This window comes from Amborella trichopoda, chromosome 5, assembly GCF_054954075.1.
Source record: "Amborella trichopoda isolate Santa Cruz 75 chromosome 5, AtrichopodaSantaCruz75HAP2 v2.0, whole genome shotgun sequence".
Lineage (NCBI taxonomy): Eukaryota > Viridiplantae > Streptophyta > Magnoliopsida > Amborellales > Amborellaceae > Amborella > Amborella trichopoda.
In genome coordinates this window covers 7,569,809-7,690,036 of record NC_142340.1, presented here as the reverse complement: position 1 = coordinate 7,690,036, position 120,228 = coordinate 7,569,809, and the positions used below count along the sequence as shown (strand labels likewise).

Sequence of the window (120,228 nt, the reverse complement as noted above, 5' to 3'; positions counted from 1 at the left end):
TGAAGTTCATCAAGTGCCTGATTTGATAGTATGAAATAAGCAACACAGGAAATGAAAAGTCGTTGCAAGCACCAGGCAACAAAAGAAGGAAGCAGGAACAAGATATCCATATATCCATCACATCAGTGAATGTGAAATTCTTTCCCACCCTTGGTTAATCCAAAGGGGCTAGTTGACAGCGGCTCATAAGGGAATTCCGTTAGAAGTCTCTGGACCTCTCTCTTTCGAGGCCTCCTCCTTTTGGGAGCCTGGTTCCAATTCAGGTTTGAAACTGGAACAACTTCCTCCACGACAACTATCTCCCCCGTGAAATGCGCATTGCATATATACTTGCGCTGTCAGTGCCAAGTGGAATGCACTTAGAAATTCAAACAGTTATTCAGCCACAATGGCTTACTCATAATATAAAACAATGCCAATTTACAGATGCAGATAATCTGTAGGTCGTTTTTAGGCATGTTACAAAAAATTTTCTCAACTAATGAATTGTAATCAAGTGTTATCATTTCGAAATACCCGGCATTTAATCCACAAACTTTTTGATAAGGAGAGTAGGTTTTTTTAAGACACATATATGCTTACATCCTGTCGGCGCCACGTGGAATACATTTGTAAATTCAAATTGTCATTCCAGCGCAATGCCTTACAATGCTTTAAGGTAACAAATAATATATAAAACGATGGAAATAGAGAGTGAGAGAGAGGGGCATGCTCGGAGAGAGAGAACCCCAAAATAGAGAGAGATGGGTTGACAATGTGTAAGGAAATCACTAATACTGTCAGGAGGGATATTAAAATATTAAAATTTTAAATTGAAAAATATTGTAATGAAAAAATCTTTTAACAAATTATAAATTTGACTTCGGCATCATCCATTCAATTGTAGTTTATCTAATGACTTAAATTATGCCAACACATTGTTGCACCTGCATCTGAATCTGCAACCGTTGGATCATATAAGTTCCGGATCATATAAGTTCCTGTGCTTTATAACTTGTAGGTCCATTTTAGGCAAGTTACAATTATTTTTTCAACCATTGAATTGTAATCAATGTCATCATTTTGATGAATACCTGGCATTTAATGCACAATTTTTAGGAAGGAGAGTATACATTTTTTTTAAGACCAAATAAGTTTTTCAATTATAAGTATTTTACACAATTTTAGTAGTGGTAAGAACGATTAGTGATCCCCAAAGGAGTTCAATGCTATTTAGTATGTACAAGGGAAAACCTATAGATTTTTTTAAAATGGTAAAATATAAACATACGTTGTTCTTTAACTATATATGAAGTGAAAAATAAATTATTAATAAGAATTCGAATGAAGACTTTGTTATATAACATGGTCTTGTGGTACCATGCTATTTCTTATCTTTAGGAAAATTTAAAGGTTGCGTGTATTGTGTATTTCTATTTTGGGAAGGGTATGTATTAAATGTGGGATACATTTTTTTTTCGTATTTTGGGAGGAGTCATGGTCACACTGACTTTTCACGTTTTGGGGAAAGCGATATATTTCTGGGATGATATATATGCATGATTTCGGAATTTCTCACGTGTATAATGAAAAACAAGTTTGTGCTCCCGAATGAGCACAATGATCTTTAAAATTTTCAATGAAAAACCAATGTTTTTTTCAATATATAAATATAACAATAATATTTTGTTGAATTATTCGGTATGAAGCGAAATATAAACTTAATAAACAAGGTTTGCCTTAATACTTTTTTATATATTATGGTCTTGCGGTGCTTCTACAATATTTGTGAACCTATATTTGATACTTGGTCTCAACCGCATTTAATGCTGGCGCTCACTGTCGTTTTTTTGAAATTTCAATTTATTCATCAAAATATTCTTTTATGTGATTTGATAAGTTCCAATCCTAAGGATTTAAGGAACGACCTGCATGAGTCAATTTTCTTATATGGACCGCATGTGTAGCTTTTTGTTTGCCCTTTTTAGGTTAAAATGTTAATTAGATCTACTTTTATTCTAATACATGATTGTGAAATCTACATTGGTTAATTTTATTATACTCCCTATATTTATTTCATTAATAGGTGAATGTTGTAACTATTTTCTAAAAAAATAATATGGTCATCATCAACTGTAGCATTCAAATCTAAATGGTCTTTCATCTCTATTAATCAGATATTATATTTTTAAAAGGTTTATTTTTAAGATTTTGAAGTATTTATATATTTAATTTATTTAAATCATTTTTAGAGTTTAAAATTTTTGTTTCTTACATTAATTGTTTAAAATTGCAACATTATGCAAATCATACCTTGACTCATCAACGTGAACCAGCTGGTACAAGAGCCCGCTGACACATCACTGCCCATCTTTAAGGTGGAATGTTGTATTCCGTATATGAAGTATGAATGATTTTTTTTCTTTATTATTGAAATATTATATTTTTTTTATAAAGTACGTCACATCAATGGTACCATGTTATTTTTAATTTTTTGAAAAATTTAAAAGTTGTGCATATTTATATTTTGGAAAAGGTAATGATCATTTAAATCTGTCAGTGTGCATTAAATTTGGAAAAGATTTTATTCGAGTCATGATCGTGCTATATTTTTTTTTGGAAGATATATATGCATGATTTCGGAATTTCTAATGTGTAATGGAAAAACAAGTTTGTGCTCCCGAACAAGCACATTGGTCTTTAAAATTTTCGAGGGAAAATCAATCTTTTTCTGAATATATAAAACTAATATTACTATTTTTTTGAATTATTGGATATGAAGTGAAATATAAATTTTTAAAAGAAGGTTTTATTGAATACATTTTTATGTAATGTGGTCTTGCGGTTCTTCAAACCTATTTGATATTTACTCGCCCAAAAAACCTATTTGATATTTGGTCTTAGCCGCATTTAATGTCGGCTAGATATATAATCATTGCTCTTTTGGAAATTAGAATTTATTCATTAAAATATTCTTTTATGTGATTTGATAAGTTTCAAACTTTTGAATGACCCGGTTACTATGCGGCCAAGCTCTCAAATGTAGAAATGCAGGCCTTTAAATAATGAGTGAGGTTTGTATAAGGTGACAACCTTATACAATTGAAGGTGCGGCCCACAACTATGCTAAAAATGTAGTTTCGGTGCTTCAAAGCTTTGCAATGGTATGAAAATCTATTGTTGCCCCAATTGTAAAATTTAAAAGTCTAGAAATAGTGATGATCAAACAAATCTATAAATATTTAAAAATCTTGAAAGTAAACGGTCTAGATAATATGTTAAAAGACGAATTATATTTAGGATTAGCAATATCTATTTTTGTTTTTTTTTTTAAGTTAATGAATCTTGAGGTTGAGATGATTGATTTGAGGGTTTAGGAGTACTGGAACAAGCTTCACTAATGGGTACTTAAGGTGCACCCTACCTGTACAGTATAAGGTTGAGACCTTATATAAATTTTTTCCTTGGCAAATAGTTGAATGTTGTCACTATTTTCTATAAAAAATAATATAAATAATCATCACCGCTACTGTAGCATTCAAATCTCAATGATCTTTATTTCCCTATTTTCTTTTCCTCTTAGTGACTCCGAACGCCACACCAATCATTCGCGACCTAAATTACCATAGCAAAAAAAAAAGATATATTTAATTAGTCTCTATTTTAATGTACAAATTTGGATGCAGCATACACTTTTGTCCAACTTATGACATGAACGATATATGCAAGTTGCTTGAAGGTACACTAAGATTCAAAAAATGGTTGCGGTTTGTGTTAAGAGTATAAGTGACGCTACCGATGAACCACTTTCATGTATGTTCAATTCAAGGAACATTATGGGAAACCGAATTTGAACCTCTTGGACTTTTGATAACCCCACGATTTTGTTACATTTTCTTTTTTTTAGATTGAAATAAAAAAAACTATCGTGTCAAGTGCAAAAGTTATCACTCAAAAACATTCAAGTTAGATTAGACTTGAATTTTTTTAAGTGCGAACTACTCACACCCCGTGCAAACCCCACATCTAACTTTCTCGCTATTTACGGTTTACCGCTGACCCAACTCTCTTGCTCTCTCTATCTCTAATTGCAAACCAAAAACCCTACTCTCTCTAACACCCTGCGACCCAACTCTCTTGCCCTTTCTATATTGCGAAGAAGCTCTTCAGGTGCTGTTAATGGTTTAGTGGCACCAAGTACCTGTATCGACTAGAGTTCATGATTGATTCAGGGTCTCCATCTTTTGACAGGCATGTTCAATAGTTCTTCTGGTTCTACCTCCTTTTCTCATTTGGAATAATGAGAGTCCACGTTTCCTTACAACCCAAAGCCATGTAAGCCACAGTGCCACACCTAGTTCAAAATTATTCCTCAGTTCGTCACTCATAATTCTTTTTTTTTTTTTTTAAAGCCGTTTTAATTTTGAAATGTATATTACTATATTTTGATGAAATCCCATGTCTCTCTTTTTTTCTTTTGATATCTTGTTCTTTTTCTTTTTTACTTTCTTTGCATTATGTTATTATTTTGTTATTCTTACTTGTGCAAGGTTGATGACTTACGGGCATAGTATTCTTGATTATGTTGGTTAGTGATTAGTATGTCTTCACTTTTTGTTGCAGACATAGACTAGTCACATAGCCATTGAAGAACTGCGCCACTGCGGTAGTCTCATGACTTTGGAGCCCATTATCTTTTTGAACCGGATGTGTTTTTGTCAAACCATCCAGTTTTATTGCTAATCGAACCGGCATGAATTTAAAAGGTTGTTCGACTCTTAACCGGCGTACCGGTTGTGATTTGAAAAGGCTGCTTTTCATGATTTTTATTTCATCTATATTGTTTTCAATAGACACTGGTTTTTTTTATTCTTTCAATCAATTGTATGGTCATTGTTTATCAAATTGATTTGTGTTTTTTGATCATCAAGGATTCGTCTATCACATAATATTAGTATGGTTATTTATTGAAGACGAAATATTTTTATTTGAGAAATGTTGCTTGAAATGTTGTATGCATGCACATTCTTTCTTGAAAACTTCATCGGAGTTTTTCTGTAAGTATATGCGAAATCTAATTACTTTTAGAGTTCCCATTGCTGACACCGGTCACTGTGTTTATAGGTATACTTTATACTGTGATTTGTATAATGATTATTTTGTGGCTTCTTTTAGCATAAATTGGTGATGAGTATTGTAATTTATCTTCGTTCTTAGAGTTGTGGCTTCTTTCAGCATAAATGTGTGGCTTCTTTCAGCATACAGTGATTTCTTTCTTGATGAGTATTGAAATTTATCTTCATGATGGGTATTGATTTTTCGTTTCCTAGTACGTTGATTTTGATGATGTTGGATTCTTATTTAGCTACTTATTTTTTAGTGGTGTATCTAAAACTATTTGTTGATGTTTTTGATCATGTTGATTTCTCGTTTCCATTCATAGATATTTTTAGTTTGAGTTCCATACATTGAAATTGTTGTATGTATAAAACTGGCCCATCTAATAATTACGAGTCTACATTGTAGAGATAGGAGGGTTTGAGAAGTTTACGAAAGTCATTGATTTTCTTCGGAGTCAACGTCATCGGGAGACGTTTGTTAGTTTATTTTTACGTTATCTAAATTGTCGATTTTGGGAGGCACTAATTTGAGCGAGAGAGAGAGATTCCCATAAACCTATCGAGTCAATGTTTACTACAAAACATATATGCATGCTTATTTATTTTAGTAGTAAGCATTGACTAATGTTATTTTTTTTCAACACCTGAATATTTCGAGTTAGACTGCGTATTTATACTGGTGTAATGTAATACATTTGTGGTAAAGTATGTATTTTTAGTGAAAAGCGTAGATCAATATAATGTTTCTGCAACACCTAAATATCTACTGTGCCTATTTACACTGGGGAATTCCATTTGTTGTAAATATCTACGGTGCAACACCTACATATCTAAATATCTTATGTGTAGTATCTGCTATTAAATATCTAATTGGTCGTAGACATGTGAAAGGGATAGGAAAAATACCTATGATACTGTGCACTCAAGTTTTACAACAATTCATGATACTCCAAAGTAAATATTAAGTCGTAGATATGTATCTGCAGGGTCTTAGATATGCGAAAGGGTTAGGAAAAATACCTATGGATAAACCTTGTCTATTTCACTGTATCTGCTTTTTTTTATGGCATGTATTAAGGAAAGTTATTTAGCTACAAAATATAAAGAAGATTTGGAATGGGCACCACTACCAGGCCAAAAGATATTATGCTCTCCTGTGAGTATATTGTATATTTTCTCCTTAAGGTAAAATCCCATCTACAAGTAATTTTAGGACCAAAATTTGAGGTTTATCCATAGATTTATAGAGGAATGAAAATTTTGAGAATGGATGGTCGATAATGTATTACAAGATGTACCATTTTTGGTACTTTAAAGTCTTATTTTCACATCTATACATCCTTAGGTCAAGATGATGAATTATAGGATTTTTCACTATCGAAGCAATCATTTTGTTGGATTTTTTACGGGTGCCTTTTTCTACAATATATATTCTCTTTTTCCTTGTTTTATTGGGCTCCTATAGTATATGCTCCTCCAAGAGCACAATAGACATCCATTTCCTGATAACCTTCTGTAGTGGGTTTCTTGAATTTGAAATTTTGGAAACTAAGTAAGAATCACTAGATGATTATTTTTAAAATAAAAAATTTAATTTTTAGGCTTTGCAACACTTTAATTTCATCGTAGAAAATTATATGGTCTATTTTAAACCTTGAGACATTTTTTTTTAAAGTACATTTTTGAACTTTTTGTATTCAATCTCATGACATTAGTTTTTTGAAGTGCATAGCGAGTGCCGCCCCTGAAAATAGAAAGTAATACCCCCATGATATCATTTGGCTTATTTCTATTGAGTAACTAAGCCTTTAGAATGCTACCCGTTGAAACTGGAGTGCATAAACATGTGTGTGCTTATAATTATTTGTAATAAACATAGACTAATGAAATTTTTATGCAACACCTGAATCTATTTACATTGGAGAATTCCATTTGTGGTAATCTATGAATTTTTAAATGGACATGTAAAAGTTGATAGATCAATTTGATATATATATTTAATCCAAGGATTATGCATTGAACATTTTGGTACATATATATGAATTCTTGTATGTGTATAACTGTTGTGCATAAATATATGTGTGCTTATATTTTTTTGTAATAAGCATAGACTAACCACATGTTTATGCAACACCTGAATATCGGTTATTAGTATGGAATCTTTTTTTTTTAAGTGTATGTTTAATCCTAGCATTATGCATTGAACATTTTGATACATATAGGAATTATGCACTGAACATTTTGATACACATATGTTGACTAGAGCAAAAGAAGAAATGAATAAAATGCTTTTATATATACACCCTTGTGTTCCTTAATAGATTTGTGGTAATGTGTTGTAAACCTATTATCAAAGTTCATTCTAGGAAACAAAAACTACACGCAACTTGCTTAGCTAACGTCTGTCTTCTTGCTTGAAGGATATGGCTGCTCAAGGGTTTACTATTTTAGTTGTAGAGAAGCACAACATATTTTATCAGGATTCAAATCCTCTCCCTGAATTGCCTCCCGACACTTTGACGAAGATCCTCTCTCAATGGGAAACACAACTTAAGTGGGTTATCAATCTATGAGGACCCTGTCCCAAGCTGCTATCCTCCAACAACATCTACCTCGAGGACTCCTACTGGCCTCCTCCATTGACATCCCTCCCGTATTGATCACTGAAGCTTCTTCTTTTGAAGAAGACCTATCTCCTAGGTATCGTAATTGGTCGCGAAATCCATATAGGAAGATGGAAGTCAAGGAGAAGAAGGAAAAAATATTGAAATCCATGAAAGTAGATTTCACGGGGGTGATAATTGAAGTGGAGGAAGATGTTCCAATTTCAGACCTGAACTAGAACCAGGCTCCCAAAAGGAGGAGGCCTCGAAGGAGAGAGGTCCAGAAACTACTAGCGGAATTCTCTTATGAGCCGCTGTCAGCTGGCCCCTCTGGGGTCATCAGGGGCGGGAAAGAATTCCACATTCATTGAAGTGATGGATATGTAGAGTTCTTGTTCCTGTTTCCTTCTTTTGCTGCTTGGTGCTTGCATCGGTTTTCATTTCTTGTGTTGTTTATTTCATACTATCAAATTGGTCCCTTCATGAACTTCAAATTTTTGTGGACCAATATAAAATGGTCCAAGAATTCTAAATTCAACTTCATGTACTTATATGTTTAATTTCGTTGATTAGTATGGAACCCTTATATATATATATATATATATATATATATATATAATATGATTTACTTCTAAAGCTTGGAATCCTACACAAAAAAATTATTTTACTGTGAAAAAGGAATTACTTGCTATTATTCACTGTGTTTGTAAATTTCAAACTGATATTTTAAGCCAAAACTTTCTTATTCGCACCGATTGTAAAGCAGCAAAAGATATTCTGCAAAAAGATATTCAAAACCTTGTTTCCAAACAAATATTTGCCCGTTGGCAGGCCATTCTATCTACCTTTGATTTCTCTATTGAGCATCTTCACTGCTTTGCTAATTCTTTACCTGACTTTCTTATTTTATCTGGAATGTTTTGGATAGATGTTTGTGATGGTTGATTTTCATTATGGATGGACCATGTTTGTGGTAAGATAATATCTGACCATGATATTGTTTTTAGTATAATCGTATTGGATTTTTCCATATTGGTTTGGAAAAATATTGTTTGTCCTCTGGTATCTATTTGAAGTACATTTGGACATAACGTATTCATAACTTTATAATAAATAAGATAAATGATGGCTATATTTTGAGAACCTAACATCATATTAAATCCTTGAGTTTTAAGATTTAAAGATAAAACATTTAAAATATTTGGATCTGTAAGAGATACATAATAATTTGGAAAACAATTGAAATATATTGGTCCACTACATAAACTAGATTCGACCATCCCTAGTAACGAATCAGAAAATCTATTATGCCTAGTATCTCGTAAGCATACTAAGATAGAATTATTTAATCCTAGACGAGTTAAGGGTTTCACAGCTATTTGGATTAATCCTATATGTAAATACTTATAGTTTTTTGTTTTATGGACTTGTAATATTTTTTGAGATAATAATTGGAAATCTTCTTGATTACTTGTAACAGATAGAGTCTGTTCTACTGTTTTGATAGCATATCCGATTTTTTGATCGAATGCGCCTTTCTTATAAACATCGGATATTGGAACTTTGGGTATGTTCCAATTTTGTATTTGATTTTCAATATCGTTAATAATAATTTCTTCTTTATTTTTTATCCTTAGAGTCCTATTAGTTGCACTGGTTGTTTTATCCGTCAGATTCTTAATAAATTTCTCCATTATTAAGTTGCTGTTGAGTGTTATCTGGACAGTCCTCTTTGACTACCTCTTACGTCTTCTAGACCTCAGCGGCTCTTCGGGCCTAAACGGTCAACTGACTGGGTGTCTGAGCGTCTCTAACTTCAATGCTCGGACCAACTTTCTTTAATGGATTAATTTTTTAAGTTTCTTAAGATAAAAGAACTAGTGATAACTCTTAGTGCTCTAATGCAGGGTTGGCTTTGATACCATAAATGTGCCAAGATCACCCTATAGATACTAAAAACCCTAATACTGAACTTGTCTTAGAAATCGAAATATTAAACTATGATAAGATACTACTTGTTGTAATATGCTGACATAGTATAAGAATGCTAAGATGATAAAAATAGCAGATACAATAGATATATCTATGACTATCCACGAAGTATGAGTATAATTACGAATTTTTATGCTAAATACTAATTTAAATTGCATTGTGGAAAAAACATAATAATCACATATATTGATACAGGAAAAGAATATACACTTACGGATTATTACAAATACATAAGCTGGAAAATGACTGCCATTCGTGAGGGCAGTAAGAGGGTAGAGTTGATAAATTACAATCACACATATATGAAATAATAAAGAGTAAGAAGTTACCGACTTGAGAGACGGTAGATTTACAACAGTACTAAGCTACTATCGTAGAAAGAGTAAGAGAACAGAAAAAAGAGAAGAGCAAAAGAGAGTAGAAGAAGATGGAAGAGAAAAGAGCAGAGGTCTGGGCTTGATCTTCTTTGGTCTGCCGGAAGTCCTTGTAAGCATGTCTTCTGGTAAGTGAAAGGGATTATTTATAGTGGGCGAGAAGTAACTTGGTGTCGAAGGTATCATTTCTGATTGGTTGGTCCTTTGATGTGTCAGTGAGAGGAGTTAAAGGCAAAGGATGGGACATAAAGTTGAAGAGATGTTTGTCGTGACTTACTGTTGTCGAGTATGTGGTGGTTGTGTATTGGTTGCCGGAGAATTGACGTGACGGAGGAATCTCTGGTACTCTGCTTGAGGCTTCGTGGCGAGCATCCGAGGGAGGTGTGACTGTAGTTGGAGTCACATCGCGAATATAATGAGGCTACGTGGCGGTCTGTCGAAGAAGGTGTTACTGTGGTTGGAGTCATGTCGCGAATATTACTGTAGTTGGGGTCATGTCGTGCATAAAGTGGAGTCATGTCGTGAATAAAGGTAAATATAAGAATTTGCTTTGTGTCGTATCATGTGAGCTGCTGCTGATGCAGATTGTATTGGTCGGGTCGTAGTATCGGGTCGCAATTATTGGTCGGGCCTCTGGCTGAAATCTTCTAACAATGGATTGCCATCTACCAAATACCTTGGATCCTAAAATTGGATTATGCCATCTCTGAAAATAATACGCATAATTATGAGTACATTCCTAAACTTGGGAAAACCATCAAAGTTAAATAGTGGGATATTTTTAGTACTGATCCTGCCTCCTTACCCCTTAAACACATACCTCCTAAGAGCAATATCCTGAACCCACAAGCACATAATACAGTCAGCCGACCTACATTTTCTGCTTATTTGAAAAAGATGAGACTAGCACACCCTAATGCTACCCTTGAAGAATTAGAATAAAATCTTCTCAATATCTTTGCTCCTGATACCACTGCACCTACTACTTCAAAAGAAACAGTTCAATCTGGCAATCCATTGTTAGAAGATTTCAGCCAGAGGCCCGACTAATAATTGCGACCCGATACTACGACCCGACCAATACAATCAGCATCAGCAGCAGCTCACATGATACGACACAAAGCAGATTCTTATATTTACCTTTATTCGGGACATGCCTCCACTTTATGCACGACATGACCCCAACTACGGTAATATTCGAGACATGACTCCAACCACAGTAACACCTTCTTCGACAGACCGCCACGTAGCCTCATTATATTCGCGATGTGACTCCAACTACAGTCACACCTCCCTTGGATGCTCGCCACGAAGCCTCAAGCAGAGTACCAGAGATTCCTCCGTCACGTCAATTCTCCGGCAACCAATACACAGCCACCACATACTCGACAACAGTAAGTCACGACAAACATCTCTTCAACTTTATGTCCCATCCTTTGCCTTTAACTCCTCTCACTGACACAGCAAAGGACCAACCAATCAGAAATGATACCTTCGACACCAAGTTACTTCTCGCCCACTATAAATAATCCCTTTCACTTACCAGAAGACAGGCTTACAAGGACTTCCGGCAGACCAAAGAAGATCAAGCCCAGACCTCTGCTCTTTTCTCTTCCATCTTCTTCTACTCTCTTTTGCTCTTCTCTTTTTTCTGTTCTCTTACTCTTTCTACGATAGTAGCTTAGTACTGTTGTAAATCTACCGTCTCTCAAGTCGGTAACTTCTTACTCTTTATTATTTAATACATGTGTGATTGTAATTTATCAACTCTACCCTCTTACTGCCCTCACGAATGGCAGTCATTTTCCAGCTTATGTATTTGTAATAATCCGTAAGTGTGTATTCTTTTTCTGTATCAATATATGTGATTATTATGTTTTTACAATGCAATTTAAATTAGTATTTAGCATAAAAATTCGTAATTATACTCATACTTCGTAGATAGTCATAGATATATCTATTGTATCTGCTATTTTTATCATCTTAGCATTCTTATACTATGTTAGCATATTACAACAAGTAGTATCTTATCATAGTTTAATATTTCAATTTCTAAGAGAAGTTCAGTATTAGGGTTTTTAGTATCTATAGGGTGATCTTGGCACATTTATGGTATCAAAGCCAACCCTGCATTAGAGCACTAAGAGTTATCATTAGTTCTTTTATCTTAAGAAACTTAAAAAATTAATCCATTAAAGAAAGTTGGTCCGAGCATTGAGGTTAGAGACGCTCAGACACCCAGTCAGTTGACCGTTTAGGTCAGGAGAGCCGCTGAGGTCTAGAAGACGTAAGAGGTAGTCAAAGAGGACTGTCCAGATAACACTCAACCGCAACCTAATAATGGAGAAATTTATTAAGAATCTGGCGGATAAAACAACCAGTGCAACTAATAGGACTCTAAGGATAAAAAATAAAGAAGAAATTATTATTAACGATATTGAAAATCAAATACAAAATTGGAACATACCCAAAGTTCCAATATCAGACGTTTATAAGAAAGGCACATTCGATCAAAAAATCAGATATGCTATCAAAACAGTAGAACAGACTCTATCTGTTACAAGTAATCAAGAAGATTTCCAATTATTATCTCAAAAAATATTACAAGTCCATAAAACAAAAAACTATAAATATTTACATATAGGATTAATTCAAATAGCTGTGAAACCCTTAACTCGTCTAGGATTAAATAATTCTATCTTAGTATGCTTACGAGATACTAGGCATAACAGATTTTCTGATTCGTTACTAGGGATGGTCGAATCTAGTTTATGTAGTAGACCAATATATTTCAATTGTTTTCCAAATTATTCTGTATCTCTTACAGATCCAAATATTTTAAATGTTTTATCTTTAAATATAAAAACTCAAGGATTTAATATGATGTTAGGTTCTCAAAATATAGCCGTCATTTATCGTATTTATTATAAAGTTATGAATACGTTATGTCCAAATGTACTTCAAATAGATACCAGATGACAAACAATATTTTTCCAAACCAATATGGAAAAATCCAATACGATTATACCAAAAACAATATCATGGTCAGATATTATCTTACCACAAACATGGTCCATCCATAATGAAAATCAACCATCACAAACATTTATCCAAAACATTCTAGATAAAATTATTGAATATACAGATGGAAATATTGAAATCCAATTCACAAATAATAGAATTTTGGATCCAATGGATGATTCATCCTTCTCGGGTACTTCAAGTACTTATTCTTTCCGAAAATCAAAACCAGAACTAACAAGAAAATCTGTTACTACTTACAATAGAATTCCTCCCATCATAAATATTCCATCAACACCGATTACTTCAATAAAACCACAAATTGATGGACTATTAAGAACATCTGATAATATCATTATCCCTCAATATAAACAGGCTCAGGAAGAACTTGATGAAGTAGAATTCATTCAAGTACTACAACTTGAGGAAAAATTGGACAAAGAATTTATCATAAATGATTATTTATCCCACGAAAATAAAAATATCAGAGAATGATATGTAGAAACTTTTGATCCTAAATTAGTGTCTTTGTTTCATAAAAGATTCAACAAATGGAGAAAACAAGGAAATAAAGGAACATGTTTTTTTGATTGGTTAAAAGACATCCTACACCAAAAAAAAATTCCTATTCCCGATTTTGAAATAAATACACTAGAAACCCAGTATACATTATTCAATACTACTGAAGGAAACACAATCAAAGCCATACATCCTCCTGAACAAAGTCTAAAAATACAAGGAATAGCTGATACAGTCACTACAGAATCCGCCACTACAGGATCAAACACGGAACATAATATAGGATCCTCAACCCAAATGATTGTATACGAAACAATAGCTACACCATACAAACTAAATAACACGAATTTATCTCGTATGGAATATCTCCCACGCATAATTGAACAAAACAATTATACGAATCTCTATCTTCACACTATTGGACAACAAACTATTAGAATAGAAAATTTATTACATCCTCCCACCTATAAGGAAAAGAAACAATTATTCTTTAAATCTCCTCCTGAATTAAATAAAGAAAAATTTCATATAGGTGATGATAATAAAACACTAATGGATCAATTAATTTCCAAATTATCCAACTTAGAAATAAAAGGTCCCAAACATAAAGAAAATATTGTTATACCAGACAGCGATAGAGGAAAGACAAAAATCTCAGGACATGATAATATGACTCTTTAGGAAGAAATAATGTTCCAAGAAAATGAAAATATTGAACCGTCAAGCGCCAACACAATAACAAATATACAAAAAGCATTTTCTGAACATCATATTTCCCCGGATACGATAAATCGAGTCAATTATAATAAAAATTGGCAAACAATAAATCCCCGACCATATTATAAGAGACCAACCCCAGTTGATATCCAATTAGAAGAAGACTTTACAAGTCATACCTCTACATATACTGGTCGAACTATTATAGATTGGAACATTGATGGAATTTTCGATCACCGAATATTAGATACAATGAAACATATGACTATGTATGCTTCGACATGTAAAATGGTTGATAGCCATGATCAGGAGATAGCAAAAGCCATAGTTTCAGGATTTACTGGATGGCTAAGAGGATGGTGAGATTCCTATTTCAATGAACAAACAAAACAACAAATATTAACAAATACTCGTCAATGGACTGCAAAAAATGAACACAACCAGGATATGGTATATTCTGAAAGTGATGTTGTCAATTCACTGATTTATACAATTGCTCTTCATTTCATAGGAAATGCTTCAATACTTGCAGCCCGAACTACTGATCTTTTATCTAATTTACGTTGTCCTACACTATCTCACGTACAAATGGTATAAAGACGTTTTTTTCTCTCGTTTACTTATACTAGAAGATAGTCATCTTGACCACTGGAAAGAAAAGTTCGTAGCAAGACTACCATATCTATTCGCTGAAAAGGTCAAAGAACGTTTGAAAAATAAAAATAGTGGTATAATCAATTGCTCTCAATATACTTTAGGTGAATTATCCTCTGAAATATGTGCTGAAGGCTTAGCCTTATGCACAGATATGAAACTCAAGAAGCAACTTGATAAACAAAACTTAAGTGGAAAAAAAGAGTTAGGAGACTTCTGCCAATAATTTGGCTATCATATTGATAAAAATAAACCACATAAAATACATAAAATATATAAAAAGAAAAAACATAGCATTAATAAACCCGAAAAAACACATAAGTCTTTTCCAACCAAACATAAAAAATATAAGAAATTTATTAAACGTTTTGCATCTAAAAAATTCCAACAAAACGGTAAGAAATTACCTGTTTGCTATAAATGTGGAAAAGTTGGCCATTATAAAAGCCAATGCAAAGTCAAACAAAAATTAGACTCTATTGCATTAGATGAGCAAATAAGAAATAAAATATATGACATTATTCAAATATATGATTCATCCACTAGTTCAGATACAGACACTACTTCAGCAAGTAGTGATACATCTTTTATAAGGAACTATGCATAATGATGATTTTTATTGGTCCACAAATAGTAGTTCTGACACAGATGAAGAAATATGTAAATGTCTTATTACAACTTCTGATATTCATACGCTAACAAAAGAAGACAATCTTATTTTAGACTTAATAGAGAAAATTTCTGACCCTGATGAAAAAAGAGAAATAATTACTCAGTTTATTAATTTAACCAAAATAAAAACAAAACATATGCCATTAGTCAAACCTCATGATAACTATAACTTTTATGATATAATGAAACGTGTAAGTCAGCATGAAGCAACACAAAAAGAACCTACTATTGCTGAACTCAAAGCCGAAGTAAATACAGTCAAGATAGAAGTAACTAAATTAAAAAATAGAATTCAAATTCTTGAAATCCATAATAAAACTTTCGAAATAGACACTGATTCAAATGCCATTGAATTTGACCACTTACTCAAATCATATCATCCCAATGATTATATAAATCAATGCGAATCATCTACAAGGAAATCAGTAAATGTATTAAATAGAGTAATCACACCAAAATGGTTTGTTTTAGTAACCATTGTAATAAGTGATGAATATGAATTCCAAACTCTAGCCTTAGTTGATTCAAGTGCTGATCTTAATTGCCTCAATGAAGGATTAGTTCCTACAAAATACTTCGATAAAATTACTCAAATCCTTAACACTGCAGATGGGAGTAGACTATTTGTTAAATACAAATTATCTAATGCTAAAATTTGTAATGAAGGACATTGTTTTCCTACTCCATTTATTATGGTCAAGGGACTCAGCCAGGCTGTAATCCTTGACGTACCTTTCCTCACTCTGTTATATCCAATTACTATTTTTCATACAGGTATTGAAACAAATACCCATGGTACCCCTATTAAATTTGAATTCCTTGATAAACCAAATATCAAAGAAATTAATACTGTCAAACAAAATATCAAACAAAAAGAAGATTTTATAAGATCGTTACAACTTGAAATCAAACACAAGATTATCAGTGAAAAACTCCAAACTAATGATATGATACAAAAAATACAACTCAAAAGTCTTATTGAAAACGAAATATGTAATGATCTACCAACCGCTTTTTGGCATAGAAAACAACATATTGTTGGATTACCATATGAACCAAATTTTAGTGAAATGAAAATACCAACAAAAGCTCGACCTATTCAGATGAATACGGAATTATTACAAACATGTCATAATGAAATTAAAGATTTGCTTCATAAGAAACTCATATGTCCCAGTTTATCTCCCTGGAGCTGCTCTGCTTTTTATGTCAATAAAAACGTCGAACAAGAACGAGGAGTTCCATGACTAGTTATTAATTATAAACCCCTCAATAAAGTATTACAATGGATTAGATATCCCATTCCAAATAAAAAAGATTTACTCGATAGACTCTTACATGCAGTCATCTTCTCCAAATTTGATTTAAAATCTGGCTTTTGGCAAATACAGATAAAGGAAAAAGATAAGTATAAAACAACATTTAATGTCCCTTTTGGACAATATGAATGAAATGTTATGCCCTTTGGTCTTAAAAATGCTCCATCTGAATTCCAAAAAATAATGAGTGATATATTTAATCCTTTCTATAAATTTATGATAGTTTATATTGATGATGTTTTAGTATTCTCTGAATCTCTTGAACAACATTTTAAACATCTTCATACTTTCATCCACACAGTTAAAAATGCTGGATTAGTAGTCTCTGCTAAAAAGCTAAATCTTTTCCAAACAAAAATTAGATTTTTAGGACATAATATAAATCAAGGGACAATTATCCCAATTGATAGATCCATTCTCTTTGCGAATAAATTTCCTAACAAAATTTTAGATAAAACTGAATTACAAAGATTCTTAGGATGTCTGAATTATATAAGTGATTTTTACCATAATCTAGCTCTTGATGCTAAACCCTTATATGACCGATTAAAGAAGAATCCTCCACCATGGACTGATGTCCATACTTTGGCTGTACAACGACTTAAATTAAAAGCTAAAGAATTACCATGTTTAACTTTATCTAATCCTACAGCTTTTAAAATAATTGACTGTGATGCTTCTGAATTAGGTCTTGGTGGTATATTAAAACAATCAGTTAATTCCAAAGAACAACTAATACGATTTACTTCCAAAGCTTGGAATCCTACACAAAAAAATTATTCTACTGTGAAAAAGGAATTACTTGCTATTATTCACTATGTTTGTAAATTTCAAACTGATATTTTAAACCAACACTTTCTTATTCGCACCGATTGTAAAGCAGCAAAAGATATTCTGCAAAAAGATGTTCAAAACCTTGTTTCCAAAAAAATAATTGCCCGTTGGCAAGCGATTCTATCTGCTTTTGATTTCTCTATTGAGCATCTTCATGGCTCTGCTAATTGTTTACCTGACTTCCTTACCCGTGAATTTTTGCAGGGGGGACCGTACATTACCCATACTTCTTGAAGAAGATACACTTCCATACGGTTTGCAACTATTTCTTGCCAATAAGAATATCAATATGAATAATCCTCCAAACAACAAAAGAGGAAAACAACCCATGGACTTAGTACCAAGCAATATGTTTGGGCCTCTTATGCCCAACCATCCCTCTCTGAATCTGACACCTATGTCACCTCTCCGATCCACAAACATACCTGAATACTTGATTCAAACTCTTCCTCAAAGTTCAATACAAACCCCAAGTCCGGAATTCTCTCCGGCAACATACTCAAATAAGCAAACCTCTACCACTACTAAGTCAGTCTATATAGACACAACATTCCTAGCAGATATACCCATTTCTGATAACCATGCACAAATTGACGCAAATAAATTGGCCCCCCTTTGCCTTGTAAACCATTTAAATCCATCACACGGGGTCAAAACTCGTGAATGGTACGAATCCATTCTCATGGAAATTGGTTCAGTTTCGATTGTTCATTTTTATCAAGGAACTACTAACGTATATGCTTATTTAAAATTACAAATCAAAAAATTACGTTCTTATAACGATTGGGGATGTAATCCTCTCCAAGGGAAAAAATTGTTAAATCCAGAATTTCAATACAAATATTATAAATATGCTGAGTACATGGAAGCCTGGCATAAGGTATTCTCATACCAGAATCCAAATAATACTCACTCTTGGTACTTGCAGTTTAAATTCCCTATTTACGATAGATTTCCAAACTGGTTCCACCACTGGTTTTTATTATGGGGATCGCCAGATTCTTTTCAAGCCTTTCAAACCAAATTTGCACAACATAATACTTACACCGAACTGGATGATTTTCATCTCTACTTCATGGCCATCTACCAAATACCTTGGATCCTAAAATGGGATTATGCAATCTCTGAAAATAATACTCATAATTATGAGTACATTCCTAAACTTGGGAAAACCATCAAAGTTAAATGGTGGGATATTTTTAGTACTGATCCTGCCTCCTTACCCCTTAAACGCATATCTCCTCAGAACAATATCTTGAACTCACAAGCACATAATACAGTCAGCCTACCTATATTTTCTGCTTATTTGAAAAAGATGAGACTAGCACACCCTAATGCTACCCTTGAAGAATTAGAACAAAATCTTCTTAATATCTTTGCTCCTGATACTACTGCACCTACTACTTCAGAAGAAACAGTTCAATCTGACAATCCATTGTTAGAAAATTTCAGCCAGAGGCCCGACCAATAATTGCGACCCGATACTACGACCTGACCAATACAATCAGCATCAGCAGCAGCTCACATGATACGACACAAAGCAGATTCTTATATTTACCTTTATTCGCGACATGACTCCACTTTATGCACGACATGACCCCAACTACAGTAATATTCACGACATGACTCCAACCACAGTAACACCTTCTTCGACAGACCGCCACGTAGCCTCATTATATTCGCGATGTGACTCCAACTACAGTCACACCTCCCTCGGATGCTCGCCACGAAGCCTCAAGCACAGTACCAGAGATTCCTCCGCCACGTCAATTCTCCGGCAACCAATACACAACCACCACATACTCGACAACAATAAGTCACGACAAACATCTCTTCAACTTTACATCCCATCCTTCGCCTTTAACTCCTCTCACTGACACAGCAAAGGACCAACCAATCAGAAATGATACCTTCGACACCAAGTTACCTCTCGCCCACTATAAATAACCCCCTTCACTTACCAGAAGACAGGCTTACAAGGACTTCCGGCAGACCAAAGAAGATCAAGCTCAGACCTCTGCTCTTTTCTCTTCCATCTTCTTCTACTCTCTTTTGCTCTTCTCTTCTTTCTGTTTTCTTACTCTTTCTATGACAGTAGCTTAGTACTGTTGTAAATCTACCGTCTCTCAAGTGGGTAACTTCTTACTCTTTATTATTTAATACATGTGTGATTGTAATTTATCAACTTTACCCTCTTACTGCCCTCGAATGGCAGTCATTTTCCAGCTTATGTATTTGTAATAATCCGTAAGTGTGTATTCTTTTTCTGTATCAATATATGTGATTATTATGTTTTTTCCACAATGCAATTTAAATTAGTATTTAGCATAAAAATTCGTAATTATACTCATACTTCGTGGATAGTCATAGATATATCTATTGTATATGCTATTTTTGTCATCTTAGCATTTTTATACTATGTCAGCATATAACAACAAGTAGTATCTTATCATAGTTTAATATTTCGATTTCTAAGAGAAGTTCAGTATTAGGGTTTTTAGTATCTATAGGATAATCTTGGCGCATTTATGGTTAGCAGAACCGTGAAGATGCTCAATAGAGAAATCAAAGGCAGATAGAATGGCTTGCCAATGGGCAAATATCTGTTTGGAAATAAGGTTTTGAACATCTTTTTGCAGAATATCTTTTGCTGCTTTACAATCGGTGCGAATAAGAAAGTGTTGGTTTAAAATATCAATTTGAAATTTACAAACACAGTGAATAATAGCAAGTAATTCTTTTTTCACAATAAAATAATTTTTTTGTGTAGGATTCCAAGCTTTGGAAGTAAATCGTATATACTACCAAGACCTACTTCAGAAGCATCACATTCAATTATTTTAAAAGCTGTAGGATTAGATAAAGTTAAACATGGTAATTCTTTGGCTTTTAATTTAAGTCGTTGTACAGCCAAAGTATGGACATCAGTCCATGGTGGAGGATTCTTCTTTAATCGGTCATATAAGGGTTTAGCATCAAGAGCTAGATTATGGTAAAAATCACTTATATAATTCAGACATCCTAAGAATCTTTGTAATTCAGTTTTATCTAAATTTTTTCAGGAAATTTATCTGCAAACAGAATGGATCTATCAATTGGGATAATTGTCCCTTGATTTATATTATGTCTTAAAAATCTAATTTTTGTTTGGAAAAGATTCTGCTTTTAGCAGAGACTACTAATTCAGCATTTTTAACTGTGTGGATGAAAGTATGAAGATGTTTAAAATGTTGTTCAAGAGATTCAGAGAATAATATATATATATATATATATATATATATATATATATATATATATATGCACCCTTGATTATGCATATTATTCATTTCGTCTTTTGATTGGTTAGCTCTTGTTCAATATATGCAGTGGTTACATGTATCCATATGCAGTGGTTACATGTCCCTTGAGTAGGTTTTGCACATGCATATCTCAGTGAAGTCGGATATCTATAGTATTGGTGTTTTGCTATTGGAAATTATCAGTAACTTGATCCACCTTAAACAAGTAGGGTACTCCCTTCATTTTGTTGGGGCCTCTTAGGTCGATCAATTTACTGAAGTCTCTTTGCTTATTTGATGTTCATATTCCGAACATAGGAAATTTAGGTGTTTTGAAAGATATTCTTTACCAAGGTAATTGTTGTCTGTTATGAGACACGAAGAGTTGATGGATCAATCTCTTGGTGAGACATGGCCATGAAACCCAGTTTTGAGATGTCTCCTTGCTTTTTTATTGAACTTTGGGTTTTTACGGTTATGCATTTTTTTGAGTTTTTGGAGTTTGTTTTGCTATATTTTTGCTAAACTTACTAGAGGGGAGTTGAAAGAAATGTGAGCACCCATGTTCATTTGGTGCTGGTGCTACTATGTTGTTTCAGTCGAAAACTTGTTCCAGTCTTAGTGTAAGACACATGATAACGTGGGAAAATGTACTATATCCTATATTATAATGAATAGTACCCAACATCCACTATTCATGTTTATCACAAACGGTGGATGATTAACTGTTGCCAAATTTTATAGCCACCCAATTCACTTAGTTTGATGAGTTCACTCGACTCAAAGCATGGGTCGTAATCGTTGGCTAAGAGTACCTCATACGAAATATAATATCATATTGTAGATCACTTTTATATAAAAAGACATTTATAGACCACTCAATTCTATTGGATTTTGAAGCAAGATATGCATACTTGAAGCCACATGATTTGAGATCTAGTTGCCGATAGTGAATATGATCACCTTGTATAAAAAACAAATGGTCTTATGATATTTTTCATTTTTTCAATTCTTCTGAATCTTGATTACTGGGTTCAATCTCTCTCTCTCTCTCTCTCTCTCTTTCTTTATGCCTTGGAAATTATATTTGTTGAGGTGATTTATTGATTGATTCTAATTCATTTTGTTGACACAGTGAGTTGCTTATGCTTTTGTATTTGTTTTCTTTCTTTTTTTTGCGCACTGTTTTTAACTAGTAATGATCCTATGAGACCCTCTCCTACCCAAGTGTATGCGACCCCACCTCATGGCCGTAGGATCCACATCCACATCTCGAAAAAATGGGTTGGCAATTATCACCCAGTTAACCCATATAGAGAATCTTTCTCTTTTGAGGCACACCTTACATCTATAGTATAAGGTTGACACCTTATATGGACCTCATCCCTTTTTTTAATGAACTAAAAAACTTTATGAGGCTATCCTTCCAAACGGTTCTTACTTTCTATTTTTTTATCTTGGCAATCAAGAATTTTGCAATTTTGGGTAAATCCAAACTTGTACCTAGTTATAGAGACTGAAGAAGATAAAACTTAGATAGATTGAGTCTTTCTGGGCGTTGTCTTTTTCACTATCTATATTTGAGTCTTTATATCTTTGGAAAACCTCTAATTTTTGTTTGTGCAGTGCACTAGCTTATGTGCCATAAATTTTTTTTGATAGAAAAGTCTATTGCTAGACTATTAATCTTTAGGGAAGTATTTGATGAATCTAGCAACACCCTCAATTGTACGAAAAAATTTGAATCTTGCAACACATTATCTAGACCGTCCATTTTCAAGATTTACACAGGCTTAGGGATCTACTTGATTTTAACTGTTTTTGGAGTTTAAAATTTTATAATTGAAAATTAAAATAGATTTTAGATAATCTTAAAAAAAAATTACACCAATATTATGGTAAATTTTAGAGGTGCACCTTAATTGGATTGTTAAGGTTGTTAATTGTAACCATACAGAAACCACACCCTATACAAAATTAAGCTTTTTTGTTTTAGAATTACTATAGGCACAATTAAAGGCCCATTGCAGGTATGAATCACCGATTATAATGAACAACTACGTAGAAATAACACCGTCAATTGTACGGAAAATTTTGAATCTTGCAACACATTATCTAAACCGTCCATTTTCAAGATTTACATAGGCTTAGGGATCTATTTGATTTTAACCATTTTTGGAGTTTAAAATTTTATAATTGAAAACGAAAATAGATTTTAGATAATCTTAAAAAAAAAATTCACCAAAGTTCTATATTATGATAAAATTTAGAGGTGCACCTTAATTGGATTGTTTAAGATTGTAATTTGTAACCTTATAGAAACCACACCCTATACAAAATTAAGCCTTTCTTTTTTTGGAATTACTATAGGCACAATTAAATGCCCATTGCATATATAAATCACCTACTACAATGAACAAATAAATAGACAGAGTTAACGTCTGAGTTCCAAGGGATCGCAATCCGGGATTTCGTAAATCGAGAACCTTATACTTTCGGGATCGGGATCCACTTTCCTCGTGAGCGACCTCCATAGATTATAGGATCGGGATCACATCCTTGTTAGGTTAGGCTCTATCGAGAACGTCGGGATCGCAATCTTAAAATTCTGGGAGCAAGGATCTAATTTGTTTAGGAACCACATCTACAATGTTACCGAACGCGTTCTGTAAGCCTATGGGAGCTAGATCCGTGAAGTAAAGGGAGCAAAATTTTTTGTGTATGGGATCGAGATCCGTGCTATCATAGGAGCAAGATCCGTAGTAAATGGGAGCGAGATCCCTGAAGTAGAGGGAGCGAGCTCCGTTGTTAATAGGATCGAGAATCCTAAAAATTGAAGCGAGATTCTAAAAAAATTGAAACAGATTCCGAGTGAGATCCCGGCTCGAGAACACCGGAGCGAGATTCCCAAGCGGGAGCTCCCGATAAGTATGGTTCAAATGCATCTTGAGTTTGAAGTGAAGTGTGAAAGGAAAGTATATACATATTATCATGGAACGCGTACAAGAGTCTCTTCACATATAATAAGAAGGCAAAATTCTTAAAGACAAATTCGTTCTCATTTTCATGCACTTAATGGTGGCTTCCCACCACCTTCACTGCCCATGATGTAGGCACTGGCACTTTTCCTATATGTACAAATAGATGGAGGCAAAAGACACCTGTAAAAGTTTGATGGTAGAGTACAATATATATTACCGAATAGATACAATTCCATTGATGTCATGTTTCATGTTATTCAATCAGTTTTGGTCTCTTAACTTTAATTATACAACAAACAAACTCGTGATTTTATATGCATAAACGAAGCCGAAATTTTGCTGACACTGCCTACTTATACTATTTGCACTTCCACCACAAGACCATCTTCAGACTACCCAAGAAGATGATGGCCCTCTGGGGGGGTCTGCAAGCTTCTCTCTCTCTCTCACAGCATATTCACTCTTTCTATCTCTCTCAGCATATTCATTCACAACTTATATCTTCCTGTTATCCATGTCTTGGTTCTTGGTCTTCATGTTTCTTTTTGAAAGCTCTTCCTTGCATATCTCTCTCTCTCTCTCACACACACAGAGTGAACATGCATTTTATTCAGTTCTTATACATATATTATCCATGTCTTGGTTCTTGGTCTTTATATTTCTTTGTGAGAGCTTCTTGAATTTTTCACTGATGCACATAGTCGGTTTTTGGTTTTTCATTCCGGATTTCTTTTGCTCTTATTTTTATGTAATTTATCTTGGGTTCTCAAATCTTGCTATCTTCATGTGAATTTTGGGTGTTAAATTGTTTTCTACCCTTTTTACTGCCTCTCACTCTTTCTCGCTGTTTTTATTTCTATTACTTGTTATACTGATCATATCACTTTCTCTTTTGCTAGTTAGTTGATCAATTCTTTTAACTTGTTTTGTTCTTTTATTTGCAGAGGAACTCTCATGGATATGTGACTTGGAGTTAGACTCAGGCTCAACATGTATTGAGAGAGGTGTAATAGATGGTCTCAATATCTTCTTCGTCGTTCTTTTCATTCTTGTTTCTGCAGTTTCCGGATTTCGCAATTGCTTAATCCGTGCAGATAGAGCAAGATCTTGGCTTTTCATAGCTGTTCCAGTACTATGTGCTATAACAAGTGCTCTTCATTTTGGTGCCGGCTTTTGGCCTCTAATATGGAAGAAAAATGCATCAATGAATTTAAATTGGATTATCCATCTCGTTCGCGGATTGATTTGGATGGTCTTAGCAATCTCCCTATACATTCAGAGGCTCAAATGGGTAAGAATTTTGAGTCTGGTCTGGTGGGTCTCTTTCTCTCTCCTTGTATCAGCCATAAATGTTATCATTCTCGTGAGGGGCCATACACTTCGTATACTGGACTTGGTTTCATGGCCTGTGAGCTTATTGCTTCTCCTCTGTTCTCTGCAACTTTTCAGAATTTTGATCTCTCAAACGACATTATATGGCAGTCTATCTGAGTCCCTGTTGAACAAAAACATGGAAAGAGAAAGAACAAGAAACAGGATAGGCTTCTTTAGCCACCTTACCTTCTCTTGGATCAACCCTTTACTGCGCTTAGGCCACAGAAAACCCTTAACTCTTAGAGATATCCCACCTTTACCATCCGAGGAGGAGGTGCACCTTGCTTATGAGGCCTTTTCTCAAGCTTGGGAAGCTCACAGAAGAGAAAACCCAAGTTCCAAAAGCTCTGTTCTCAAAACCTTAATTGCATGTTATTTTAGAGAAATGATGGTGGTGGGAATCTATGCATTGGTTCGAACAATCTCAATTGCAGTTTCCCCCCTCTTACTCTATTCCTTTGTAGAATTTACAGGCCAAGAATACCATAAAAACAAGTACCAGGGTTTATTTTTAGTAGGATGCTTAGGTGTTTCAAAAGTTGCAGAGTCTCTATCTCAAAGGCATTGCTTTTTCGATTCTAGAAGAGTGGGTATGAAGATGAGGTCAGCTTTAATGGCTGCTGTCTATCAAAAACAACTTAAGGTCTCTAGTTTGGCTAGGAGGAGGCATTCTACGGGGGAAATTGTGAATTATATAGCGGTTGATGCCTATCGATTTGGGGAGTTTCCATGGTGGTTCCACACCACTTGGTGCTCCCTCCTCCAATTGATCCTTTCTATAGTGATTCTCTTTCTAACTGTAGGTTGGGGTGCTCTTCCTGGCCTAGTTCCAATCATAATTCTCTCTCTACTAAACATACCCATTGCTAAGATTCTCCAAAATTGTCAGACACAATTCATGGGAGCCCAAGATGAGAGGCTTCGGGCCACTTCTGAGATCTTAAACAACATGAAGATAATAAAGTTGCAGGCTTGGGAAGAGAAGTTCAGGAGTTTGATTCTCTCTTTAAGAGATCATGAATTCAAATGGTTGGCTTCTGCCCAAATTAAGAAGTCCTACGGAAGTGTACTCTACTGGATGTCTCCCATTTTTGTTTCTGCAGTGGTATTTGCAGGTTGTTTGGCAATGGGAACTGCCCCTCTTAATGCTACAACTATTTTCACAGTTTTAGTTACTCTAAGGGTCATGTCTGAACCAGTGAAAGTGTTACCTGAAGCTTTCTCTATCTTAATTCAGGTTAAGATATCTTTGGATCGTTTAGATCGATTCTTGTTAGATGACGAACTCAGGCCTGAGAATGTGAAGAGGTACCCTGTTCAGGAAACTGAGTATAACATTAGGATTCGTGGTGGAAATTTTAGTTGGGACCCTGATTCACATGATCATACATTGAGAGACGTTAACTTAGAGGTAATTAAGGGAAAGAAGGTTGCAGTTTGTGGACCTGTTGGTGCTGGAAAATCATCTCTTTTGTATGCAATGCTTGGTGAGACATCCAAAGTCTCTGGAACAGTGAGTCTCTCTCTTGTCTCTCTCTCTCTCTCTCTCTCTCTCTCTCACACACACACACACACACACACACACACACACACACACTTACACACTCTAAGCTGCTCATATTCCATTAATGTATAAAAAGGAAATTTGAAAACCCCATAGAAGCAGCAAGATCATTAACCATATTTGGCAAAGAAGAATAATGGCTCAAGAATTAAGCTCTAACTACACATGGAATCATGGTTCTCATGCACAAGCTCATGAAGGCATAAATTTACCAAGTAATGACTGTCTTTCTGGCGAACTACTCTGTAGTTGTGCCTATAATTACTGATCCCAAATTTGGGTTTCGTTGCAGGTTGAAGCCTATGGATCCATTGCTTATGTTGCCCAAACAGCTTGGGTACAAAGTGGGACTGTTCAAGATAATATTCTCTATGGAAAACCAATGAATAAAACCAGATATGATGAGGCCATAAGAGCATGTGCTTTGGATAAAGATCTTGAAAATTTTGATCATGGAGACCTTACTGAGATTGGAGAGAGAGGACTCAACTTGAGTGGGGGTCAGAGACAAAGGATTCAGCTTGCTAGAGCAGTCTATAATGATGCTGATATCTACCTCCTAGATGATCCTTTTAGTGCTGTTGATGCCCATACAGCTGCAATTCTTTTCAAAGTAAGCAGATTTCCATCATTTTGAAACTCTTTTCCTTCTTTAGAGCTTGCTAGGTTCAGTTTTTTTCATATGAATGATTAGATGCTTTAAAACCTACACAGGACTGTGTCAAAAAAGCTCTAGCAAAGAAAACTGTGGTTCTCGTGACTCATCAAGTCGAGTTTCTTGCAGAAGTTGATGAAATTTTGGTAAAAGAAGCCTTATTGAAACACTAAATTCACTCATATATCTCTACAAGAGTCATGACTGTCAATTATAACAAAATACTTTCGTTTGCTTAAGGTCTTAGAAGGTGGACAAATCACACAATCAGGGAGCTATGATGACATCTTAAGGGCCAGTATGGCTTTTGAAAAACTCGTGAATGCTCATCAAGAAGCAATGACAGCTTTAGACCTTTCAAGAGAAAGGAATTTGATTCAAGGACACAAAGAGAATGCAGACTCAACAAATGGGTTCTTGACTTCTAAATCGAACAGCGAAGGGGAGATCTCAGCCAAGGGGATCTCAAACATCCAGCTCACTGAAGATGAAGAGATGGAGTTTGGCAATATGGGTTGGAAGCCATACATAGATTATATAAGTGTTTCTAAGGGATGGTTTCTTTTCTCTTCCATTATTGTAGGTCAATGTATATTTGTACTCTTCCAAGTAGCATCAACATACTGGCTCTCAGTAGCTATTCTTATACCTCAGATTAGCAGTGGAGTTGTGGTTGGAGTATACGCCATATTGTCAATCTCTTGCACCTTCTTTGTTTACTTGAGACCTTGGATCACTGCCCATCTTGGGCTTAGAGCTTCAAAAGCCTTCTTTTATGGCTTCATGGATTCCGTGTTCAGAGCTCCAATGTCATTTTTTGATTCCACACCAGTTGGAAGAATTTTAACCCGGGTAAGGTGCATGAGCTTTGGTGTATTTCAGTGAATACTTTTCAGAATATTTATCGATTCATCGTATCCTTCTGATTTTCAGGCATCCTCTGATATGAGTTTGCTGGACTTTGACATACCATACTCAATTAGTTTCGCATTGTGTCCCTTGATCGAGCTGATATCAATTCTTATCATCATGTGTACAGTAACATGGCAAGTTCTATTTGCAGCCATTCCCGTCATCTTGATTACATACTATATCCAGGTACATCTCTTTTTTCTTGTTTCTTTCAGTAGAAAAGGAGGAGTTCTCTCTCTCTCTCTCACACACACACACACACATATACACACACACACACAAAAATTGTTCATTGGTAAATTTAAGGGCTCAACGGACACCCCACCCCACTCCCTGACCCACCCCCCCTCCCCTCTCCCCGAGGAAACAACCACCGCCACCTAAAAAACAGAGACCTTCAAAACGAAATGGGGAGCTTTGAAACAAAGCTCCTCTGTTCCTATTACTGATTGAAGCATGTGTTTCGAGCTTTTTGTTGAGCATGGTTAGTAGGTATGATTGGCTTTGTTGGGGAACTAACACTAAACCAACAACTGTTTTACCAAAAAGAGTAGAAGAAATGTTAGTTACTAAACATCAAAGCAAAAGAGAGTGTATCACTTATGATTGATCACACTGTCTTGTTCAATCTGCTGTCTGAACTTTCAGAGGTTAATACACAAAAATAGTGGCTTCTTCTACATTGACATTAACTTAATTTGTTTGTGCAGGGTTACTACCACTCGTCTGCAAGGGAATTAGTTAGGATTAATGGAACAACAAAGGCTCCTGTTATGAACTGTGCAGCTGAAACATCTCTTGGTGTGGTAACAATAAGAGCTTTTTCAGCGATGGAGAGGTTCATCTACCATAATCTAAGATTTATAGACACAGATGCAAGGCTATTCTTTTATACAAATACGGCGTTAGAGTGGGTGCTTTTGAGAGTTGAAGCACTCCAAAACATAACCTTATTCACTGCCACCATTTTCCTAGTTTTGGTTCCTCCTGGTACCATTACTCCTGGTATGCTTTCCATTAAATATGAAAATCACACAGAGCTGAGCCTCTGTAATTATGTTAATGCTGGTGTATGAGTCCTTTTTAGCATGGCTTGGTTTTAAGTATGTTCTTCCAACTCTGTCGTATTCTTTGTCTTGCTAAGAGAGTAGTTTTTAGTAGTAGTTAGTTTCATATTTTTACTATTCTTTTTTTTTTTTTTTAAACTTATTTCACTTCATCAGGAATCATTAGTAATTGGTTCCTCTGGCTTTTCACAGGATTTTCATTTCTCTCTCTCTCTCTCTCTCTCTCTCTCACATACACACACACACACACACACACACATAGAGTTCTTATGACAAATGTAGTATTGTTTAGTATAGCTAAGCTCTTGATTTTATTCATCGTACTCTATCCTATGCTGTATACTACTTAAAATTCTTAGTGTAGATATAACCCTTCATTTACTTTATATCTCATCATTTTCCTTTAATTTTGAAACCCATGAGCAATTCTGTACTCTTGTTTTTCACAGGATTTGCAGGACTATCGCTCTCTTATGCCCTGAGCCTGACCAGTTGCCAAGCTTTTCTAACTCGATGGCAATGCCAACTTGCCAATTACATCATCTCAGTAGAGCGCATAAAGCAATTCATGAATCTTCCCTTAGAACCACCAGCAATCATTGATGAAAACAGGCCCCCAGATACTTGGCCTGTCAATGGTCAGATTGATTTACAGGATCTGAAGGTGACAAAAAAATTTATTTCAAAAATATATCCTTAAATCATGCCTACCCTGAAGTTCTTGTAATATATGTATTACTTAATATATTAGCAATGGTTCCACTAAATCTCATCTGACTTATTCATGAACCTAATATTAGAGATAGTGTGTCTACTCATGTACAATATCTTCTATATTGCTATGTATGTGCCTATGTGTGCATGCATGTTTATGATTGTTTGTGTTCTGTGTAAATGTTCACATGCATATCCACATTTACGTATGTACGCATATGTATGCCTCCCTTTATATACATTTGTTAATTGGATCCAATGACCAATGGCATCATGAACATTGTAAGTCTGATGGAATCCCACTCCTTTGCTTGTTTGATTTATCTTTTCACAGATAACGTATAGACCGAATTCTCCTCTTGTTCTCAAAGGGATTACATGCACATTTGAGGCAGGCAAGAGAGTGGGAGTTGTTGGAAGAACTGGCAGCGGCAAGACAACCTTGATAAGTGCCTTGTTTCGTCTTGTTGATCCTTTTAGCGGAAAAATCCTCATAGATGGACTGGACATTTGCTCCATTGGTCTCAGGGACCTAAGAACTAAGCTCAGCATTATACCCCAAGAGCCAACTCTTTTCAAGGGTACGATAAGGAGTAACTTGGATCCTCTAGGCCTATACAGTGACCATGAGATATGGGAGGTAATAGTACCATCCTCCCCTGCTACTTCTTGCTAATGAGGACTCCCATTGAAAGAGATATTCAAATTCGAGCATCTATAGCAAGGAATTTCTTTTTTGACTTTGATCTTATCGACATATACATAAAGTTTTGTTAATTTCTAATAAAAAATTATAAGCCTTATTGATTGAAATGTTCCAGTAAACAACTTGTGCTATGTCATTGATCACAGGCCATAGAAAAATGCCAGTTGATGGCCACTATCGGCAGCCTCCCCAACCGGCTTGATTCATCCGGTAATATTGGATTTGTTTGTTGAATTATTCATTATTTCTAGATTAGTACTAGAATATCGGAAGTGGGTATCGATGTTCATGATATGGTTTTAATATTTACAGTAAGCGATGAGGGAGGGAATTGGAGTGCAGGGCAAAGGCAGCTCTTTTGCCTCGGCAGGGTCCTTCTAAGAAAGAATAGGATATTGGTTCTTGATGAGGCAACTGCATCCATTGACTCAGCAACTGATACTGTTCTCCAAAAGGTTATAAGAAAGGAATTCTCAAACTGTACAGTGATAACAGTCGCGCACAGGGTGCCCACTGTCACAGATAGCGATCGTGTAATGGTTCTTTCTTATGGTAGGCTCTCTCAAATCTTCTCATTCAACATACACACACACTCACACACATATCTATGAATATATGTGTACGTGCATGCATGAATGCATATGCATGTACGAATAAGGATCATCGTCCATGTATGAGTGTGTTCGTAGACTCAAATCCATAGATTTAAACTTTTTAACACCATCCACTAAAAACTGCACCTACCTCAAATGATAACACCATCCACTAAAAACTGCACCTACCTCAAATGATGACAAGTCACTATAAGCAATGCCTTACAAAAAAAAAAAAGATTACCATAAGCAATGTTATCATATTTGCTTCGCATGGCCAAATTTGATTCACCAGGGCCAAATCAGCCTAAGTCTTCAGCTTCAGCCTCTAAATTGAAGAGAAGCCTATTGCTCATTGATATTTTAATTAACAGCTATTATTTTCAAAAATATTGGGTCAAAAATTTTCATAAAAATGTAAACAATCAAAATTTCCGGATAAACAATCAACATTTCAGGAAAGATACTCTCTAAAATTTAAATTTTTTGAAAAATATACCTTATGTGTTAACTATTTTTTTAACATACCTAATTGTACATATGTTTTGAATATTTTATATTTTCAAAACCATGTGAGCAATCTCTCCCAATTTAAAGACAAAAGTGACATGGCAACATCAATTAAATGTCCATTCTTAGTATTAGCTCCATTTACCTCTTAAAAGTACACATTTTCTCCCAAATAAACTGGGAAATGTTTCAAAAAGCGCCTGTAAGGTGCATTATATAGCATCTTAATCTTTTAAGTTAACTCTAAAATCTCCATAATCAATCTTAAAATTCTATCCGAAGATACTGATCATGAGGCAAAGGGGCACTTTCAATTTGGCCCTCTTTCCAAAGTTAATTGGTTTTTAAGAAAACCTATTCATTTGCAGGGAAAATGTGAGTTTGATATTTTATTCTTCTGTAAATTATGAAGATTAATATGCTACCATGGGTTGCTATATATTGGGAAGAACCCTAGTTAGCGGAATTTTTGGACCCCAAATTTTGCGCATGTGACTTCAACCTAATGACCAATCTAGAAAAGAAAAAAACACTTCAATGCACAGTTTGGTACTTTATGAAGAAATCATGTACGCCCGTCCTAGGATTGCACATAGATCGTCCGTGTTTAGGTATTTAAAAAAGGGATTATATAAGATGCAATTATTTAACATTAGTACAAGGAAGTCACAATTATTTATGACCATCCGATGTGAAATCTGATGTCTTGGGTGTGTTACAAAGTTTCAATTTTTTTTTTTTGAACTTTGAGCTTGGTCAATGAATAAATGCCCACTCAATTTCAAATTCAATGATCAAAATTAATTGTAGTCATTTTGTACCAAAGATAAATAGGCTCATTGGATACTTGTTTAAAAGATATATATATATATATATTCCTTTTATGGAAAAATGATCAAAGAGCACACAAGATGCCCTCAATTTTTACCATGAATTATGCAGTAGGTAAAAATCATAATATACTTTGATCGAGTAAAACATGGGGAAGTTTCTCCCTATCATGAGTGCTATTTGATAAAGTTGCCTAAGAAAGATGTTTATAGAGTAAGTAAACACCCACAATTAGTGTGAAATTTTAGGGCATGATGCGAATTCACATGAAGATCCCAAATGTACATAGATGTCTTTTTTCTTTCCTAAGGTGATAACTAGGTTGAGTTGGTCATTTCCAAAATTAGGATCCCAAAGATGCAGGTAATGCCCGAGGGAGCAAATATACATTCTGCTCCTACATGACCATTAAAATCTCTCAAATTTAGAAAAAAAACAGTGTCAATGCATATTTCAAAATTAGTGAAAACTTGAAAATTTTTGTGATAGCCTTAAAATATATTTTCATCTCTAATTATAAAATTTAAAGCTTCAAAATAGTGAAAATCTTTAAAATTGACTGTCCAAAAGTGCATTAGAAGATGCACTACTTCGAAAACTTGAAATCCATTTTTTTCTCATGTCCATGCATTTGAGGCTGAGATGATCACATATTTGGACATCAAAACAACCTCATTTAGTGAAATTTTTGAGATGTACCCTAATTTGATTGTTTAAAGCTTCTCACTTATATAAACTTTTTCCTCGTATTAATCTTCTTTATACGGCGATCGTTTCATACTAAATATTTGCATTTCGCATCTGTTATAACGGTCTTGCACATCATACAATAACTATTTCCTTATATTACTCTTCTTTATATTGGTTAACAGCCCTTGCCCAATGTGGTATGTTATAACGGCTTTTTGAACGTTGGTAACAGGGAAACTTGTGGAATACGATAAACCATCAAGCCTCATGGAAACCAACTCTTCCTTTGCTAAGCTTGTGGCTGAATACTGGGCTAACTGCACCAAGAACGCCCTATAGAAGCAAGGGATTGTCAAGAGAGAGAGAATGAAGAGAGAGAGAGAGTCAACTTAAGATGGAAGAGAGGAAGTGGAGGCAATGTATTGCTATTAGCCCATTCTATGTATAATTTTGTTGTCAATCAAAATAATTCGATGTGGTGTTGTTGTTGATTTATATGGAAAGCTCGAAAATATAAGTTCAAAACTATAATTTTTACCAGTTGGCCACAAAAACCCCAGTTTTTACCAAATTGCTACTTTTAAATTGATTCAGATTGGGATTCGGTTGGTAGGCGATTCTAGTTTGAAAATATATGGAATTCTATTGATTATCTTAATCTTTTACTTTTTTGTAACCCTAATTTAAATGGAGAAACCAGGAAACCCTTTTATCTCAAATGCTATTGCCTGAATTTGATGAATATATTAGGCTAATTTGTATTTAGTTCCATTTAAGTTTTCGTAGTTCTCTTTAATCCACATTTCTGAATTTTGTTAATGTGCGAAACAAGTTTAAGCTTGCTCATTTATGAAGTTCACTACAATTTCAATCAAGTTTCGGTGAAAATGGGTGATAATTTGCTGAATTCAGAAGTCAAGATTGAACACAATACATCCATATTGCATAACTATATCCAGAGGAGTAAAGCGCAAGAGGAACTTGATTTTCAGGAGGTGATAAAAATAGTTAAGAGAATGCTAAGAAATGCAAGATCAGATGAAGATATAGGAGGTCAGAATGCTGAAGAAATTGAAAACGAAGAGCTTAATTCTCAAAGTAGATTAGATCTAGGAGATCAAAATGCTGAAGAAATTGAAAATGAGGAGCTTAATTCTCAATGTAGGGTAGACCATGATTAAACATGCAATTCAGGGAGAACTATTACAGCATAAATATCGGTCGCCTATAGGAGACGTTGTTCTCGTTAGAGATATATTTCTTTTCATGTGATTCTGGTATAGCTTATCTACTTTGACTGCTATTTCGCTCTTATTTAACTCCCTAATGTATTTTCTTTCAAGATAAATATTTCATAGAGTAACATTTGCGGTATGATGTATGCAAAAAGAAGACCATTTGCAAAAATACCATAGAGAAAGAGAGTAACAAAATAATTGGAATATAAATTTACAATCCCAACCATTTATATTTATGAAAATATCATGGATGAGCTATAACCGAAATACTTCTTTCAAAAAGCTGTCTTTAATGATTTATTGATGAATCATGCAATGGGTGACTACAACAGTCTCCTCTTACCAAGTTACCCGCTAGGGGAACTGAACTATTCTGGTTTTCCAGACAGGCTATCAAACAGGGAATTTTCCCTTTATTTTACATTAATTAAAGAACTGTGGACCGGTTGCATCAACTAATAGAATCGGACTCTACAATGAGAGAGAGTACAAGGCTGGGTACCTATTATACACTAATGCAAATATAGTTCATGGACTTTTTAACTTGAATTGCTTTTATAAGAAACTCTCCTTGCAAAAAATATTTATTCTTCAATTTAATAAGGAAATAAGCAATATATTTTAAAAAACTTGACGCAAATATCCTTGATAATTTGCCAAATAAAAAAACATCCTCAATTTTCATATTTTACATTCATACCTCTTTTTTTGGAACTTTTTTCTCCCTAAAATGCCTATAAGGTTTTGAACCGAACCGAGGTCTTTTACTTTTTTTTTTTTGGCTAAGAGATCGATTTGAAGTTCCAAACTAATATATTCGTAATTGGGGCACTTCAAGTTCGAACTCGGGCCTCCCCTCTTGTGGGGCATTTATTTTGTGAAGCGACATCCACGAAGTTTATAATTCGTCCCCTTCCATACATTACCATGGAAGGGGAGGGTTCATAAAAACAATGTCAAATTGACATCGTTTTTAGGCCCGTTGGAAGCTATGGGTTCCAAATTGCAGCTTCTACTCCCTCATAATAAAGGCCGGTGCTACAGTACGTGGAAGCCCCAGACGTGCCATTAGCAAAAGAGAAGTTAAGGACCAGCTTTAATATTCAAGTTTCGAGCAGACATGCACTTATGGTTTTGGACAATTGTTTCATGCGGTAGGGATCGCCTTTCTACAATTGCAGTCCTCAAGGTATAAAGCATCCATCTTCTAGATGGATGCAAATAGGTGGTTCATTTAAAAACAGTTGAAACTATTGGTCCAAATGTTTTTTTAATAGAAATATTATTTTTAATATTTAAAATTTATTTATTTTTCATATTCATGATCTCCATGTTAAAGATTACATGTCCTTAAAAATTACGTCAAAAAATTCATCTTTAAAATAGATTTTTAAGAGGTCACTCATTTCTACATGGACACATATAAACCGTGTCCCATGTTTTTTAGCCTAAAAAACTACTTATAATCAATTCTTGTAGAAGCACCTTGTAGACCTGGTCCACCAAATAAAATACCTCTTCAGATAATAATTTTATTCTTGATTTTGATATCGAGGGGAAAAGTTCCTAATTGGAGTATTTTGGGGAAAAAAAAGGAAAAATGGCATGGTCGTAAAATGTGAAACATTAAGAATATTTTATTAATTCCCCAAATTATAAGGAATATTGACATAAATATCGGTATATTTTTATCAAAACTAATTTACCAATTGTGGGTTCCTTTTATATCATTATTTATTAAAAGAGGAAATAACATGTGAAGCTTCACACAACTAGTTAGCTTATTTGAAATTAACTAGGTATTATCTTTTGTCTTATTCTACTCTCTCGTGGAAGCATTTGGAGATTCACTCCCCGCCAAAACCCTGTTTAGGAGCATTTTTGGTGTTCTAAAACTAAGGGTGTAATCAGTGTTGTTAAATTCGCTTTGTTCAAGCTTCGACTGGAGAGGTCGAAGTTTTCGGTTTTTCCCTCTACGCCATGTAACCTCTCTACCAAGCAACCAACTTCAGAAAGGACAAAAAAAAAGGTATTCTATATACTCTATAAGTGATTGAAAATTTGAAATAATAGAGATCATCCAATCTTTAAATGGTTAAATCTAAGTATTATGGAATTCAATATACAATTTATGGTGGTTCTATTGTAGATCGTGAAATTTTCACATTAAACAAATCCCATCAAGTCTTTTACACAAAGGGAGTAAATATATAGTTTACTCCAGCATGAGCTTGTTATATGTACTCCTATATTTTGTTTGATGACTGTAATATAACACATACTCCTATATTTTGTTTGATGACTGTAATATAACACAAAGGTAATAGAATGTAGAATGTTGCACAAATAGAAAAGTGCATATATTGTATGTAACAAGATAGGCAAGTACAATCTACATTATTGTATTATCATTATATATACAATAAAAGAATCATCATAAGAAATTGCCTCTTTATGAGCCACCAACATTTTTTTGTGATAATATTAGTGCTCTCTACATGATAATTATTCCTATTTCTCATGCACGGATAAAACATATTGAGTTAGACTATCATTTTATGAATAAAAAGGTTGTTCTTGGATTACTTATCACTCGTTTTATTTCATCTCGTAATCAAGTAGCTGATATCTTCACCAAGCATTTGCCACGAGATATTTTTTGAGATTTTTGCTTCAGACTCGGGCTTCAAATGCCTCCCCAGCCAAGTTTAAGGTTCAAATACCTCCCCAACCGAGTTTAAGGTTCAAATACCTCCCCAGCTGAGTTTGAGAGAGAATAATAGAATGTAGAATGTTGCATAAATAAGAAAGTGTATATTGCATGTAACAAGATAGGAAGGTGCATAGATAGGAAAGTGCCTACTACACCATTGTATTATCATTATATATACAATGAAAGAACCACCACAAATTTTGTGTGGGGCACAATTATTTCTCAAATAGTCCCTCTCTCCCTAAAATTTATTCAAAAGACACATGACCATTCATGAATAAATGCACAGTGAATAATAGACTAGTGGTCTCAAATAGTCAATGAGGAGACTACTCCCCCATTTTCAGTTGAAGTGGCATTAAAATTTACAGCTAGAATAGATGCTTCTTTTTGTTAAATTATGTTAAGTAATGCAACTTTTCTCACAAGAAAAAAAAAAAAAAAAACAAAAAAAACAAACAAACAAACAAACGTACTTCAATTTCAAATGATACATTCTATGGCCTGGCCCACTAGTTTTGAGTGGTGACCAGGGGATGCTTCAATTTCAAATGACACATTCTATGGGCGCGGCTCACTAGTTTTGAGTGGTGACCATGGGCTTTAAGCTTGGATGGTTATGAAAAAAAATGGAAAAAGTTTATATAATACAGGCAATGCCCGCATATAAACTTGAGCCAACTACTTTCCAATTTAGTTGAACGGAAGTGATTGAAAAGCTATTTTTCATCACCACCATCCAACTCTTAAAAGATGGCAGGTAACTCACAGTTACAATAGAGAATAGAGCGACAAAAGTCGCAACCACCTCCTCTCTTTCGCAATGAATCCCCCTCTTTTTCGCTCTCTAAAACATACATGCATTTAGGATGAATTCTATCCTTTGGATGTTTGTGCTGGCCCTAATATCATATAATGATTATATTTAGACATGCAAACAGCAAGAAAGGCAGCTCGCCGAAGGGCACTGCAGGCCAATATGGTTGCAAAGCACATGGCTTATTTTTACAGAATATGAGAGCTCCCAGCAGGGCACTACAGGCCAATAATGATTGCAGCTTATTTTTACGCAATATGAGTGTATGTAGCATTATCCCTTTGGAGTCATACTTACACCTACTTTGGAAGATATTTTCGATGTGAAATTTTGGGATCGGTCTAAAAATTCCTGGATGATTAATTTTTTATTAAGTTTAAATTTTGATTTTTTAAATACTTATATCAGATCATCCATAATTTTGATTATTGATATTCATATTATGACATTATTTAGATCAGAACATCTATAATTTGGATTATTACTAATCATATTAGGACATTATTCTTTTTAGATACATGTAGAATGTATTTAATTTTCTTTTTCTTATCAAAGTTGGTCGATAATATAGTTGGCAATGGGCCGTGAGGTCCGCCCTCAAAAAGTAGAGCTTAGGTTACAAACTGTGGCCCGAGGGCCAAACTATAGCTAGCGCTGGCACGGTTCTGTGCCTCCCGGGCCGGCCCTAACAGGGCTATTTGGGATTTATCTAAGAATTGAAAGATGGATATTTTCAAAAAATAAATCAAATTTTGACTCCTTAAAAATTTTGATCTTGCCATCCAAAAATTGAGTTCTAAAAAAAGACATTGTCATTTTTTTAGTTTTTTTTTGGGTTGTGTGAGTTTTTTTTTTTTTTTTTGGGCTGGTGGCTAGTTGAAAAATCCTCAAATTTTGGGATCCTATCAATAATAATAGCTTGCCTGTTACCCAAGGGAATAGTATTTCTCGTAATGCATATGCAAATATTTATAGAAGAAAGGTATATACCAATGACCACAGTGAATGAACCCTCTAGGCTTCCAACCCAGTGTTCGAAAAATCGAATTGGAACGGTTAACTTGATATGGGCTTGGAAGTGGTTCAACTGACCTAACAAGTAAACCAGTTGGTTCAACCTATCTAATTAGGAAAGTTCCAGACGGTCAAAAAAATGTTAAAAAAATCTATTATAGTATGAAAAGTATATTTAAAGAATGATTAAACAAAGCACACCCAAATAAAGTTCAAAATTAATGAAAAAAATGAATTTTAAATAATAGATTTGTACCTAAAGGTATTTTTGAAATTTTCTAAAAAAATATGGCAAAATGTGAAAACAAATATTATTGGCCAAAACAATTTTCAATTTTTACTATGCTGATGAAAAACATTAAAACTTCATTACAAACAAAATTTCTTATTTATTGATATATATATATATATATATATATATATATATATATATATATATATATATATATATATATATATATATATTAAAAAAACCCAACCGGTCACCAAAATCAACTGAAACCTGAATCGGCCAACCGGGCGGTTACCGATTAGAACGGGCGCTTTTCCCAACAATGGTCCTTCCATAGTTTGGACATCATGAACCTCATGACTGTCAAACTCTTTGTAGTTATAATCATAATGGGTATTCGGTTTATCAACAACTATGTAGAATACATTAAATTGGTCGACTACAAATTTGATGAGGTCATTAAATAAAAAAGTTTAAAAATAAATTGGTTACTCTTTGAAATTCTTACATTTAGGTTCCTCTACAAGTTTTTTTTCTTTTCAAAAATTTCGAATTTTTATGATTCCGTGTTTGTAACTGAACAAGTGAGGGCACCATCATAAGCATACCCTCTTTAAGTCACTTGTTTCATGCGACCTAAAAATTCCTTCTTGCTTAGGTTCCTTGTCCTAACCTTGAAAATATTTTTTTATTAGTTTGGAATTCGGAATAAGGAGGTTGGTAAATTGGCCCTACAAAAGTCTGGAGCTTATAGATTTAGAAAAAGTCCGTCGAGTTACTCCGGCTCAAACCTTTATCGATCTTGAATTATTTTAATTGGATGTCAACTCAATTTTTACTTTAGACTAAACTGACAAAAAAGTGAAAAATCATGTCTTTTAACTACCTCAGGCACAGGTCAATCGCACATGCCCCTTTCAGGCTCTTCCACCGGCTATCCGTGCCACCCATATTATTGAACCAAACCACGTGGACGGCTACTTTGAGCTTGGAGTCCTATGCGTACACGGCTCTAATTTCTCCCAGCTCAAAAAAATGAGCTTCAATTTTTTATCATAAATCAAATTTTGGAGGTTTTTTTAACCTGAATTTAATAAATTTTCATTTCTCTTTCATTTCTCACATGTTCATTCAAGTCTGTCCCAGAATGTTCATATTGCATTGATGTCTAAAAGCGCTAACAATGTTTTTCGAATCGGAACCAAAAATCTTGAATTTTGATTTTTGGTTATTTTCTACCTTATTTTGCTTGGCCTTTCTAAAATGTTATTTTGATATTTTGTTATTATGATTTTAATTTGTGCCTCCTGGCCTTTCTAAAATGTTATTTTGATATTTTGTTATTATGATTTTAATTTGTGCCTCCTGGCCTTTCTAAAATGTTATTTTGATATTTTGTTATTATGATTTTAATTTGTGCCTCCTATGGTATGAAATCAATGTTTTTTATTCCAAAAGATTTTATATTTTTCTTTCAGTTATTTTTATTTATTTATTATGGATGCAGTTTCTAGAAAGTCTGGGCTTTATAAAAAATCAGCAAAGCCTCATCACGGAACTTTGTCTAGAAAACAATTTCACCATAAAAAAAACTCTATGATGGCTATAAATCAATTTCCACTGTGGATTATGAAATTTATAGTTCAAAAAATAGAACAGATCTTGTGGATTTGTGAATACTTAAAAATGGATGGTCTAGATAATGTGTTATAATATACATTATTTTTAAGGTTTAAAATCACCCCCTATTTTTTTTCACTACAGTAATGGTTAAGATTGAGATGATTGATTTAAAGGTTTTTTGAAACCAAAACTGCAATTTTCCATAAGCTTTGAAGTGAGGGTTACTTATTTTTATTGAGCTCAAAAAAAAAAAAACGAGCCGGTCTTGAAAACTGGCCAAGGATGTGGTACGAGTAAACTGGTAAACAGGCCGGTTCAACTGGTCTAAACGGGCAAGTCCCAAAACAAATACAAATCAAATTCAAAAAGATAGGACAAGTATATATTTAAAGCATGATCAAACAAAGCACATCGAATTGAAGTTGAAAAAAAATGAAAAAAAAAAAAAAATCTAAAAAACCAATTATGCCTAAGGGTATTTTTGATTCTTTCTAAAAAAAAAAGAGGAAATTGTAAAAATTAGTATTCATGAAAGAAACACTTTCCAATCTTGACCAAAGTGATAAAAATAAAATAAAAAGCACATTAAAAACAAATCCCTTATTTTTTGAGATTTTATTTTTTTTTGAATTTCTAAAAATACTTGGCCAGACCTCCAAACCGGATCCATCAGTGCCAAGTTCCAATTTGACCGGCTGAGTATGCAAACACTGGTTGATTCGTTGGTGATTGCACTTATAATCATACTGTTGCCTCATCAAAAATATAATTAAACATTTTTTCCTTTGAAAACGTTAGGAAGCTTTCCTTTTTCTCTCTTTTTCGTTTTTGGAAGGAAAAAGTTTATATAAGGATGAAACTTTATAATGTAGAACTACGGATGCACCTCAAAAATCCATCGGTAAAAGTAGTTTTAATGTTGAAAAACCCTTTGATTGATCATCTCAACATCAAGATGTATTACCATGAACAATAAAAAGATTTTAAGTCTCAAAAATAGTGCATTTTACAACATAACTACACCGTCTATTTTCAAGATTTTCATATGTTTATAGATCTACTTGATTTTAACCATTTTTGAAATTTAAAATGTTATAATTAAATATAAAAATAGATTTTGAGATAATCCTAAGAACATTTTACATCAAATTTATACACTATGATAAAATTTGAAGGTGCACCTTACCTCTACAGCTACGGATGCATCCGTATGCCAACTGCACCCTTTTTGCACCCTCTTTATAAAGGGCTTAGCTTTTATGGTACATCTTTCTCCGGAAACGTGGAGTACACGCCATCTCTCTATATGAAAAGATGACTAAATACTAAGGATTAACTTTTTTTTATGTTAGGAATTCTATAGTCTAGGTTTGATTCATGCCACTGAACTACTTAAATGAAAAATTAACTAATTACCCTCAATAGCAAGGAAAAGTTTTTTATGTTCTCCTAAAACATAGAAGTTCTATCCTCCCCATACCATCCAGCCGTCAATTTTTTATCAAGAGAGCCACTCACCGTTTGATCTTAGATCTGACGTATCAAAGTATTTTATTTTTAGTTTTTTTAATACAGATTTTCTGAATATAAAATTTAGTATGTGCCATCTTCTCATTGGGGCGCATCTATAAAAAATATTAACAATAATTTTTCGATAACAAATATTGACCAAAATACCTCTTGTATCTTTCATGGGTATTTTGGTTATTTTATTTTATTGAAAATATTTTTTTATATATTTTGCATTAGTGCGAGTTTAATAGAGGAATGAACATCCAAAATTTGGTATCAAAATAGTTTATAGAAAAGTAAAATAAAATAAAATAGTGTAGAGGCATGATATTATGATCGGGGGAATCTTAGCCCTCCATTCAAAAAATAGACGGTTGGATAAGAGGAGGATAAAACTTCTATGTTGTAGGGGGAACATCTTAAAAGTTAACATCTTAAATTGTTTGTAATATTAAATTGGAAACCATTTAATTTTAAAAAGTATGAAAAGTATTATACCATTTATCTTTAGAATGGAAAGTATTAGTCATTTGATATAAAATCGGGCTGCTCCGGGTGGGAAGTGCCTACTTCTCCCTGTGGGGTCAACATTCCGAGGGCTCGAGAAGATGGACTGATGAAAATTAAAAGGGCCAACTAGTCTGATTCTTTGTCCCTACGATTTCTAAACTCAGGGTATTCGGCAGAATCCATTGATCTTTTAATGGCATGTGATTCTTATGTTCCAACTGGGATAGTGGGAGCACACTCCAATGGCAGATCCAACAACCAGGCTATTCGAGTCCTGTAGGCGCCGAAAGCTGCACCCGATACTGAGGCGTTTGAGATGCATGTACCTTGAACATCTTGGGCAGATGCTGCCATGACTGTCACTCATCAATAGGCAGCCTTCCTCTGTTTTAGTCCAGCTCCTCTTCGAAAAGCCTACCTCTTATGCCCACGGCGCCTTTTTGGCTTTGTTGACACACCCCTAATTGCCATGGGATTCACATTTGATGGCTCCGGTTGATTGTGAACTTTCTTGTATGGAAGTAAATAGTTTAAAAAGGGAAATCTCATGAACCTCCCATATAGTAAGTCTCTTCACATAAGAAAGCCCACTAATTTTGCTATTACAACTAACACCTTTTCAGTGCTTTCCTTTGCATCAAGGTAAATTTCTAGAGATGTTTTGGATGAAAACGTTAGAGTATGGCCACTAGGGCCTCATGGGTCCTTCTTTTACTTTTTATTTTAAATGTATTTAATTTAATTTAATTATATTATATGCTCGCTATAATAGTCTCATTGCATTCAAATCCTTTGAATATCTTTTATGGTAAATTTCATTCTTTTTTTTACTTTTTTTGTTAATTGCCTGTCAATGATATTCTAACAGTCATATTAAATCAAACGTTTTTCTTTTGGATAAGAGAGAGAATGATAAAAAAATAAGATTTAACTATGATTTGGGCAGAGAGAAATCTAGACCATTGGATGCGAAACATGTCATATGTAGCAAGGGGATAAACTCCAATGCATATAAATGGGGCTCACTCACCCATTACAGAATACAGGGAAAAATCACAGGGCCACTACCAATCTCTCTAGTTATCCATTTATTCATATCTATCTTTCTCTCTCTATCTTGTGCGATCATGGGACGGATTGGAGCCAAACAATATGAGCTACCATTGCTTCCTAGGATCGAACATGATAGATATGGAAAAAGGAATTTTTCTATAAAGCTTGTGGACAACTAGAGAGATGAGCAATAGCTCTGAAATTTTTCTTTGTATTCTGTAATGGGTGAGTGAGCCCCATTTATAAGCATTTGACTTTATCCCCTTACCACATATGATAGGTTTTGCATCCAATAGTCTAGATTTCTCTTTACCCATATCAATAGTTAATCCTTCATTTCTTTATCATTATCTCTCTTACCCCAAAGAAAAATGTTTGGATTAATGTGACCGTTAGAATATCATTAATGGGTGGTTAAGAAAAAAGAAAGAAAAAGAATGAAATTTACCATAAAAGATAGTCAAAGAATTTCAATGTAATGAGACCATTATAGTAAGTGTATAACACAATGAAATTAAATTCAATGCATTTAAAATAGAATGTAAGAGAGGAACCATGAACATTATGATGGCCATGAGGTCTTAGTAGCCATACTCTAACGTTCTCACTTGGCCAAAAGGCCGAATGCACCAACTTTGCTAAGCCACAAGGTTTTGCCCGTTTAAGGTTTTACCCAATGTCACATGTTTCTCCACAAGGTTTTGTCTACCTACCAGATTTAATCCTTTGTAGCATTCAAAATGTGCCTCTTGGGAAGAAAAACTATATTTCTTTAGGTCTCATCCTGGTCATATGCTTGGAGAATATTTCAGCAGTAAATCTTTTTGTTAAAGGGTCTCCTATCATATAATTGGAAGTAAAATAAATTACTGCAATTTCTTGTTTTTTCGCTCTGTCTAGGATATAGTGATAATCAATTTCTCTATGTCTGCCCTAAAAACTTAATGCTCCATTTTTAATTAGCAATATTACAACCTAGTTATCACAAAATATCTGAACTAGCTCGTCAGTTATTTCTAGCTTCAAATCCTTAATGAAATAGTTTATCCAGACGGCAAAAATAGAAGCCATACTACAAGAGATGTATTCTGCTTTCATTGTGCACCGGTCAACACATTCTTATTTCTTACTAAACTAATAAACAAAACCTCTTCCAAAGAGGAAAAAATTTCCAGAAGTGGATTTTCTATCATCAGGATCTACTGCGAAGTCTGCATTACAGAATCCTTGAATTTGCAGCTTATCAGCCTGATAGCATAATTTATAATATTTGCTTACTTAGATATATCCGAGTATTCTTTTACTTGCTTGCCAATGAGTCATACCTAGGTTACATTGAAATCTACTGACATATCATATTGCAATACTAAGGTCAGATCTTGTATAAAGTATAACGTATATAATAGACCCAATGGCTTGTTTATATGAAATATGTTCCATTTCAGCCTTATCTGCATCATTAATTAGACATTCTCTCTTTGATAGCTTCATGCCTTTTAAAATAGGAATTTTCATTGGTTTGCAGGTTTCCATATTAAATCTCTTTAGGATATTCTCTGGATATTTTTCTTAAGATAAGTTGAGAAGCCTAGAATTTCTATCCCTTGTAATTTTTATTCCAAAAATATATGACACTTCTCCCATATCCTTCATTTCAAAATGTGAATTAAGCTAATGGGTGCAATTTGTATAGAGCCAACGCTCTAAACACTCAAAGTAGAGCCCACCTTCAAATAGTGTCAAGAAATATGGTTTGGGTACTGAAAATCTTTTTGTTACCCTTAAAATATATTTTCATATTTAATTATAAAATTTAAAGCATAAAAATAGTATAGATCGAACATATCTATGAAAACTTGAAAATTTTGATAATCTATGGTCTAAAATGGGTTACAAGATGCACTATTTCCAAAACTTGAAATCTATGTTTTTTTCTTGTCCATGCATCTTGATGTTGAGATGATCAATTTGAGGATATTAGGGTATCAAACAACCACTTCTAGTGAAATTTTTGAGGTAGGCTCTAATTGATTGTTTAGAGCATCTATATAAACTTCTTTCTTAAGCCAGTATTTAGTTTTATTTATCATTTCCAAGTCATTTTCAGCTAATAGAATATCATCCACATATAGAGATAAAATTCCAGATTTACTCCCACTGTTCCAAACATATACACAGTGATCCAATATCTTAGCTATATGGCCAATTTGGGCAATTGTCTTGTGAAAATTAAGTATCATTGTCTAGATGATTGTTTTAGACCATATTATGATTTTTTCAATATAGATACTTTTTCTCCTAACTACATATCCCTCTGGCGTATTCAAATAATATCTTATTTTAATTCTCCATTTAAGAAGGTTGTCTTAAATTCTAATTGAAATAATTTCAAATCATAATATGCTACTACTGCTAATATTAAGTATAGGAGAGTATGTCTGCATATAATATATTCCTTCTTTTTGAGTAAATCCTTTGGGTATTAATCCTTATATTTATCAATGGTTCCATCATCTTTAAATTTCTTCTTAAGAATGTATTTACATCCTATAGCCTTCTTATCTTCAGGAATGTCTACATGTTCCCATACTTGATTTCTTTTATTAGAGCTTCATCATCCATAGCATTGACCCATCCATATGATTCACGTGAATTGATAGCTTCACTATAAGTACATGGTTTATCTATCTCATCCTCATTGACAAATACATTATATCCATATAAATGGAAAGGTGAAGCTCTAGACCTCTAATTTTTATCTAGATTCGGGGACTCAATAAGGTCAAAATTACTAGTTGTTGGTATATGATCCATGGGATTGACTTGATCTTTATTATGCTCTTCTTCAAATAAGTCAACTTCTTTATTTTTATTTTTTTGTAATATAAATTTCTAAAAAATGGGCATCCCTACTCTCAATTAAGTGTCTATTGTCATGATCATAGAGTATGTGTCTCTTAGAATTATAACAATATTCTATAAATGAATATTTAATTGTTTTACTGTGGAGTTTGTCTATTTAGTGATGTGGGATGAGCACATGTGCAGGTGATACCCAAATTATTAATATACTTAGATTTGGTTTTCTTGTTGTCTAAAGTTTTTAAAGGGACAATTTTATAGACTTGGTTGGCACTCTATTTAAAATGAACGTAGTTGTATTAATGGCTTCTCCCAAAAAAAATTTAGCTAGGTTGGCATGGCCCATCATAGACCTAACAATTTCTACTGTTTTATATTATTTAAATGTTTCTAAAGCATCGGATTTTCTACCAATTAGATACACATATCCATAGCTAGAATAATAATCTATGAAGGTTATAAAATACCCCATACCTTTATGTATCTTAACATTTGATGGTCCACGCATATCTGAGTGGATTATATTAAGCAATTCTTGTGATTTTTGTCCTAAAGGGAATGATTTCTTAAACAATTTTTCTGATAGGCAAGGTTCATAAGTTTGGAACTCAATTTCTTTTTTAAGATTATCGTCTTTTTATTAGTATTTGCATTATATTTTTATTAATATGTCCTAATCTCAAGTGTCATTTATGTGCATCACTTTCAGCCACATTCTTTGCCATATCAATATAAGATGAAGTAACATTATTCATTCCATCAACAACATTTAAGCGATACAAATTTTCAACTTTCTCCCCCCAAACATTAGTTTGACCGTGTTTCCCAATAAATACTTTTCTAGACTTGAAACGGACCTCATAGCTCCTTTCATCTAATCTAGGGACAAAAATAAGGTTGTGCCTCATATTCGGTGCATACAAAGTATTAGTGATGGAGAACTTTATATTCTCAAGGACATAAATTAGTTTTTGAAACATGTATGGTCGATGTAGAGTCCACTCACTATCCTCTTATATCATGATTAGCCACCATATATTCAGAGACCATACAAACTAAGTCGAATTTTGTCATTCTTGTAGTTGTTCTTTTTGTCCATTGTTCATACAGTAGCCATTATTGGAAATATATTTAGTTAGACATTTGGGTTTAATATGCCATATCTCTCGGCAGTTGTAACATTTTGGTGGGTTGTTGTAGGCATTTCCTCATTATGGTTTGAAAACCTTACCAATCTCTTTAAATTGATTCTTGTTATTTCAATTGTTTTAGGGTCAGGGGGGTCACTTTTAAAGGAATTTTAGGCAAAGTGCAATGCTGCATTTCCCTTTTTATTTATTCTTTCTTCCTCTATACTCAGGTGCATGGGTAAGTTCAACATGGTAAGTCCTTGGGATGAGTGATTAAGAGCAATGACTACATGTTCCCATGACTATGGGAGACTATTCAATACAGTTGACACTTGCATACGATCGTGAATGAAGTATCCTGTCGGAGCAAGGTCTTTATGAAGAACAAGCATTTTGTTAACATGCTCTACCACATATTCATTTTCCCTCATCCTACATGAATTGTATTTCTTAAACAAAAGTTGAATATGGGTTTCAGATGTAGATCTATATTTTTCAATCAAAGCTTTTATCATTAATTTGGATATTTCATAATCTTCGAAAACTCATCAAATCATCCTCCATAAAAGTAAACAATATAGTTTTTGCTACTTTGTTACCCACCTCTCATTTCGCAAGTTTTCTCTTATACTATGGGTAGAGGGGTTTAAACCCAATTTAGGTTTAGTAGAAGTCAAAATGTAGTCAATCTTGTCATGAATCAATATGTAATTCATTTATCTTTTCCATATTGAAATTTGACCAATTTATTTTTCCAATTTTAGATAGTTCACTCATCGCCAATCTAGCAGCGATGCTTTCAAAGAAATATAAGAATATCGACATATTCAAGGTTTAGATCAACTTACCACTTTCTCGACGAACGATTTTACCAATTTCTCGGATGATGATGGCGATGCCCTTTCGGTCGATGGTGAGTCACAGATCTCCTTTATTGAGGACGACAAGTCCAAGTCGTTTTGCTGCAAAAATAATCGAAGCTTTGTATCGTGTGCTTGGTAGTGTGAAGGAATCTGCCCGTTGTTCTACCAAGAAAAAAGAATATGCACAAGGACTGATGAAAAAATTTTGGTCTCAAAAGAAGGGCTTTCACTTGTTTAGAGAGAGTCACAGTGGAAGGGCTTTAACTAAAAAAATTTTGAGTATCATTTTTTCTTCGTATTAATAAAAAATAGCAATATTTGTCAAAAAAAAATAAAGAGAGTTACAGTAGAATGAAGTTTTTCAAAGAGCAAGAGAGAAGCAACATTAGATTAAAAAAAAAAGAGTTTTTAAGAAAAAAATAAAAAATCGTGACCCAACAACTTACAAAAGTGGAATAGCTCGTATCATTGCTAACCACAAAGTCAATAACATAAATAAAAGAGATAGCACATATAAGGACAAAATAAGAAGTTGAAGTACATAAAAACAAAAAAGTACATAAAGAGAAAAGGTTTATGAAGACAAAAAAAGAAAGGTTTGTATGAAAGGTAGAGAGAGAAACAATATTGCCTTGCCTACGTAAAAGGTGCCAATAGCTTGACCCATTATGAATTCCAAGCCGGGAGAGAAGCGAGTGAGACTCGTAAGTTTGATAGAGCTTACACAAAAAAGTACCCGCTCTAATATCAGTATCTAAAAATAATTCGATTTAGTTTGTGTGGTCTTTGAATCTATAGTGGGAGACGATGATTAGAGAGAAAAAGAGTTTTAGATGCAAAAATAATCGAAGCCCAGTATCGTGTGCTGGACCGTGTGAAGGAATCAACATGTTGCTTTACTAAAAAAAAATGGAATATACACGGGGATGGATACAAGAATTTTGGTCTCAAAAGAAGGGCTTTCACTTGTCTAGAGAGAGTCACAGTGGAATGAGGTTTTTCATAGAGTGAGAAAGAAGCAACAGTATATAAAAGAAGGAAACAGTTTTGGAGAGAAAAAAAAATCGCGATCCAACAACTTGCAAAAGTAAAATAGCTCATGTCGGTGTTAACCACAAAGTCAATAATATAAATAAAAGAGTGAGCACATATAAGGACAAAATAAGAGGTTGAAGTATATAAAGACAAAAGATATATGAAGAAGAAAAAGAGGTTTGTATGAGGGATAGAGAGAAACAGTATTGCCTAGGTTTCTCTCTCCTAAAGTATTACTCTTAGTAGTAGTATTCTTTGGATACTATTTAAAGAAGACTATGGTATGGCTCTGATACCAATTCTAACCAAGATCTACCATTTGAACTTAATTAATTCTATAATAGTGACCTTAAATTAAACTTAAATATCCTTAAACTATCCTAAATTGGAAACTAATAATTTCTTAAACTATTAATCTTAAATAACCAAAATAGAGACTTAATACTATAATAATTATGAGAGATACAGGAGTAAAATCAATAGTAATCCATGTATTGTAAGTAGTTTGATATATTTTTATGCTACATACAACACGTATTATCATACCAACTGTAAACTATTAACTAAATTCTTACAAACTGTTACAGACTGAAGTAAACTGAAATAAACTTGAAATAATCTAACAGACTGTTACAAACTTTGAGCAAACTGAAACAAACTTGAAATAATCTAACAGACTGTTACAAACTTTGAGCAAACTGAAACAAAATTAAAATAATCTAACAGACTGTTACAAACTTAAAATAAACTAAATACTTACAGTATACACAAACAATAGCTGCAGAAATCCTTCCACTTTGGTGGACAGTGTCTTGGTAATGCAGAGTGGTTACAATCACACATAGGTAGTAAAATTTACATAAAGGGAAACTAAGAAAGAGGAAAGTCGGAGTTCTTCAAGGGAATGCTCTGAGGATCAGGGAAATGCTCGCTTTCGCTTTGCCTTCGATTGGAATGGTTCCCTCCATTTATAGAAGGGAAAAGCCTTGGTGGATGTCACCTGGTTCATGATGAAGGAATCTTTCTTTATTAAGAAAAGATGGCTTGATGGGATGCTGGAGGCTGGATGGATGCCAAGTAGTTGGCCTTTATTTGGGAATCTTTCTGTAGAAGCTTGATGAGACGGGTGACTTCTATTTTTTAGCACAGGTGGTATTTTGTTGATGCTTGATGAGATGGCTTCTTGACTTTATCGGTGGTGTTTTACAGGTGGCATTTGTCGTTTAGTACAATTGGTGGCTGTCTCATCAGGTAGTGACTGTCGCATCGGTTATCTTTTAGTCCCGTATGTTTTTGCTTTAAGTTTCTTTTGTCACATCTTCCATGTCTGCCTTGCTTTAGTCATATCTATATTGCTTTTCTTGCTGTATATCACATCTGCTTGCTTTTTATCATATCACAAATACTATTGAAGGTATGTACATTTTGGTTTGATTGGTTAATACAGGGTGTACATTTTGGTTTGATTGGTTAATACAGGGTATGTTTTTGGGACATTCCATGTTCTGATGGGTCTGGTGAGTCAGGTGGTACTTCTATTTCGGGAGTGCTGGATGTGCCGGATGCATCATGAATTTGGGCAGTTTCTACCACTTCTTCAAATATTTTCATTAATTGTTTTTCTAGCTCCTCCTTGGTGGCTATAGGATTTTGCTTTTTCATTATGGTAATATATTCTGCCAAGCTATTTGGGTTGGAGTATGAATGAGAGCCATATGCTAATGGGATTTGTTTGAACTGTATATTGCCTGGTTCAATATTATGGTAGATAAAGACGTCCCACCATTTGATGGCAATCTGTTTGCCTAAACATGACATATATTCAAAATTATTTGTATTATTTGGGGATATCACAAAGTTCCATTTAACGATCCATGGTACTTGATACATAGTAATAAAATATAAGTGGTAATCTATATTGGGATCACTCTTATTGAATTCAATAAAACGGTTTTGAGAGAGTTGCAGAGGTTCAGGAAGTATTTGGGTTAAAGATCCCCAAGTTACAAACCAGTTACGAAACCAGTTTGGAAATGGAGTGTTTACATGCATTTTAAACTGTAAGAACCAAGTGTGAGAATTATATGGGTTTTGAAGTGTCAGTATTTTATGTCAAGCATCAATGTAATCAACATGTCTGTAATATTTATTTGGGAAATCTAGGGAATATAATCTCTTGGCTTTGGAAGGGTCAGATCCCCAATCTTCAAAGGATAATACTTTTCTTATTTGTAATTTTGAATATGCTACTATTTTTGAATTCTTTTGATTATAATGTACCAAGGAAATAAACTCTGTTTCTAGCAGAATCATTTCGTACCATTCTCTTGTTTTGGTACCTACAGATGGACAAAGATTATTGCATAAGTAATACTTAGCAACATTATTTGGGTTGTCATTCACATGTTTGGATTCTATGATTGCATCAGCAACAAAATAGGTTTCAAGATATGGAGATTTATTGGGTAAAGTTGGTTTCTCTGGTGTAGAGGTTTGGAAAACTGGAGCTGGAGGAGAAGCTGGAGGTTGGCTTGAATAAGCTGGATAATTGATATTTGGGGAATAGGAAATAGGACTATTACTAGGTGATAAAGCAGGTTCTATTCTTATTGGTGACTGGGTAATATTTATTGGAATGATATCCAGTGAAGTTTCCATAAGGGCTTTTTCCCTTTGTTCAGGAGTGGAAGTATTATTATTCTTATTCATATTTGCATAAAATAAAGTTAGTGGAAAAGATAAAGCTGGTGGATCAAAATGACCAGTGTTGCCCTCCCTGCAAAAATTCACGAGTAAGAAAATCAGGGAGATGGTTAGTAGTACCTTTTAAGTGTTCTATAGAAAAATCAAAAGATGATAAGATCGCCTGCCATCGAGCAAAGATTTGCTTAGAGACAAGATTTTGCACATCCTTAGTAAGGATATCAGTGGCGTTGCAATCTGTTCTAATAAGAAAATGAGTATTAAGAATATCACTCTGGAATTTCGTAACACAATGAACTATGGAAAGTATTTCTTTTTTCACAGTAAAATAATTTTGTTGAGTAGAATTCCAAGCTTTCGAAGTATAGCGGACTAATTGTTCATTAGAATTTATTCGTTGTTTTAAAATACCTCCTAGGCCTAATTCAGAAGCAGCACATTCTATAATTTTGAAAGCATTAGGATTGGCTAGATTTAAACAAGGTAATTCTTTAGCTTTAATTTTTATTTTCCTTATAGCTTGAGTATGTTCCTCCGTCCATTTGGGAGGATGCTTTTTAAGCCGTTCATATAATGGTTTAGCATCTATGGCCAAATTTTCATAAAAGTCTACTATATAATTTAAACATCCTAAAAATCTTTGTAATTCAGTTTTGTCTAAAATAATATCAGGAAATTTATCGGCAAATTGAATAGATCTGTCGATTGGTATAATTGTACCATAATAAATATGATGGCCTAAAAATCTTATTTTTGTTTGAAAAAGATTTATCTTTTTAGCAGATACTACTAAACCTGCATGTTTGATTGCTTGTATAAATGTATGAATATGTTTGAAATGTTGTTCTATAGTATCAGAGAAGACTAAAACATCATCAATGTATACTATCATAAATTTATAATATGGATTAAATACTTCATTCATTATTTTTTGAAATTCTGATGGAGCATTTTTTAGTCCGAATGGCATTACGTTCCATTCATATTGTCCAAATGGAACATTAAATGCAGTTTTATATTTATCTTCTTCTTTTATTTGTATTTGCCAATAACCAGATTTTAAATCAAATTTAGAAAAGATTGTAGCAGTAGCAAGTCTATCGAGTAAGTCTTTTTTATTAGGTATTGGATACCTAATCCATTGTAAAACTTTATTCATGGGTTTATAATTTATTGCTAATCTTGGTACGCCTCTTTCTTTTTCAGCATTTTTATTGACATAAAAAGCAGCACAGCTCCAAGGAGATGCACTTATTCTTATTAGATTTTTTTCTTTGTAATTCATCAATTTCTTTTTACAAAATTCTAATAAGGTTGTATTCATTTGTACTGGTCTAGCTTTGGTAGGAATTTTTGTTTCATCAATTCCTTTTTCGTAAGGTAATCCTACGATATGTTTCTTTCTTGTCCAAAATGCATTGGGAAGGTCACTACAAATTTCTGTTTCTATTTGAGTCCGAAGATTATTAATTTTTGTTATTATCTCAGGGTTTTCTAAGTCTTCTTCTATTTGTTTTTATTTTATTTCTATTTTAAGGGAACATAGAAACTTTTCTTTATTATCTATTTTGTCTTTGACTCTATTTATTTCTTTATGTTTTGGTTTTTCTAAAAATTCAAACTTAATTGTTTGTCCTACTCTAGATGTTTCTATTCCTGTATTATTAATTGTTATGGGATAAAGTAAGGTTAGGAATGGAATTCCAAGTATGACTGCTTGACTGAAATTTTTTACCATAATAAAAGGTGTTGGAAAACAATGTCCATTATTGCATATCATGGCATTTGATAATTTATATTTAATAAATAATCTACTAGCATCAGCAATATTAAGTATTTGAGTGGTTTTGTCAAAATATTTTGATGGAACTAGACCTTCATTAATACAATTTAAATCTGCACCTGAATTTACTAAAGCTAATGTTTAAAAATTATATTCTTCTTCGATGACAATTTTTACTAATATAAACCATTTTTGGGAAATAATTTTATTTACTAAGTTTACAGATATATTTTCTTCAACTTCTTTGGTTCCGGAGGTTTCTGGTTTTATATAACTAGGATCTGCTAGTTGTTCAAATTCGATTTCATCTGTATCAGTTACAGTTCCTGATATGTCATTTTGTAATTCTAATATTTTGATTCTAGTTTTTAATTGCCCTACTTCTGTTTTTATTTCATTTACTTCTTTTTTTTAATTCAAATATTGTTGGTTCTCTTTGAAGTATATCGTTTTTATTAATTCGTTTGAATATTTCAGCAAAATTGTAGTCCTCTGGTGGTTTGAGTAATGGAACTGGTTTATTTTTTGCTTTTGTTAATGTGATAAATTGGGCAATAATTTCTCTTTTTTCTTCGGGATCATTTATTTTTTCTATAGGGTCTAAAATTAATGTATCTTCTTTGGATAGCATATTACAGGAACATTCTTCTATGTTCTGTTCAGATTCAAATTGTTCTGTGGAGGAGATAAAATAATCTTCATCTTCTATTTATCCTACTAATGTAGTATCAGTGGAAGATTCAGACGAATTATCATCATATATTTGTATTATGTCATATAATTTATTTCTAATGGATTCTTCTAAGATTATAGTATCAACTTTCTCTTTTACTTTACATTGGCTTTTATAATGGCCAACTTTTCCTCATTTATAACATACAGGTAATTTCCTTTTACCTTTATGGTACTTGTATTTTGGAGAGAATCTTTTTATAAATTTTTCTTTTTTATGTTTTTTATAAGATTTAGTTTCTTTTCTCTCTGTCTTATATATTTTCTTTTTATGAAATTTATCTCTAGATTTCTCTATATGATATCCGAATTGTTCACAGAAGTCTCATAATTCTTTTTTACCAGTCATTTTTTGTTTATCTAATTATTTCTTTAATTTCATGTCTGTACATAGGGCTAATCCTTCTACACATATTTCTGCAGATAATTCTCCTAATGTATAAATAGAATATGGTATTTTTGGTTATTTAAGATTAATAGTTTAAGTAATTATTAGTTTCCAATTTAGGATAGTTTAAGGATATTTAAGTTTAATTTAAGGTCAATATTATAGAATTAATTAAGTTCAAATGGTAGATCTTGGTTAGAATTGGTATCAGAGCCACACCATAGTCTTCTTTAAATAGTATCCAAAGAATACTGTTACTAAGAGTAATACTTTAGGAGAGAGAAACCTAATTAAATTCCTTCACTAGAGAAAGTTGGTTCGAGAGTTGAGGCTAGAAAGCATTCAGTCAAAAGACCATTAAGGCCAAGAGAGCCGCTGAGGTCAAAAAGACGTAAGAGATAGCTAAGAGCACTCATCCGCAACCTAATAATGGAGAATTTCATTAGGAATCTATCAAATAAAGCATTACCCCAAACTAGTAATACTCTAAGGATCAAAAATAAAGAAGAGATAGTGATAGACAATATCGAAAATAAGTACAGAACTGGAATATACCTAAAGTCCCTATAAGTGACATATATAAGAAATGATCTTTCAACTTCAAAGTAGGTTATGCTATAAAAACCGTAGAACAAACTTTATCAGTAACAAGTACCCAGGAAGACTTTCAGTTATTAACTAATACAATAATACAATCTCATAATGATAAAAGTTACAATTATCTTCATATAGGTTTAATACAAGTAGCTATTAAACCATTAACTAGGTTAGGACTTAATAATTCAATATTAGTATATTTAAGAGATACTAGACATTGTAAGTTTAATGATTCCTTATTAGGCATGGTAGAATCTAGTCTATGTAGTGGTCCAGTATACTTTAATTGCTTCCCAAATTATTCTATATCATTAAAAGATCCAAATATTCTTAAGGTATTAACCCTAAACCTGAAAACCCAAGGATTCGATATGATCCCAAGATCTCAGAATTTAGCCATAGTATATGGAATATATTACAAAGTTATGACCACATTATGACCCAATGTTTTACGACATGATACAAGAGGAAAAACAATATTTTTCCAAACCAATATTGAAAAATCTAATACTATCATACCAAAAACCATAGAATGGTCAGAAATTACCCTACCTGAATCATGGTCAATCTACAATGAAAATCATCAATACCAAGCCCCAATAATAAACAATATTTCAGAAAGAATATTAGAAAATCCTAATGGTAAAATAGAAATTCAATTTACCAACAATAGAAGATATAGCAGTAAAGATGATTCTGAAATAAAATCATCTACAAGACCTATAATAGAATTACCAATAAGTTCTACTTCTTCTATAACTCCAAAATTAGAAAGTCTATATAGGACAAGAGAAAATATTGTCATCCCACAATATAGGTCAATACAAAAATCTGAACCAGAAATAACTGACTCAGAAATGGATTTTCAAGTCTTAACTCTTACAAAAGAAAAACGACTTAGTAAACAATTTATAGAACAAGATTACTTATCTGAAGAAAATAAGGAAATAAGAACTTGGTCTAAAAAACATTTTCAACCTAGATTAGTAGAATTATTTCATATAAAGTACAATGAGGCACGAAAAAGAAAACGATATAATAAAGGATTTTTTGTATGGTTAAAAGAAATATGTAGAGAAAGAAAAATACATATTCTTAATTTTGAAATAAATACAATACAAAGTCAATATGCTTCATATGAAACAACTGACGGAAATACAATGACAAGTATTCACCCTCCTGAAAAAAGTATTGTTATAAAAGGATCAAAACCAGAATTAAATTAGAAACAAAAGCTACACCATATAAAATGACTACAAGAGAAATAGTACATAAAGCTGAATTAATTCCACATGCAATAGAACAAAATAATTATACAAACTTATATATGCAATCTTTAGGAAGGCAAGCATCCAGAATTGAAAATATGTCAAGACCTGTACCTATAAAAGAAACCAAAAATGTTTTATTTAAACCACCTCCATCACTTGATAAAGAAAGATTTAATTTTGGAGAAGATAATAAAACCCTAATGGACCAATTAATATCAAAATTATCTAAATTAGAAATGAAAGAAAAAACTTTAAAAATTCAGGACAAAGAAAAAGAAAAAATTTCTACAGAAATCCCTGAATCATCTACATTAACCTTACAAGAAGAGACACCCATAATTGCCAACACAATAGAAAATATGGAAGAAGCTTTTATAGAAAATAATCATGAACAAGATAATAATAATATTCAAAGAATAGTATATGGCAAATCATGGAAACCTTTAACAGCTAGGCCCTATCATCATAGACCTACCCCTGTTGATATACAATTCGAAGAAGATTTGGTAGCCCAGAATATTTCCTATTCAGGAAGATCAATAGTAAATTTGAATATAGATGGATTATCAGAACAACAAATATTAGACACTATGAAACATATGACCATGTATGCCTCTGCATGCAAAATGGTAGGCAACCATGATCAAGAGGTCGCCAAAGCCATTGTTTGTGGTTTCATAGGATGGCTTCGAGGTTGGTGGGATTTCCACTTACCTAAAAATACAAAACAACAAATTTTGAATAATACTCGCCAATGGACTGTTAAAAATGAAAATAATCAAGACGAAAGTGATGCTGTTAATACTCTCATTTACACCATCACACTTCATTTTGTGGGGAGTACAGCCTTACTTAATGCCAGATCTGAAGATTTGTTATCTAATTTAAGATATCCAACCCTATCTCATTATAAATGGTACAAAGATGTTTTCTTTTCCAGACTATTAAATAGAGAGGATAACCAGCAGGATCATTGGAAAGAAAAATTTATTGTTGGATTACCATATTTATTTGTAGAAAAGGTAAAAACTCGATTAAAAAAAAAATAGAAGAATAATACCATATTCAGTTTATACATTAGGAGAATTATCTGCAGAAATATGTGCAGAAGGATTAGCCTTATGTACAGGCATGAAATTAAAGAAACAATTAGATAAACAAAAAATGACGGGTAAAAAAGAATTAGGAGACATCTGTGAACAATTCGGATATCATATAGAGAAATCTAGAGATAAGTTTCATAAAAAGAAAAGATATATGACAGAGAGAAAAGAAAAAAAATCTTATAAAAAACATAAAAAAGAAAAATTTATAAAAAGATTCTCTCCAAAATACAAGTACCATAAAAGTTAAAAGAAATTACCTGTATGTTATAAATGCGGAAAAGTTGGCCATTATAAAAGCCAATATAAAGTAAAAAAGAAAATAGAGACTTAATACTATAATAATTATGAGAGATACAGGACTAATATTAATAGTAATCCATGTACTGTAAGTAGTTTGATATATTTTTATGCTACAACACGTATTATCATACCAACTGTAAACTATTAACTATATATATATATATATATATATATATATATATATATATATATATATATATATATATATATATATATATATATATATATATATATATATATATATATATATATATATGAAAAACACTACACAACGCCTGTAGGCAAAAATGAACAATGATTTCGCCTAACCCCATCACCGTTCAAATTTCATCGTACGGTCACGATTGTCTGATAGTATTTCGCTTTTCATTATTTTTTACAAATCGAAATGACTTAAAATTTGGAAATTGTATTCATCAAAAATAGGGGAATATTCGAAAATTATAAAAAAAAAATTTTTACATGAAAAAGACTGACCAAAATACCCCCAAAAAGTTTCAGGCGTATCTTGGGCAATTCAGTTTTTACAGATAATATTTTTGATATTTTTATTAGATGTGCCTCAGTAAGATGTACATATTTTGAAGATTTCAAGTCATTCCGATTTATAGAAAAAAAATGAAAAATAAAACACTACCAGACAATCGTGACCGCACGATGAAATTTAGACGATGATGAGGGTAGGTAAAATCACTATTTATTTTCATTTATAGGTGATGGAATGCCCACTCGTTCACAAAATAGTTTAAGCCCAATGGACCATATTAAATCAGGTAAAAAAAAAATTAAAAATCAAACACTATCAGGCATCCGTGATCATTAGATCAGCCCAGATTCAATCAGAACCATTGGGCTTATTTTTTCTTGTGAGCCCATTAGCTCATAGAAGCATTTTCCATTTATATATATATATATATATATATAGCCATGATTTCATGCAACGGTTGCATCATACTATAATGCAATAACATTTCTTGAAAACCATGTTTGGAATATTTGTATGATAAAAAATTTGGCACACACACTCTTTTCATCTCAATTATCAATCCCCCCAAAAAAGTGGTTCAATTTGAACCCTAGATATGGTCAAAGCATCTAAGTAGTAAACCCACCCCAAGATGAGTGCTCTCCTATTCCTACTTCCCCAAAGCCTCTGATAGCACGGACGAGACAGCGACGAGTTCTCTATCCCTACGGGGATGGAACGACAGACGTATTGAGAATCCAAGATAAGGTCACGGCGAGACGAGCTGTTTATCATCACGATAAGTATCAAGTTGAAGTGCAGTGATGTATGCAGCTAAGGCATCTTAACAGACCGAGAGATTTGAACCTTGTTCCTAATGACCCGATCATTCGATTAGTCACCCGATATCTATTTTCATTGTTCAATTGCTTGTGTTTGACAACAAGAAAAAACCAGAGGTTCTGCCCTACTTCTCTATCTATCCAAAGGATGGAAGGGCAAAGGGAGGTTCTCTTTGGTGTCCCTTCCAGTCTAGAATTGGGGCCTCATAATCAACAATCACTAGCAAATATGATTTTCTCTCATGCCTTTCGTCGTTCATTGTGCGATATTCTGGTGCCTTAGGCATAGAGGAACCATATCAATTCATCCCGAACTTGGTGGTTAAACTCTACTGTGGTGACAATACTATGGGGGAGGTCCTGCGGAAAAATTGCTCGACTCCAGGATGATAAAAAGACTAACACCTCTTATTCATTGAAAGTGTCGTCTTATTCAAAACCCTAATTATGACATCCTTTCTCTCCCACTTCAACCCCGGAACGGACTGTTCTTATAGAGAGAAACACGCTTCCACATCTTCTTAACTCGAAATGGCTGTGGAGAAGAAATGTTCCTTTTTTTAGGGGTACTCCCAACAACAGGTCCAGTGGAGATGGGCAGGCCTGTAGCTCAATGGACTAGAGCACGTCGGTACAAACAGCTTAAAAACGGAAGCCCCTTCCTTTACCTCTAGGGTAGGAAAATAAAATAATAATCGGGATAGCGAACACAAAGCTATGGAACTTGGGTGTGGATCTTTTGTTTTAAATTTCTAATTTTATCGTTAATCATTGCATATAGTATTCCTGGTTCAAGTCAACAAATTTGCCTCAATCAACATATTTGTGTTTTACTCCCCGAAAACATGAGTATTATTGATCAAAATAATTTTTAATCTTTACAATAATGTAAAGAATATTAAAAAATGCATTACAAACCAAATTCCTTATTTTTGAGAATTTATATATAAATATATAAATATATATATATATATTATATTTTTATTTTTTTAAATACCGATCGATCACCAAAACTGCCCTAAACCGAAACCAGTCCCTAAACGGAAACCAGTCACTGCCAGTAGCCAGTTCCAATCTAACGGGCAAGTTAGCGATTAGATCGTCGGATTTTTCCAACAGTAGCCCAGCCTTAATATTCCTTAATATTCCACAAATATTCTAAAGAAATTTAAAAATTTGTTTGGCCAGAGTTTGTCCAGGTATATAATAATGGAAATGTCTTTGGTCCAAGATAATAAAAGTGTGGTTTTTTTTTGTTTTTTTTTTTTTTCTGATTAAGTAAAAATTAAAATATATTTTTTATAATTTGCCAAGACAGTTTTCTCCAGGGCTTCTTCGAAGTTTCCTACTTTGTTTCAAGCCGTACAGGATATGTACCATTCTCGATTTTCCAGATGTCACCCTGAGAATTGTAGATGCACAAAATAATGATTAAAATTTTGATTAAATTGAGACGGACAACAAAAAGTAGTTAAAACTGTTCAATATTGGAACCGACCAAGTAAAATATCAATGGTCCACTACAATTTGTACTTTTAAATATGTTCTTATAATCGTGTATGTCCTTTTCATTGTCATATTTTATGAGGTGTGATCAGATTAAGGAAATATCAATGGTCCATTAAAATTCATACTTTTTTATATAGTGGCGAGGCTCTAAACAATCAAATGAGAGCCTACATCAAATAATTCATTAAGAGAGGTTGTTTTAATTCCTAAATATCCTCAAATTGAGACCTCAAGATGCATGGACATGGCAAAAAACTGGATTTCAAGTTTTTGAAAATAGTGTATTTTCGATACTTTTTATAGGTAGTCTCTAATTTGATTGTATAGATCCTAGGCTCTAAACAAACCGCACCTTTCTTATAAATGTGTTTTTCCTTTTCATTGTCTTCCTTATGGAGGTGAGGTCACATAAGTCATTTTGGACGGATATTTTGGTGAACCCACGCTGGCCATTATTGTAAGGAACACCGATGGACCACTAAACAAGTGAGAATCAGCCAAATTGCTCGAAGTCCTCCTATCTTTATCCAAAAATCCACTTCATTGCACCTTCCGCACCTATAATCTCATCACATGCTTTTCTTTTACTCTCTCTCTAGAAACTCTCTCTCAGGAAACCATATATATAGATGAGCATAAATGATTTCATACCCATAGAAGGATTTGGTTGCACCTTTCAGCTATAAAGGATCAAGAGTTTGCTGCTAAAGTTCTTCAAAATGTGTGTTCTTGAATTACCTTAGCTCCAAAAGATTTTTGAGATGTGTGAGCAAGACATGGTTGGGGAAGTAAGCGTGGAAGAGATTTGCAGGGTTTTGAGCAGGGCTGGCATTGGCATCAGAGGTGATGAACTGAAGGCCATTGTGGGATCCGAGACATTGAACTTGGAGGTGTTTGTCAAATTTTGTCGATCGATACTGAGCACAGAGAAACTCAGACAAGAGAGCGTCATAGACAACGACGAGGATTGCGATTTGAAGGAGGCCTTCAATGTCTTCGACATTGATCGAGACGGGTTCATATCGAGCGAGGAGGTGGAGAAAGTGCTGTGGAGACTTGGGTTGTGGGAGGGGAAGGAGGCGGAGGATTGGAAGATGATGATACAGAAGTTTGATGAAAATTTAGATGGGCGTTTGGATTTTCAAGAGTTCAAGAACATGATGTTGAGGAGAAATGTGCTGGTCAGTTGATTGGAGAGAAACGTTTGTGTTAGAGTTGATAGAATTTGGGTCCAAGGCTTAGAGCTTCATGAAATGTCTTTAATTTGTATCCCACCTTACCCTCCAAATAGACTGTTATTGCATTCTCTCTCTCCCTCTTATAATATTCTCTCTCTTCACATAGACTGCTAATGCATTCTTTATAGGGGCGTTTCTTATAAGGTTGCAACCTTAAACAATCCAATTAAGGTGCACCTTAAAAATTTATCAAAAAATATAATTTTGTTGTAAAAAATATTTTGTATTACCTTAAAATCTATTTTCATACCTAATTAGAAAATTTTTAAATTTCAAAAATGGTTAAAATCGAGTAGATCTATAAATATATGAAAATCTTGAAAATAGACAGTCTAGATAATGTGTTGCAAGATGCACTATTTTCGTGTCTCAAAAACTTTTTTTTTCATATTCATCTATCTCGATGTCGAGATGATTAATTAGAGGGTTTTTCTCAACATTAAAACAATATTTCCGATACATTTTTGCGGTGCATTTGTGATTCTACATTTTAAGATTGCGACCTTATATAATCTTTTCCCTTCTTTATACTCTCTCTCCCCCCAACTGCTATTGCACTTTTTATTATACTCTCTCTCCCCTCCCCAGTCCCCAACAAAAATACATATATAAAATATAAAAATTTCGAAAACAGCAATATGTTGTGTAGAAATATATTATTTTAGATGATTTTGAAAGCCTCCTTGGGCACAAGAACAATTTTTCTACAAATGGGAGATTTTCTATCAATCTGGGGTACCTTGATGGTGAATGGAACCCACAACAGTAGTCTCCTAGTTTCCATTTTAATAAATTTAGAAAGCCTAGCAAAACCCTATTTGCAATCAAACCTTGAACAACAAATATCAGAAGAACCCTATTTGCAATCAAACCTTGAACAACAAATATCAGAAGAAGAACACTCCCCATAATCCTAAGCTCTAGAAGAACATTCTTAGGAGCAAAAAGCCTCTCTGGAGAATCTAATAATTTTTTGTCAACAAACCTCAAAAGGAAAAAAGAGCGCAAACTCATCCACTTCTGTCTAAACCACTTGATATCCCAAATTCCTGACTTCTTTAGGCTTTCTAAAGCTTTCTTTTTGCCTTTTTTCAAATTGGTTGTGAGATAGAAATCTGTCCTAAGCTCAAATTTGTTGTGAGATAGAAATCCCTCATAAGCTCGATTTCTCACATACTGGAAGTTGATTAGACCAATATCTTTTGATTATGAAAATAACAACTTGGCGCAATGATTGGGGCACGATAGACTTTGATTAGTCTTTTTCACCCACCATGAGGTCGTGAAAACTTGCATTTTGTGGGTTGTTTCTAATAGACCAAAAGCTAGAAATCAGGAGATAGGAAACAACAGTTGGTCTAGAGGGAGACCTAGGGCCTAGTGATGCAATACGCGTCATTGTTGCTTTTCTTGCTTTGCTTTTCTTGATCTTTAATGTGGACTTCCCTTGTGCGTTTGATTTCATGTTGTTTATACTTGAAAATGTGGAAGGGAACTCGGTTCCCCTCGGTAGGGAAAATGTTGTTTTAATGTTCAAAATCTAATGGATATCTTGACATCCAGATGTATGAATATGAACAAAAGTAAAAATATATTTATATATTTTGAGTACAAAAAATAATGCATTTTGCAACACATTATCTAGATCATTCATTTTCATAATTTTCATATGTTTAGAGATCTACTTGATTTTAACCATTTTTGGAGTTTAAAATTTTATAATTAGATATGAAAATTGATTTTAAGATAATCCTAATACTTTGTTACATCAACATTACATATTACAATAAAATTTGGAGGTGCTCCTTAATTAGATTTCTTAAGGTTTCAACCTTACAGTAACCACACACACACACACACAGACACACACACACACACACATACACACATATATATATATATATATATATATATATATATATATATATATATATATATATATATATATATATATATATATATATATATATATATATATATATATATATATATATATATATATATATATATATATATATATATATATGGAAAAAGATGGGAACATATGAGTTCATATGAACCCAATGGCTCAGATTGGATCTGGGCCGATCTGACGGTCCCCGCTATCTGTCAGTGTTTGAATTTTAATTTTTTTTTTTACACATCCAAATCATTTGAAATATTAGATGTGTGTTCTTCAAAAATGTGTGAATATTGTAAAAATATTAAAAAAAAAATTTACATGAAATAAATTGACAAAAATACCCCCAAAATGTTTCGGGGGTATTTTGGTTATTTTAAATTTTATGAATAATCTTTTTTCTAATTTTATTAGGTGCGCCTTGATGAGAATAACACACACATAAAATTTTAAGTAATTTAGATCTATGTAAAAAAAATTAAATTTAAATACTAATGGACATCCGTGACCGTCAGATCGATCTAGATTCAAGCTGGACCGTTGGGCTCATATGTTTATATGGGCTAGTGGGCTAATCCTAGCTTTTTTCGATATATATATATAGAAAAATACAGCAAAATATCAATAGATGAAGTTATATATATATATATATATATATATATATATATATATATATATATATATATATATATATATATATATAGATAGAGAGAGAGAGAGAGAGAGAGCTTGGAAGGCCTTACTATCAATCTTCATGAGGCTTGTGGAAACACCCAAGAGGTTTTGATGTAGGTCTTAGTGTAAAGGGGCTTCTCAGGGGTTAAAAAATGCACATTAACATATGCTTGGGTGGTTTTTGTGTCATTTAATTAAGGGTGTGGTTTCTATAAAGTGTCAACCTTTATCAAAGTAAGGCACAACACCAATTTTTGTCGAAAAATGTAGTTCCATTATTGGAACCTTGCAATAGTAGAAAAATTTATTTTTACCCAAATTATAAAAAATTTAAAAGCTCCAGAAATAGCACATGTAGAGCAGATCTATAACCTAAAAATCTTGAAAATGGAGGGTCATGATGCACTATTTTTATGACTTCAATTTTTTTTTCTTTTTTCTATATTCATCCATCTCGAGGTCGAGATGGTCGATTGGAGGGTTTTTAAACATAATATCAACCTTTTCTAGTCTATCTTTTAGATGCGCATTAGTTTTTAAAGGATATGGTTGTCAACTTATATAAAAGCTTTATTTTAAAATAAGGAAAAAGTTTATAAAGACTTGAGGCTCTAAACAATCAAATCAGAGCCCATCTCAAAAACTTCACTAGAAGAGGTTGTTTGGAGGCCCAAAATCTTCAAATAGATCCTCTCGATATCAAGATGCATCGACAAGAAAAAAAAATAGATTTGAAGTACTGAAAATAGTGCATCTTGTAACGCATTTTTGGACCATCAATTTTTAAGATTCTCATATATCTAGTCGATCTACACTATCTTTTAAGCTTTACATTTTTATAATAAAAGATGAAAATATATTTTAAGGCGATCACAAATATTTCCAGTATTGAAACTACATTTCTCTACACTATTTAAAGGTGCATTATACTTTGATTGTTTCGCTTTATACAACCTGCACTCTTATTTAATGGGTGCGGTTAGTATAGAGCCTAGGCTCTAAACAATTAAATTAGAGCCTACCTTCAAATACTGTCGAGAAATGTGGTTTCAATATCGAAAATAGTTAGGATAGCCTTAACATATAGGTTCATATTTATTTATAAAGTTTAAAGCTTCAAAAATAATTTAGATCGACATATTTATGAAAACTTGAAAATCTTAAAAATTGATGGTCCAAAAATGCGTTACAAAATTCACTATTTTCAAAACTTGAAATTCATTTTTTTTCTCATGTATATATATCTTGATATCTAGATGCTCAATTTGAAGATATTTGGGCAGCAAAACAACCTCTTCTAATGAAATCTTTTATATAAGCTCAAATTTGGTTGTTTAGAGCCTCGGCTCTGCATCAGCTTTTCCCTTATTTAATATACCCATTTTTTTATTTTTGTCTTCAAAAGGCATCGTCTAAGATGAGAGGGGATGGGAAAAGCATAAAACATCGAATCTTTGAAATTCTAAGTATGTGTTTATAAATTTACCTCCATTCTAAGTGTTTAATAAGAAATCATGCATCTAAAAAAAAAAGGCAAATTAACATACAAAATGTGCTTTAAAAAATAGAACATGAGCGTAAAATAAGAAATATAGAAAAAATTTGCTTTTTTAAAAAAAACAGGATATTTACGAAAATTTTACTTTTGTTGTGGCCTATTTGTTGTCCACGTAACTTCAAAGCACCTAAGAAGGCTAACGAATGCTAACCCCTAAAACTACCAACTAAACTCAAGTCCAATTTTTTTCTTCTCGAAATTAAAAGACTTGGTGGGGTTCTAAAATGAATAAATAGAATTCCAGTGAATAAATACCTGCTTTTTTTGATAAAGTGAAGAAATTTTTCACATTTTCATTGAGGAATATTTCTTAACTATTATAGTGTTTTTAAAAAAATAAATAAGAGTGCTGTTTGTATTGAGTCGAGGCCCCAAACAATCAAATTAGAGCCCACTTTCCAATAGTTTCAAGAAATATAATTTCCATACTGAAATTTTTTTGTGATAGCTTCAAATATTTTTTCATCTTTAATTATAAAATTTAATGCTTCTAAAATAGTGTATATCGAGTAGATTTATGAAAACTTGAATATCTTAAATAATGATAGTCCAAAAATATGTTACAAGATGCACTATTTCCAAAACTTGAAATTCATTTTTTTCTCATGTCCATGTATGTTGATGTCGAGATGATCAATTTGATGATATTTGTTTTGTTTAGATGCTAAGCTCTATATAAACTTTTCCTATCAAGTAAAGGGATCGACTAAGTAAAATAAATAATACAAAAAACAATGAAGAAAGAGCGAGAGAAGGGTCTGGGGGAAAAAAAGTACTAAAAACAATACTTAATAAATATAATATTTTATGGACAATTTGAGATATACAACTAAATATAAAACCTCAATAACCGAAAACAGGGAGGACCCAGAGGCTAAATTTTCATTTATTCACAATCAATTGTTCTTACATAAAAATAAATAAATAAAGAATTCACGAAAGAGAGGAGAGGGGAAATATGAAACTCTAAGACCTGTCTGACTGCTAGCCAAAGGTGAACTCGAATCAAAGGTCACTGCTTATCGAATGTGAACTCGAACCGGAGCTCATTAGTATCTGGATCGCGTTTTCCCCAGACATTTAATTTATCTCCAATATTCAAGTTATATTTCTTGGCCAATTTGATCCAATGCTTATAGAAAAGATATGACTTGATCGATTTATCCCAATATTTAAAGTGGGTGCCGTTCTCTTCCTCTCTATCTCCAACCCAAGTCTGGACTTCTATTCCCTCCTCAGTATTGTTCACATCCTCCCATTCATTCATTGTCAGAAAATTGGAAACATTATGTATAACATGTTTTTTCGGCAGAAGTACCCTACTGAGCTTATCATCGAGGTCACTCCTCGTTAATACTTTCGAAACGAGAAATACTTTCCCGTTTCTTTCAATCACCGGTGCTATATTGCAGACTGATTCTGGTAATTCAAGAATTTGTTGTTGTGCTAAAACAGCTTGATCGGCCAAGCAACTTAGACGAAATACTTCAGCATCACCGTAAAAGAAGTGTGCCATACTTCACAAAATTATCTCTATCTCTGACTTTTCTGACTGATGAAGCTGGAAAATATTAGAAAAAGAAAATTACTTCACAGCGGTTGTTGCAAACATTTAAAATTGATTTCATTTGACATGCACTGATATGAAAGAAATAGACCCTATCTATCATACATAAGTGATACTAGTATAGTAATCAATTAAATATAGGGAAAATATCTCCCAATCTCTCATTTTTAGGTTCCATTTCTCAATAGACCGAAGGTTTTAAAACATATCTTGGAGCATAAAAATTGTAGATTTTATTTCAGCTGACCCTATAAGTTATTTTAAACATTGTTTTTAAGGCCAAAAAGATCTAAAAAGACATGCCTTTTCTAAAATCCATCTTCCAAATTTCTTTTGCATTTTATAGTCTCCTCTCTCAATCTCTACACCTCTCTTCTCTCTCTCTCTAGATGCTCAATTCAAACTATCTTGTAACAATGGATTGGGATACAAAACAGTCAACAAAACCAAGATTTCACCAAAAATTTTACTACCAAAATAAAGGCAGGAAATAATAAAATAATTTATTACCCAAAAAAAAAAATCAAGAAACTAAGACAAAAATTTACTCACCAAAGCAAGCAAAAAAAAAAAAAGAAGAAGAAGAAGAAGGAGGAAACAAAGAAAAAACCTAAGACTCCCAAAATGAGAAATTTCACTTGATTCATAAAAACCAAGATGAAATAAAGCCAAAGAAATTCATATGAAATGAAAGTATATATTGTTTATCAGGTTCAGATGGAAGGTGTATATTGTAATCAGTAAGTATGAGAATGATGGACACAATATATTGTAATCAAATAGATAGACATGATCGAGTAATAGAACAATAGACTCAATCATACAAAAAATAGTAGGATCGAGTAACAGAGTAAACCGACTTGATCTTACTGGAATGGACATAATGAAGATGAATCGCTTTGAGACCATGTGAAGAGTTTCGGGTTAGCCGAAAAAGTAGAATAACACTTGGCAGAGTCTAGATAATTTATAAGATATAGTACCTATAATTCTTATACCTACTTATTACAATATACGTATTAATCTTAAGGAAAATATCTCCATCGAATCTATTTTTAGGTTTCATTTCTCTATACACCCAAGTTTTCAAAGTCCTAGAGATTCCATCTATTATATTTTTTAACCCTTTAAATCAACTTTACGTATTTTTTCTCCATCTTGAACATAAGACAATCAAAGAAAATCAAGAAATTATTTACCAAAATAAAACCAAAGAAAATAAAAATAAATTATTCACCAAAACACATACCAAGAAAATCAAGAAATTATTCACAAAAATAAAAACCAAGAAAATCCATAAATTATGCACCAAAATAAAAACCAAGACAAGATTCTGGCTTGCTCTTCTTTCTTTCTTTTTTATTTTTCTTTTTCTTTACTGTTTTCTTTAATTTTATTTTATTTTATTATAGTATAGTACTGATGAGAGTGGGGGGTGGGACGATATGTTGAGGCATCTGTGCCTACGATCACCCAATACCCCAACCCCAAATAAGGTTTGAACTAGGTGATAAACACCACAAAATAAGTACAAAAAAACATGAAATACAACAAATTAGAAAAGTTCAAGAAGACGAAAAAGATAATATTAGGGAGACAGAGATACTGAGAGAAAGAAGAAGAAGATATCATAAAATTTAAGATAACTCTTCCTGATAGGCACAAGAGCAAAGAAAACTAAAAAAAGAAAGAACAGAAAAAAAATAAAAAATAAAAACACATATAGAGAAGAAGAGAAAGACAAGTTAGAAAAAACAGAATTAACGTACCTCAAAACTGGCTTACTCCTAATATTCTTCTCTCTGCCTAACCAAGCCCTGAATATGGGGGCAGCAATTAGGTGATTTAATTCTCAAGTTGTAATAGTTTTTGAAAATATAAAACTATTGTTTCGTATGTAAAGAGCCGGGGCCAAATTTGATAAGGTCTACCTGAACCAACTAATAGAAATACGAAAAATTTAAGTTTTAATTAATTATATTTTAAAATGTCGAACTCCATGAATGGTGAGCAATGTGCAAATTGAAGATCAATTGTTTCTACATTGAAGAAGAGAAGAGAAAAGAAAAGCAAACAAAAGAAAAAGAACACAAAGAGAAAAAGAAGAATACAAGCTGCAAAAAAGAAAAATGAACATACCAGAAAAAATATGGATTCTTCTCTTCTCTTTCTAACCAAAACCTGAATATCGTGCGCGCAGATTTTGTTTAATCTTTAATGTGTGCGGCCTTTTCATTTGTTGTATTTATATAATTAGGTGGCCTAAACGCCTACTACAATTAGGACACAAAATCAGTTACCTATTTTACCTCCATCTATCTCAAATAATAGAAAATCATCGCTCTCTCTCATATTCTTACGATGAAACTTATCTCATCTCTATCCATCTCAAACGGTTCTTGGTTCTCTTATATTCTTACAACGTGTTGTTCTATCTATCGAGAGTCACCTAGCATAGGGATATTTACTAACTTATTAGAGAGAGAGAGGGGAAGTCCGTGTAGTGGGACATGGAGATATACGCATGGATAAAAGCCAAATTTGTGGAATTATCTTTTTGGTGTATATTTTTATAAATTTTTAGAGAGGTCCATCTTTTGTGCATTTTTATTTTATATTAAGTTTTGCTATTTTTAAAATTTGACAATTTTATTTTATTTATTCTTGGGCATTTATGGGGTAGTTTGATGACTCGGCTGGGTCCAACTCGAAACCCGCCAGTCAAACTGGAACAAGGCACTAGCCAATCGTGTTTTAGTGGTCAGGATGGGTATTTCAAATAAAAAATAAAAAATATATAAAATCCCAAAGGTTTGAATGTTTTGTTTCATTTTGGTAAAATCTGGGAAGTGTTTTTTTTAATGAAATTTATTTTTACATTTTTCAATATTTTTTAGAAAATTTCAAGCTTACCGTTGGGCACAAATCAATGGTTGAAATATTATTTTTCACTATTTTTCAACTTCATTTGTACGTGTTTTGTTTAATCATGTTTTAAATATACTTTGCATATTATTTTTTATTTTTAAATACATTTTGGATTGGCCAGGACAAGTCTGGTTGGGCCCATTGTTTTCAAATTCACTTCAGAGTCTTTTTTGGTGTGTTGAGAAAAATGAAGCAATTCAGTGTTTCGAACGATTCGAGAAAAGAGTTTAGATATTTTTTAATTTAATATAAATATAAAATAGACATTTATATATAAATATATAAAAATAAAAAAAATTAAATAAAAAATTCCATATATATTAGATATGATTTTCGTACATATCCTATCTTATCATTAATATAAGGATAGATCGTTATGGCGCTGAGATTTTCTCCTCCCTCTACAACTCCGCTCTCTCACATTTCAAATTGACAGCCACGTAGGAAAGCACGGAAATAGTGGTAGTATCAAGAAACATACGAACATGAGAGAGAGCGAAATACGCTGCGACCAATAGCCAGCGAGAGAAATACAAATTGTCCAATATTCGTGATGTTGATGTGGCATCACATTATTGGACTCACTCTTTGATTATATATACACTATTTCATTCTAATGACAACTACAAAAAAACAAAATTTCAAAACACAATTTATAAAGTATTTTTTTAACACAATTAACATAAACCGTCTATATTGGTGAGATGCTTAGATCTAGGCTTTAGAAGGATTTTTTCACTTTCAATTTATTTGGATAGCTTTACTATCATTAGATGAACAAAAAATAGTTAAAATTGTTCAATATTGGAACCGACCAAAGAAAATATCAATGGTCCACTAAAATTTATACTTTTAAATATGTTTTTATAAACGTGTATATCCTTTTCATTGTCATCTTTATGAGGTGTGGTCAGATTAAGGAAATATCAATGGTCCATTAAAAGTCATACTTTTTTATATAGAGCCGAGGCTCTAAACAATCAAATGAGAGCCTACATCAAATATTTCATTAGAAGAGGTTGTTTTAATTCCTAAATATCCTCAAATATATCATCTGGACATCAAGATGCATGGACATGAGAAAAAACTGGATTTCAAGTTGTGAAAGTAGTGAATTTTGTCTTACATATTTGGACCGTCAATTTTCAAGATTTTCGTAGATTTGTTGATTTGTACTATTTTTAAAGCTTTAAACTTTATTAATAAATATAAAAATATATTTTAATGCTGCTGCAAAGATTTTCAGTATTAAAACCACATATCTCGATACTTTTTAAAGGTAGGCTCTAATTTGATTGTATAGAGCCTAGGCTTTATACAAACCGCACCCTTCTTATAAATGGGAATTTCCTTTTCATTGTCTTCGTTATGGAGGTGAGGTCACATAAGTCATTTTGGACGGATATTTTGGTGAACCCACGCTTGGCCATTATTGTCAGGACACCCATGGACCACTAAACAGGTGAGAATCAGCCAAATTGCTCGAAGTCCTCCTATCTTTATCCAAAAATCCACTTCATTGCTCCTTCCGCACCTATAATCTCATCACATGCTTTTCTTTTACTCTCTCTCTAGAAACTCACTCTCAAGAAACCATATATATAGATGAGCATAAATGATTTCATACCCATAGAAAGATTTGGTTGCACCTTTCAGCTATAAAGGATCAAGAGTTTGCTGCTAAAGTTCTTCAAAATGTGTGTTCTTGAATTACCTTAGCTCCAAAAGATTTTTGAGATGTGTGAGCAAGACATGGGTGGGGAAGTAAGCGTGGAAGAGATTTGCAGGGTTTTGAGCAGGGCTGGCATTGGCATCAGAGGTGATGAACTCAAGGCCATTGTGGGATCCGAGAGATTGAACTTCGAGGCGTTTGTCAAATTTTGTCGATCGATAGTGAGCACAGAGAAATTCAGACAAGAGAGTGTCACAGACAACGACGAGGAGTGCGATTTGAAGGAGGCCTTCAATGTCTTCGACATTGATCGAGACGGGTTCATATTGAGCGAGGAGGTCGAGAGAGTGCTGTGGAGACTTGGGTTGTGGGAGGGGAAGGAGGAGGATTGGAAGATGATGATACAGAAGTTTGATGAGAATTTAGATGGGCGTTTGGATTTTCAAGAGTTCAAGAACATGATGTTGAGGAGAAATGTGCTGGTAAGTTGATTGGAGAGAAAAGTTTGTGTTAGAGTTGATAGAATTTGGGTCCAAGACTTAGAGCTTCATGAAATGTCTTTAATTTGTATCCCACCTTACCCTCCAAATAGACTGTTATTGCGTTCTCTCTCTCTCGCTTTTATAATATTCTCTCTCTCCACATAGACTGCTATTGCATTCTTTATACACCTTAAACAATCCAATTAAAGTGCATCTTAAAAATTTATCAAAAAGTATAATTTTGTTGTAAAAACTATTTAGTATTATCTTAAAATTTATTTTCATACATAATTAGAAAATTTTTAAATTTCAAAAATGGTTAAATTCGAGTAGATCTATAAATATATGAAAATCTTGAAAATAGACGGTTTAGATAATGTGTTGCAAGATGCACTATTTTCGGGTCTCAAAAACTTTTTTTTTCAAATTCATATATCTCGATATCGAGATGATCGATTAGAGGGTTTTTCTCAACATTGGAACAATATTTCCGATAGATTTTTGTGGTGCATCTGTGATTCTACATTTTAAGATTGCAACCTTATATAAACTTTTCCCTTCTTTATACTCTCTCACCCCTCAACTGCTATTCCACTTTTTATTATACTCTCTCTCCCTTCCCCATTCCCCAACAAAAATATATATAAAAAAGAAAAAAAATTTCGAAAACAGCAATATGTTGTGTAGAAATATATTATTTTTGATGATTTTGAAAGCCTCCTTGGGCACAAGAACAACTTTTTTACAAATGGGAGATTTTCTATCAATCTGGGGTACCTTATTGGTCAATGGAACCCAAACACTAGTCTCCTAGTTTTCATTTTAATAAATTTAGAAAGCCTAACAAAACCCTATTTGCAATCAAACCTTGAACAACAAATATCAGAAGAAGAACACTCCCCATAATCCTAAGCTCTAGAAGAACATTCTTATGAGCAAAAAGCCTCTCTGGAGAATCTAATATTTTTTTGTCAACAAACCCCAAATGGAAAAAAGAGCACAAGCTCATCCACTTCTGTCTAAACCACTTGATATCCCAAATTCCTGACTTCTTTAGGCTTTCTAAAGCTTTCTTTTGGCCTTTATTCAAATTCGTTGTGAGATAGAAATCTCTCCTAAGCTTTTCTAGTGTATCTTTTAGATGCGCATTAGTTTTTACAGTATATGGTTGTCAACTTATATAAAAGCTTTCCTTTAGGATAAGAAAAAAGTTTATATAGAACCGAGGCTCTAAACAACTTAAATCAGAGCCCATCTTAAAAACTTCACTAGAAGAGGTTGTTTGGATGCCCAAATATCCTCAAATAGATCCTCTCGATATCAAGATGTTTGGACATGAAAAAAAAATGGATTTGAAGTATTGAAAATAGTGCATCTTGTAACGCCTTTTTGGACCATCAATTTTCAAGATTCTCATATATCTAGTCGATCTACACTATCTTTTAAGCTTTACATTTTTATAATAAAAGATGAAAATATAATTTAAGGCGATCACAAATATTTCCAGTATTGAAACTACATTTCTCGACACTATTTAAAGGTGCATTATACTTTGATTGTTTAGCTCTATACGAACTGCACTTTTATTTAATGGGTGCGGTTTGTATAGAGCCTAGGCTCTAAACAATTAAATTAGAGCCTACCTTCAAATACTGTCTAGAAATGTGGTTTCAATATTGAAAATAGTTATGATAGACTTAACATATAAGTTCATATTTATTTATAAAGTTTAAAGCTTCAAAAATAATGTAGATCGACATATTTATGAAAACTTGAAAATTGATGGTCCAAAAATGCGTTACAAAATTCACTATTTTCAAAACTTGAAATTCATTTTTTTTCTCATGTATATATATCTTGATATCTAGATGCTCAATTGGAAGATATTTGGGCATTAAAACAACCTCTTCTAATGAAATCTTTTATATAAGCTCAAATTTGGTTGTTTAGAGCCTCGGCACTGCATAAGCTTTTCCCTTATTTAATATACCCATTTTTTTAGTTTTGACTTCAAAAGGCATCATCTAAGATGAGAGGGGATGGGAAAAGCATAAAACATCGAATCGTTGAAATTCTAAGTATGTGTTTATAAATTTACCTCCATTCTAAGTGTTTAATAAGAAATCATGCGCCTAAAAAAAAAAAAAAAAGGTAAATTCACATACAAAATATCCTTTAAAAAATAGAACATGAGCGTAAAATAAGAAATATAGAAAAAATTTTCTTTATTTTAAAAACAGGATATTTACGAAAATTTAACTTTTGTTGTGGCCTATTTGTTCTCAACCTAACTTCAAAAGCACCTAAGAAGGCTAACGAATGCTAACCCCTAAAACTACCAACTAAACTCAAGTCCAATTTTTTTCTTCCCGAAATTAAAAAACTTGATGGGGTTCTAAAATGAATAAATAGAATTCTAATGAATAAATACCTGCTTTTTTTCATAAAGTGAAGAATTGTTTCACATTTTCATTGAGGAATGTTTCTTAACTATAATAGTGTTTTTTAAAAAATAAATAAGAGTGCTGTTTGTATTGTGTTGAGGCCCCAAACAATCAAATTAGAGCCCACTTTCAAATAGTTTCAAGAAATATAATTTCCGTATTGAAATTTTTGGTGATAGCTTTAAATATTTTTTCATCTTTAATTATAAAATTTAAAGCTTCTAAAATAGTGTATATCGAGTAGATTTATGAAAACTTGAAAATCTTAAATATTGACGGTCCAAAAATATGTTACAAGATGCACTATTTCAAAAACTTGAAATTCATTTTTTTCTCATGTCCATGTATCTTGATGTCGAGATGATCAATTTGATGATATTTTTTTGGTTTAGATGCTAGGCTCTATATAAACGTTTCCTATTAAGTAAAAAGATCGACTAAGTAAAATAAATAATACAAAAAACAATGAAGAAAGAGCGAGAGAAGGGGTTTGGGGAACAAAAATACAAAAAACAATACCTACATATACTATTTTATTGACAATTTGAGATATACAACTAAATATAAAACCTCAATAACCAAAAACAGGGCTGACCCTGAGGCTAAATTTTCATTTATTCCCAATCAAATTTTCTTACATAGAAATAAATAAATAAAGAATTCACGAATGAGAGGGAGAGGGGAAATATGAAACTCTAAGACTTGTCTGACTGCTAGCCAAAGGTGAACTCGAATCGGAGCTCATTGCTTATCGAATGTGAACTCGAACCGGAGTTCATTAGTATCTGGATCGCGTCTTCCCCAGACATTTAATTTATCTCCAATATTCAAGCTATGTTTCTTTGCCAATTTGATCCAATGCTTATAGAAAAGATATGACTTGAGCGATTTATCCCAATATTTAAAGTGGGTGCCGTTCTCTTCCTCTCTATCTCCAACCCAAGTCCTAACCTCTATTCCCTCCTCTGTATTATTCACATCCTCCCATTCCTTCATTGTCAGAAAATTGGAAACATTATCTAAAACATGTTTTTTCGGCAGGAGTACCCTGCTCAGGTTATCATCGAGGTCGCTTCTCGTTAATACTTTCGAAACGAGAAATACTTTCCCGTTTCTTTCAATCGCGGGTGCTATATTGCTGACTGATTCTGGTAATTTAAAAATTTGTTGTTGTGCTAAAGCAGCTTCATCTGCCAAGCAGCTTAGACGAAATACTTCAGCATCACCGTACAAGAAGTGTGCCATACTTCACAAAATTATCTCTATCTCTGACCTTTCTGATTGATGAAGCTGTAAAATATTAGAAAAAGAAAATTACTTCACAGAGCCTGTTGCAAACATTTAAAATTGAATTCATTTGACATACACAGATATGAAAGAAATAAACCCTATCCATCATACATAAGTGATACTAGTATAGTTATCAATTAAATATAGGAAAATATCTTCATACCTCTCATTTTTAGGTTTCATTTCTCAATAGACCCAAGGTTTTAAAACATATATTGAAGCATAAAAATTGGAGATTTTATTTCTTCTGACCCCATAAGTTAATTTAAACTTTATTTTTAAGGCAAAAAATATCTAAAAAGACATGCCTTTTCTAAAATCCATCATCCCAATTTCTTTTGCATTTTATAGTCTCCTCTCTCAATCTCTACACCTCTCTTCTCTCTCTAGATGCTCAATTCATACTATCTTGTAACAAGGGATTGAGATACGAAACAGTCCACAAAACCAAGATTTCACCCAAACTTTTACTACCAAAATAAAGGAAGGAAACAATAAAATAATTTATTACCCAAAAACAAACAAACAAGAAACTAGGACCAAAATTTACTCACCAGAGCAAGCAAAAAAATAAAAATAAAAAAAGAAGAAGAAGAAGAAGAAGGAAACAAAGAAAAAACCTAAGACTCCCAATATGAGAAATTTCACTTGATTCATAAAAACTAGGATGGAATAAAGCCAAAGAAATTGATATGAAATGAAAGTATATATTGTTTATCAGGTTCAGATGGAAGGTGTATATTGTAATCACTAGGTATGAGAATGATGGATACAATATTGTAATCAAATAGATAGACATGATCGAGTAACATAACAATAGACTCAATCATACAAAAAAAAGTAGGATCGAGTAACGGAGTAAACCGACTTGAGCTTATAGGAATGGACATAATGAAGATGAATCTGGCTTTGAGACCATGTGAAGAGTTTCGGGTTAGCCAAAAAAGTAGAACAATACTTGGCAGAGTCAAGATAATTTATAAGATATAGTATAATTCTTATACCTACTTATTACAATATACGTATTAACCTTAAGGAAAATATCTCCATCGAATCTATTTTTAGGGTTCATTTCTCTATACACCCAAGATTTCAAAGTCATAGAGATTTTATCTATTATATTTTTTAACCCTTTAAATCATCTTTACCCATTTTTTCTCCATATTGACCAAAAGACAATCAAAGAAAATCAAGAAATTATTTTCCAAAATAAAACCAAATAAAATAAAAATAAATTACACCAAAACACATACCAAGAAAATCAAGAAATTATTCACGAAAATAAAAACCAAGAAAATCCATAAATTATGCACCAAAATAAAAACCAAGAAAATAAATAAATTATACACGAAAACCAAAAACCAAGGAAATAGTCTCGCTATTAAAGTAATGTCAACTCACAATACCCAAGATGGAGCTGATATTCATCATGAGATCAATGTTTTTTTTCATCCAACCATCCAATAACCCACAAAAAAGCGATTAAGATTATGGCTTGCACTTCTTTCTTTCTTTTTTATTTTTATTTTTCTTTACTTTTGTCTTTTATTTTATTATAATATAGTACTGATAAGAGGGGGGGTGGGACGTTATGTTGAGGCATCTATGCTTACGATCACCCAATACCCCAACCCCAAATAAGGTTACAACTAGGTGATAAACACTACAAAATAAGTACAAAAAAACGTGCAATACAACATATTAGAAAAGTTCAAGAAGACGAAAAAGATAATATTAGGGAGAGAGAGATAAAGAGAGAAAGAAGAAGAAGAAGATATTACAAAATTTAAGATAACCCTTCTTGATAGGAATAAGAGCAAAGAAAACAAAAAAAGAAAGAACACAAAAAAAATAAAAAATAAAAACTCATATAGAGAAGACTAAAAAAAGAAAGAACACAAAAAAAATAAAACATAAAAACACAGATAGAGAAGAAGAGAAATACAAGTTAGAAAAAAAGAATTAACGTACCTCAAAACTGGCTTACTCCTATTATTCTTCAATGTTGTGATAGTTTTTGAAAATATAAAACTATTGTTTCTTATGTAAAGAGCCGGGGCAAAAATTTGATAAGGTCTACCTGAACCAACTAATAGAAATACGAAAAATTTAAGTTTTAATTAATTTTATTTTAAAATGTCGAACTCCATGAATGGTGAGCAATGTGCAAATTGAAGATAAATTGTTTCTACATTGAAGAAGAGAAGAGAAAAGAAAAGAAAAGAAAAGCAAAGAAAAGAAAAGAAAAAGAACACAAAGAGAAAACAAAGAATACAAGCGGAAAAAAGAAGAACGAACATACCAGAAAAAATATAGATTCTTCTCCTTCTCTTTCTAACCAAAACCTGAATATCGTGCGTGCAGATTTTGTTTAATCTTTAATGTGTGTGGCCTTTTCATTTGATGTATTTATATAATTAGGTGGCCTAAACTCCTACTACAATTAGGACACAAAATCAGTTACCTATTTTATCTCCATCTATCTCAAATAATAGAAAATCATCTCTCTCTCTCATATTCTTACGATGAAACTTATCTCATCTCTATCCATCTCAAACGGATTCTTGGTTCTCTTATGTTCTTACAACGTGTTGTTCTATCTATCGAGAGTCTCCTAGCATAGGGATATTTACTAACTTATTAGAGAGAGAGACGGGAAGTCCGTGTAGTGGGAAATGGAGATATACGCATGGATAAAAGCCAAATTTGTGGAATTATCTTTTTGGTGTATATTTTTACAAATTTCTAGAGAGGTCCTTCTTTTGTGCATTTTTATTTTATATTAAGTTTCGCTATTATAAAAATTGATCGATTTTATTTTATTTATTCTTGGGCATTTATGGGGTAGTTTGATGACTCAGCTGGGTCCAACTCGAAACCCACCGGTCAAACTGGAACAAGGCACTGACCAATTGTGTTTTAGTGGTCAGGATAGGTATTTCAAATAAAAAATAAAAAATATATAAAATCCCAAAGGCTTGAATGTTTTGTATCGTTTTGGTAAAAATTGGGAAGTGTTTTTTTCTATGAAACTTATTTTAACATTTTTCAATATTTTTTACAAAATTTCAAGCATACCCCTGAGCACTATTTTTTAACTTCATTTGGACGTGTTTTGTTTAATCATGCTTTAAAAATACTTTTCATTTTATTTTTTATTTTTTAATATATTTTGGATTGCCTAGGACCTACCGGGTTGGGCCCAATGTTGTTAAATTCACTTCGGAGTCTTCTTTGTTGTGGTAAGAAAAATGAAGCAATTCGGTGTTCCGAACGATTCGAAAAAAGACTTTAGATATTTTTTAATGTAATATAAATATAAAATAGACATTTATATATAAAAATAAAAAAAATTAAATAAAAAATTCCATATATATTAAATATGATTTTCGTACATATCCTATCTTATCATTAATATAAAGATAGATCGTTAGGTGCTGAGATTTTCTTGATTATTTATGAGTTAGATTTCTCCTTAAAAACAAAATCTTTATTACATATGATTTTCGTATATATCCTATCTTGTCAATTCTATACCGAAATATCACACAAGTAACCCAAATCCACCTCCCTCTACAACTCCGCTCTCTCACATTTCAAGTTGACAGCCACGTAGGAAAGCACGGAAATAGTGGTAGTATCAAGAAACATACGAATATGTGAGAGATCGAAATACGCTGCGACCAATAGCCAGCGAGAGAAATACAAATTGTCTAATATTCGTGATGTTGATGTGGCATCACATTATTGGACTCACCCTTTGATTATATATACACTATTTCATTCCAATGACAACCACAAAAAAATAAAATTTTAAAACAAAACTTATAAAGTATTTTTTTAGCACAATTAACATAGCGCGTCTACTTTAGTGAGATGTTTAGATCTAGGTTTTAGAAGGATTGTTTCATTTCTAATTTTATTGGATAGCTTTATTATCATTAGATGAACAATATTAAAAAGGAAAAAAATGATTTTGAGTTTATAAAGGCTAAGATCTTGAAATTCAAACAATGAATGGTCTAGATTCATTTTTGGATGGGACTCATTTTGACCATATCTAAGATTCAAATTGAACTTCTTTTTTTTTGGGGGATCGATTATTTAGATGAGGAGAATGGGTGTTGAAAATTCGAAGTCATACAAATGCCACAAATATGGTTTTCTAGAAGTATCATTGCATTATACTATGATACAACTGTTGTGTTGGATCAGTGCTCAGATATATATATATATATATATATATATATATATATATATATATATATATATATATATAGGAAAAGATCTTGTCAACGTACGGGCTGACAACTACATTGTCAACTAATGGCCCAGAATGAATCTAGGTCCAATCCATTGGTCACGGCCTCATTTCGTATGGGATATTCTAAACTTCACAACCTTTCAAATTACAAAGGTTCAAGATAAAGAAAGTTGTGAAGGGTGAATTTATTAATTTTGTTATCTATTTTTTTAAAACAGTTACTTTTGTGGGGCTAATTTGTAAATATTACTACAAGACAAAAGGCATTTTTGTCATCTCCATAAAAGATAAAATTTAAATTTTAACAAAAAGATAAAGGCACTCTACAAATAAAATTTCAAGACACTAACTTCAAGGATGCCATTGTACTTTTGTACAAATTTAAAATTTGTCATAGCTTAATGGTAAAGTTACTTATTTAAATAATTTTTTTTTTACAAAATAATGATTGTTTTGATAAATACACCGATCAGAACCCCTTGTAACTTGAATATTTGTATTTTGAGGGGCTATAAACTGTAGACAAACATATATATATATATATATATATATATATATATATATATAAGTCTACTCAACGCCTCTAAGTGTAAATGAACAATGATTTCACCAACCCTCATCATCTTCCAAAGTTCAACGTACCATCGCGATTGTCTAGTAGTGTTTTATTAGTTATTTATTTTTTACATATCAAAATAATATAAAATTTAGAGCATGTGTACATTTTAGTGAGGCACACCTAATAAAAATATATAAAAAAATTATTTGTGAAACAAATTTATCAAAATATCTTTAAAAGGTTTTGGAGGTATTTTGGTCAATTTTTTCATGTAAAATAGTTTTTAATATTTTTCGTAGATTCGTCTATTTTTTAAAAAACATACACTCTAAATTTTAGGTCATTCTGATTTGTAAAAAAAAATGAAAAATAAAATTCAATAAAAAATTGTGACCATGCGATGATTTTTGGATGGTGATGAAGGTAGGCGAAATCACTGTTCATTTTTTTCCTATAGGTGATTCATATATATATATATATATATATGAAAAACATCCTATAGGTGATTCATATATATATATATATATATATGAAAAACACTACACAACGCCTGTAGGCGAAAATGAACAGTGATTTCGCCTACCCCCATCACCGTTCAAATTTCATCGTGCGGTCACGATTGTTCGGTAGTATTTTATTTTTCATTATTTTTTACAAATCGAAATGACTTAAAATTTGGAAATTGTATTCATCAAAAAAAGGGGAATATTCGAAAATCATAAAAAAAAATATTTTACATGAAAAACATTGACCAAAATACCCCCAAAACGTTTCAGGGGTATCTTGGGCAATTCAGTTTTTGCAGATAATGTTTTTGATATTTTTATTAGATGCGCCTCAGTAAGATGTACATACTTTTGAAGATTTCAGGTCATTCCGATTTATAAAAAAAAAAATGAAAAATAAAACACTACCTGACAATCGTGACCGCACGATGAAATTTGGACGATGATGAGGGTAGGTAAAATCACTATTCATTTTTCGTTTATAGGTGTTGGAATGACGTTTCCTATATATATATATATATATATATGAAGACGCTAGTGTGAGCCCACTCGCTCACATAATAGTTTAAGCCCAATGGAACATATTGAATCAGAGCCGATCTAATGGCCGAGAGTACTTGAATTTTATTTTACTTTTTACAAACTCTAATACCTTGAAGTTTTAGGTGAATATTCTTCTCATCAAGCCGCACCTAATAAAAATATAAAAAAATAATCCGTAAATTAAAAATGACTAAAATACCCCAAAAAGGTTAGGGTGGTATTTTGATCATTTTTTTCATGTAAAGTATGTTTTTAATTATTTTACAATATTCATCTATTTTTTATCAACATACATCTAAAATTTCATATTACTTAGATTTGTAAAAATAAAAATAAAAATCAAACACTATCAGGCATCTGTGATCATTAGATCAGCTCAGATTCAATCAGGACCATTGGGCTTATTTTTTCTTGTGAGCCCATTGGCTCATAGAAGCATTTTCCATATATATATATATATATATATATCAATGATTTCATGCAACGGTTGCATCATACTATAATGCAACGACATTTCTTGAAAACCATGTTTGTAATATTTGTAGGATAAAAAATTTGGCACACACTCTTTTCATCTCAATTATCAATCCCCCCAAAAAAATGGTTCAATTTAAGCGCTAGATATGGTCAAAGCATCTAAGTAGTAAACCCACCCCAAGATGAGAGCTCTCCTATTCCTACTTCCCCAAAGCCTCTGATAGCATGGACGAGACAGCGACGGGTTGTCTGTCCCTACAAGGATGGAATGATAAACGTATTGAGAATCCAATTTAAGGTCACGACGAGACGAGCTGTTTATCATCACGATAGGTATCATGTTGAAGTGCAGTGATGTATGCAGCTAAGGCATCTTAACTGATCGAGAGATTTGAACCTTGTTCCTAATGACCCGATCATTCGATCAGTCACCCGATAACTATTTTCATTGTTCAATTGCTTGTGTTTGACAACATGAAAAAACCAAAGGTTCTGCCCTACCTCTCTATCTATCCAAAGGATGGAAGGGCAAAGGGAGGTTCTCTTTGGTATCCCTTCCAGTCTAGAATTGGGGCCTCACAATCCAATATCACTAGCCAATATGATTTTCTCTCATGCCTTTCTTCGTTCATGGTGCGATATTCTGGTGCCCTAGGCATAGAGGAACCATATCAATCCATCCTGAACTTGGTGGTTAAACTCTATTGTGGTGACAATACTATGGGGGAGGTCCTGCGGAAAAATTGCTCGACTCTAGGATGATAAAAAGACTAAAACCTCTTATTCATTGAAAGTGTCGTCTTATTCAAAACCCCAATTATGACATCCTATCGCTCCCACTTCAACCCCGGAACGGACTGTTCTTATAGGGAGAAACACGCTTCCATATCTTCTTAACTCGAAATGGCTGTGGAGAAGAAATGTTCCTTTTTTTTTAGGGTACTCTCAGCAACATGTCCAGTGGAGATGGGCGAGGCCTGTAGCTCAAAGGACTAGAGTACGTCGCTACAAACCACGATTTTAGGGGTTCGAATCCCTCCTCTCCCACAACAGCCTAAAAACGAAAGCCCCTTCCTTTACCTCTAGGGTAGGAAAATAAAATAATAATCGGGATAGCGAACACAAAGCTATGGAACTTGGGTGTGGAACTTTTGTTTTAAATTTTTTAATTTTAACGTTAATCATTGCATATAGTATTCCTGATTCAAGTCAACAAATTTGTCTCAATCAACATATTTGTGTTTTACTCTATTGATCAAAATAATTTTTAATCTTTACCATAATGTAAAGAATATTAAAAAATACATTACAAACCAAATTCTTTATTTTTGAGAATTTATATATATATATATATATATATATATATATATATATATATATATATATTATAGACATATTTTTTAAATACCGATCTATCACCAAAACTGCCCGAAACGGAAACCAATCACTACCAGTAGCCAGTTCCAATCTAACGGGGCAGTTAGCGATTAGATCGTCGGATTTTTCCAAAAGTAGCCCAGCCTTAATATTCCTAAATATTCCACAAATATTCCAAAAAAATTTAAAAATTTGTTTGTCCAGAGTTTGTCCAGGTATATAATAACGGAAATGTCATTGGTCCTAGATAATAAAAGTGTGGTTTTTTTCTTTTTTTTCTGATTAAGTAAAAATTAAAATATATTTTCTATAATTTGCCAAGACAGTTTTCTCCCGGGCTTCTTCGAAGTCCTACTTTGTTTCACGCCGTACAGGATCTGTACCATTCTCGATTTTCCAGATGTCACGCTCTTACTTACTTAAACCCTGGCCTAGGAGAAGCCACGTGTGGGAGATTTGTAGATGCGCAAAATAATGATTGAAATTTTGATTAAATTGAGACGGACAACAAAAAGTAGTTCCAACTGTTCAATGTTGGAACCGACCAAGGAAAATATCAATGGTCCACTAAAATTTATACTTTTAAATATGTTTTTATAAACGTGTATATCCTTTTCATTGTCATCTTTATGAGGTGTGGTCAGATTAAGGAAATATCAATGGTCCATTAAATTTCATATTTTTTTATATAGAGCCGAGGCTCTAAACAATCAAATGAGAGCCTACATCAAATATTTCACTAAAAGAGGTTCTTTTAATTCTTAAATATCCTCAATATGATCATCTGGACCTCAAGATGCATGGACATGAGAAAAAACTGGATTTCAAGTTCTGAAAATAGTGCATTTTGTAATACATATTTGGATCATCAATTTTCAAGATTTTCGTAGATTTATTGATTTGTACTATTTTTAAAGCTTTAAACTTTATTAATAAATATGAAAATATATTTTAAGGCTGCTGCAAAGATTTTCAGTATTAATACCACATGTCTCGATACTTTTTAAACGTAGGCTCTAATTTGATTGTACAGAGCCTAGGCTCTATACAAACCGCACCCTTCTTATAAATGCGTATTTCCTTTTCATTGTCTTCCTTATGGAGGTGAGGTCACATAAGTCATTTTGGACGGATATTTTGGTGAACCCACGCTTGGCCATTATTGTAAGGAACACCGATGGACCACTAAACAGGTGAAAATCAGCCAAATTGCTCGAAGTCCTCCTATCTTTATCCAAAAATCCACTTCATTGCACCTTCTGCACTTATAATCTCATCACATGCTTTTCTTTCACTCTCTCTCTAGAAACTCTCTCTCAAGAAACCATATATATAGATGAGCATAAATGATTTCATACCCATAGAAATATTTGGTTGCACCTTTCAGCTATAAAGGATCAAGAGTATGCTGCTAAAGTTCTTCAAAATGTGTGTTCTTGAATTACCTTAGCTCCAAAAGATTTTTGAGACATGGTTGGGGATGTATGCGTGGAAGAGATTTGCAGGGTTTTGAGCAGGGCTGGCATTGGCATCGGAGGTGATAAACTGAAGGCCATTGTGGGATCCGAGAGATTGAACCTCGAGGTGTTAGTTGATTTTTGTCGATCGATAATGAGCACAGAGAAACTCAGGCAAGAGAGTGTCACAGACAACGACGAGGAGTGCGATTTGAAGGAGGCCTTCAATGTCTTCGACATTGATCGAGACGGGTTCATATCGAGGGAGGAGGTGGAGAAAGTGCTGTGGAGACTTGGGTTGTGGGAGGGGAAGGACGAGGAGGATTGGAAGATGATGATACAGAAGTTTGATGAGAATTTAGATGGGCGTTTGGATTTTCAAGAGTTCAAGAACATGATGTTGAGGACCAATGTGCTGGTAAGTTGATTGGAGAGAAACGTTTGTGTTAGAGTTGATAGAATTTGGGTCCAAGGCTTAGAGCTTCATGAAATGTCTTCAATTTGTATCCCACCTTACCCTCCAAATAGGCTGTTATTGCACACTCTCTCTCTCTCTCTTGTAATATTCTCTCTCTTCACATAGACTGCTATTGCATTCTTTATAGGGGCGGTTCTTATAAGATTGCAACCTTAAACAATCTAATTAAGGTGCACCTTAAAAATTTATCAAAAATTATAATTTTGTTGTAAAAAATATTTTGTATTATCTTAAAATCTATTTTCATACTTAATTATAAAATTTTTAAATTTAAAAAATGGTTCAAATCGAGTAGATCTATAAATATATGAAAATCTTGAAAATAGACGGTCTAGATAATGTGTTGCAAGATGCACTATTTTCCGATAGATTTTTGCGGTGCATCTGTGATTCTACATTTTAAGATTGCAACCTTATATAAACTTTTCCCTTCTTTATACTCTCTCTCCCCCCAACTGCTATTGCACTTTTTAGTATACTCTCTCTCCCCTACCCCGTCCCCAACAAAAATAAATATAAAAAATATAAAAATTTCGAAAACAGCAATATGTTGTTTAGAAATATATTTTTTTAGATGATTTTGAAAGCCTCCTTGGGCACAAGAACAATTTTTCCTACAAATGGGTGATTTTCTATCAATCTGGGGTACCTTGATGGTGAATGGAACCCACAACACTAGTCTCCTAGTTTCCATTTTAATAAATTTAGAAAGCCTAGCAAAACCCTATTTGCAATCAAACCTTGAACAACAAATATCAGAAGAAGAACACTCCCCATAATCCTAAGCTCTAGAAGAACATTCTTAGGAGCAAAAAGCCTCTTTGGAGAATCTAATAATTTTTTGTCAACAAACCTCAAAAGGAAAAAAGAGCACAAACTCATCCACTTCTGTCTAAACCACTTGATATCCCAAATTCCTGACTTCTTTGGGCTTTCTAAAGCTTTCTTTTGGCCTTTATTCAAATTCGTTGTGAGATAGAAATCTCTCCTAAGCTCAAATTTGTTGTGAGATAGAAATCCCTCCTAAGCTTGATTTCTCACATACTGGAAGTTGATTTGACCAATCTCTTTTGATTATGAAAACAACAACTTGGCGCATTGATTGGGGCACAATAGACTTTGATTAGTCTTTTTCACCCGAATTCTGTATTTAAACAGTTTGGCACCCACCATGAGAACGTGAAACTTGTTTTTGTGTAAAAATCGGTCAAAAACAACCCCTATATTGCATTCTGTTTGTTTCTAATAGACCAAAAGCTAGAAATCAGGAGATAGGAAACGACAGTTGGTCTAGAGGGAGACCAGCTAAAGTTATGTGTTTGGTATTGTTAAGGATGTAGGGCCTAGTGATGCAATACGCGTCATTGTTGCTTTTCTTCCTTTGCTTTTCCTGATCTTCAATGTGGACTTCCCTTGTGCGTTTGATTTCATGTTGTTTATACTTGAAAATGTGGAAGGGAACTCGGTTTCCCGCCTTGGTAGGGAAAATGTTGTTTTAATGTTCAAAATCTAATGGATATCTCGACATCTAGATGCATGAATATGAAAAAAAGCAAAAAAAAATATATATATTTTTTGAGTACAAAAAATAGTGCATTTTGCATCACATTATCTAGATCATTCATTTTCATAACGTTCATATGTTTAGAGATCTACTTGATTTTAACACATTATCTAGATCATTCATTTTCATAATGTTCATATGTTTAGAGATCTACTTGATTTTCATAATGTTCATAGTGAGCTAATCCCAGCTTTTTTCTATATATATATAGAAAAACACTACAAAATATCAATAGATGAAGTTCTATATATATTTATATATATATATATATATATATATATATATATATATATATATATATATATATATATATATATATATATATATATATATATATAGAGAGAGAGAGAGAGAGAGAGAGAGAGAGAGAGCTTGGAAGACCTATCAATCTTCATGTGGCTTGCGGAAACACCCAACGGCTTTTGATGTAGGTCTTAGTGTAAAGGGGCTTCTCAGGGGTTAAAAAATGCACATTAACATATGCTTGGGTGGTTTTTGTGTCATTCAATTAAGGGTGTGGTTTCTATAAATTGTCAACCTTTATCAAAGTAAGGCACAACACCAATTTGTGTCGAAAGATGTAGTTCCATTATAGGAACCTTGCAATAGTAGAAAAATCTATTTTTACCCAAATTATAAAAAATTTAAAAGCTCCAGAAATAGCACATGTAGAGCATATCTATAACCTAAAAATCTTGAAAATGGAGGGTCATGATGCACTATTTTTATTACTTCAATTTTTTTTTTCTTTTTCCTATATTCATCCATCTCGAGGTCGAGATGGTCGATTGGAGGGTTTTTAAACATAATATCAACCTTTTCTAGTGTATCTTTTAGATGCGCATTAGTTTTTACAGTATATGGTTGTAAACTTGTATAAAAGGTTTCATTTAAAATAAGGAAAAAGTTTATATAGAACAGAGGCTCTAAACAATCAAATCAGAGCCCATCTCAAAAACTTCACTAGAAGAGGTTGTTTGGATGCCCAAATATCCTCAAATAGATCCTCTTGATATCAAGATGCATGGACTTGAAACAAAAATAGATTTCAAGTATTGAAAATAGTGCATCTTCTAACGTATTTTTGGACCATTAATTTTCAAGATTCTCATATATCTAGTCGATCTACACTATCTTTTAAGCTTTACATTTTTATAATAAAAGATAAAAATATATTTTAAGGCGATCACAAATATTTCCAGTATCGAAACTACATTTCTCGACACTATTTAAAGGTGCATTATACTTTGATTGTTTAGCTTTGTACAAACTGCACTCTTATTTAATGGGTGCGGTTTGTATAGAGCCTAGGCTGTAAACAATTAAATTAGAGCCTACCTTCAAATACTATCGAGAAATGGGGTTTCAATATTGAAAATAGTTATGATAGGGTTCATATTTATTTATAAAGGTTAAAGCTTCAAACATAATGTGGATCGACATATTTATGAAAACTTGAAAATTAATGGTCCAAAAATGCGTTACAAAATTCACTATTTTCAAAACTTGAAATTCATTTTTTTTCTCATGTATATATATCTTGATATCTAGATGCTCAATTTGAAGATATTTGGGCAGGAAAACAACCTCTTCTAATGAAATCTTTTATATAAGCTCAAATTTGGTTGTTTAGAGCCTCGGCTCTGCATAAGCTTTTTCCTTATTTAATAAACCCATTTTTTTACTTTTTACTTCAAAAGGCGTCATCTAAGATGAGAGGGGATGGGAAAAGCATAAAACATCGAATCGTTGAAATTCTAAGTATGTGTTTATAAATTTACCTCCATTCTAAGTGTTTAATAAGAAATCATGCGTCTAAAAAAAAAAAAAAAAAGGAAAATTCACATACAAAATGTTCTTTAAAAAATAGAACATGAGTGTAAAATATAAAATATAGAAAAAAATTGGTTCTTTTAAAAAACAGGATATTTACAAAAATTTTACTTTTGTTGTGGCCTATTTGTTCTCAACCTAACTTCAAAGCACCTAAGAAGCCTAACGATGCTAACCCCTAAAACTACCAACTAAACTCAAGTCCAATTTTTTTCTTCCTGAAATTAAAAGACTTGACGGGGTCATAAATGAATAAAAAGAGTTCCAATGAATAAATACCTGCTTTTTTTCATAAAGTGAAGAATTTTTTAACATTTTTATTGAGGAATGTTTCTTAACTATTATAGTGTTTTTTAAAAAATAAAGAAGAGTGCTGTTTGTATTGAGTCGAGGCCCTAAACAATCAAATTAGAGCCCACTTTCAATTAGTTTCAAGAAATATAATTTCCATACTGAAATTTTTTGTGATAGCTTTAAATATTTTTTCATCTTTAATTATAAAATTTAATGCTTCTAAAATAGTGTATATCGAGTAGATTTATGAAAACTTGAAAATCTTAAATATTGATGGTCCAAAATTATGTTATAAGATGCACTATTTCCAAAACTTGAAATTCATTTTTTTCTCATGTCCATGTATCTTGATGTCGAGATGATCAATTTGATGATATTTTTTTGGTTTAGATGCTAGGCTCTATATAAACGTTTCCTATTAAGAAAAGGGATCGACTAAGTAAAATAAATAATACAAAAAGCAATGAAGAAAGAGAGAGAAAAGGGGTTTGGGGAACAAAAATACTAAAAACAATACCTAATAAATATAATATTTTATTGACAATTTGAGATATACAACTAAATATAAAACCTCAATAACGGAAAACAGGGAAGACCCTGACGCTAAATTTTCATTTATTCTCAATCAATTGTTCTTACATAGAAATAAATAAATAAAGAATTCACGAATAAGAGGGAGAGGGGAAATATGAAACTCTAAGATTTGTCCGATTGCTAGCCAAAGGTGAACTCGAATTGGGGCTCATTGCTTATCGAATGTGAACTCGAACCGCAGCGCATTAGTATCTGGATCGCGTCTTCCCCAGACATTTAATTTATTTCCAATATTCAAGCTATGTTTCTTCACCAATTTGATCCAATGCTTATAGAAAAGATATGACTTGAGCTATTTGTCCCAATATTTAAAGTGGGTGCCGTTCTCTTCCTCTCTATCTCCAACCCAAGTCCTAACCTCTATTCGCTCCTCTGTATTATTCACATCCTCCCATTTGTAAGAAAATTGGAAACATTATCTAAAACATGTTTTTTCGGCAAGAGTACCCTGCTCAGGTTATCATCGAGGTCGCTCCTCGTTAATACTTTCGAAACGAGAAATACTTTCCCTTTTCATTCAATCGCGGGTGCTATATTGCAGACTGATTCTGGTAATTCAAAAATTTGTTGTTGTGCCAAGCAGCTTAGACGAAATACTTCAACATCACCGTACAAGAAGTGCGCCATACTTAACAAAATTATCTCTATCTCTGACCTTTCTGATTGATGAAGCTGGAAAATATTAGAAAAAGAAAATTACTTCACAGAGGCTGTTGCAAACATTTAAAATTGAATTCATTTGACATACACAGATATGAAAGAAATCGACCCTATCCATCATACATAAGTGATACTAGTATAGTTATCAATTAAATATAAGAAAATATCTTCATACCTCTCATTTTTAGGTTTCATTTCTCAATAGACCCAAGGTTTTAAAACATATCTTGAAGCATAAAAATTGGAGATTTTTTTTCTTCTGACCCCATAAGTTAATTTAAACTTTATTTTTAAGGCAAAAAATATCTAAAAAGACATGCCTTTTCTAAAATCCATCATCCCAATTTCTTTTGCATTTTATAGTCTCCTTTCTCAATCTCTACATCTCTCTTCACTCTCTCTAGATGCTCAAGTCATACTATCTTGTAACAAGGGATTGAGATACGAAACAGTCCACAAAACCAAGATTTCACCCAAACTTTTACTACCAAAATAAAGGCAGGAAACAATAAAATAATTTATTACCCAAAAAAAAAACACAAGAAACTAAGACAAAAATTTACTCACCAGAGCAAGCAAAAAAATAAAAATAAAAAAAAAAGAAGAAGAAGAAGAAAGAAACAAAGAAAAAACCTAAGACTCCCAATATGAGAAATTTCACTTGATTCATAAAAACCAAGATGAAATAAAGCCAAAGAAATTGATATGAAATGAAAGTATATATTGTTTATAAGGTTCTGATGGAAGGTGTATATTGTAATAAGTAGTTATGAGAATGATGGATACAATATATTGTAATCAAATAGATAGACATGATCGAGCAACATAACAATAGACTCAATCATACAAAAAAGAGTAGGATCGAGTAACAGAGTAAACTGACTTGAGCTTACAGGAATGGACATAATGAAGATGAATCTGGCTTTGAGACCATGTGAAGAGTTTCGAGTTAGCCAAAAAACTAAAATAACACTTGGCAGAGTCAAGATATATTATAAGATATAGTATAATTCTTATACCTACTTATTACAATATACGTATTAATCTTAAGGAAAATATCTCCATCGAATCTATTTTTAGGTTTCATTTCTCTATATACCCAAGATTTCAAAGTCATAGAGATTCTATCTATTATATTTTTTAACCCTTTAAATCAACTTTCCCATTTTTTCTCCATATTGACCAAAAGACAATCAAAGAAAATCAACAATTTATTTTCCAAAATAAAACCAAATAAAATAAAAATAAATTATTCACCAAAACACATACCAAGAAAAGCAAGAAATTATTCACGAAAAGAAAAACCCAGAAAATCCATAAATTATGCACCAAAATAAAAACCAAGAAAATAAATAAATTATTCATGAAGAAATAAAACCAAGAAAATAGTATCCCTATTAAAGTAATGTCAACTCACAATACCCATGATGGAGCTGATATTCATCATGAGATCAATGTTTTTTTTCATCTAACCATCCAATAACCCACAAAAAAGCGAATAAGATTATGGCTTGCTCTTCTTTCTTTCTTTTTTATTTTTATTTTTCTTTACAGTTTTCTTTTATTTATCTTTTTTTTATTATAATATAGTACTGATGAATGTGGGGGGTGGGACGTTATGTTGGGGCATCTATGCCTACGATCACCCAATACGCCAACCCCAAATATGGTTACAACTAGGTGATAAACACTACAAAATAAGTACAAAAACACGTGAAATACAACATATTCGAAAAGTTCAAGAAGAATAAAAGATAATATTAGGGAGAGAGAGATACAGGGAGAAAGAAGAAGAAGACGAAAAAGATAATATTAGGGAGAGAGAGATACAGAGAGAAAGAAGAAGAAGAAGATATTATAAAATTTAAGATAACCCTTCCTGACAGGAATAAAAGCAAAGAAAACAAAAAAAAGAAAAAACACAAAAAAAATAAAAAATTAAAACACATATAGAGAAGACTAAAAAAAGAAAGAACACAAAAAAAATATAAAATAAAAACACATATATAGAAGACTAAAAAAAGAAAGAACACAAAAAAAATTAAACATAAAAACACAGAGAGAGAAGAAGACAAATACAAGTTCGAAAAAAAAAATTAACGTACCTCAAAATTGGCTTACTCCTATTATTCTTCTATGTTGTGATAGTTTTCGAAAATATAAAACTATTGTTTCTTATGCAAAGAGCCGGGGCCAAATTTCATAAGGTCTACTTGAACCAACTAATAGAAATACGAAAAATTTAAGTTTTAATTAATTTTATTTTAAAATGTCGAACTCCATGAATGGTGAGCAATGTGCAAATTGATGATAAATTGTTTCTACATTGAAGAAGAGAAGAGAAAAGAAAAGCAAAGAAAAGAAAAAGAACACAAAGAGAAAAAGAAGACTACAAGCGGAAAAAAGAAGAATGAACATACCAGAAAAAATATAGATTCTTCTCCTCTTTCTAACCAAAACCTGAATATCGTGCGCGCAGATTATGTTTAATCTTTAACGTGTGTGGCCTTTTCATTTGATGTATTTATATAATTAGGTGGCCTAAACTCCTACTAAAATTAGGACACAAAATGAGTTACCTATTTTATCTCCATCTATCGCAAATAATAGAAAATCATCTCTCTCTCATATTCTTACGATGAAACTTATCTCATCTCTATCCATCTCAAACGGATTCTTGGTTCTCTTATATTCTTACAACGTGTTGTTCTATCTATCGAGAGTCTCCTAGCGTAGGGATATTTACTAACTTATTACAGAGAGAGAGGGGAAGTCCGTGTAGTGGGACATGGAGATATACGCATGGATAAAAGCCAAATTTGTGGAATTATCTTTTGGGTGTATATTTTTAAGAATTTCTAGAGAGGTCCTTCTTTTGTGCATTTTTATTTTATATTAAGTTTCGTTATTATAAAAATTGAATGATTTTTTTTTATTTATTCTTGGGCATTTATGGGGTAGTTTGATGACTCGGCTGGGTCCAACTCGAAACCCGCCTGTCAAACTGGAACAAGGACCTGCCTGGTTGGGCCAGGACCTGCCTGGTTGGGCCCAATGTTGTTAAATTCACTTCGGAGTCTTTTTTTGGTGTGGTAAGAAAAATGAAGCAATTCGGTGTTTCGAACGATTCGAGAAAAGACTTTAGATATTTTTTAATCTTATATAAATATAAAATAGACATGTATAAATAAATATATAAAAATAAAAAAATCTAAATAAAAAATTCCATATATATTAGATATGATTTTCGTACATATCCTATCTTATCATTAATATAAGGATAGATCGTTATGGTACTGAAATTTTCTTGATTATTTATGAGTTAGATTTCTCCTTAAAACTTTTAAAATCTTTATTACATATGATTTTCGTATATATCCTATCTTATCAATTCTATGCCAAAATATCACACAAGTAACCCAAATCCTCCTCCCTCTACAACTCCGCTCTCTCACATTTCAAATTGACAGCCACGTAGCAAAGCACGGAAATAGTGGTAGTATCAAGAAACTTACGAACATGAGAGAGAGCGAAATACGCTGCGACCAATAGCCAGCGAGAGAAATACAAATTGTCTAATATTCGTGATGTTGATGTGGCATCACATTATTGGACTCACCCTTTGATTATATATACACTATTTCATTCTAATGACAACCACAAAAAAAGAAAATTTTAAAACACAACTTATAAAGTATTTTTTTAGCACAATTAACATAGCCCGTCTACTTTGGTGAGATGTTTAGATCTAGGCTTTAGAAGGATTGTTTCATTTCTAATTTTATTGGATAGCTTTATTATCATTAGATGAACAATATTAAAAAGGAAAAAAATGATTTTGAGTTTATAAAGGCTAAGATCTTGACATTCACAAAATGAAGGGTCTAGATTCATTTTTGGACGGGACTCATTTTGACCATATCTATTATTCAAATTGAACTTCTTTTTTTTAGGGGATAGATTATTGAGATCAAGAGAATGTGTGTGCAAAATTTGAAGTCATATAAATACCACAATCAGGGTTTTCTAGAATTATCGTTGCATTATACTATGATACAACTGTTGTGTTGGATCCTTGCTCATATATATATATATATATAGAGCAAAAGATCATGTCAACCCACAGGCTGACAACTACAGTGTCAACTAACGGCCCAGAATGAATCAGGGCTCAATCCATTGGTCATGTCCTCATTTCGTATGGGATATTCTAAACTTCACAACCCTTCAAATTACAAAAGTTTAAGATAAAGAGAGTTGTGAAGGGTGGACTTATCAATTTTGTTATCTATTTTTTTAAAACACTTACGTTTGTGGGGCTAATTTGTAAATATTACTACGAGACATAGGGCATTTTCGTCATCTCCATAAAAGGTAAAATTGAAAGTTTAACTAAAGGATAAGGGCACTCTACAAATAAAATTTCAAGACACTAACTTCAAATTTACCATTGTACTTTTCTGAAAATTTTAAATTTGTCATAACTTAATGGTAAAGTTCCTTATTTAAATAATTTTTTATTAAAAAAATAATGATAGTTTTGATAAATACATCGATCACAACCCCTTCTAACTTGAATATTTGTATTTTGAGGGGCTATAAACTGTAGAAAAACCAATATATATATATATATATATATATATATAAATCTTCTCAACGCCTATAAGTAAAAATGAACAGTGATTTCACCTACCCTCATCATCTTCCAAAGTTCAACGTACGGTCGTGATTATCTAGTAGTGTTTTATTATTTATTTCTTTTCTACAAATCAGAATGATATAAAATTTAGAGCAAGTTGTACATCTTAGTCAGCACACCTAATAAAAATCTATAAAAAAATTATTTGTGAAACAAATTTACCAAAATACCTTTGAAAGGTTTTGGAGGTATTTTGGTTAATTTTATCTTGTAAAATATTTTTTAATTCTTTTCGTCGATTCGTCTATTTTTTTATAAAAATACACTCCAAATTTTAAGTCATTTTGATTTGTAGAAAAAAAAAAATGAAAAATAAAATACTACTGGATAATTGTAACCGTGCGATGAAGTTTGGATGCTGATGAAGGTAAGTGAAATCACTGTTCATTTTCTCCTATAGGTGTTTTGTAGTATATTCCTATATATTCCTATATATATATATATATATATATATATATATATATATATATATATATATATATATATATATATATATATATATATATATATATATATATATATATATATATATATATATTTGAAAAACACAACACAACGCTTGTAGGCGAAAATGAACAATGATTTCACCTACACCCATCACCATTCAAAATTCATCGTGGGGTCACGATTGTCCGGTAGTGTTTCATTTTTCTTTTTTTCTTACAATCAGCCCAGATTCAATCAGAGCCATTGGGCTTATTTTTTCTTGTGAGCCCATTGCCTCACAAAAGCATTTTCCATATATATATATATATATATGTTTATAGCAATGATTTCATCCAACGGTTGCATCATACTACAATACAACGATATTTCTGGAAAATCATGTTTGTATTATTTGTATGATCCAAAATTTGGCACACACACTCTTTTCATTTCAATTATCAATCCCCTCAAAAAAATGGTTCAATTTGAACCCCAGATATGGTCAAAGCATCTAAGTAGTAAACCCACCCCAAGATGAGTGCTCTCCAATTCCTACTTCCCCAAAGCTTCTGATAGCATGGACGAGACAACGACGGGCTCTCTGTCGCTACCAGGATGGAACGACATACGTATTGAGAATCCAAGATAAGGTCACGGCGAGACGAGCTATTTATCATCACGATAGGTATCAAGTGGAAGTGCAGTGATGTATGCAGCTAACGCATTCTAACAGACCGAGTGATTTGAACCTTGTTCCTAATGACCCGATCAATTCGATCAGTCACCCGATATCTATTTTCATTATTCAGTTGCTTGTGTTTGACAACATGAAAAAACCAAAGGTTCTGCCTTACCTCTCTATCTATCCAAAGGATGGAAGGGCAAAGGGAGGTTCTCTTTGGTATCCAAAGGATGGTGTGGTCTTTTGTTTTAAATTTCTAATTTTATTGTTAATCAATGCATATAGTATTCCTGGTTCGAATCAACATATATGTCTCAATCAACATATTTGTGTTTTACTCCCTGTAAAAGTGAGTATTATTGATCAAAATAATTTTTAATCTTTACCATAATGTAAAGAATATTAAAAAATACGTTACAAATCAAATTCCTTATTTTTGAGAATATATATATATATATATATATATTATATTTATATTTTTTTAAATACCGATCAATCACAAAAAATGCCCAAAACCAAAACCAGTCACTACCAGCGACCAGTTCCAATCTAACGGGGCAATTAGCGATTAGATCGTCGGATTTTTCCAACAGTAGTCTAGCCTTAATTTTCCTAAATATTCCACAAATATTCTAAAAAAATTTGAAAATTTGTTTGGCCAATGTTTGTTCAGATATATAATAACGGAAATGTCATTGGTCCTAGATATTAAAAGTGTAGTTTTTTTTTTTTTTTTTTTTTTCTGATTAAGTAAAAATTAAAATATATTTTTGATAATTTGCCAAGACAGTTGTCTCCCGGGCTTCTTCGAAGTTTCCTACTTTGTTTCAAGCCGTACAGGATCTGTACCATTCTCGATTCTCCAAACACGCTCTTACTTGCTTAAACCCTGGCCTAAGAGATGCCACGTGTGGGAGAATTGTAGATGCACAAAATAATGGTTAAAATTTTGATTAAATTGAGACGGACAACAAAAAGTAGTTAATACTGTTCAATATTGGAACCGACCAAGGAAAATATCAATGGTCCACTAAAATTTATACTTTTAAATATGTTTTTATAAACGTGTATATCCTTTTCATTGTCATCTTTATGAGGTGTGGTCCGTTAAGGAAATATCAATGCTCTACTAAAATTCGTACTTTTTTATATAGAGCCGAGGCTCTAAACAATTAAATGAGAGCCTATATCAAATATTTCACGAGAAGAGCTTGTTTTAATTCCTAAATATCCTCAAAATGATCATCTGGACATCAAGATGCATGGATATTAGAAAAAACTGGATTTCAAGTTGTGAAAATAGTGTATTTTGTAATACATATTTGGACAGTCAATTTTCAAGATTTTCGTAGATTTGTTGATTTGTACTATTTTTAAAGCTTTAAAATTTATTAATAAATATGAAAAAATATTTTAAAGCTTCTGCAAAGATTTTCAGTATTTAAACCACGTGTCGATACTTTTTAAAGGTACGCTCTAATTTGATTGTATAGAGCCTAAGCTCTATACAAACCGCACCCTTCTTATAAATGTGTATTTCTTTTTCATTGTCTTCCTTATGGAGGTGAGGTCACATAAGTCATTTTGGACGGATATTTTGGTGAACCCACGCTTGCCCATTATTGTAAGGAACACCTATGGACCATTAAACAGGTGAGAATCAGCCAAATTGCTCGAAGTCCTCCTATCTTTAACCAAAAATCCATTTCATTGCACCTTCCGCACCTATAATCTCATCACATGCTTTTCTTTTACTCTCTCTCTAGAAACTCTCTCTCAAGAAACCATATATATAGATGAGCATAAATGATTTCATACCCATAGAAAGATTTGGTTGCACCTCTCAGCTATAAAGGATCAAGAGTTTGCTGCTAAAGTTCTTCAAAATGTGTGTTCTTGAATTACCTGAGCTCCGAAAGATTTTTGAGATGTGTGAGCAAGACATGATTGGGGAAGTAAGCGTGGAAGAGATTTGCAGGGCTTTGAGCAGGGCTGGCATTGGCATCAGAGGTGATGAACTGAAGGCCATTGTGGGATCCGAGAGATTGAACTTCGAGGTGTTTGTCAAATTTTGTCGATCGATAGTGAGCACAGAGAAACTCAGACAAGAGAGTGTCACAGACGACGACGAGGAGTGCGATTTGAAGGAGGCCTTCAATGTCTTCGACATTGATCGAGACGGGTTCATATCGAGCGAGGAGGTGGAGAAAGTGCTTTGGAGACTTGGGTTGTGGGAGGGGAAGGAGGGGAGGATTGGAAGATGATGATACAGAAGTTTAATGAGAATTTAGATGGGCGTTTGGATTTTCAAGAGTTCAAGAACATGATGTTGAGGAGAAATGTGCTGGTAAGTTGATTGGAGAGAAAAGTTTGTGTTAGAGTTGATAGAATTTGGGTCCAAGGCTTAGAGCTTCATGAAATGTTTTTAACTTGTATCCCACCTTAGCCTCCAAATAGACTGTTATTGCATTCTCTCCCTCTCTCTCTTATAATATTCTTTCTACTCTCTCTCTCTAAATAGACTGCTATTGCATTCTTTATAGGGGTCGGTTTTATAAGGTTGCAACCCTAAAAAATTTAATTAAGATGCACCTTAAAAATTTATCATAAAATATAATTTTGTTGCAAATAATATTTAGTATTATCTTAAAATCTATTTTCATACCTAATTAGAAAATTTTTAAATTTCAAAAATGGTTAAAATCGAGTAGATCTATAAATATATGAAAGTCTTGAAAATAGACGGTCTAGATAATGTGTTACAAGATGTACTATTTTCGAGACTCAAAAATATTTTTTTTCCCATTCATACATCTCGATGTCGAGATGATCGATTAGAGGGTTTTTCTCAACATTAAAACAGTATTTCCAATAGATTTTTGCGGTGCATATGTGATTCTACATTTTAAGATTGCATCCTTATATAAACTTTTCCGTTCTTTATACTCTCTCCCGCAACTGCTATTTCACTTTTTATTAGTTATACTCTCTCTCCTCTCCCCATTCCCCAACAAAAATATATATAAAAAATATAAAAATTTCGAAAACAGCAATATGTTTTTTAGAAATATATATTTTTAGATGATTTTGAAAGCCTTCTTGGGCACAACAACAAGTTTTCTACAAACGGGAGATTTTCTATCAATCTGGGATACCTTGATGGTGAATGGAACCCAAACCCTAGTCTCCTAGTTTCCAGTTTAATAAATTCAGAAAGCCTAGCAAAAACCCTATTTGCAATCAAACCTTGAACAACAAATATAAGAAGAAGAACATTCCTCCATAATCCTAAGCTCTAGAAGAACTTTTTTAGGAGCAAAAAGCTTCTCTGGAGTATCTAATAATTTTATGTCAACAAACCTCAAAAGGAAAAAGGAGCACAAACTCATCCACTTCTTTCTAAACCACTTGATATCCCAAATTACTGACTTCTTTAGGCTTTCTAAAGCTTTCTTTTGGCCTTTATTCAAATTCGTTGTGAGATAGAAATCTCTCCAAGGCTCAAATTTGTTGTGAGATGGAAATCCCTCCTAAGCTCGATTTCTCACATACTAGTAGTTGATTAGACCAATATCTTTTGATTATGAAAATAACAACTTGGCGCATTGATTGGGGCACGATAGACTCTGACTAGTCTTTTTCACCTGAATTCTGTATCTAAACTGTTTGGCACCCACCATGAGGTCGTGAAACTTGTTTTTGTGTAAAAATCGGTCAAAAACAACCCCTGTGTTGGATTCTATGGGTTGTTTCTAATAGACCAAAAGCTAAAAATCAGGAGATACGAAACGACAGTTGGTCTAGAGGGTGACTAGCTAAAGTTATGTGTTGGGCATTGTTAAGGATATAGGGCTTAGTGATGCAATACGCGTCATTGTTGCTTCTCTTGCTTTGTTTTTTAAAAATAAATTAAATTTAAATACTAATGGACATCCGTGACCGTCAGATCTATCCAGTTTCAATCTGGACCGTTGGGCTCAAATGTTTATATGAGCTAGTGGGCTAATCCAAGCTTTTTATATATATATATATATATATATATATATATATATATATATATATATATATATATATATATATATAGAGAGAGAGGGAGAGAGAGGGGAGAGAGAGAGAGAGAGAGAGAGAGAGAACTTGGAAGGCCTAACTATCAATCTCCATGAGGCTTGCAGAAACACCCAAGGGGTTTTGATGTCGGTCTTAGTCTATAGGGGCTTCTCAGGGGTTAAAAAATGAACATTAACCTATATGCTTGGGTGGTTTTTGTATCATTTAATTAAGGGTGCGGTTTCTATAAAGTGTCAACATTTATCAAAGTAAGGCACAACACCATTTTGTGTCGAAAGATGAAGTTCCAGTATTCGAACCTTGCAAAAGTATAAAAATCTATTTTTACCCAAATTATAAAAAATTTAAAAGCTCCAGAACTAGCACATGTCGAGCAGATCTATAACCTAAAAATCTTGAAAATGGAGGGTCACGATGCACTATTTTTATGACTTCAAATCTTTCTTTCTTTTTTCCTATATTCATAGATCTCGAGGTCGAGATGGTCGATTGGAGGGTTTTTAAACATAATATCAACCTTTTCTAGTGTATCTTTTAGATGCGCATAACATTTTACAGTATAAGGTTGTCAACTTATATCAAATTTTTCCTTTAAAATAAGGAAAATGTTTATATAGAACCGAGGCTCTAAACAATCAATACAGAGCCCATCTCAAAAACTTCACTAGAAGAGGTTGTTTGGATGCCCAATTATCCTCAAATAGATCATCTCGACATGAAGATGCATGGACATGAAAAAAAAATAGATTTGAAGTTTTAAAAATAGTGCATCTTGTAACGCATTTTTGGACCATCAATTTTTAATATTCTCATATATCTAGTCGATCTACACTATCTTTTAAGATTTACATTTTTATAATAAAAGATGAAAATATAGTTTAAGGCGATCACAAATATTTCCAATATTGAAACTACATTTCTCGACACTATTTGAAGGTGCGTTATACTTTGATTGTTTAGCTCTATACATACTGCAGTCTTATTTAGTGGGCGCGGTTTATATAGAGCCTAGGCTCTAAACAATTAAATTAGAGCCTACTTTCAAATACTGTCGAGAAATGTGGTTCAATATTGAAAATAGTTGTGATAGCCTTAACATATATGTTCATATTTATTTATAAAGTTTAAAGCTTCAAAAATAATGTAGATCGACATATTTATGAAAACTTAAAAATCTTGAAAATTGATGGTCCAAAAATGCGTTACAAAATTCACTATTTTCAAAACTTGAAATTCTTTTTTTTTCTCATGTATAAATATCTTGATATCTAGATGCTCAATTTGAAGATATTTGGGCAGCAAAAACAACCTCTTCTAATGAAATCTTTTACATAAGCTCAAATTTGGTTGTTTAGAGCCTCAGCTCTGCATAAGCTTTTCCCTTATTTAATATACCCATTTTTTTAGTTTTGACTTCAAAAGGCATCATCTAAGATGAGAGGGGATGGGAAAAGCATAAAACATCGAATTGTTGAAATTCTAAGTATGTGTTTATAAATTTACCTTCATTCTAAGTGTTTAACAAGAAATCATGAGTCTAAAAAAAAAGTTCAATTGACATAAAAATGTGCTTTAAAAAATAAAAGATGAGCGTAAAATGAGAAATACAAAATTTTTTTTTTTTTTTTAAACAACAGGATATTTACGAAAGTTTTACTTTTGTTTTGGCCTATTTGTTCTCAACCTAACGTCAAAGCGCGTAAGAAGGCTAACTAATGCTAGCCCCTAAAACTACCAACTAAACTCAAGTCCAATTTTTTTCTTCCCGAAATTAAAAGACTTGATGGGGTTCTAAAATGAATCAATAGAATTCCAGTGAATAAATATCTATTTTTTTCATAAAATGAAGAAATTTTTCGCATTTTCATTGAGGATCGTTTCTTAACTATTATAGTGTTTTTTTTTAAAAAAATAAGAGTGCGGTTTTTATTGAGTCGAGGCTCCAAACAATAAAATTAAAGCCCACTTTCCAATAGTGTCAAGAAATATAATTTCCATACTGAAAATTTTTTGTGATAGCTTTAAAATATTTTTTCATCTTTCATTATAAAATTTAAAGCTTCTAAAATAGTGTCTATCGAGTAGATTTATGAAAACTTGAAAATCTTAAATATTGATGGTCCAAAAATATGTTACAAGATGCACTATTTCCAAAACTTGAAATTCATTTTTTTCTCATGTCCATGTATCTTGATGTCGAGATGATCAATTTGATGATATTTGTTTTGTTTAGATGCTAAGTTCTATATAAACGTTTCCTATCAAGTAAAGGGGTCGACTAAGTAAAATAAATAATACAAAAAACAATGAAGAAAGAGCGAGAGAAGGGGTTGGGGGAACAAAAGTACTAAAAACAATACGTAATAAATATAATATTTTATTGACAATTTGAGATATACAACTAAATATAAAACCTCAATAACTGAAAACAGGGAGGACCCTGAGGCTAAATTTTCATTTATTCTCAATCATTTGTTCTTACATAAAAATAAATAAATAAAGAATTCACGAAAGAGAGGAGATAGGAAATATGAAACTCTAAGACCTGTTTGACTGCTAGCCAAATGTGAACTCGAATTAGGGGTCACTGCTTATCAAATGTGAACTCGAACAGGAGCTCATTAGTATCTGGATCGCGTCTTCCCCAGACATTTAATTTATCTCCAATATTCAAGTTATGTTTCTTGGCCAAGTTGATCCAATGCTTATAGAAAAGATATGACTTGAGCGATTTATCCCAATATTTAAAGTGGGTGCCATTCTCTTCCTCTCTATCTCCAACCCAAGTCCTAACTTCTATTCCCTCCTCTGTATTATTCACATCCTCCCATTCCTTCATTGTCAGAAAATTGGAAACATTATCTATAACATGTTTTTTTGGCAGAAGTACACTGCTAAGCTTATCATCGAGGTCACTCCTCGTTAATACTTTCGAAACGAGAAATACTTTCCCGTTTCTTTCAATCACGGGTGCTATATTGCAGACTAATTCTGGTAATTCAAGAATTTGTTTTTGTGCTAAAACAGCTTGGTCGGCCAAGCAGCTTAGATGAAATACTTCAGCATCACCGTACAAGAAGTGCGCCATACTTCACAAAACTATCTCTATCTCTGACCTTTTTAATTGATGAAGCTGGAAAATATTAGAAAAAGAAAATTACTTCACAGCGGTTGTTGCAAACATTTAAAATTGAATTTGACATACACTGATATGAAAGAAATAGACCCTATCCATCATACATAAGTGATACTAGTATAGTTATGAATTAAATATAGGGAAAATATCTCCCTATCTCTCATTTTTAGGTTTCATTTCTCAATAGACCTAAGGTTCAATTTGAACCCTAGATATGGTCAGAGCATCTAAGTAGTAAACCCACCCCAAGATGGGTGCTCTCCTATTCCTACTTCCCCAAAGCCTCTGCTAGCATGGCCGAGACAGCGACGGGTTCTCTGTCCCTATGGGGATGGAACGACAGACGTATTGAGAATCCAAGATAAGGTCACGGCGAGACGAGCTGTTTATCATCACGATAGGTATCAAGTTGAAGTGCAGTGATGTATGCAACTAAGGCATCTTAACAGACCGAGAGATTTGAACCTTGTTCCTAATGATCCGATCATTCGATCAGTCACCCGATATCTTTTTTCATTGTTCAATTGCTTGTGTTTGACAACATGAAAAAACCAAAGGTTCTGCCATACCTCTCTATCTATCCAAAGGATGGAAGGGCAAAGGGAGGTTCTGTTTGGTGTCCCTTCCAGTCTAGAAGTGGGGCCTCACAATCAACAATCATTAGCCAATATGATTTTCTCTCATGCCTTTCTTCGTTCATGGTGCGATATTCTGGTGCCCTAGGCATAGAGGAACCATATCAATCCTTCTCGAACTTGGTGGTTAAACTCTACTGTGGTGACAATACTATGGGGGAGGTCCTGTGGAAAAATTGCTCGACTCTAGGACGATAAAAAGACTAACACCTCTTATTCATTGAAAGTGTCGTCTTATTCAAAACCTCAATTATGACATCCTTTCTCTCCCACTTCAACCCCGGAACGGACTGTTCTTATAGAGAGAAACACGCTTCCACATCTTCTTAACTCGAAATGGCTGTGGAGAAGAAATGTTCCTTTTTTCTAGGGTACTCCCAGCAACAGGTCTTGTGGAGATGGGCGAGGCCTGTAGCTCAAAGGACTAGAGCACGTCGCTACAAACCACGGTTTTGGGGGTTCGAATCCCTCCTCTCCCACAACAGCCTAAAAACGGAAGCCCCTTCCTTTACCTCTAGGGTAGGAAAATAAAATAATAATCGGGATAGCGAACACAAAGCTATGGAACTTGGGTGTGGATCTTTTGTTTTAAATTTCTAATTTTATCGTTAATCATTACATACAGTATTTCTGGTTCAAGTCAACAAAATTTTCTCAATCAACATATTTGTGTTTTACTCCTCGAAAACGTGAGTATTATTGATCAAAATAATTTTTAATCTTTACATAATGTAAAGAATATTAAAGAATGCATTACAAACCAAATTTCTTATTTTTGAGAATTTATATATAAATATATATATATATAATATATATGTATATAAATATATATATATATATATATATATATATATATATATATATATATATATATATATATATATATATATATATATATATATATATATATATATATATATATGTTATATTTTTTTAAATACCGATCAATCACCAAAACTGCCCAAAACCGAAACCAGTAACTGCCAGTAGCCAGTTCCAATCTAACGGGGCAGTTAGCGATTAGATCGTCGGATTTTTCCAACAGTAGTCCACAAATATTCCTAAATATTTCACAAATATTCTAAAAAAATTTAAAAATTTGTTTGGCAAAAGTGTGGTTTTTTTTTTTTTTCTTTTTTTTTTCTCTTATTAAGAAAAAATTAAAAAACATTTTTTTTTTTAATTTGCCAAGACAGTTTTGTCCCTGGCTTCCTCGAAGTTTCCTACTTTGTTTCAAGCCGTACAGGATCTGTACCATTCTCGATTTTCCAGATGTCACGCTCTTACTTGCTTAAACCCCTGGCCTAGGAGAAGCCACGTGTGGGAGAATTGTAGATGCACAAAATAATGCTTAAAATTTTGATTAAATTGAGACGGACAACAAAAAGTAGTTAAAACTGTTCAATATTGGAACCGACCAAGGAAAATATCGAAGGTCCACTAAAATTTATACTTTTAAATATGTTTTTATAAACGTGTATGTCCTTTTCATTGTCATCTTTATGAGGTGTGGTCAGATTAAGGAAATATCAATGGTCCATTAAAATTCATACTTTTTTATATAGAGCCGAGGCTCTAAACAATCAAATGAAAGCCTACATCAAATATTTCACTATAAGAGGATGTTTTAATTCCTAAATATCCTCAAATAGATCATCTGGAACTCAAGATGCATGGGCATGAGAAAAAATTAGATTTCAAGTTGTGAAAATATTGTATTTTGTAATACATATTTGGACCGTCAAGTTTCAAGATTTTCGTAAATTTGTTGATTTGTACTACTTTTAAAGCTTTAAACTTTATTAATAAATATGAAAATATATTTTAAGGCTGATGCAAAGATTTTCAGTATTAAAACCACGTGTCTTGATACTTTTTAAAGGTAGGCTCTAATTTGATTGTATAGAGCCTAGGCTATGTACAAACCGCACCCTTCTTATAAATGTGTATTTCCTTTTCATCGTCTTCCTTATGGAGGTGAGGTCAAATAAGTCATTTTGGGCGGATATTTTGGTGAACCCGCGCTTGGCCATTATTGTAAGGACCACCGATAGACCACTAAACAGGTGAGAATTAGCCAATTGCTCGAAGTCCTCCTATCTTTATCCAAAAATCCACTTTTACTCTCTCTCTAGAAACTCTCTCTCAAGAAACCATATATATAGATGAGCATAAATGATTTCATACCCATAGAAAGATTTGGTTGCACCTTTCAGCTATAAAGGATCAAGAGTTCGCTGCTAAAGTTCTTCAAAATGTGTGTTCTTGAATTACCTGAGCTCCAAAAGATTTTTGAGATGTGTGAGCAAGACATGGTTGGGGAAGTAAGCGTGGAAGAGATTTTCACGGTTTTGAGCAGGGCTGGCATTGGCATCGGAGGTGATGAACTGAAGGCCATTGTGGGATCCGAGAGAATGAACTTCGAGGTGTTGTCGAATTTTGTCGATTGATAATGAGCACAGAGAAACTCAGGCAAGAGAGTGTCACAGACAACGACGAGGAGTGCGATTTGAAGGAGGCCTTCAATGTCTTTGACATTGATCGAGACGGGTTCATATCGAGCGAGGAGGTGGAGAAAGTGCTTTGGAGACTTGGGTTGTGGGAGGGGAAGGAGGGGAGGATTGGAAGATGATGATACAGAAGTTTGATGAGAATTTAGATGGGCGTTTGGATTTTCAAGAGTTCAAGAACATGATGTTGAGGAGAAATGTGCTGGTAAGTTGATTGGAGAGAAAAGTTTGTGTTAGAGTTGATAGAATTTGGGTCCAAGACTTAGAGCTTCATGAAATGTCTTTAATTTGTATCCCACCTTACCCTCCAAATAGACTGTTATTGCATTCTCTCTCGCTCTCTTATAATATTCTCTCTCTTCACATAGGCTGCTATTGCATCCTTTTACAGGGGCGGTTCTTATAAGGTTGTAACCTTAAGCAATCCAATTAAGGTGCACCTTAAAAATTTATCAAAAAATATAATTTTGTTGTAAAAAATATTTTGTATTATCTTAAAATTTATTTTCATACCTAATTAGAAAATTTTTAAATTTCAAAAATGGTTAAAATCGAGTAGATCTATAAATATATGAAAACCTTGAAAATAGACGGTCTAGATAATGTGTTGCAAGATGCACTCTTTTCAAGTCTCAAAAACTTTTTTTTTCATATTCATACATCTCGATGTCGAGATGATCGATTAGAGGGTTTTTCTCAACATTAAAACAACATTTCCGATAGATTTTTGCGATGCATGTGTGATTTCACATTTTAAGATTGATACCTTATATAAACTTTTCCATTCTTTATACTCTCTCTCCCCCCAACTGCTATTGCACTTTTTATTGTAGTCTCTCTCCCCTCCCCAGTCCCCAACAAAAATATATATAAAAAATATAAAAATTTCGAAAACAGCAATATGTTGTGTAGAAATATATTATTTTAGATGATTTTGAAAGCCTCCTTGGGCACAAGAACATTTTTTCTACAAATGGGAGATTTTCTATCAATCTTGGGTACCTTGATGGTGAATGGAATCCAAAACGCTAGTCTCCTAGTTTCCATTTTAATAAATTTAGAAAGCCTAGCAAAACCCTATTTGCCATCAAACCTTGAACAACAAATATCAGAAGAAGAACACTCCCCATTTTCCTAAGCTCTAAACGAACATTCTTAGGAGCAAAAAGCCTCTCTGGAGAATCTAATAATTTTTTGTCAACAAACCTCAAAATGAAAAACGAGCACAAACTCATCCACTTCTGTCTAAACCACTTGATATCCCAAATTCCTGACTTCTTTAGGCTTTCTAAACCTTTCTTTTGGCCTTTACTCAAATTCGTTGTGAGATAGAAATCTCTCCTAAGCTCAAATTTGTTGTGAGATAGAAATTCCTCTTAAGCTCGATTCCTCACATACTGGAAGTGGATTTGACCAATCTCTTTTGATTATGAAAATAACAACTTGGCGCATTGATTGGGGCACAATAGACTTTGATTAGTCTTTTTCACCCGAATTCTGTATTTAAACAGTTTGGCACCCACCATGAGAACGTGAAACTTGTTTTTGTGTAAAAATCGGTCAAAAACAACCCCTATATTGCATTCTGTTTGTTTCTAATAGACCAAAAGCTAGAAATCAGGAGATAGGAAACGACAGTTGGTCTAGAGGGAGACCAGCTAAAGTTATGTGTTTGGTATTGTTAAGGATGTAGGGCCTAGTGATGCAATACGCTTCATTGTTGCTTTTCTTGCTTTGCTTTTCCTGATCTTCAATGTGGACTTCCCTTGTGCATTTGATTTCATGTTGTTTAAACTTGAAAATGTGGAAGGGAACTCGGTTTCCCGCCTTGGTAGGGAAAATGTTGTTTTAATGTTCAAAATCTAATGGATATCTCGACATCTAGATGTATGAATATGAAAAAAAGCAAAAAAATATATATATATTTTTTGAGTACAAAAAATAGTGCATTTTGCAACACATTATCTAGATCATTCATTTTCGTAATTTTCATATGTTTAGAGATCTACTTGATTTTAACCATTTTTAAAGTTTAAAATTTTATAATTAGATATGAAAATAGATTTTAAGATAATCCTAATACTTTGTTACATCAACATTACATATTACAATAAAATTTGGAGGTGCTCCTTAATTAGATTTCTTAAGGTTTCAACCTTACAAAAACCACACACACGCACACACACACACACACACACACACACATATATATATATATATATATATATATATATGGAAAAAGATGGGAACATATGAGTTCATATGAGCGCAATGGCTCAGATTGGATCTGGGCCGATCTAACCGTCCCAGCAATCTGTCAGTGTTTAAATTTTAATTTTTTTTCTGAAAATCCAAATCATTTGAAATTTTAGGTTTGTGTTTTTCAAAAATGGGTGAATATTTTAAAAATATTAAAAAAATATTTTCATGATATAAATTGATAAAAAAAAACCCACAAATGTTTTGGGGGTATTTTGGTTATTTTAAATTTTATGAATAATTTTTTTTATATTTTTATTAGGTGCGCCCTGATGAGAAGAACACACATATAAAATTTTAAATAATTTAGATTTATGTAAAAATAAAATAAATTTAAATACTAATAGACATCCATGACCGTCAGATCGATCCAGATTCAGTCTGGACCGTTGGGCTAATAAATTATATGAGCTAGTGGGCTAATCTCAGCTTTTTTCTATATATATATATATATATAGAAAAACACTACAAAATATCAATAAATGAAGTTCTACACACATATATATATATATATATATATATATATATATATATAGAGCACTTGAAAGGCCTAACTATCAATCTTCATCAGGCTTGCGGAAACACCCAAGGGGTTTTGATGTAGGTCTTAGTGTAAAGCGGCTTCTCAGGGGTTGAAAAATGCACACTAACATATGCTTGGGTGGTTTTTGTGTCATTTAATTAAGGGTGTGGTTTCTAAAAAGTGTCAACCTTTATCAAAGTAAGGCACAACACCAATTTGTGTCAAAAGATGTAGTTTCATTATTGGAACCTTGCAATAGTAGAAAAATCTATTTTAACCCAAATTATAAAAAATTTAAAAGCTCCAGAAATAGCACATGTAGAGCCTATCTATATCCTAAAAATCTCTAAAATGGAGGGTCATGATGCACTATTTTTTTTACTTCAATTTTTTTTTCTTTTTCCTATATTCAACCATCTCGAGGTCGAGATGGTCGATTGGAGGGTTTTTAAACATAATATCAACCTTTTCTAGTGTATCTTTTAGATGCGCATTAGTTTTTACAGTATATGATTGTCAACTTATATAAAAGCTTTCCTTTAAAATAAGGAAAAGGTTTATATAGAACCGAGGCTCTAAACAATCAAATCAGAGCCCATCTCAAAACTTCACTAGAAGAGGTTGTTTGGATGCCCAAATATCCTCAAATAGATCCTCTCGATATCAAGATGCATGGACATGAACAAAAAATAGATTTGAAGTATTGAAAATAGTGCATCTTGTAACGCATTTTTGGACCATCAATTTTCAAGATTCTTATATATCTAGTCGATCTACACTATCTTTTAAGCTTTACATTTTTATAATAAAAGATGAAAACATATTTTAAGGCAATCACAAATATTTCCAGTATTGAAACTACATTTCTCGATACTATTTAAAGGTGCATTATACTTTGATTGTTTTGCTTTATACAAACTGCACTCTTATTTAATGGGTGCGGTTTGAATAGAGCCTAGGCTCTAAACAATTAAATTAGAGCCTACCTTGAAATACTGTCGAGAAATGTGGTTTCAGTATTGAAAATAGTTATGATAGCCTTAACATATAGGTTCATATTTATTTATAAAGTTTAAAGCTTCAAAAATAATGTAGATCGACATATTTATGAAAACTTGAAAATTGATGGTCCAAAAATGCGTTACAAAATTCACTATTTTCAAAACTTGAAATTCATTTTTTTTCTCACGTATATATATCTTGATATCTAGATGCTCAATTTGAAGATATTTGGGCAGCAAACCAACCTCTTCTAATGAAATTTTTTATGTAAGCTCAAATTTGGTTGTTTAGAGCCTCGACTCTACATAAGTTTTTCCCTTATTTAATAGACCCATTTTTTTACTTTTGACTTCAAAAGGCATCATCTAAGATGAGAGGGGATGGGAAATGCGTAAAACATCGAAATGTTGAAATTCTAAGCTTTAATTATAAAATTTAAAGCTTCTAAAATAGTGTATATCGAGTAGATTTATGAAAACTTGAAAATCTTAAATATTGATGGTCCAAAAATATGTTACAAGATGCACTATTTCCAAAACATGAAATTCATTTTTTTCTCATGTCCATCTATCTTGATTTCGAGATGATCAATTTGATGATATTTTTTTGGTTTAGATGCTAGGCTCTATATAAATGTTTCCTATTAAGTAAAGGGATCGACTAAGTAAAATAAATAATACAAAAAACAATGAAGAAAGAGCAAGAGAAGAGGTTTGGGGAACAAAAATACTAAAAACAATACCTAATAAATATAATATTTTATTGACAATTTGAGATATACAACTAAATATTAAACCTCAATAACTGAAAACAGGGAGGAACCTGAGGCTAAATTTTCATTTATTCTCAATCAATTGCTCTTACATAGAAATAAATAAATAAAGAATTCACGACTAAGAGGGAGAGGGGAAATATGAAACTCTAAGACCTAGCGAAAGGTGAACTCGAATCGGAGCTCATTGCTTATCGAATGTGAACTTGAACTGGAGCTCATTAGTATCTGGATCGCGTCTTCCCCAGACATTTAATTTATCTCCAATATTCAAGCTATGTTTCTTCGCCAATTTGATCCAATGCTTATAGAAAAGATATGACTTGAGCGATTTATCCCAATATTTAAAGTGGGTACCGTTCTCTTCCTCTCTATCTCCAACCCAAGTCCTAACCTTTATTCCCTCCTCTGTATTATTCACATCCTCCCATTCCTTCATTGTAAGAAAATTGGAAACATTATCTAAAACATGTTTTTTAGGCAGGAGTACCCTGCTCAGGTTATCATCGAGGTCGCTCCTCGTTAATACTTTCGAAATGAGAAATACTTTCCCGTTTCTTTCAATCGCGGGTGCTATATTGCAGACTGATTCTGGTAATTCAAAAATTTGTTGTTGTGCTAAATAAGCTTGATCTGCCAAGCAGCTTAGACAAAATACTTCAGCATCACCGTACAAGAAATGCGCCATACTTCATAAAATTATTTCTATCTTTGACATTTCTGATTGATGAAGCTGGAAAATATTAGAAAAATAAAATTACTTCACAGAAATTGTTGCAAACATTTAAAATTGAATTCATTTGACATACACAGATATGAAAGAAATAGACCGTATCCATCATACATAAGTGATACTAGTATAGTTATCAATTGAATATAGGAAAATATCTCCATACCTCTCATTTTTAGGTTTCATTTCTCAATAGAGCCAAGGTTTTAAAACATATCTTGAAGCATAAAAATTGGAGATTTTATTTCTTCTGACCCCATAAGTTAATTTAAACTTTATTTTTAAGGCAAAAAATATCTAAAAAGACATGCCTTGTCTAAAATCCATCATCCCAATTTCTTTTGCATTTTATAGTCTCCTCTCTCAATCTCTACACCTCTCTTCCCTCTCTCTAGATGCTCAATTCATACTATCTTGTAACAAGGGATTGAGATACGAAACAGTCCACAAAACCAAGATTTCACCCAAATTTTTACCACCAAAATAAAGGTAGGAAACAATAAAATAATTTATTATCCGAAAAAAAAACACAAGAAACTAAGACAAAAATTTACTCACCAGAGCAAGCAAAAAAATAAAAATAAAAAAAGAAGAAGAAGAAGAAGAAAGAAACAAAGAAAAAACCTAAGACTCCCAATATGAGAAATTTCACTTGATTCATAAAAACCAAGATGAAATAAAGCCAAAGAAATTGATATGAAATGAAAGTATATATTGTTTATCAGGTTCAGATGGAAGGTGTATATTGTAATAAGTAGTTATGAGAATGATGGATACAATATATTGTAATCAAATAGATAGACATGATCGAGTAACATAACAATAGACTCAATCATACAAAAAAGAGTAGGATCGAGTAACAGAGTAAACCGACTTGAGCTTACAGGAGTGGACATAATGAAGATGAATCTGGCTTTGAGACCATGTGAAGAGTTTCGGGTTAGCCGAAAAACTAGAATAACACTTGGCAGAGTCAAGATATATTATAAGATATAGTATAATTCTTATACCTACTTATTACAATATACGTATTAATCTTAAGGAAAATATCTCCATCGAATCTATTTTTAGGTTTCATTTCTCTATATACCCAAGATTTCAAAGTCATAGAGATTCTATCTATTATATTTTTTAACCCTTTAAATCAACTTTGCCCATTTTTTCTCCATATTGACCAAAAGACAATCAAAGAAAATCAACAAATTATTTTCCAAAATAAAACCAAATAAAATAAAAATAAATTATTCACCAAAACACATACCAAGAAAATCAAGAAATTATTCACGAAAATAAAAACCAAGAAAATCCATAAATTATGCACCAAAATAAAAACCAAGAAAATAAATAAATTATTCACGAAAAAAAAAAACCAAGAAAATAGTATCGCTATTAAAGTAATGTACACTCACAATACCCAAGATGGAGCTGATATTCATCATGAGATCAATGTTTTTTTTCATCCAACCATCCAATAACCCACAAAAAAGCGAATAAGATTATGGCTTGCTTTTCTTTCTTTCTTTTTTATTTTTATTTTTCTTTACAGTTTTTTTTTATTTTTTTTTATTTTATTATAATTTAGTACTGATGAATGTGGGGGGTGGGACGTTATGTTGAGGCATCTATGCATACGATCACCCAATACCCCAAATAAGGTTACAACTAGGTGATAAACTCTACAAAATAAGTGTAAAAAAACATGAAATACAACATATTAGAAATGTTCAAGAAGACGAAAAAGATAATATTAGGGAGAGAGAGATACAGTGAGAAAGAAGAAGAAGAAGATATTATAAAATTTAAGATAACCCTTCCGGATAGGAATAAGAGCAAAAAAAACAAAAAAAAGAAAAAAAGCAAAAAAAATAAAAAATAATAACACATATAGAGAAGACTAAAAAAAGAAAGAACACAAAAAAAATAAAAAATAAAAACACATATATAGAAGACTAAAAAAAGAAAGAACACAAAAAAAATAAAACATAAAAACACAGAGAGAGAAGAAGACAAATACAAGTTAGAAAAAAAAAATTAACGTACCTCAAAACTGGCTTACTCCTATTATTCTTCTATGTTGTGATAGTTTTTGAAAATATAAAATCATTGTTTCTTATGTAAAGAGCCGGGTCCAAATTTCATAAGGTCTACTTGAACCAACTAATAGAAATACGAAAAATTTAAGTTTTAATAAATTTTATTTTAAAATGTCGAACTCCATGAATGGTGAGCAATGTGCAAATTGATGATAAATTGTTTCTACATTGAAGAAGATAAGAGAAAAGAAAAGCAAAGAAAAGAAAAAGAACACAAAGAGAAAACAAAGAATACAAGCGGAAAAAAGAAGAATGAACATACCAGAAAAAATATAGATTCTTCTCCTCTTTCTAACCAAAACCTGAATATCGTGCGCGCAGATTATGTTTAATCTTTAACGTGTGTGGCCTTTTCATTTGATGTATTTATATAATTAGGTGGCCTAAACTCCTACTAAAATTAGGACACAAAATGAGTTACCTATTTTATCTCCATCTATCTCAAATAATAGAAAATCATCTCTCTCTCATATTCTTACGATGAAACTTATCTCATCTCTATCCATCTCAAACGGATTCTTGGTTCTCTTATATTCTTACAACGTGTTGTTCTATCTATCGAGAGTCTCCTAGCGTAGGGATATTTACTAACTTATTACAGAGAGAGACGGGAAGTCCGTGTAGTGGGAAATGGAGATATACGCATGGATAAAAGCCAAATTTGAGGAATTATCTTTTGGGGGTATATTTTTAAGAATTTTTAGAGAGGTCCTTCTTTTGTGCATTTTTATTTTATATTAAGTTTCGTTATTATAAAAATTGAATGATTTTTTTTTTTTTATTCTTGGGCATTTATGGGGTAGTTTGATGACTCGGCTGGGTCCAACTCGAAACCCGCCTGTCAAACTGGAACAAGGCACTGACCAATCGTATTTTAGTGGTCATGATAGGTATTTCAAATAAAAAATAAAAAATATATAAAATCCCAAAGGCTTGAATGTTTTGTATCGTTTTGGTAAAAATTGGGAAGTGTTTTTTTCCATGAAACTTGTTTTAACATTTTTCAATATTTTTTAGAAAATTTCAAACATACCCCTGAGCACTATTTTTTAACTTCATTTGGACGTGTTTTGTTTAATCATGCTTTAAAAATACTTTTCATTTTATTTTTTATTTTTTAATATATTTTGGATTGCCTAGGACCTACCGGGTTGGGCCCAATGTTGTTAAATTCACTTCGGAGTCTTCTTTGTTGTGGTAAGAAAAATGAAGCAATTCGGTGTTCCGAACGATTCGAAAAAAGACTTTAGATATTTTTTAATGTAATATAAATATAAAATAGACATTTATATATAAAAATAAAAAAAATTAAATAAAAAATTCCATATATATTAAATATGATTTTCGTACATATCCTATCTTATCATTAATATAAAGATAGATCGTTAGGTGCTGAGATTTTCTTGATTATTTATGAGTTAGATTTCTCCTTAAAAACAAAATCTTTATTACATATGATTTTCGTATATATCCTATCTTGTCAATTCTATACCGAAATATCACACAAGTAACCCAAATCCACCTCCCTCTACAACTCCGCTCTCTCACATTTCAAGTTGACAGCCACGTAGCAAAGCACGGAAATAGTGGTAGTATCAAGAAACATACGAATATGTGAGAGATCGAAATACGCTGCGACCAATAGCCAGCGAGAGAAATACAAATTGTCCAATATTCGTGATGTTGATGTGGCATCACATTATTGGACTCACCCTTTGATTATATATACACTATTTCATTCCAATGACAACCACAAAAAAATAAAATTTTAAAACAAAACTTATAAAGTATTTTTTTAGCACAATTAACATAGCGCGTCTACTTTGGTGAGATGTTTAGATCTAGGTTTTAGAAGGATTGTTTCATTTCTAATTTTATTGGATAGCTTTATTATCATTAGATGAACAATATTAAAAAGGAAAAAAATGATTTTGAGTTTATAAAGGCTAAGATCTTGAAATTCACAAAATAAAGGGTCTAGATTCATTTTTGGATGGGACGGATTTTGACCATATCTAATATTCAAATTGAACTTCTTTTTTTTTGGAGGATAGATTATTGAGATGAAGAGAATGTATGTGCAAAATTTGAAGTCATATAAATACCACAATCAGGGTTTTCTAGAAGTATCATTGCATTATACTATGATACAACTGTTGTGTTGGATCCTCGCTCATATATATATATATATATATATATATATATATATTGGAAAAGATAAAGTCAACCCACAGGCTGACAACTACAGTGTCAACTAACGGCCCAGAATGAATCAGGGCTCAATCCACAACCCTTCAAATTATAAAGGTTCAAGATAAAGAGAGTTGTGAAGGGTGGATTTATTAGTTTTGTTATCTATTTTTTTAAAACAGTTACTTTTGTGGGGCTAATTTGTAAATATTACTACAAGACATAGGGCATTTTTGTCATCTCCATAAAGGGTAAAATTGAAATTTTAATTAAAGGATAAGGGCACTCTACAAAAAAAATTTCAAGACACTAACTTCAAAACTGCCATTGTACTTTTGTGAAAATTTTAAATTTGTCATAACTTAATAGTAAAGTTCCTAATTTAAATAATTTTTTTAAAAAAAATAATGATTGTTTTGATAAATACACCGACCACAACCCCTTCTAACTTGAATATTTGTATTTTGAAGGGCTAAAAACTGTAGAAAAACCTATATATATATATATATATATATATATATATATATATATGTCTTCTCAACGTCGATAAGTGAAAATGAACAGTGATTTCACCTACCCTCATCATCTTCCAAAGTTCAACGTACAGTCGTGATTATCCTGTAGTGTTTTATTATTTTTATTTTTTTCCAAATCAGAATGATATAAAATTTAGAGCAAGTTGTATATCTTAGTGAGGCACACCTAATAAAAATCTATCAAAAAATTATTTGTGAAACAAATTTACCAAAATACCTTTGAAAGGTTTTGGAGGTATTTTGGTCAATTTTTTCTTGTAAAATAGTTTTTAATATTTTTCGTAGATTCGTCTATTTTTTATAAACATACACTCCAAATTTTAGGTCATTTTGATTTGTAGAAAAAAAAATTGAAAGTTAAAATACTACTGGATAATTGTAACCGTGCGATGAAGTTTGGATGGTGATGAAGGTAAGCAAAATCACTGTTCATTTTCTCCTATAGGTGTTTTGTAGTATATTCCTATATATATATATATATATATATATATATATATATATATATATATATATATGTTTGAAAAACACTACACAACGCCTGTAGGCGAAAATGAACAGTAATTTCGCCTACTCCCATCACCGTTCAAATTCATTGTAAGGTCACGATTGTCCGGTAGTGTTTCATTTTTCATTTTTTTTTCATTTGATCATTTTTTTAATGTACAATATTTTTTTAGCATTTTTAGAATATTCATCTATTTTTTATCAACATGCATCTAAAATTTCAAATTACTTAGACCCTTAAAATAAAATTAAAATTCAAACACTATTAGGCATCCATGATCATTAGATCAGCCCAGATTCAATCAGGGCCATTGGGCTTATTTTTTCTTGTGAGCCCATTAGCTCACATAAGCATTTTCCATATATATATATATATATATATATATATATATATATATATATATATATAGCAATGATTTCATGCAACGGTTGCACCATACTACAATGCAACGATATTTCTAGAAAATCATGTTTGTATTATTTGTATGATCCAAAATTTGGCACACACTCTTTTCTTCTCAATTATCAATCCCTTCAGAAAAATGGTTCAATTTGAACCCTAGATATGGTCAAAGCATCTAAGTAGTAAACCCACCCCAAGATGAGTGCTCTCCAATTCCTACTTCCCCAAAGCTTCTGATAGCATGGACGAGACAGCGACGGGCTCTCTGTCCCTACGAAGATGGAACGATAGACGTGTTGAGAATCCAAGATAAGGTCATGGAGGGACGAGCTGTTTATCATCACAATAAGTATCAAGTGGAAGTGCAGTGATATATGCAGCTAAGGCATCCTAACAGATCGAGAGATTTGAACCTTGCTCCTAATGACCCGATCAATTCGATCAGTCACCCGATATCTATTTTCATTGTTCAGTTGCTTGTGTTTGACAACATGAAAAAACCAAAGGTTCTGCCCTACCTCTCTATCTATCCAAAGGATGGAAGGGCAAAGGGAGGTTCTCTTTGGTGTCCCTTCCAGTATAGACTTGGGGCCTCACAATCAACAATCACTAGCCAATATGATTTTCTCTCATGCCTTTCTTCGTTCATAGTGCGATATTCTGGGGCCCTAAGCATGGAGGAACCACATCAATCCATCCCGAACTTGGTGGTTAAACTCTAT

General features: G+C 32.7%; 5 protein-coding genes across 6 annotated transcripts; all 5 read left to right on the top strand.

Moving 5' to 3' along the window:
- The first annotated feature begins 24,421 nt into the window (after nucleotides 1-24,421).
- On the top strand, nucleotides 24,422-34,206 carry LOC18430743 (ABC transporter C family member 8). 2 transcript variants are annotated; one of them, XM_088867299.1, is made up of 12 exons: nucleotides 24,453-24,486; nucleotides 25,008-26,950; nucleotides 27,294-27,614; nucleotides 27,716-27,802; nucleotides 27,897-28,508; nucleotides 28,590-28,754; nucleotides 29,279-29,573; nucleotides 30,085-30,299; nucleotides 30,684-30,989; nucleotides 31,202-31,265; nucleotides 31,368-31,607; nucleotides 33,912-34,206. In XM_088867299.1, the coding sequence occupies exons 1-12, from the start codon at nucleotides 24,468-24,470 to the stop codon at nucleotides 34,016-34,018; spliced, it is 4,374 nt and encodes a 1,457-aa protein (XP_088723425.1). In that variant the 5' UTR covers nucleotides 24,453-24,467; the 3' UTR covers nucleotides 34,019-34,206. The 2 variants fall into 2 exon arrangements, 1 of the variants encoding a protein (XP_088723425.1); XR_016055839.1 differs by lacking the exons at nucleotides 30,085-30,299; nucleotides 30,684-30,989; nucleotides 31,202-31,265; nucleotides 31,368-31,607; nucleotides 33,912-34,206 and having other exon boundaries at nucleotides 24,422-24,486; nucleotides 28,696-28,754; nucleotides 29,279-29,309.
- A 28,548-nt stretch (nucleotides 34,207-62,754) lies between these two features.
- LOC18430745 (putative calcium-binding protein CML44) lies at nucleotides 62,755-63,168 on the top strand. Its single transcript, XM_006840886.3, has one exon. The coding sequence runs from the start codon at nucleotides 62,755-62,757 to the stop codon at nucleotides 63,166-63,168; it is 414 nt and encodes a 137-aa protein (XP_006840949.3).
- A 10,428-nt stretch (nucleotides 63,169-73,596) lies between these two features.
- On the top strand, nucleotides 73,597-74,007 carry LOC148781916 (putative calcium-binding protein CML43). The gene has a single exon (XM_088867835.1). The coding sequence runs from the start codon at nucleotides 73,597-73,599 to the stop codon at nucleotides 74,005-74,007; it is 411 nt and encodes a 136-aa protein (XP_088723961.1).
- A 12,921-nt stretch (nucleotides 74,008-86,928) lies between these two features.
- Nucleotides 86,929-92,345, top strand: LOC18436602 (calmodulin-like protein 3). The gene is made up of 2 exons (XM_088867834.1): nucleotides 86,929-87,333; nucleotides 92,220-92,345. Exons 1-2 carry the CDS (start codon nucleotides 86,929-86,931, stop codon nucleotides 92,343-92,345), a joined length of 531 nt encoding a protein of 176 aa, XP_088723960.1.
- A 7,594-nt stretch (nucleotides 92,346-99,939) lies between these two features.
- Nucleotides 99,940-110,360, top strand: LOC18439186 (putative calcium-binding protein CML44). Its single transcript, XM_088867833.1, has 4 exons — nucleotides 99,940-100,381; nucleotides 103,266-103,276; nucleotides 108,599-108,699; nucleotides 110,181-110,360. The coding sequence occupies exons 1-4, from the start codon at nucleotides 100,032-100,034 to the stop codon at nucleotides 110,358-110,360; spliced, it is 642 nt and encodes a 213-aa protein (XP_088723959.1). The 5' UTR covers nucleotides 99,940-100,031.
- The last annotated feature ends 9,868 nt before the right edge of the window (nucleotides 110,361-120,228 follow it).

Bases quoted from the DNA above. Each gene is read 5' to 3' on its own strand.
- LOC18439186 (XM_088867833.1), top strand. From the start codon at position 100,032: ATGTGTGTTCTTGAATTACCTGAGCTCCGAAAGATTTTTGAGATGTGT. The intron at 108,700-110,180 runs GTAAGTTGATTG...GGTATTGTTAAG, and splicing joins TGTTGAGGAGAAATGTGCTG to GATGTAGGGCCTAGTGATGC.
- LOC18436602 (XM_088867834.1), top strand. From the start codon at position 86,929: ATGGTTGGGGATGTATGCGTGGAAGAGATTTGCAGGGTTTTGAGCAGG. The intron at 87,334-92,219 runs GTAAGTTGATTG...GCTATATTGCAG, and splicing joins TGTTGAGGACCAATGTGCTG to ACTGATTCTGGTAATTCAAA.
- LOC18430745 (XM_006840886.3), top strand. From the start codon at position 62,755: ATGGTTGGGGAAGTAAGCGTGGAAGAGATTTGCAGGGTTTTGAGCAGG.
- LOC148781916 (XM_088867835.1), top strand. From the start codon at position 73,597: ATGGGTGGGGAAGTAAGCGTGGAAGAGATTTGCAGGGTTTTGAGCAGG.
- LOC18430743 (XM_088867299.1), top strand. The intron at 27,803-27,896 runs GTAAAAGAAGCC...CGTTTGCTTAAG, and splicing joins CAGAAGTTGATGAAATTTTG to GTCTTAGAAGGTGGACAAAT. The intron at 30,300-30,683 runs GTGACAAAAAAA...ATCTTTTCACAG, and splicing joins TTGATTTACAGGATCTGAAG to ATAACGTATAGACCGAATTC.